Genomic DNA, 141340 nt, shown 5'->3' on the forward strand with positions numbered 1-141340 from the left:
TTCCAGGACAGGCTCCAAAGCAACACAGAGAAACCCTGTCTCGAAAAACAAACAAACAAACAAAAAAGGTGTGATCCACCACATCCAGCCTAGGATAATATTTTTATGAGTTGGGCAATGACAAATTGTTTTACCCTTAAAAAAATGTCCTTAGTTGCATAGATAGGGGCTGTATGCTGGCCCTGTACTTGCATCATTGGCCCATGAAGCCTGCAGATGCAGATGCCCCAACATTAGACCCTCTGTATAAAGATGCCTATGCAAGCACATTAGCTACAAGCCTGTCTGTAGAGCGATGGGCAGAGTAACTGTTGTATCCGGTAGAAAGGGACTGACTGGGTTCATGACTGTGCCCTCCCTCCTTTCACACGCTGGGAAAGTGCATGCAGTTGTGCGTGAGCCCCAAATACCATGCGTCCGTGGAGGGAAAGCAGGTATGTCACTGTGGATGGTGTCCCGTGTGTAAGGGGACAACAGGTGAATATGAATTAGTGTTCACAGAAGTGGGGGACACCCCCGCGGGACCCCTAGTGGCAGCTGCTGTGGGAATCCTGGGGGGAAATGAGATTGTCCTTCTTTTTCTTCCTTTCTTTCCCCTCCCTCCCTCCCTCCCACACCTCTCTCTCTCTCTCTCTCTCTCTCTCTCTCTCTCTCTCTCTCTCTCTCTCTCTCGCAGCTGGTCTTCTACATACCAAACATGAGCTACATGCTACATGTCAGCTTTTTCTTTTTTTCTGTTTGAGACAGTCTCACCGAGTTGCCCAAGTTGGTCTTGAACTTTCAGTCCTCCTGCCTCTGACTCCTGAGCAGCTGGGATGACAGCTCCGAGGCCTGGCTGAGGTTTTCTTTTTCCAATCTAAACTCAAACTTTTTGATAGTGTACTATGCTTGTGTGTTAGGAAGAAAATGCCTGGCATTATTTGTGTGTGTGTGTGTGTGTGTGTATGTGTGTGTGTAGGTGGGGTGTATGTGAGGATGTGGGTTTTTCTTCACACCCCAGCATGAGGACTGTCCATCACTTTGACAATCTGGGGGCTTCAAGGATGCTCTGATGCCACACAGGGCCTATCTTAGAGATGAGGTGAGAGGCGGAGGTGCCTTTCTCTCTCTGAAGCATCAGGAAGCTATGCTGAGGTCCATACTAAAGAGCTGTTACTCTGCTGGTGGGCACCCCTCCCCTGCTAACTCTCTGCCCTTCTACCTGGCAAGAGGCCCAGCTGGAGGACTCACCTACCAATTCCCTCCCCATTCTCCATGATCAGAGGAAGTAGGGCCATGAGGCTCCCCTGTGGCAGCCTGGACTATCTCAATTGTCTGAAGTACCCAGGCTGCCTGACCGCCACTCTGTCTCATCGGACGAGCCTCTCTCATGGTGGCCTCAGCCAATGGAGTTTGCCAGAACAGCATAACTGAGCTTTGATGATAGATCTGGGTGTTCATGTCGTGGGGCCACTGTAGGGAAGAACCATAGACAGGGCAGCCTGATATATCACAGTATATTTCCCCTCGTGCCCCGAAGTCTAATCAATGTGTGGGCAGGGCTGGTTCCTCCTTGCGCTCCTCTCCAGGGCTGACAGATGGTGGCTTTAGGTGTGTGCCACAGACCCCTCCTTCCTTGGCTTCTCAGTCCTCGGCCCTGTCCCTGTCTGTGCAGCAGTGGCAACCGTCCAGCTTTCGGAGTGACACTCCTGCCTCAGCTCTGTGTGCAGCTGACCCCTTGCTCACTTTCACCCACTTGTTGTGGGGTGTCTGCTCTCAGGCCACCCCCTTGCTTTACACTGTCCAGCACACAGCAGGTCCTCAACCGCTGTGCAGATGTGTGACCAGCCATACAATGACTTCACAGGTTTGGCTGCCCCCCCGCAGGACTCCCCTAGAGAAGCTGGTACATCTGGGGTCTGACATATGCATGTATGTATGTGCTAGTGTGTGTGCGTGTGCATACATGCATGTGGAGGCCGGAGACCATCCATGATGTCATTCCTCAGCACCGTTCACTTCATTGGCATGTGCCAGCCTGTTTCTGCTCCACCCTCTATGCTGAGGTTCTGAGCACACAACCCCAGGGCCTGGATTTTTTAAAACATAGATCTGGGGATCAGAATCAAGCCTTCAGGCTCCCATGGCAAGACCTCTACCAACACAGCTGTCTCCCTAGTCCCTGCCCAGGAGACCTGCCAGCATCTGAACTGTAAAAAGAAACAGCACACACATCTCACGTGGATTCTGTGGTCCCTAGTGTTTCCTGCCCTATGTAGTTAATTTGTGAGGTAGAGCTTCTGCAAGGTGAATTATCCGGACGCTGTCCCAGGGGACTCCACCTGGACTGGGGGATGGGCAAGCAGGTCTCTATGGCTAGAGGATTTTTTGGGGGGGTCTGTTTCAGCCAAGGCTGCCCCAGCTACGTTCCCAGCGCAGTTAGTGCACTAGATCTATGTGTCGCACCCATTGTCTGTCTTGTCTGGATTTTGTGTGTCTGATGCAAAGGTCCCTGTGGGGAAACTGCATGAATGGCATGGAAGAGCATGCAAAACGATCTTCAAATCTTTCCAGGAACTTGTACTTATTTCAACACGGCTTTAAAATCCAACATTTCAACTTCTTTGAAAAGTCTCTCTCTTTCTCTCTCTCTACCACCCTTGTGTGTGTGTGTGTGTGTCTGTGTGTCTCTCTCTGTGTGTGTAGTTCAGAGGACAATTTGTAGGAGTCAGTACTTTCCTACTATGTGGGCCCAAGGGTTTGAACCGAGGTCATGAGGCTTGGCCGCAAGCCCCTTGACTCACCAAGCCCTCTCGTTGGCCCCATGTTTTACCTGGTTTATCGCCACTAACTCTGGTCGATTTTGCCTTCGCACTTACACCGCTATTCGGGACCAACCATGCTTCCTTCCCATAGGCAAGTTCAGCCTGCAGCTGCTGCAATGCCAAGCATACCTGAAGCCCTCTGCAGCCCTCTGCAGCCCTCTGCAGCCCTCTGCAGCCCTCTGCAGCCCTGGGGGTGTCTCTCTAGTGTGGCTGCCCTGGAGGCAGAGTTGCTGTGCTGCCCACCCCACCCCCACTTCTGCTTGCTTGGAGGACCAGCTCCTGATCTTCCAGATGTGTCCTTCTCTCCCGAGTGGGAATGAAGAGACTACCTGCCCCTACCCACCCCCTACCCACCCTACAGAGTTGTTTGGAGAGTTAAGAGATACTTTGTTCCCAGCTCTAGCCTGGGTGTGGTTCTTTGTAACCACTGGGCCGGAAGTTATTTGACTTGAACACCTGCTTCTGGGTCGCCCTAGGCACCCTGACCCGTCTGTCTGTAGCGAGCAAGAGAGCGGCCGCACAGAGGCCTCACAAGCCTCTTGTGAAACAGAGCACTTCCTCCACCTTCCTAGGTCTGCACTTGGTCGCTGACGGGGTGGTTGCTCTTGGCCCTATAAGGCAATCTCTCCTCGGGGTGACACAGGTGAGCAGGCAGCCCTGGGCCTCCCTTAGCAAAGCCGCAAAGTCTCCAGCTGAGCTGTGCACAGGGGACTTCAGCAGCTGGGAGATTTTGTCACCTTTTATGGCTTTGGAGGAAGACAAGAGACCTGGGCTTCACAAAACAGAAGCACAGAGCCCCACACTGTGAGGTGTGTGGGCTGAACTCAGAACGAAGGCTGGTAGACTGGGGAGGCCCTGGCTCTGCCGGGTGACTGTGGAGACAGAACAAGAGGGCTGGAGACCCTGCAGGGAACAGCAGTGAGACTGGAGGGCAGAGTGTCCTCCAGGGCTCCCACTTTCCCCCAACCCCCCACCCCCGCCCGGTGGGGTCTGGCCACACCTTGGGTCGTCAGCACAGATAACGCACTGCCCTGTTTCTTCATCTCAGGGCTGGGACCGCGAGGTTTCAAGGGGATGTGAAAGTTCTGAGGGACATTTGAGCAGAGGCCTGAGGGGAACAGGGTGGGAGGCGAAGGGGAAGAGGTAAGGAAGCTTGTTCTGTGCAGAAATGAAGGTGCTGGGGAAGAAGCTATGGACAGACATGGGACCCTGATAGGTGGCAGGCGGGCATGGGCAGATGCTGAACCAGATGAGAGGCAGGCTCCTGTTTATGTGGTGAAATTGAGCTGCTGTGGATGGGGAAGCTATCCGCCAAATGTCGTTCACTAGCCACTTGGTTTAATCAGTCTCTGGTAGCCCATGCTGGCTTCAGACTGTGTAGCTGAGAATGAACCTTGAATTTTCTTTCTTCTCTCTCTCTCTCTCTCTCTCTCTCTCTCTCTCTCTCTCTCTCTCTCTCTCTCTCTTCTTCCTTCCTTCCCTCCTTCTTCCTTCCTTTATTTGTTTTTTTCGAGGCTAGGTTTCTCTGTGTAGCCCTAGCAACCTTGGAACTAGCTCTGTAGACCAGGTTGGCCTCAAACTCACAGAGATCCACCTGCCTCTGCCTCCCAAGTGCTGGGATTAAAGGCGTGTGCCACCACCCAGCTCGAACCTTAAATCTATAATCCTGCCTCCATCTTCAAGTGCTGGGGTTACAGGCATGAACCACCAAATTCAGTTAGTTTATGTGGTGCAGGGGATGGCCCCAGGGCTTCAGGTACAGTAAGCAAGCGCTCCACCAACCTAGCTGTAGTCCCAGCTCATGGTCACTTTTTAAGCACCTGCTTGGTTGGGCAAGTCCCTCCCGGTGCAGGATGGCGCTCAGCTCTCCAGGGCTTGGGCTTTTGCCGTTTTAGGGAATGGGATGGATCTACCTGCTCACCAGATTCATACTTCTTTTCTGAGCGTTCCTTGCTGGAGTTTCTCCCGCTCTGTTAAGGAGACTGGGCAGGTTTTACTAGTGTAATTTGCAGTGTGGGAAGAGGTGAGACCCAGGAACTATTGCTTTAGGCACCATTTTTTTTGGGGGGGGGATGTATACGTCTGTGTATCGGATGCCTTTGTGTATCTTCCTCATTCACTCTCTACCTTGCTCTTTGAGTTATGGGAGCACACCAATTTGGCTAACCAGGCTAGCCAGCGAGCCCCAGGGATCCTCCTGTCTCTGTCTTGGTCTCCCCAGTGTTGGGATGTCAGATGCACGCTTCTGCACTTGGCTTTTTGTGTGGGAGCTGGAAATAGAACACAGGTCCTTGTGTGGCAAGAACCTCACTAACTGAAGTGGTGCCCTCCCTCGCTCTTGCCCTCCCCTTCCCCCATCACTCCTTCCCCCTCTCTTCCCTTTCCCTCTATAATAACTCTCTCCATCTTTGCCTCTCCCTCCCTGTCCTTCAGCCTTTTGGGGGCAGGTCTCATTCTGTAGCAGGCAGAACTTGATCTTGGAGTCCTCCTGCCTCAGCCACTGTGGAGTGACCGGAATGACAAGCCTGAGCCACCCAGTCTGGCTCCAATGTAGCCTTTACTTAGTCATAATGTATCAGTGCCAGCTCCAGAGATGTGAGAATGGGCTAGAGAAGAACCCAGTGGTGATGGCAGAAGAGAGGAGGCAGGACTTACACAGCAGCCCCTCCGGGTGCATCTGAAACCTCCGTGCAAGTTAGGACTGCAATGGTTTTTCTTTTTAATTTTTAAAAAGATTTATTTTGATGGTGTACACCTTTATTCCCAGTACTCAGGAAGCAGGGACAGGTGGACCTCTATGAGTTTGAGGCCAGCCTGGTCTACAGAGTGAGTTCTAGGGCAGTCAGAGATACATACAGAGAGGATGTCTTAGTCACTGTGCTGTTGCAGTGAAGAGACACTGTGCTGGCTAGTTTAATGTCAACGTAACACATGCTGGAGTCATCAGAGAGGAGGGAGCCTCTGCTGAGGAAATGCCCCTAAGTTGAGGCTGTAGCCAAGCCTGTAGGGCATTTTCTTAGTTAGTGATTGGTGGGAGAGGGTCCAGCCCTTTGCTGTGGGGCCACCCTGTGTTAGTGGTTCTGGGCTCTATAAGAAAGCAGGCTGAGCAAGCTATGAGGAACAAGCCAGTAAGCAGCACACTCCATGGCGTCTGTATCAGCTGCTACCTCCAGGTTCCTGTCTTGTTTGTGTTCCTGTCCTGGCCTCCTTCAGTGATGAACTGGTGTGGAAATGTAAGCCAAGCAAACCCTTTCCTCCCCAAGTTGCTTTGGTCATGGTGTTTCATCACAGCAACAATAGCCCTAACTAAGGCAGAAATCATGACCAAGGCAACTCAGAACAGAAAGCATTTAACTGGGGTCTTGCTGAGAGTTTCAGATGTTCAGTCCATTATCATCTTGGCGGGGAGTAGGGTGGCCTGCATGACAATCATGGTGCTGGGGAAGAGTTGAGAACATTCTTATCTGCATGCAGATAGGGAGGAAGAGAGACTGGGCCTGGAACTGGCTTTTACACCTTAAAGCTCCCCCCCCCCCAGTGACACACTTCCTCCAACAAGGTCACACTTCTTGATCCTTCTAATCCTTTGAAAAAATTCCACTCCCTGGTGATTAAGCAGTCAAATAGTCAAATATATGAACCTATGCAGGCCACTCTCTTGCAAACCACTATAGAGACCCTGTCTCAAAAACAAAACAAAAGGAGCTGGAGAGATGGCTCAGAGGTTAAGAGCATTGTCTTCTTTTCCAAAGGTCCTGAGTTCAATTCCCAGCAACCACATGGTAGCTCACAACCATCTGTAATGGGGTTTGGTGCCCTCTTCTGGCCTGCAGGCATACACACAGACAGAATATTGTATACATAGTAAATAAATATTTAAAAACAAAGCAAAACAAAAATATCACTAAAGGTTTGTTTTCATGTTACCAGTGTTTAGCCTACATGCGTGTATGTACACCATGTGCATGTGTCCCCATGGGGGACAGGAGAGGGCGTCAGATCCCCAGGACGGGAATGACAGGATTGTGAATTGCCACATGGAAGCTAGAGACCAAATCTGTGTGTATCCCCTGAAGAAACAGTCAGTGCTCTCAGCTGCCAAGATGTCTCTCTAGCCCCTTTGGCATTCTTTATTTTTAAATTTCATTTTATCACTTTTGCCTGAGTGTATGTCTGGTATAGCATGTACAGGCAATGCCTTTGGAAGCAAGAAGGTGTTAGTTCCACTGACACCAGAGTCATAGATGGTTGTGAGCTCCCATGTGGTTGTGGATGCTGGGAACCAAACCTGGCTGTTTGTTGTCCTGGTTAGTGTTCTTAACCTCTGCCCCTCACCTTCTTCATTCTTTTAAAAAGCTTATTATTTTGATGATTTGAGGTACAGTTCGTGTATCTGAGGCTGGTATTGAACCTCCAGTCTTCCTTCGTCATCCTCTGAGCGCTGGGATTACAGGTATGTGTGGTCAAGCCCTGGAAAAAGCCAAGGTATTTTGCAGTTTTTAGTTAGAGCCGTTGCAATATATTTTGCAGTAATCACGAGTGCCACCTTGTGGGCATAAGGCTACATGGCCTTGCTGTAGCCTGGAAGAACTCTTCCAAGGGTCTGTGGTGCGGAAAATGGAGGGGCTGGGATTAAAGGCGTGCGCTACCACGGCCCGGCGACCTTAAACTTCTGATCCTCCTGCCTTCACCTCCTGAAAGCTGGGTCTGCAGGTGCACGATGCTGTGATTGTGACCTGGGGCCATCTGTGCCATCCAAGATGCTCTTTTCATCTCAGGGTCCTGGATTCAATCCCACCTGCAGAGTTTCTTTGGCTATGGGAAGTGGCACATGCACAGGGCTAGGGATTAGGACATGACCATCTTCGGGGCATGCTAGCTTCACACTGTCTGAGCCTGGTCCATGTCTCCCTCTGCCTCTGACCTCATGGTCCCCTTGACACCCTCCTGATGGCTTTATGCTCCCAGATCCCACTGGGTATTTCCCTGGCTATTGGCTCCCAGTCACCTGTTGGCTCTTGCTGCCTTGCAATGGTCCTCTCTGTACATCAGGCTTACCTGTCCCAGATCCCCACCTGGGCCTGCTACTGTGAGCAATTGATCACATCCCATTGGGTAGGTGCCTGGCACCTGGGTGTGCGCTCGGTGGACAGTGGCAGGGCTGACAGGTGTCTTTCTGGGAGGTGGAGAACAGATAAGTCCAGCGAGGTAAAACAGTGGCAGGGGCACTGGGGATGCAGACAGCAGCTCAGGGGTCACAGGATGAGTGCTGCTGGTAGGCATGAAGATCTGAGCGTGGCAGGGGGAAGCTGGGCAAGGAAAAGCTGAGGAGTTCAAGGCACTGGCAGTAGTGAGCTTGATGGTTATGGAGGGAGGAGGAGGGCAGCCCTGACTGAAATTAGAAATTTGATGACAGGTAAATTTGACTAAAAAAGGTCTTGTGAACCACAGTGGGAAGCTTTGAGAGTCTTTCGGGGAGCCGTGGCATGGTGACATCTTCCTTTAGGGTGGCTCTGGGTGGGTACAGAACGAGGATGGCAGTAGGCCGGGCATGAGGCTGCTGTGGTCCAGGTGGGCAGAGCAGTGGGATGTGTTAGGGTAGTGGTCAGGATGGAGGATGTGGGGAGAGACCCCCTTTCCTTCACTTTCATATCTGGCTCTGATACCTTGAGCTGGCATCCTTGTCCTGCATATCAGGCATTTTCTGTGCAGAATTCTCCTTCCAGGGCTTTGCCCAGCAGAAGAATATACGTGCTGGGTCCCCTGCTTTAGAGTGCAGTGGACTCTGGGCCGAGCCAGTCTTAGCTGCCATTCTCAGAGGTTCCCATCCATGGGCAGACCTCACAGGGCCTCTAGAAACAAGGCTGCCCACTGAGGCTCCCAGGCTGGACATTAACCTGTCATCCCAGCACTTGGGAACTAGAGGCAGGATTGAAAGTTTGAGGCCAGGACTGGAGAGATGGCTTAGTGGTTAAGAGCGCTGACTGCTCTTCCAAGAGATCCTAAGCTCATTTCCCAGCAACCATAGGGTGGCTCACAACCATCCGTGATGAGATCTGGTGCCCTCTTCTGGCCTGCAGGCAGACATGCAGGCAGAACACTGTATACATAATAAATAAATTTAAAAAAAAGTTTGAGGCCAGCCTGGATCTCATGGAGAGATCTCATCTCAAAACAACAACTACAACAACAAAAAGCTAAGAAAACAGAGGGCCAGCATGTTGGTTCAGTAGGGAAAGGAGCTTGCCGCAAAGCCTGATGACATGAGTTCAGTCCCCAGCACCCACACGGTGGAAGGAGAGAACCAAGCCACCGAGTCAGATTACAGTGGAAAGAGCTTGCTGTCAAGAGTGCCCGTGTCCCAGCTCTATGTCCCTGGGAAAGTTACCCTCGCTGAACCCTGGCTCAGACTATAGCCCTGGCTTCTGATTATGAAAGGTCTGGAAAGGCGCTTGGCCCATGGCATAGAAAGTTTGGATGAACTCTCAAGCCTAGACATTCAGTTGGGGTCTTTATAACCTATCTGGCTTCTTGCTCATGAGTGGGTGTGCTCCCTCCCTCCCTCCCCCCTCTCTCAGCTTTCTTTTTCCTTCCAGACAGTCTCTATACCCCAGGCTGGCCTTGAACTCACTGTGCAGACCAGGCTGGCTGCAAACTGCAGCAGCCCCCTGTCTAGGCCTCCTGGACTGTGTCACCATACTCAGCTGGGTTGGTGTCATTTAAAAAATTGTGTGGGTGTTAGGCTTGCTGTGCATTGTGTGTGCAATGCCTTATAGAGGCCAGAAGAGGGCGTCGGATCCCTTGGAACCAGAGTTAAGCAGGCGTGGGCTGACACGTGAGTTCTGCACCAGCGTCCTGTGCTAGAGCAGCAATGATCCCAACTACTGTGCCACCTCTCCAGCCTCTGGTGTCATTTTTCCAGCTACAATTTCAAACAGCAAAGCTTCTGTTACTGTGGTCTTGGGAGGAGTCCTCTGTGCCGCTCGGATGGTGGAGTTCCCTGGAAGCGGCTGCATGTCAGTGGGGACATCACTGCTGGGAATTCTGAAGCTTCCCCGCACCCTGCCTCTGCTGTGTTTGTCCGCAGCACCAGAAAAGGCCGGGTGGGGCTGACAGGAACCTATTCCACCCTCCTGGCCAAAAGACCAGTTGGCATCTACTTCTGTGTGTCAAGTGCTACTACACTGGCCGGTAGGATGGACTGCAGGAGGTAAGGGGGCCATCTTTTCCACTCTAGTCCTGGGGGGCTAGCCCCAACTCCCTGTTCCTAGCATCCCTGCTCCCAGCATCTCTGCTCTGCTCCCAGCTCCCCTGCTGGGAGCCCCCTTCTCCAAGGTTCCTTTCAATCAGGCCCCTACTCTCAAACCTCTTGTTCTGCTCCCAGTCCCTCAGCAGCTTCTCAGCACCTCCTCAAGCCATCCCCGCTCCCACCGCCTTTTTAGATCACTGGCCGCTGTGTCACCCCCCACTCCCAACCCCAGGTGTTCCTCCTCGCAGACTCAAATTCACCGCTCACAGGCTCCGCCTACTCCCTTGAACTACAACCCTATTGGTTGAGCTTTTTTACTGGGCTCCGCCTCTGAACTGACTTTCCCCAATTGGTGCTCACGACCGTTCGTCAGCGCTGTTACTAGGGAATGGGTTGGGCGACCCGGGCAAGCCTGGCGCTTTGGACACACCGGAAGGAGCTCGGTCCCCGTGAGCCAAGGCTGGTGAGCCGGAGATTGGGAGCTCTGGGGGAAGCTAGGTGTAGCTCAAGGAAGGAAGACCTACGGGGCGGCCTCAGCAAGCCCCCAAGGAGCCTTCCCTCGGTCAGAGCTACTGTCTGAGAAGCAGCGCCTGGGAAGGGTGAAGCTGGGCGTGCTCAGGAGGCTGTGGGCCTGCCTTATTTTCCAAGAAAACCCAGGAGTTCCTTCAGAGCCGAGCTCAAATCCCAGTTAAAGGCGAGGGAGGTGCCCCGGTCTGCATCCTTGTGGGAGGCTGGGCTGGAAGGAGAGCGGCCAGCCTCAGAGGCCCCAGTGGGCTCCAGGATTCAAACATGGACTTGATGTGGCTGCTCAGATGGGGTGGTGGACATTGACCCCAGGAACCAGAGGGTCATGATCCCTTGGAGGCCTATTGGGAAGAGCCCCGAGTCACACCCCGGCCTGCCACCAGGAGCCTGGAGCTGCAGAGAAGCTATCCCGTGCTTTAGGGCAAATTTAAGGAGTCCCCTTCTAGTATTGTGGGCCCATCAGTGTCTGTTTTTGGCCACCGGAAAGCAGGACCAGGTACCCTGGATGGCTTCATTCTGTCTGATGCCTTAATTTTAAATGATTCACCCGAGCTTATTAAAGCATAGCAGGGCATACTCCACTTCAGGCCCTGGAGTAGTGACTGTGGTGATGGGATTTCACACCCGGGGAGAGGCTGGGTTCCTCTGGGAATGGGTCACCTGGGGAGGAGAAAGGACCTGATTAGCTAATAAGGATGGTGGGGTATGGAGGATGGGCTGTTGCTGAGATTGGATTGTTTAAGGAAGTGCACCGGTGGGCTTAGGGAACTTAAACTCTGGGCAGGCGAAGGCTTGCCTCGTGATTGTCCCCAGGTGGGAAAGCGGTCATGTGCACCTTGTTCTGGAACAAGTGTTCGGAGGGTCACCTTTGCTCAGGTTGTGCCTGCAGAGCTCTGGCCCTGTGTGGAGGATGGCCAGGGCTGTGATTATGGGTGACCTTCAGGGGGCCCCTCGTTTGGTCCCTGCCTTACGTTCTCATCGAGCCGTGGCTGGATGCTTTGTGGTGTGAGGAGGTTCTGTGCCCTGTGAGGTGTTCTCTGCCCAGTGGATGTGAGCATCCCCCCTTCCCCACACCCCACCACAGACTTTTTTTTTTAATATAAGAAAAATGGCTTTTACCCTCGTCAAATGTCCCTTCTGGGTTACAAGGCTCATACTCACTGCTGCAGTTGACCTCACAGTAACTGAGGCGCCTTCACCTACAAAGGGTGGATAAAAGCTGACAGGGGAAGGGTGTCCCATGTACCCACGTGTTCCCATAGAGGTCCTGGACTCTAGACAGAACCTGCCTCTGACTGCATTGCTACTTGGGCACATTAAAGACCTTTCTCCTGGAAACTGACAGATTTCTGGCCATATGACAGAGCTTGTGGGGGACAGCGTGGAGCCTGAGAACCATTCTTGCCTCAGTTGTGGGAGGTGCCTTTTAGCTGTATTAGCTGGGGTGGTACGGGGCATAGAGCTGTAGTCTCAAGATCCCTCCCCAGTCTTCCTGAGCTGTGGGCTTTAGACCTGCCCTTCCCCCGCATGCAGCCGCTCGCCCTTTCGCCACAGAACAGCTGCTCTGGCTCTGTCCTGGCATGTGGCCCTATTCCGTGCTGCCCCTGGGTTGTTTTCTGTTCAAACCCTGCTTGTTTTCTGTTCAAGGCTGGGTGCTTAGCAATTATTTTCTCAGTAAGTTGGGTCCCCACTGTGGCTTTATGCTGTCAGGCCGTGGTTATGTAGATGATGTCACTGAGCAGGGGCAGGCCGTGCACAGTGGGACAGGTGATGTTGGCCATGGGGCTCCTCTAGGTCAGGGTGGGCTTGAGGAGGCTGCAGGGAGAAACAGTGGCAAGGTTTATGGAGAGTTGGTGAATCCACACGTGCGCCTTCTGGTAAGCAGGGAACTAAAACCGAGAACACTTGTGTAGCCACAGGTGATGTCCTGGTGGGGTGTGCTCAGCCTTATGCACCTGGCGAGTTTCGTGTGTGTCAGCTGACAGTCGCAAGGGGCAGGGCTCTCCTGTGGCCCACAGGTCTGCAGCAGAGGCATGATTTAGCCTCCCTGTGCAGGGCAAGAACAGGCACCATGCACATCTGCACATGACCCCGTGTTGGCCTCTCCCCACCTCCATGACCACTAACCATTTCCTCCTTCCTAGTTACGCCCCAGCCCTTCTGACTCTCTTGCTTCTCAGTTGGAAATTAAGACACCGAGCCCCTGAACTGTCCCTCCCTCAGAGTCCTCCCCACACCACTCAGGACAGCTTGGAGTCCATTCTGTGTGCTCCCTACAACCCTGGTCTGCAGCTCTGACCCCAGGCCTGGGCCTGTATTGGCATTTTTCATTGTCATCGTCCCAACCCTGCCTTAGGTCACTTATGGTCCCCATGTGGTTCCCCATAGTCGGATGGCTTCAATGAACTGCAGAAGCAATGTCTCTTTCCCTGTACTTCCAAGCCTGGGCGCCTGGCATAGCTGTCGCCTGGACATCCGAAGTCCACCCTTCTAGCTGTTTTGAAGCACACTGTTCTTCACTGTCCCCCTCCTGAGCACAGGACTCTGTACCTTCCCCTAGACAACTGACACTGCTTCTGGGGATCGCCCCCTCTCTCCTTCAGAACTCAACCGGGGAGACTGACAACCTGACTGAGTGCCAGATGGCTGAGATGCTGCTTAGAGCTGCATTCCCAGGGTTCTTCTCTGTGTGACCGCACAGGCTGTGTCCCTGGAGGGTTGGGGTTCAGCTGTGCTGCTGTCTGGTTAGGAGGTGAGGCCGGCCTTGTGCTCCTGGCTGTGGGGTGCAGCCTGGACTTGCCGCTGAGTCTCTTTAGATGGATTGTTGTGTCTGTGAGGTGGGCTGAGTGAGCCCCCTTTCCAGCCCGCTTCTGTGGGCAGTACTCTGGTGAGCCCTTTGGCGGGACGTCTTCTGGGGAAACTTGGTAACATGGAAGCTGTCAAGAGCAGGACCCCCCACCCTCACCCCTGAAGAAAAGACAGCAAAGAACAAATGTGGGCAAGAATGTGGTACCTTGTTCTGGGCTGGTGGGAGTGTAATCGGAGAACAAGATGGCAGCTCCTCAGAACATCGAGAGGTCCACTGTCCTGTGTCTGAGGCTTGAAGCCTGTGGACGGAGTACAGAAACCTGCAGCGAAGGACCAAGTACATGAGATTACTGTCTGTAATAGCCACACAGTGGAAGAAGCCAGGTGCCTGCGCGTTGGTGACTGGTGACCAAAATGTGGTATGTCCACACAGTGGCATATTATTCAGCTATGAAAAGGAGTGAGGTATTGATACATTACTATGTAGCCAGTTCTGGCCGCAAGCTCATGGGTACCACCACCCGTGCTCCAGTCTCCTGGATGTTAGGATTATGGGCTGTGCCACTATGCCAGGGCCCAGTAGTGTGGTTTTAAATGAAGAGTTCAGGCCGCTTCAGCGGACTTGAGGGATCAGGATGGGGCCTTCGTGCTTCGCTTGTGGCAGCTGCTTGTTTCTACCCCATCAGACCAGAATTCCCATCAAAAGGATGTTAGCTGCGTTTTGCAGTGAGTGGTCGTTTGCTACCGTGGGTTTTCAGTATTTTGGCGATCTCATGTTGTAACTTTTCTTCCTTTCCGATCTGCAGAGAGCTCCAGAGAACAGGCAAGATGGGAAATGCCAAGAGCCTGTCGAGCCAGAAAATGGGTTCCAAGTTCCTGCCCGAGGAGCAGGCTGAGGTGGATAGGCTGTTTGATGTCCTGTCATTTAATAAAGGTGGCTCGGCAGCGGGGACATTCTCTCTGGAGGCGCTAAAGGCAAGAGCGACCGCATGGTGGGGATTTGGGGTCTTCAGGTGCGCTAAGCACTAACAAGCTGGTTTTGGTGACTGGCCCCTGGTTTTGACATTGTATACTCCATGACTATGTCACAACTCTGTCCTTGCAGGGTAGAAAGCAGCCATGGGCCATGGATGAACAACATCCCTACTCTGTTTTTTGACAGAGTCTTGGTGTGTAGCCATAGCTGGTTTATCCTGGAATCCACTGTATAGCCCAGGCTGGCCTTGAACTGACAGTGGCTCTCTCCCCTCAGCCCTCCGAGTGCTGGTGCAAAAATGCAGTGTCTTATATGTGTTAAATCAAGGAGCTGGTGCCAGGCCTGGCTGTGTGTGCCTGTAGTCCACACACCCAGGAGGCTGACGGGAGGATTGCTGAGCCTACATAGTGAGGCCTTGTCTCAGAAAACAGGAAGAAGGGTCAGAGGGAAGGTGGAAGCAAGGGGAGAGGGAACTTGGAATGGTCTGTGATGGGACAGCATTCAGGCTATTTATAACTTGGCGTGACATCAGGAGGAGGAGCAGCTGCCTCCTCTGGGTGGCGGTCTAGAGCCATGCTTGATGCCCCAGCTGTCAGTGGCCTCTAGAATGTGCTCTTGACACCAGGGAGTTTCGTGGCATTTCCCGCTCAGTACCAGAGTCTCAATGAAGAAGTGAGAAGTGGCCATATCCTCAGGGTGACTACCCTGCTCCTTAGAATGTGGGCATAAGCAAACATCAGCTTACTCCCAGAGACGGCGTGGGTGTAGTCCACGAAGCCGTCCTAAAGCTTCATCTTCTAGGGCAGCAGTTCTCAGCCTGTGGATCACAGCCCCTTTGGGGGGTGTTGAAGGACCCCTTCACAGGGGTCCCCTAAGACCATCAGGAAACAGATATTTGCATTATGATTCACAACATTAGCAAAGTTACAGTTTTGAAGTAGCAATGAGAATAATTTTATGTTTGGGGGTCACCACAACCAGAACTGTATTAAAGGATCGTAGCATTAGGAGGGCTGAGAACGCTGCTCCAGAGCACGTAGAAGGCAGCGGATGGGGGCTCTGAGGATTCACTGCCGTGTTCAGCCAACCAGCTGCTCCAGGCTTTATGGGAGCCCCACATGCGGTATATGTGCATACGTGTGCATGTGCATGGGAATATGTGGGTGACTGAGGTGCAGCCGCACATGCATGCAGCTGGAGCAGAGAGATCAGTGAAGCCTATGTCAGTTATTGAGGTACATGGTGGCAAGTTGCTGTGAGGCTTGGCTCTTTGTGGGGGGGCAGTCGTGGCTTCTGGGCCTCAGCACTTTGAGGACCACCCTCTCCACGTGTGAGGGATGAGCCTGGCAGCAATGGCAGCATTCTGTAGGGACAGGCTAGGGGTGCCCTGAGCTGTTGGGGGGATCCAGCCCTGACCCCTTGGTGGGAAACACTCCCTCTCCACTTGTTTGTAACCTGTGGGTCTAAACAGATTTGACGGCTCCAGCCATTTGCAGAATGTTTTTTGTTTTATTTATTTTTTTTTTTTTTGTGGATTTTTGAGACAGAGTTTCTCCGTAGTTTTTTTTTTTTTTTTTTTTGGTTCCTGTCCTGGAACTAGCTCTTGTAGACCAGGTTGTCCTCGAACTCAGAGACCCACCTGCCTCTGCCTCCTGAGTGCTGGGATTAAAGGCATGTGCCACCACCGCCTGGCTCATTTGCAGAATGTTAAGGTTTTAAGAGCCGGTTCGTCTAATGGCCGGTGCTGTAGCTCAGCGGGAGAGTGCTACCTGGCCTGGATGAGGCTCTGGGTGCCCTCTGCAGCACTGCAAAAGAGAATAAAGACGGAAAAGATGCCTGGCAAGAGTAAGAGCTAGCTAGTACATAGCAGCCCAATGCAGAGACCACGCCAGCTCCCCACAGGCGTGGCCCACACATTTGTGAGCTCAGACAGGTGCTGCAGCCACAAGAATCGATGAACATGGGGCCCTAAGCAGAGTGAGGAACAGAGGCAGGAAGGACAAGTCTGGCCTGGGAGGACTGGAGTGGGAGGGGCAGGCAATGACCAGACAGGAATTATCTTATCTGATGGGCTTGATGAACTGGAGTGCTTTGGGTTTTTTCTTTTTATTTAATCAACAAATTAATTAGTTTTCTGAGGTAGGGTTTCTCTGTGTAGCCCTGGCTGTCATGGAACTCACTATGTAGACCAGGCTGGCCTTGAACTCAGAGATCTGCCAGCCTCTGCTTCCTAAGCACTGGGATTAAAGATGTGCACCACCACCGCCTGACTTTTTTGCCCCCTCACTACTAGAGATCAAACCCTGGGCCTTCCACTCGGCGGTGAGCTCTCTCCCACTGAGCTCCACCCCAGCCTGAGCTGGTATGCTTTGGGAGCCATTGGTTGGGGAGATGGTACTGTGGGGTCATCAGAAGGTTATGCAGCTTCAGGTGGCCTCTGTGGAGCAGTGGTTGGGCTTGTCCTGAGCTTGTTTTCCCATGAACCCTGCCTTAGAGTTCTTCTGTCTGTCCCCAACAGAGCCACGTTAAGGAGGCTCTTCCTCCAGTGATGGTCACCAGGCTCTATAACGGCATGTGGAGGGTCAAGGCGACCCACAAGGCACAAGGGGGCAACAGGAATGTCTCCTGGGAGCAGTTCACAGTGTTCCTGTCCCACCTGTTGAAAGGCAGCTTTGAGGAGAAGGGCCGCATGATTATGAAAATGATCGTGACTGCAGAGGGTCCTGTGATGGCCAGAGACGTCCAGAAGGTAGATATTTGGTGTACTGGTGGGGGACTTGGGACAGGGGCTTAGGTCATGATGGCATTGTGATGCTGGCCGGCCTCAAAGGCCTGAGCCCATACAACTGCTTGGTTGATCCGGAGCTCTTGAACTAGTTTTGGCAAACTTTCAGGTGAACTAAGTGTGTTATTAGGAGAATGAACACTGGGGCCTGGAGAGATGGCTCCTTTCCCAGCAACCACAGGGTGCCTCACGACCATCTGTAACGAGATCTGATGCCCTTTTCTGGCCTGCAGGCACACATGCAGACAGAGCACTCATCTGTAAAATACATACATGAATAAAATTTAAAGAAAAAGAATGATAGCCAGGCCTGGGGTCATAAGACTGACATCCCAGCTACTCAAGAGGGTCAAAGGCCAGCCTAAGGCACCTTGGTAAGACCCTGTGTTGGAATTTAACAGAAAGGGGAAAAGGGCTAGGGATGGATTATCACTTGGTAGAATTTTAACATAACATCCACAAAGCCCATGGTTCCATCCCCAGCAGCTCATACAACAGGTATAGTGGCCCACATCTGTAATCCCACCACTTGGCAAGTAGAGGCAGAAGGATCAGGAGTTCAAGGTCATCCTCAGCTACATAGTAAGTTTAAGGCCAGTCTTGGCCATATGAAACCCTCTCTTTTTCTCAATTTTGGGGTCAGTTAGGGCTACATGAGATGCTAAGAAAAGAAAAGAAAAGAAAAAGAATACACGAATAGCTACATGAAGTAGGGGCGTGTCCATGCTGTGGTCCACAGTGGTTGGTCCTGAAAAGATAAACATCTTCACAGTGATGCACTGGGAGTGGGTCGGGGAGGGCTTGGCTCTAACGGCGAAGTATCTCCCAGTTCACAGAGGAACTGGTGACCTCTGTGGTGCACGTGCTGACCCACCGGCATGAACTTCGAGGCTGGACTGGGAGGAAGTCCACAGTGTCCCCCACCAGTGTGCAGGCCATGGCTGCCCAACTGCTCTCAGAGATGAAGTTTCAAGGCAAGTGTCGGACTGTCCTCTGCGATTTGGACGTTGGCGCGGTGGGGCTGCCACAGTCGCTGGTACTGTAGCCTCCCAGGGAAGATCTGCTGCGGTGTGTGCCTGTCTCCCTGGCTCTGTGATTGCTATGGGACGTCCTTGTGCAGACGCTATTGTGACGTCACACTTCCTCCTCTGGATTCAGTGCCTGAAATCTGTCTTTCTTGGTCAGTCTAGTAGAAAGGGTCTCAATATTTTTGTTGATTTTAAAAAATATTTATTTGTATATGTGTGTGTGTGCTACAGTGACTTCATGGTATTCCTTGGCTCCAGACCGCCAGGATCCCTTCCTATCTGAACCGCAGTGCTTACAGTGTATACATGTCTGTATCAGGCTGTTTCCATTTTATTTTTTGAGGCAGTCTCTCACTGACCTGGGGCCCGTCAATTGGCTAGGCTGATGGTTCAGAAACCCCAGGGATCCACCTGTCTCTGTCTCTGCTCACCAGTGCCGAGGTTAGCTCCAGCACTTGGGAGGCAGAGGCAGGTGGATCTCTGCCAGTTCAAAGTCAGCCTGGTCTACAAAGCAAGATCCGTGACAGCTAGAGCTGTTACACAGAGAAACCCTGACTCTAAAAACCAAAAATAAATAAATAAAATCATACAAAGGAAGAGACATGAGTTTTGCTAATATATCCAAAATATGCTTCTAATCTATTAGCGTGAATATTGCAGTATTTTGCAGTAAGTTTTCATTCCGGGTGTTTGAAATTGGGAGTGCTCATTAGACTTACGGCATGCCTCAGCTCAGGTGAGCCACCTGCCCAGTACACAGCCACGTGTGACTGGTTCTTAAATCGGTTATGGCAGGCTTGGATGGCTGCTGTCAGGTGACACAATGGGCTCACTATTGCTGTCCATTTCCATAGATGGCCACAAGTTTCGGGGGCCTCAATGCCTGGACCAGGTCTGCGACCAAGCTGTGATTGAGGATTGGGTGTTCCATGTCCCCCACGTGGGCCTGTTTCTGAGCGTGGTCATCCATCAGGGCCTTCGCCTCCTGAACTCATCCGTAGACCTTTCCACGCTGGTCCCCGAGCGCCACGTGGATAAGGGGCAGCCGTTTGAGAGCATCCTGGACGTGCTACCGGTCATCTACCTCAACTCCCACCTGGCTGTAGAGCATCGGCACCGCTGGCGCCTGCTCTTCTCCACACAGCTCCACGGACAGAGCTTTTCCCAGCTGTGCAGCCACATCACACACCAGGGGCCCTGCCTGGTTGTCCTCGAGGACAGGGATGGCTATGTCTTCGGTGGCTTTGCCTCTTGTTCTTGGGAGGTCAAGCCTCAGTTTCAAGGTAAGAATTCCAAGACCGTAGTAGGGCTGTGCTGGTAAGCACTGTCACCTTGACACAGCCTAGAATCCCCGGGTGGAGAGTCTAAGACGTTATCCGGAGCGGGTTGTTTGACGTGGGAAGACTCACCTACTGTTGCTAGCATCATTTCGTGGGCTGGTCCTAAACTATACAGACGTAAAGAAAGCAGGCTGAGAGAGGACATTGCCGATGTAGTCTTTTCCCTCTGCCGTGACTGCGGTTCTGGTGTGCCTAGCTGCCTGAGTTCTTGCCTCGACTTCCCCAAAATGGTGAACCATTACCTAGAATTATGAGCCCAGTAGTCCCCTTTCCCTATGTTGCTTATGGTCCAGATCTTAGCACAGCAATGGACAGGAAGCTAGGACACTTATTTTTTTATATATATTTTTAATTGATTTTTATTGAGCTCTACATTTTTCTCTGCTCTCCTCCCTGCCTCTCTCCTCCCCCCTTTCAACCCTCCCCCAAGGTCCCCATGCTCCCAATTTACTCCGGAGATCTTGTCTTTTTCTACTTCCCATGTAGATTGGATCTATGTAAGAGTCTCTCTTAGTGTAGGACACTTATTTTTGTTGCTTGACCAACTACCTTACAAGAGCAGCCAGAGATGGGGAGGCTGTGTCACAGTTTGTGGTGGGTACAGTTCATCCTGGTGGGCCAGGCAGGGTGGCGGGAGCAGGTGACGGCTGCTCATCTACATCTGGTGGGTTAAGAAGTAGTGAGGTTGTAGAAATGGCTCAGAGGTTAGAGCACTGGCTGCTCTTGCAGAGGGTGCTGGTTTGATTCCCGGCACCCACATGATGATTAACAACTGTAACTCCAGTTCCAGGGGATCTGGGTGCCCTCTTCTGGCCTCTGGGGGCACTGGGTACACATGGGATGTACACATATCATGTAGGCAAAACATGCATACACACATTTTTAAGAAGCAGATGGGGGGTGGGCAGGACAGGAGTGGCCCTGGGCTATTAACGTCTGAGACCTGTCTCCCCAACAACCCTCTGCCTCCTCCTCTGCCTAGAGGTCCCATAATCTCCCCAAACAGCTCTACTGGTGCGGCACCAAGTATTCAGACAAGTGAGCCGGTGGGAGACATTTCACACTCAAACCTTAGCAGGGACCTAAACCCTGAGGGCTTGAAGAAGCTTGGGGTGGGCTGATCAGATGGCTGCTGCCTGGGCACAAGCTCTGGCTTTCATACATATTTGACCACACAGATTTCATATTTATACACACACACACACACACACACACACATACACACACACACACACACAGCTCTTGACCCTCCAGTGGTTTCTTGACTGAAGCAGCAATGGAGGTATTATGCTCCTCTCTGGTATCACAGACCTCTTCTTTGGCCCTGGGAGGGGGTCAATCCTGCTTCCAGGTGACAGCCAAGATGTCACCAGATGGATGCCCAGGAGGGGCTATGAGTCACCTCCTCACAGGGATGCTTGATGACTGCATTGCCCCCTTCCTATGGGTGCTACCTTGTCCCCCGTCTTGCTCCGCTTTTCTGGTTTTGTGGTTTGTCGTCTGTGGGAGCTCCGTGTGTGACTGGGTCAGCTGCAACCTGTCCTCACTGCTCTCACGGGAGGAGTTGTCCTTCCTGGCCGTCCCCAGGCTCCCCCATAGGTGACAGGCTGCCTGCCTCCTGTGCCCACAGATGGCCATAATGGTGCCCCTATGTTTACAGTGTTCCTCTGGAGGCCAGGGGGCCACGGGCAGGTAGAGCTGCCATCCCCAGAGATCTTCTGGTCAGGCTAGTGGTCACAGGTCTGGAAGGGAAAAGGACAGTTAGTTGAGGGTTGTCTCATACACACCTAGAGACATATGAACACACACGTGTTCCCTTGGTTCCCTAGATCAGGTTTGATTTCCTGCTAAGTTTTGGGGTGTTTCAGAACTTTAGCCCAGTTCAGGGAATGGCGGGAACTATCCCCAAGTCCAAGCGTCCAGGTGTTGCCAGGTTGGCAGGTGGGTCTGTCTGGAAACAGCAGCCTCAGGCTCTGCAGCCTGTGCTATTGACCATGCTGTCCTAGGGCAAGGCAGCACTACACTCTCCCAGAGGCTCCAGGGCAGGCTGCACTCGCCCCCTCACTGTGCCCCTGCAGGCTCAGCTCCTCGCAGATGAACCCCGCTTCCTCCAGAGCCTCTGCACTGACCTCAGGCAGTGCTGCAGGTCCCCGATCCTTGAGCCTTCAGCTGCTCCATCCGGGTCCCTAGGCACCCATAAGGCTTGTTTGGTGTGGTGTCTGGGACCTGCCCTCTGCTTACCAAGAGTCCACTTCACACTGCTCCTAAGGATGCATAAGCTCTTCATCACTGCATTCTGGTATGCAACCTGCCAGTGTTTGTAGGTCTTTGTGTCTGGCTCAGAGGCAGTGACTCTTGCCTTGGCTCTCTATCACTTCCAGGGGACAACAAATGCTTCCTGTTCTCCATCACACCCAGTATGGCCACGTACACGTACACAGGCTACAATGACCACTTCATGTACTTGAATCACGGACAGCAGACCATGCCCAATGGATTGGTAAGCAGGTGGGGAAGGGGGTGTCTTGCCAGTCATGGGGGAGTGCTTTCTGTGTGTCTGTCCCTTCTGCTGAGAGCCCAGCGCAGGGCACATCTTCCTTAGTGATAGCCGTGCCTTTGTTGGGCTTTCCTCTGTTGTGTGTAAACAGCCTGGCCCTTTGGGTGGACCCCAAATGATTGGCCTGGGTCCCGAGAGGGTGTTGGGAGCAGACACATTACAAGGCCCTGCCATCCTGCCTCACCCCTGTGTGTGCTGAGCCTGCACACCAAGGCTGTGTGCCGAGTTTGGTGGAGGTGGAAGATGCCTGAGCTGAGGGCTCTGGACATTGGGTCTGGTCCTTAGTAACTTATAAGACAGAAAACAGCCTCTGCTTGTGTGGTCATGTTCTCACATGTTGATAGCTGGAGGAAGGAAAAGAGGAGAGAGAGGGAAAGGGAAGGGAGGGGATGCGGGAGAGGAGAAGAGGCTGGAGGCTAGGCCAGCAGTGGATGTGTGGAGGTATAGCGAGACAAACACCCACAAGGATGCTTGGCATGGGTGAGAGCCACCCAACCTGTTGGCCTTTTTCGTTTCTCTTGATGAGTCTTCTGGGAAGGCCCAATTCTGTGCTTGCTGAGCTGAGAGCCAAGGACATGATCCCCTCTGCCAGCTAGAGAGGGTCAGGGGTTCACTTCCAGGCTGATCCGACAGCAAGTGGGAGGGACGTGGGCCAGGTCTCCAAGACACCAAAGTTTAGGCACTGTACCTAGACAGCGTGAGCCTAGCTGTCAGCCCCAGGAGCAGCCCCAACACCCGAAGGACCCACTCGCCTTCTAGACATAAGCTCAGATCTCTACATGTCCAAGATGGAAGCAGATCATAGCTTGTCCTTCAGGCCCACTAGGGACAAGAAGGTTGTTGGCGGAAGCGGCATCAGGACAAAGCTGTTGGGGAGTCAGGGTAACAGCTGGCTTGAACGTGGCATTACCTGTGTGATGGGGAGAAAGGGTTTGAGTTGACACTTCTAGCCTGCCACCTTTCCCAAGGGAGAGTCATGGGGCCAGGGCGCAGATGGGTTTCCCTGTGCTCATCTCACCCTTGAGTACTGCTTGGGACACCCAGGGAGTCTGCAGATTGCGTAGTCTGCTGTCCCCTGTGTGTAGCCTCACCAGAGAGCTGTGGCGTGTGGTCCGCTGGTACCCATGACCATTTAGTAACTTTGGAATGTGTTTACAATCACAGCCCAAGAAAACAAAGCTGCCCCCTGCATTCCTCCTTCCCTCATGTCTCAGACTGGCCAGGACCCTCCTGGTTCTCTGGAGTGATCGATCAAACATGGCTGCCGACAGTGTCTTCTGTCTCCATTTGCTCCACAGGGCATGGGCGGGCAGCACCATTATTTTGGACTTTGGGTGGCTGCAGACTTTGGGAAAGGACACAGCAAAGCTAAGCCCACATGTACCACCTACAACAGCCCACAGCTGTCTGCCCAGGAGGACTTCCAATTTGATAAGATGGAGGTGTGGGGGCTCGGCGATGTCTTAGAGACATGTCTGGTAAGTTCTGCGTGGCAGTGACCTCATGTAGAACCGTGGCTGTTCTGCTTTTTCTTACTCTGCCTGCCTTTCCACCTGGGGAAGCTTATCTCTACCAGTGATGGGCCATGCCTGGATACATGCAGCAAAATAGAGTATGGGTTTGCCCTGGAAGCGGGGACCAACCTAAGGTGTGCACCTGAGCCAGCTCCATGGTCCTTTGCCTTCCCTACCCATCTCCAAGAACACTTGGTTTCTGCATGGCCCGGGCAATTGCATCCCTGCCAGGGAGGTTTCAGGATACCCATGCTGCTAAGCCTCTTCATGGCTCTATTCTGATGAGCTGACTTCTGCATACGCTCACTCCCCTTCTTCCCAAGGTCAAGAACAAGAAGAGCATCCTTGACTCGGATCCTGCAGCTCAGTCCCTGCTGGAGATCAGTGGACGGACTCGCCATAGTGAGGGACTGCGGGAAGTCCCTGAAGAAGATGACTGAGGCTCCTGAACCGTGGGCTTCCTGGAGCAAGGGCGGGGACTCCCCCAGGGATACAGTGCACAGGGCATCCAGATTCCTCACAGCCAGGGAGACAAAACCCTGCAGACCCTGACTCTGGCTTAGCTTTAACACCAGCCACATGGCCACAGCCATGCCAAAAGAAACCCCTCTGAAGCCATATTAATGGGTGTTGCCTCCCAGGATCCCTATGCATAAGTTAGAACGTTGGCCTTATACTTTTTCATTTCATGTCAATGGAATTCAAGACAAAGAGTCTTGAAACCTGCTGGAACTGGTGATGGGTAGGGGCATGTATTCTTGCCTCAGGAGGCGGCTGCATGCGTGGCCTTTGCTCTGGGTCTCAGTGGGCACCCTGATGACTCATCGCGAGTGGAAAGAGAGGTGCTTAGATGAACATCTTGGTACTTTGTAAGAACACCCTCAGCGCCTCTGTGTGTAAGAACACCCTCAGCGCCACCGTGTGTAAGAACGCCCTCAGCGCCGCCATGGGACTTCTGGGTTTGTAGCAAAAGCTCTGAAGGTAATGTTTCTGGGGGCAGGATTCCTCAGAGCAGGTTTGGGATGGGGTTCCCATCTAGTTTTCTCAACACTTTTTTTAAAAAATGAGTCAGATGAGCAAATGGGCGAACTTGACCTATCTGCCCAGAGACCAAGTCATTACTCTGCTGCTAACTAAATTTGAGGGCATTTGGAGGGAGCCAGAGTCTGGGTGCTTGCTTAATGGATGCCCAAGATCCATCTCTTAAGTCAGTGGTGGGGGATGCCCAGCCTTGGCTTGGAGTGGCAGCTTCTAGGTGCCTTCTCTGGGGTCACAGCTCAAGGCTCCTCAGAAGGAGGGTGAATGATGGGACAGAAAGACTCCAGCGGTCCCGAAAGACTGACGAGGACTCAGGTGGTCAGGCTGCCCATCACACTGTAAGTCATTGCCACCCAGTGTCACCCACTCAGAGGAGCCATGAGCCCTTCTCTGAGACTTCTACCTCTTCCCTTTGCCGTGTGCTGCAAACCTCAACTTTACAGATCTCCTGTACAGTTTGCCTCAATTAAAAGCCATAGTAAATTCAGCATTTTTCCAGTTCTGCACTTTTTGCCCAGGAATCTCCTGGAATACTCCATGTAACCATCTTGAGCACAGCAGAAGGTCTGAGGCATGTACCTTCCAAACAAAAGTGCTATTTCTGTGTGTGTGGGGGAGGTGTGTGGTGCACACAAGGCCTGGGCCATTTTGGTTTTCTTGGTAAGAAGCCAGTTGCCAATGGTATGTGGGATAGAGAGAAAATACTGGAGTCTTCAGGCAACCCCATTGTAACCTCATAGAATTAGGTCACTGTGTTATAGAGTTTTTTTTTTAAAGATTTATTTATTTATTATGTATACAACATTCTGCCTCCATGTATGCCCACATTCCAGAAGAGGGCACCATATCTCATTACAGATGGTTGTGAGCCACCATGTGAGTGCTGGGAATTGAACTCAGGAACTCTGGAAGAGCAGCCAGTGCTCTTAACCTCTGAGCCATCTCTCCAGCCCTGGAGTGTTTTTTTTAAATAAAACCATAGTCCTGTCTCTCGTTGGTCGCAGACTGTGGTGCCCATGGCTGACACTCCGGCCCTTATGCTTTCTGATCTCTGTGCTGACAAGAGCTCAAACCACGGATGGGATCCTGCTTCTGAAAACAGCACCGTAAAGACAGGAGGGCCTGACAGTCCTCTTGGGGTACAGGTGACAGGCTCTGCTTCTCCACACACGCCTGTAACAAACCTCTCAGGGCACAAATGTGCGTGGGGTGTCAGCCAGGCCCCAAGGAACTTCTCATTGCATCCGAGTGAGGAGTGCGATCTTTGGTGAAACTGGAGCAAGCATTCAACTGTGCGCACCGGAGACCTCCTGGGAGCCTGATCCAAGCCCAGAAAGTGCTAGAAGGAAGAGGTAAGAAACATGGGCCAGCTGCAAGCATGGCTGTTGTTAGAATGTATGCTTGAGTGAGGTGCTGGAAGGATGGAGATGGGAAATGACAGCTCTGAATGGGATGCCCCATTCTCCCTTGGGTTCCTCTGGAGGCCACCCTCTGCACACTGGACACAGCTGTGTTTAGACATGGTATGTTTTTCAGTGTGGGTGGGGTCACTCAGGGTTTCCCCATCTCCTTTTCCTGCTGTTTTGTCAGCTGTGCAGAGGCTCCACACTGTTTATCAGGCCAGCATCTTTACTGGAGGCTTATTGTTGCCATAGCAACCATCATGCATCTGGCATTGTGTCTCGAGGATGACCTGAGTGACTAGTTGGTTTAAAAGATGCCTTTGCTTCCTTTCATTCCTTTTGGTAATGCTGTGGCATACAATCCAGGACTTGGAGCATTCTAGGCAAGTGTGTGCTGCTGTGCTGTGTCTCCAGTACTTGTTTGGATGCAGGGTCTCCTGTGTAGTCTAGGCTAGCCTTGGAGTCACAATCCCCCTACTTGTGCCCCACCATGCCTGGCTGAGTTATGACAGAACTCTGGACTTCATTTTACCCCTGTAACATACTGTGTGCCTACTCACCAGTGAGTCACGGTAGATAGCTTCATTCGCTTCTTCTTTCTTTCTCTCTCTCTCTTTCTTTCTTTTTGTTTTTTTTAAATGTTTATTCATTTATTATGCATATAATATTCTGTCTGTGTGTATGTCTGCAGGCCAGAAGAGGGCACCAGACCTCATTACAGATGGTTGTGAGCCACCATGTGGTTGCCGGGAATTGAACTCAGGACCTTTGGAAGAGCAGGCAATGCTCTTAACCACTGAGCCATCTCTCCAGCCCCTTTTTGGTTTCTTGAGACATGGTTTCTCTGTGTAACAGCCCTAGCTGTCCTAGAACTAGCTCTTACAGACCAGGCTGGCCTCAAACTCACAGAGATCTACCTGCCTCTGCCTCCTGAGTGCTGGGATTAAAGGCGTGCGCCACCACTGCCCAGCCTCTAATTAGTCTTCTTAAATTTTTTTTTATTGGTTTAAAATCAATTATTTGAGTATGGAGGTCAGAGGACAATTTGAGGAGTTGGTCCTTGCCTCCCACCATGACAATGAGGGTCTTTTATGTCTGCTGCCTTGCTGTCCACTCCAGGCCAGCTGGCCATGAGATCCTGGGAGGTTGTCCTGTCCCTGCTGCACATCTTGCTTAGGATGGTTGGGGTCACAGCTGTGCACTCCTGTTAGGTGGGCTCCAGGGGTTGAACCCCGGGTTATCGGGCTTTCTCGGCTCCACTTTTCCCCTGAGCCATCTCCTGAGCTCCGACGCCCCTTTGTTTTATGCCTTTCTTCTACTTAAGCTACTTGCTAAACTTTTTATTTCTATATTATATGTAAATAGGCATTTTGTCTGCATGTATGTCTGCACACCAGAAGAGGGCATCAGATATCACAGGCTATAGTGATAGACGGTTGTGAGCTGCTACGTAGGTGCCGGGACTTGACCTCAGGCCCTCTGGAAGACCAGCTAGTGCTCTTAACCACTGAACCATCTTGCCAGCCCCTTGAGCTATTTTCTAATGAGCTGACATTCTGTGTGAATTCAGGCATCTTCCTCATGTTTTAATATTGGAGTTTTAGGGGTGGGCGGTGGTGGCGCATGCCTTTAATCTTAGCACTCGGGAGGCAGAAGCAGGTGGATCTCAGTGAGTTCGAGACTAGCCTGGTTTACAGAGTGAGTTTCAGGACAGCCAAAGATACACAGAGAAACCCTGTCTCAAAAATAAATAAAAAATACATAATACATACATACAGAATGAACGGATGAATTAAAAGATGAGTTTTGCAGGAGAAGGTCCAGCAAGAGTTCTTTCCCCTCTTGTATTTTGGAATGGTCTCATGCAAAGGCTAAAAGACCTGCTCCCAGCCCCTACCCTGGGTCCCTCAGAGAAATGCTTCTTAAGAATGGGGATTGGAAGATTTCTATAATAACTTCACACAGTGTCTGAGGGTAATTTTCTTTATTTTTTTCTTTAGTTCTGATTCTCTTGTCCTAGATGTCTACAATTTCTTAGCTCTAGCATTCTTTACTCTTCTGCATATTTATTCTTACTCCCTACATTCCACATTTTCTTCCAGTCTTTACTCTTCTGCTGTTAACACATTCCCAAGTATGTATGTGTATATGCATTCGTTAGCAACTCATTATTAATTAAAAAAAAACTACAAGGATACAGGCATGCTTATCACCTAGTTTGCAGCCAACCACAGCTGTAACTGTGAGGTGGGACCAGCCATCTCTTAAAGGGACAGCAACAAAGGTTACAAAAGGAAGAGACTAAACCAATGAGAGATCAAAGGAAGAGGCAAAGACTATGTGTACTATTTTACATTTATGCGTGATTAATAATACCTGGACACGGTTAGTCAGCAGCCTTTCTTATCACTTGAATCTCAGGTCACAAAACCAGTCTACTGAATCTAAAATCTTTTTTTTTTATTTATTTTTTATTTTTTATGGTTTATTTAATGTGCATTGGTGTGAAGGTGTCAGATCCCCTGCAACTGGATCTTCAGACAGTTGTGAGCTGCCACGTGGGTGCTGGGAAATGAACCCAGGTCCTTTGGAAGAGCAGTCAGTGCTCTTAACCACTGAGCCATCTCTCCAGCCCCTGAATCTAAAATCTTGCATCAAAAACTGGTACAGAGTGTTAATTGTTATTTTGAATCAGAACAGGGATAGTGAAGGAAGTTTAGGGCAGTATAGGTACTACTGATCTCTTGAAGGACTGTGATATAACAAGGCCAGACCTCTGCAATACTGCTCTATTTCGCTGTAATTCCTCTTAGATCCTACAAGGCTAGACACCTGCAACTTCATAAGTAAAAGGTTCTGCTTGTGACCTGTCCAGAAGGACACATGTCTGGCCAACTTGCTCTGTCAGTAAGGCTGATGATAGAGAACAGGCTTCTAAGTCTCTCACCATGATGTGTAGAGAAAAGTCATCTTCCTGACCATCCACAAGTATGTGTGCCCATAAGATTGAGATGTAATCATGAGATTACCTGTACACATTACATGAAAATGCATGGCCCTGGGCAGATGTCATGGCTGTTTCAGCGAATGTGAGCAAGAGTTCTGTGGGCTTTGCCCCGGCAGGATTCTCCTCCACTGGTGGACCATTTCTCTGGTGGGCTGACATCTGAACACTAGTTGTCACCTGCTGTAACTCTCGCCGTCCCTGACAGTCTCATGTTTGCCCGCTTTTCTCTTCAGTGGTGACCACTTCTAAAAAGTCAGATGGCTGGGGCTGAGCTCAGAGGTAGATTCAAGAGTCTGCTGTGTTCATTAAGCACTGGCGGAGAAAATATTCACTCAACTCTGTAAAAGACAAATGCTCACCTCACAGATGCTCAGCGCCTGCCCCTGACTGAAGACTCAACTATAGCCAGAGGCTGGCATGAAATGAATGAATACAGAAGCTGACATGAGGATACCGTGTGGCGTGTACAGGTACGGGCACACATGCCTCTTTGTATGTGTGAGATACACCTGTGTGCACATGCACGTATATGTACAGGTGTGATGTATGCCTGTGTGCAGGTGCTCATGTGTGTGTGATATACCTGTGTGCAGGCGCACATGCATATGTGACTTAGGTCTGTGTCAAGTACGTGTGTGTGATGTATGAAGGTGCACACGTGCCTGGGCTATGTCTGTGTGCAGTGCACATTGTGTGACATGAGTCTATGTGCTGGTGCACTTGTGCATGTGTGATATGTCTGTTAGCATACTTGAGCGCACATGTGTATGAGATTTGTCCATGATGCTTGCTGAATCCCTTTGTATCATGACCCTCTGCTATGAGTGTCTCAGAATCACCTGTCCAGCTTCTTGAGACAGAAGAGGCTTCACCTCTTGAGAGGGGAGTGTGGTGGGACCGGAGAGCCCACGCTGCCAGAGGGCCATGCTGCATGGCAGGTCCCAGCTCCCTCTGGCAGCCTCCATAATCCTTTTTGTTCATCTGTAGGCTGTCTTGAGTGTGCAGGCATTGCTCCTCCAATGGCTTTATTGTACATTTGCCTTGATTCCTTCATGCTTTTCAGTGTGGGACTGAGCCCAGGACCTCATCCATGCCAGGCAGACACTCTAGTGCCAAGCCCTAGCCCTTTTTCCTCAGAGGCAGAGGGATCACGAGTTCCACTGAGTTGCCCAAGCTGGCCTTCAGCTGTAATCCTCTTGCCTCAGCCTCCTGGGTAGCTGGCATGTCAGACGTGTGCCCAGCTCTGTGACTCCAGCACCTCCACCATGCCCTCCTCTCCCTCATGGAGCTCTGGTCTTTCTCCCTGAAGCAGGATTCCAGCATGTACTTTGAGGTATCTGTTTTTGTTTTGTTTTTCCGGGGGAGGGAACTTCACGTGTGTCAGTGTTTATGAGGAGTCCCTGTTAGGAGTGGATGTGGAGTTCTGAAAAAATGTTAGGGTTTTATTTTGGCGTCCATGGGATGAGAGCTTTGTAAACACTAGGCAACCGTGAACTTCATCACGGCGAACATAGGGAGTTTTGGCTTTTTAATGACTAGTGCCCTATCCCACTCAGTGGCATTGCCTTGGCTTTGTTTTTAATCAGATTTTACATAAATCATACTTATGGAGTTTTTTTGAATACTGGGGCTCAAACCCCAAATCATGAGGCATAGCTCTTTACAGAGCTGCCCCTAAGCCCTCATCTTAGAAGAAGCAAGGGCTCGAAGGGGATGGCTGTGGGCAGAGTGGCCATATTTCTGGTCGCCGTGAAGCTCTTGTGCCATCACGTGAAGTTGCATTGCTCAAGCGCAGAGACAGGTTAAATAAAAAACACGGTGGTTTAATAAATAGTGCCCAGTCTTAGTAAGCTCCGTCCTGTCTTGTGCATCCCAGCAGGTCAGGAGGACATGTGGAGCCAGGGTCCTGGTGCTGTGTGGTCCTAAAATCTGCCTCTTGGAGTGGACAGGGCTGAAGGGTGGGGACAGACGCAGGTCACCAGCCGCTGTTGACACAGTGGTTCCTCTACACGGCCTCTGGGGGCGTCTGGGTAGCCCTGGCTCCAGAGCAGAACTTCTCACACAGCTTCAGCAGCTCTGACAGAACGAAGACAGACGAGGCCAGGCCCGCTAACAGCAGCAGGTCTGTGGGGAGAGAGGCTCAGATGGCAGCGGCCGCCTGCCACGTCCTGCCATGTTCTCTGCCCTTGACTTGTGGGGGCTGAGAGGGAGGGGCTGGCCACTTGACAAGGCCAGGGTCCTTCTGTGACACTGGGTGCCCAAATAAGTCACCTTGGCTTTGGCAAGCTGACACTCTTCCCTACCATGGAAAAGGCTGCTTAGAAACTTGCTTGGGGGAGGTGGTTTCCTTGTCTTCCTGAGATAGGGTCTCAGGTAGTTCAGGTTAGCCTCAAACTTACTACACAGCTAAGGGCGATTTTGTGCTCCTGGTCCTTCTGGCTGGCTGTATCTCTCCAGTGCCACTGTTGGGATTGCAGGCATGCCCAGGTTATTTGGTGCTGGGGATGGACCCAGGGCTTTGTGTGTGCCAAGCTAACACTCTACCGAGGGAGCTACAGCCCCAGCCCAAGAGTCTGCTTTGTATGCGGGTCTGCAGGAACATGCAGACAGAGGTCGGGGGTTGACACTGGGTGTCATTTTCTGCTCCCCACCTTTTTTGAGACAGCTCTCTCTCTGAGCCTGGAGCCCCCGAAATTCTCCTCTCTGCCTCCCCAGCAATACTGGGGCATGCATTCTGAGGATCAGACTGGAGCGTCGCGCTGTCTGTCTTTTTCTTTATTTGTTCCCCTGGGGCATTCGCGGGGACCCTGCAGGGACGCCGATTTTAGATCACACAGAGGGGTGCCTGGCTTTATCCAGGTCTCAAGTGCCCCTTCTGCATATCTTCATACCCAGGTGACCATTTTGGGTCTGTAGTGAGCTGTGCTGGAGCAATGGCCTGCTCTGTCCTGGATCTGGGAGCTGACCCTCTGTCCTCCATCCCTGGGTGGAGGTGACAGTAAGGAAGGGTAGGGGACCTGCAACTGCTGTGCTTGGGCTAGTTCCTCTGCAGGGCCTGTCCCTGCGGGAACAGGGACTATTTGCTTCCCGTTCCCACTTCTTTTTGGCTGTGGGAGCATCCTGGGCTCCAGAGCAGGGCTTGCACACGGTGGCCTTTGGGCATCTCAGATGTCCCTTTCAGCAAGAACTGCCTGATGGCCAGCTCAGATGTGTGTGTCCTGAGGTTCAGGATGCTGCCACCCAGTCTTAGCCCCAGGCCCCACTTTCAGCAGAGGGGCCTCTTTCTGGGCTTCATTTGTGTTCCCTGTAGAGTCTACACGTCACCTTCCTTCCTTATGTGACATAGAGCAGATGCTGCAGACCAAACTGTCTTTCCAGAATGGCCTTAAAAGCTCCCACTCTGTGCCCCTCCCCCCGCCCCGCAGCTCCACCCCAGTGGGCGGGGTAACCACTTGTTCCTGTCTCATCACTCACCGAGAGCTCTCAGGTTTTCTGTCTGGAAGACCTTCTGCAGGGGTGGGGCATAGATCACAGCCAGCTGCCCGAGAAGGGACCCAAGGACCGAGAACAGGAACATGCGGTTCCGGAAAAAGCCAATCTCAAATATCAGCTTGGTCTGTGGGGAGGAGAGGCATGAGCGGGTTTATCACCTGTGCCCTGGGACACCGTGCATTCTGTGTCCCCCCCCCCAAGTTGGCACCTAGACAGAAGGGCAAGTGCTGAGGGGACATGAAATCTGATCCCAGCACCCCCTCCCCAAAACTTTGCCAAGAGTATGAGAGGCAGTGTACCAGTGTCCCCGTCCACAGGCCCCCCCCATATTGTGGGTCTACGGGGGTGGGGCGTGGGACTTGGGGCGGGGTCAGCCCTGCTCACCTGAGAGCGGCAACTTAGGGCATTGAAGAGGTCAAAAAACACGAAGCAGGTGAAGGCCATGGTGGTGGTGCGCGGGGTGGTGGTCCCATTCTCTGGGATCTGGAATCACACATGGGTGTGCTCAGGGCAGAGAGGGAAAGCTCCTTAGAGCTGAGGGGTACAGTCATGTGCCAGGGTACAGGGGTGGTCTGTGGATGCTGCCTGAGGTTTGCTCGTCAGCCCAGTCCCAAAGTTGGAACTGAAGCTGATTCTGTGCCGTGTGTCTGCGCTGTCCCCAGGGGACTCTCCCCCCCCCACCCCCCCGTGTGTGTGTCCCTTGGAGAGAGCACCCAGCCCTGCACAGGGCTCCCAGCAGATCCCGAGCGGGCCAATGCTTGCCTTGCTCACCTCTCTCCAGAAAATAAAGAGGGTCCCTCCTATGATGACAGCAGCTGACATGAGGACCTTCAGGATCAAGGCTCTGTTCAGGATGCTGTCCCCCATGCTCCTCGGAGGCCTCCGCAGGGCATCTCTGTCCACAGGCTCCACCCCCAGGCTGTGCAGGACAAGGCAAGGGATGATTTAAAATAGAGGTCACTGGAAGCTGGGTTAGGGGGCACACACCTGCAATCCCAGCTTTCCGGAGGTTGAGGCAGGAGACTGAGTTCAAGGCCAGCCGGGGTTATATAATTCACCCCTAAGCCTGAATGAAAGAGGGAGAGCCTGCCTCAAAAAAAAAAAGGGACACCTGAGACCTGAGCCTCAGCCTTGCCGATTGTCGCCTGTGAACGGGGCTGTTCTTGTCCCTCAAGCGACTATCCTACTGTTAGCCATAGCTCTCTAACCATCTGTCTCCAAGGATCTAGAAGTCAGAGCGCCTAGCAAGAGCCAACACCGGGCTTTGGCCTTCTAACCCCATGCAGTTCCCTCTACCATGAGGGGTCCTAAGTGGGGCCTGGAGAATCAGGACCCAGCTCTGCCCTCCAGGGTCTACTGTGTCAGATGCTCATTTATCACTCAGGAACAACAGGAGGCCCAGTTGTACATGGAGACCTGGGAGCTACCTCACCTGTTCTCTCTCACCCACAGGGAGGCTTGTGGAAGCGGTAGCCCTCGCTAGGCTCTGAGGAAACAGACTGGGCTTTCTTCTCTGCGTACCACAGCCGATGATTACAGTGATGCTAACAGGAACACTAGCCACGTTTGGAATGATACCTCCCTGTGCAAGCGGCCAAGGCTGCTGGGCACACAGGTCTCCTGTGCCAATGATGTGTTCATGAGCGTCTATGACATGCAAGCACCATCCTAAGGGTCAAGGGGCATCAAGTCCATAATAACCAACCACAGTGAGGATGGATCTAATCAATCAAAACAAGGATACTTTCCCCTTTAGGGAAAAGCATGGGCAGATGCCCAAGGACAAGGCCGCCATTGTTTGAGTGATCAGGGAGGTCTTCTTGGAGGTGGTGACCTGACTATAGAATGGGACGGAGCCATGGGCTCCAGGAGTTCACTGTAACTCAGGGAGTACAAAACTCCATCTCTGCATTCCAGTCTGCCCCTCAGGAAGCTGCTCACAAGCAGCCTGGAGATTCCCAGAGGAAGCTCACGTGGTCCTGCCTTCAGCCTCACCTCTGTGCTGGCGGTCCATCCATGATGATGTTCACCCACAGGATCTGCATGGCGTTGAGGGGGCTGGGCAGGTTGCACACGGTGGACAGAGTGATGAGGCTCAGGGCTGCAATGCTCCTGCAGGGCAAAGGCAACAGGCAGCCCCTCAGTGCGCGCACCGGATGCAGCACCCGCTTACTACAGGGGACCGGATGCCTCTGCTTACGTGCTCAGCTGGAAGCGGACGAAGTTCTTGATGTTGTAGAAGATGCCTTTGCCTTCCTCCACCGCACTCCTGAAAGAGAGGCAAGAGTGTAGGTGGCCGGGAAAGTCCTGGTGGGGTGGGGGACTTAGCCACATGGTGTGGCCAGCCTACGGGCAACAGTGCCGGGAACCCTTGCTGGCACACCTGGGACACACTGATAGGGGGTGGTGGCAGCCTCTTTTGTACAAATCCTGTGTGTGACCCCTTTCAGCTGGAGCCCGGGGCCCTGCCTGTGCTCAGAATACTGAGTGTACAATCTACCTGTGGTTCAGCACAGCAGAGTGGAAGAAACCCAAGCTCCACTCGCTGGGGGCAGAACAAGAAAGGGTGTGAGAGGCAGAGACATCACCATCCCTCTGTCCTGTGTGTGTACCTGTGTAGTTTATGTGTCAGAACATGTGTGTGGAGGCCGTAAGGACACGCTGGATGTCCAGCTGCCTCTCTGACTTCCTCCTTTGAGTCAGTATTTCAGAGTCTGGAGCAACGCTGGCGACCAGCAAGCCCCCGGGATCCTCCTGTCTCTGCCCCTCTCAGTGCCAGGGTTACAGGCGTGCTCCTAGGGCTGTGTCCGTGGACAGACACACATGTACACACTGAATCATTCATGCAAGAGTCTTTAGTGGCAGAGAAAAGTTGCTACGCCAGTGCCTCTGCTATTAAAAACACACTTCCAAATGTTCTTCTGTACGCTAAGTACTGTGATTTACTTAAGATTAGTCTTAAGTATAACTTAAGATTAAATCCCGAGAAAGGCAATTTTAATCCTCCTGTCTGGGCCTCCGACTGGGACTTTCATTTGTGCACACACGTGGGGACCAGAGGACAGCCTGATGTCATCCGCAGGAAGGCTGTCCTCCTCCTCTGGACATCGGGTGAGGTTGGCTAGCTAGCAAGCCCTGGGTCTGCCTGTCTCCTCCACACCTGTAGGATCAACAGCCCGTATCACCCTGCCTGCATTTTCACGTGAACTCAGGGTGTCAAACTTGACTCCCCACGCTTGCAGGCCAAGCACTTTGCCGACAGATCCATCCCTCCAGCCCCCAAACATAATTTTTAACAGCTGTCTCTTGTGACTAGCTGGTCAAGTGACTGTAGGCTTTCTTAATATCCCACAGTGGTAAATGACAGGATGGCCCCAGGACCTAGTTTTGAGAAGGTCCATACATTTGGAGTGGGCTTATCATTACAGTGATAAGCTTGGGATTCAGCTCTCTCCAGGGAGTTCCTTGAACCTCAAGAAAGCCCCGCTATATCCACTACAGTACATCCTGGGGATGCTGATGATAGCAACTCACATAATGGTTGAGAAGTCGTCGTCCACCAGAATCATGTTGGCGGCCTCTTTGCTGACGTCCGTCCCCGTCTGGCCCATGGCGATCCCGATGTCCGCGGACTTGAGGGCAACGGAATCATTCACACCGTCCCCAGTCATGGCCACAATCGCCCCTGACTCCTGCAGTGCCTTTGGGAAGAGCAGGTGATGGAGGATGCAGCCCGAGGACTCTCAGACTTTCATGATGCCCTGCCTGGTGTACCACGGGGGCCCCATCCCCTGGACTCTGGGGTCAACTGGCCTAGAGCCACAGTAGCTCTGCCGCAGTGGCCCTGAATCTACAAAGCAAGTGGCAGCCACCATCCTGGCCTCACAGGCTGCTGTGGCACCCTGACTAGGATAGCAGATGTGAGTTGTAAAAGTTGCATATTTCTGGGCTGGCAAGATGTCCCAACAGGTAAAGGAGCTTGCCACCAATCCTGATGACCTGACTCATATAGTCACATGGTTAATAGAGAATTGGTCCCCACAAGGTATCACCTGACCTCCATACATGCACTGTGGCCTGTGTGCACCCATATTCATATATACAAAATTTGTTCTTTTTTTTTTTTTTTTTGAACAGTCTTTTTGTGTAGCTCAGGCTTATCCTGGAACTCATGGTCCTAGCTCAGGCTATCCTGGAACTCATGATCCCCCTGCCTCAGCCTCATGAGTACTGGAATGACAGTTGTGAGCCACCATATGCAGTTGGCATTTATTCTTCATCACTAAAAACTAAACACCCCAGAACCCCCTCAAATAGCCCCCAAAGAACAAAACACGGCTACGAAAGAGCTCAGCAAACTGCCAGGTACAGATGTGGGGAAAGCTCTGGAACTTACGGGTTTCTGGTTGTCAAAAAGGAGCCATGGAAATATTTTCTCTTTACGTTATCTAATTCCTAGGGCTGTTCCCAGTGTCTGTGGACAGTGGTCCCCAACTTCCCCACAACCCCATAAGAGGACCCACTTCTGTTTCTACTGTGAAGTGCCTAGCAGTCTGTCCCCTTGGACCATCCCGGTCACTTGGCCAGCTGAGAGCCTGCCACCCTGAATGGCCCCACCCTGAATAGCCCCTGTCATTTGCCCCGTTACCTTTATGATTTTAACCTTGTGCTTCGGGCTGGTCCTGAAGAATATAGACACCTGCACAGGGAGTCAAAGAGTCATCTGGGACATAGGAGCTGGAGGACCACTCCATCCTGTCCCGTCTACCCCCCAGAAGAACCCACCTGCCTCACTCGAGCAGCCAGTGCGTCCTGCTCCATGCCCTCTACCTCCTCCCCAGACATGGCTCTCGGCTTCTCGTTGCATAGGCCGATGTTTCTTCCTTTGGGGGAGGAGTTAGGGCTGAGGAACACCCCAAGACCCCACCTGTGGTCCTGTCCCACCCATCGTGCCACAAACCCATCTCTAGTCAGTGTCTAGTAACCATGGTGAACCTGTATTTGCCCATGATAACAAAGCTACGCAAAAATCGGCTTCCCTGCTGGGCGGTGGTGACACATACCTTTAATCCCAGCACTCGGGAGGCAGAGGCAGGCGGATCTCTGGGAGTTCGAGGCCAGCCTGGTCTACAAAAGCTAGTTCCGGGACAGGAACCAAAAGCTACAGAGAAACCCTGTCTCGAAAAACAAAAAAACAAAAACAAAAAAAATCGGCTTCCCTGAGGCCACAATGCTGGGGAGTATCCCTGGCACCTCTGGGACTCTGGCTGTGATCTCCCAGCATTGGGCTGACTTGGGCAAAGCCAACAAGACAACTCTTGATGGGAATGGTTAGAGGAGTCAGAGGAGGCCTGGTGGCCCGCCACTGATGAGCGCCTCCATGCCTTGTCAAAGATACCCAGCCAATAGAGGAAGCCAGACTGGACCTACAGGGTGTGGGATGCCACCTGTGCAATGAGATTCCACTTGAAAAGCTCCGAAACACACAGTAGGCCCTCAGTTTACATGCGGACTTTCCCTCATTTTGGACACGAGCTGAAGCGGGGAGCCCAGGTTGCCACAGCTCAGAGCCCTTTCAGTTGGGCATGAGGCCCCTCACCCCAGTTACCTATGGCCCAGGCTGTCTCTAGGGCGTCTCCAGTCACCATCTTCACTGACACACCAGACTCAGAGAGGACCTGGACCGCTTCCTTCACCCCAGCCCTCGGTGGGTCAATGATGCCTACAAGGCCCAGGAACGTCAGTCTCCCCAGCTCGGGCCCAGACGCCAGGGCCAGCACTGTAAGAGGCACAAGGACAGGTTTCTGGGGACTGGTGACCACCTTTGGTCCTAGCAAGCCACTGGATAGAGAGGGAGGGGTATGGGACACAGGCTGATGGTCCAGCGGAAACCCCCGGAAGATGGCAGACAGGCATCTGGGACAGCCTCGCCTGCCACGGGCTCAGTGCACGCTGTCTCCAGAGTCAGGAGGTTGAGGTCATGGATAGGATAAGCCCGGCTCTTCTCCCAGCCCTGCCTCCACGGAATACAAGTATTCCAGAGTATTCTGAGATGTTTTCTCCAACAAGTGACGGGGTGACAAATGGCACAAGAGTTTTAACATCAGCCTGATGGGGAAGACCCTGACTCTGCCCAAAACGAAGCATCTCCCTTCATCTGAGAGTTCTGGGTGTTCACGGCAGAAGGCGTGGGATGAAATCGTGCCTGAAATCAGTGCTCACAGCACAAACTTCACATGCCCTGGAGAATCTGGCAAGCAGCACTTCCTCCATACACAAGCCACCGCTAGATTAGTGGGTGTCATGGGTGGCTGGGGGGGACTAGACACTTCAACTGTGAAGTTTCACGTTGGGAGTTGCTTGTTGGTACACCCCTGCCTGCTTTTTGGCCGGTGGCAGATTCACCCAGGACCCTGCTCCCATGGATCCCAGCGTCACTACAGGCCAACGCAAGGCCCCAGTGGACAAGGGAGGAGGCCATGGTACCAACCCCGCAGACCAAGCGAGCCCATCTTCTTCTCTTCCTGCAGCCAGCAGGACTTCTGTTGGGGCGTCAGAGGCAGGGGGATGCCCCCATTGTTGTACATGCTGCAGTGACGGATCACTTCCTCAAAGGCTCCCTTCATGAAGAAAATGTCTTCCCGATCCTTGGAAAAGAAAAGGAAAAAAAACCCACTGCCATTGGGTGCTTCCTGCTGCATAGACAACTGCCTCACACATGAGCCCATACCAGAATCTCCGCAACACACAGTCCACGCCTGGACTTTCCAATGCAGGTTAATAGGAGCCTGAGACTTCACATTGCTAATCCCCAGGGACACAGGTGTAGCTGGGTCAGGGCCCCCACTATGAGCACCAGGGGTCGAAATGCCAGGTTCATGGCTGTCACCTCACTGGAAGCTCTCAGAAGGTGCTGGGCATGCCATCCTCTCCCCCCAGGTGTTGTGCCTTACTTTGGTAAGGGAGGGAGGTGTTCTCCGCCATCCCAGCTCTCAATGCTGAGGCAGGAGCCTTCCAGGCCAGCCTGGCTCCACAGTAAGACTGTCTTAACAACAGCCAAGCTCACCTCATTCTTCGGGCTGCACCTCACGGCCATCCACTTCTGCTCTGAGCTGAAGGGAATCTCCTTTCTCCGTGTGTAGGAATCTTTGGCGTCACCTAAGTTCATCTAGGGTATAAGAGGGGATGTTTTCAGGGAGTCACCCCAAGCCAGGCTGTATGCCCCTGGTTCCCAGCCTTCCTAACGCTGCAACCCTTCCATATGGTTCCTCCTGTTGTGGTGACCCCCAACCATAAACTTCTTTTTGTTGCTAATTCATAACTGTGATTTTACTACTGTTATAAATTGGAAATTGGAAATGTGTGTTTTTTGATGGTCTCAGGTAATTCCTGTGAAAAGGTCATTTGTGCCCCCACCCCCAAAGGGTTGTGACCCACAGGTTGAGAACCACTGCAGTAAGCTAAACTCTGTATAAACTAGCATCCAAACTACAGAACCCCAAGCAGTAGCTACAGGAAGGCTGTCTGTTTTCAAATGTTTTGACCCAGAACCAAGTCTTTGCCTCATTGCCTTTGGAAACTTCTGAGGAACGAGGACATTTGGGGAGGTGCGGCCTGGGGCCCGCAGGACCAGCACCTGTGTGGTCTTTGATGACTTCGGGGCCTATTGTTCACTAAACTAAAACTCGGGGCAAACTCAGTTTTCCAAAATCAAACCAATATTAGCCAGGCATTTCATGCATTAGAGACAGCATTTGGGAGAAAAGAATCCCAGAACTCTGGTCAAAGTGGGACTCCATGGACCCTGCTCCCCCATTGAGACAGGGTCTGGCTTTGTAACCCTGCCTGGCCTGGGATTTGCTATGTAGATCAGGCTGGTCTTGTACTTACAGAGATCTGCCTAGCTCTGCTTCCGCAGTGCTGGGATTAAAGGCATGTGCCACTATGTCTGGAAAGAGTCCCCCCCATTCCTCTCAAAGCACAGATATGCCAGCAGCCCCCGCAGTGGCCAACGGTGACTGTGCTGTGGAAGGCTGTCCTCTGAGAAGGGCAGCCATCAGCATCCATCTGAGAAGCTGTGACTCATCGCAGGAGACCCTCAGAAGGAGGAGTAGAGAGGGCATCAGACCCTCACCTCCTCAACCCTTCCTTGGTGGCAGCAGTGGACATGCTAGAGTATGCAGAAGGCAGAAGTTCCCCTGCAGGGGGCACACTAGATCAGGGCTGGGCTCTGTAGGGATGTGGTTGTTTGGGGTCACCATACTATTTTGAGCAAACCCAATAAAGTCATCCACCCATCAAGCTGGGCTTGGGTGGAATTGATGCTTTTGGGGGTGCCCTATCTGGGTGAATAGATAGTTGTTTGTGTCACCCCAGGAGAAGTTGACAAAACATGGAGATGTAATGGCCAGCAGGGTGTGGTGGCACGTGCCTGTGATCATAGCTACTCAGAGGCTGAGACAGAATTGTGAGTTCAAGGCTGATCTGGGCCACACGACAATGGCATTTCTCAAAGTAAAAAGGGCTGGAGTTTGGCTCAGGCAGCCACGGTGCCCTGGATTCCATTCTCCTGAAAGCTAATAAAATTGTGAGAGTGGTGTGAAAGAGGGGTAGGCAGATCACAAAGATGATGTCTAGGGCTGGGGAGATGGCTCAGCAGGTAAGAGGGCTTGCTGTGCAAACATGAGGACCCGAGTTCAAATCCCCAGAACTGTGTGGACTAGTCAAGATTCTCTAAAGGAACAGAACTGATAGAATCAAGATAATTACATGGAAAAAAGAAAGGAAAGAAAACACAAATATCTGTTTAATATGTGTGTATATATGCATGAACACATTCTTAAAAAATGTGGCAGAACATTCAATTATAATCCTTGTTTTATATATTTATTTATTATAGTCCTATTATTTATATTATTTAATTATATTTAGATTATTAAATATATTAAATTATAATCAATAATTATAAATGTTATAGTTATTTATAATTATATATTATTTACTATAATTACAGTTATTATATATTACTGATTTATTATAATCTGTAATTGGTCACATGGCCTTAACTGGTATTTGTTTTTTTTTTTTTAAAAGATTTATTTATTATGTATAGAGTATTCTGCCTACATATATCCTATAGGCCAGTAGAGGGCACCAGATCTCATTACAGATGGTTGTGAGCCACTATGTGATTGCTAGGAATTGAACTTGGGACCTCTGGGAGAGCAGTCAGTGTTCTTAACCTCTGAGCCATCTCTCCACCCCCTTAACTGGCATTTGTAACTATTTTCCTCTACTATCCATTCTGTATTTCCTTTACCCTCAGCAAGCACCTCAATAGGTCTTTCCCTGGAGGAGTTACCCACACCTTTATTCCTGATGGGGCTGTACCCTCTGTCATCCTGCCTGAATTACGTTGTAGTTTCCCATTGACCTTAATCACAAGACACGGTAGCACCAAGAGATGCCCTATAGGATCCCCTGCATGCCAGATGTAATCGTTCTCACCTCCATTGTGAAGAAGCAATCCAATTTCCTCTTGGTAATCAGGATCCTATTACCTCTGCTGTTCCTTTCTTAGCCTGTCTGCTTCAGGGCACCAGAAACCCAAAGTGGCCCTGGGGAAAGTCTGAGCTTCCAGTTCTAAGGAATGTTTGCTGTGTCTCCTGGCAGGAAGATTCCTCCCTTTGGAACAAAAACTTCCAGGCCAGCATGTGGTTATGTGTGCCTGTTGGAGGACAGGGTGGGTAATAGGAAGAAGGTTGGGGCCTACTGGCTGCCGGCCTGGCTTAGGTTCAGCGAGAGACCCTGTCTCAAGGGAACAAGTAGAGACACACAGAGAAGGACACAGATGTCCTCTTCTGACCCTGTTGAGGACTGCAGACCATCAGACTCTGAATTTTCTTTTTTCTTTTTTTTTTGGTTTTTCGAGACAGGGTTTCTCTGTGGTTTTGGAGCCTGTCCTGGAACTAGCTCTTGTAGACCAGGCTGGTCTCGAACTCACAGAGATCCGCCTGCCTCTGCCTCCCAAGTGCTGGGATTAAAGGCGTGCGCCACCACCGCCCGGCTAAACTCTGAATTTTCTATGACCCTTTGCCTGCCGGAGTAAACAGCTGCTTTTCCTGTGCCTGCAGCTGCTCTGAGCACGAGACCCTGATGGCAGGGGAGTGGTTTCTGGTGGCTTGCAGCAGAAGGATCTTGAGAGCTAGGGCATGGCCATTGGTCAGGGAAGGCACTAAGCTGCCATCAAGATAATGCCAACAATGAAGTTGGCATTCTTGGCGTTCTTGTTTCAAGGATGACCAGTGTCTGTGTGTGTGTGTGTTTCAATCTCCAGGCCCTTGCCTGAGTATGCTACAGGCGTAGTGCCGTAGTACAGGTGCTATAGGACCATAGTGTGGACACGACATGACCCCTTACCTTCATGGCCAGCACCATCAAGGCCCCTTCTGTGGGCTGTCCCATCACAGTGTTCTTCCTGATGACAGCGTTGTTGGCGATGCAGCCTGCCTGAAGGGGGGTTGGAATATCTGCAGTCAGTACAAGGAACCAGCCCCTGGGCCTTGGGCTCACCCATGCTATGAAAGGTTGGGCACTGCAGGTGTGGCCTTAGAGCTGGGCCAGATAACAAGTTTCCTTCTAATAAATGTGTGTCTTAGAAACACACAAATGTGTCACCCCCTCCCCCCACCCTATCTTCAGGCATTGAACCAGGCCTCTCACATGCTAGGCAAGCCCTCTACCACTGAACTGCATACCCCAGGCTTGTTTTTCATTTTGCGATAGAGCTTGCTAAGTTGCCCAGGCTGGCCTTGAACTTGTACCCCTGCCTTGGTCTCCTGAGTAGCCGGGATGCCAGGCCTGTCCCACTAGGCTGGGAAATGGCTTAGAGGAGTGTTGGTTCCAGAAGCGGTCAGGGGAGCACGAGGTGCAGGTGGACCAGGGTCTGTGGTGGGGTAGTGGGGTGGTAGTGACAGCAAGTGGATTTCCACTCAGGTGACACTGTGTTCTGGGGCTGGAGAGTGGCACTGGCTGCATGGGAGGATAAGCAGGCATCAGTTAAGCCACAGGCTTTAGGCAAGTGTTCTGCAGTACACAGCTAGTTTGGAGAAACATCTAGAAGCCTGACAGAGCGTGGGCGACTGCCGCTTCCCCGCCACCCTGGAGCTGATCTCAGCCATCCAGGGGCTTCTCTGAGTTTGTTTCTGAGGGGGCTGAGGGGAGGGAAGGCAGTAGAGCGGGGGGGGGGGGCTGGAGGAGGGGACTGTTTGGGAGGAGGCCCTGACTTCCGGGAGGCTGCTCACCATGCAGGAAGGGCAGATGGCTTACGAGGAGGACAAACCACACCTGACAATGCCAACAGTGACAGTGGGAAGATCCGCACCCACCAACCAGGCTCTGCCTTTCCTTTGCCCTCCTCCTTCCCATCCTGCCGGGGTGATGTCCGCAGCTGTGACAGCCCTAACTGCTGAAGCTGGTCAGTTACCTTCATCCCAGGCAGGCTGCACACCGTCCTACCATGGCGACCCAACACTCACCTCCACCAGCTTTCCCACTGAAACGTTGCTGAATCCCTGGACCACTTCCTTGGATGGGAGGAGACACACGGCCCCTTCACCACTGTACCCGACTCCACTGACCTGGAAGGATATGGCAGACTGAGGGTGTTATGGAGAGCTGACCCCTAAACCCTGGGTGGTCCTGTCCCCTCTCCTACAGTCCCACCCCGTTAGCATATACGTCAGGATGACCCCGCAGACTGTCTGCCGCCCAGGACTTCTCCCTGACAGTAGAGGCTGTGTGCATTACGACCAGATGCAACCAGCACTCCTGGTGGAGGCCTTGCTGCACAAGCTGAGGAGCAAACGGAGACAGCTTGGGAGAAGCCACACCTAAGCCAAGAGGAAATATCTGGTCTCTGCAGCTCATAAACCTGTCAATCAAGATAATGCAGCCCGGGGCTGAAAAGCAACCAGCCATGGAATGTTTATAAACCGGCATAACAATGTGCCAAGAAAATGGCATTGAGGGGCCAGGGAGCTGGCTCTGTGGTTAAAAGGAGTGCTTACTTTAAGGTCTTGTAAGGGACCCAAGTTCAGTTCCCAGCACCACCACTAGATGGCTCCAAACCGCTTGTAGTACCAGCTTCAGGGGCTCCAACGCCCTCTTCTGGCCTCCATGGCAACTGTACCTATGTGCCTATGGTACCAGCACACAGGCATATAGCCATGAACATAAACAAATATCCCCCAAAAATCTTTAAAAAGTAAAGAAACGTTATTGAGGGCTGGAGAGATGGCTCAGCAGTTAAGAGCATTGCCTGCTCTTCCCAAGGTCCTGAGTTCAATTCCCAGCAATCACATGGTGGCTCACAACCATCTGTAATGAGGTCTGATGCCCTCTTCTGGCCTATAGGCATACATGCAGACAGAATATTGTATACATAATAAATAAATAAATTAAAAAAAAAACGTTATTGACAAGAAAAGGCCATCACCTGTGGGCTCCTGTTTCCTCACCCTTTGCTCTGGAAAGGTCTGTGGAAAAACACCCAGACTCAAAATTGCTGGTTAAGGGAGCGTGCCATTGTGCCATGTGAGAGACAGAGAGGCACAGACAGTGACTCAGGGTCAGTTTGTCATGGGTGACAGGGACTTTTGTAGCTTTTAAATTTTTTAACGAGCTGGACATGGTGACTCACGCCTGGAAATCCCAGCATATGGGAAGCTAAGACAAGAAGACTGACTACCATCTCCAGGACAGCCTAGACTACATAATCAGTTCCAGTCCAGCCCAGGCTACAGAGTGAGGCTGTTTCAAAAACCCAAATGCAGCAGGGCCTAGTGGCCCAAGCCTGTAATCCTAGCTTAGTGGAGAGGCCGAGGCAGGCATCTCTCAAGTTCAAAGTCAACCTGGATACAGAGTAAGACCTTGTCTCCAGATGAGAGTGAAGAGTGAGCTGGGAAGAGTGAGCTCAGTGGTAGAGGGTTTACCCAGCATGCCAGGCAATCCCCAGAACCACAAAAGCAGGGTGGACTGTTAATGAGGGGCTGGGAGTGTGGTTCAGTAGTACAGTGCCTGACTAGCGTGGAGGAGACCCTTGGTTACATCCTGCAAAACTATAAAAAATAAATATGATAATTAAGAATCAAAGAGGACATCTCAACTTAAAGGTCACAATCCTTTCTCAGGCAGACCTCCAACGTGTTTATTTCTTCCTTGCTGTTCTAAGAGAATCTGCGTGATCTCCCTGGGTAGGAGAAGGGCTATCAGGGTATACCTTGGTCTCCTGCCCTGTGAGATAGCACGAGGCTCACCTCAGCATGGAACCCATCGGAAGTGACCAGCTGGGTCGCTGTCATCTCGTTGGCTGTCAGAGTGCCTGTCTTGTCAGAGCAGATGACATTACAGCAGCCTGGCACCATGGGAAGAGGTTTATAGAGATGAGTTATCACCACCAAGCCCGGGGCTCATGCAACACTCTTGAGTGAGCAATCCCAACCCCACTCCTCCACCCGACTCAGATTGCATTGGAGTGTGGAAGCCTCACCGAGAGTCTCCACGATGGGCAGCTTCTTCACAATGACCCGCTTCTTGGCCATCCGCAGCACCCCCAGGACCAGCGTCACCATGACAACGATGGGCAGCCCCTCTGGGATGGCTGCCACAGCCAAGCTGAGTAGAAAAGTCGAACCAGAGTTAGTACACCCAAGGGTGATGTGTATCTCAACTGGCATTGGTGACGACGCTTTCTTCTTAGTGAATCTTGTCTTTGCCCCGGTGGACAGTCTACTCAATTTCTAATTCCACGATGCACTTGCCCCCATCACTCTTTCTGTCCCACCACTTCCCTGGTAAGCTACCTCCCCAGCCTGGACTTCTCCAGTCCCTCAGGCAGTCAGTCACATCTTAGTGCGAACTGGTGTCGGATAAGTCCCTTTACATGACAAACATTCTCATTTATTAGGGACAGAGTTTCCGGGGAAGCACTTGGCAATTTCAGAGAGTCAGGGAACTAAAAGAAGGGGAAACTGTGGTCAAGGTGTAATATAGGAGAGAAAAGAAAGAAAGAAAGAAAGAAAGAAAGAAAGAAAGAAAGAAAGAAAGAAAGAAAGAAAGAAAGGAAGACAGAAAGAAAGAAAGAAAAAGAAAGAAAGGAAGGAAGACAGGCAGAAAGAAAGAAAGAAAGAAAGAAAGAAAGAAAGAAAGAAAGAAAGAAAGAAAAGGAAGCGGCAGGTTTTGGCATGCAGACTCATCTCCAGGTCCTTGAATTTTAGCACCTTCTAATGGTTTACCTTTTAGTCCTGTGGGTACCAAAGAAGCCAAAGCAGTGCGACCCCTTCCCCCCCACCTTTGTGATAGAGTACGTCTGATATCTGCTCATTCACCACCCCCTCCAGTGCTGCGATCTTGGGAGAGACCGGCCACACCCACCATCCCAGCCCCCTCGTTTGGCCCTGGAGTGAAGGTGGGGGATGTGAGACCTGTAAACACAGTAAATTCTCAAGTATTTTCACTTAGAGGGAACCACCCACAGTAATTTCTAGAAAGGGACTACTTGGGGTGTGGACGTGTCAGGGCAAGCTCTGCTACCGGAGAAGCCACACAGGCGATAAGAGAGGGGACAGTCCAAGCCATGCTGAGCAGGTGATCGCCAGGTCGGGTCTGCCCAAAGCAAGCTGTCATCCAGAGGGTGGGGCAAGAGTATTGCTAGACCAGCTATCCTTTCCAAGAAACTGGAGGCCAGCTACCACCGTTTTAATAGAGTGACTTTGTCTTTTACAAGACAGGGTCTCATGTAGCTCAGGCTGACCTTGAACTCACTTCCTCCACCTCACAAGTGTTGGGATGAGAGGTGTGCACAGCCACACTGGCTTCTGTGGCGCTGGAGTGGAACCCAGGGCTGCCTGCATGCTAGGCAAGTGCTTGACCATGAGCCACGGGTCCAGCCTCATGAGGACCGAATTTTAAAGCGCTGGTAACAAAAAAAAAATTAAATATAACAGAGTTCAGATTAAAAGCCCTTTCTGGCTACATTGATGCAGGGGTAGCCTTTTGCCTTCTGTGCTCCCTCAGCCTGAGGGAGCACAGAGGGGCAGACATGAACTCATCACAAGGACCTGACTCTTGCGGGTGCCGAGGGAACGCTCAGCTCAGGCTAGTGAAAAGTCAGAAAACTTGGCGGGGGCTCACAGGGCGCTCATCACCCAGGGGACCTCGCTGCGTTAAATGGTGAAGGCTGTCACTATTTGGTGTCCCACTGAGAAAGGAAAAGAGAGGATGGCGAAGTGGTTTAGGTGATAAAGGACACCAGCCACCAAAATCTGATGGCCTGAGTTCCATCCCGGGGAACCACGCGATGGAAGGAGAGAATTGGGTCCTGCGGTTTGTCCCCTGACCTCCACATGTGCACCCCCACCCCAAACAAATAAATGTTTAAAAAAAAAAAAAAAAAACAGTGCTGTGTGTGTTGTAGCACAGGGTTTCCAATCACACCCAAGTAAGCTGCTCCTGGATAAGCATGGTGGCTCCCACCTGCAATCCCGGCACTCAGGAGGTCGTCAGGGGATCTCCATTAGTAGCGAGCCTGAGGCCAGCCTGAATGACACTGACAGATCCTGGTCTTTAAAAACACAAAGCAGAAAAGGGGAGAGGGAGAGGGAGAGAGAGGGAGAGGAGAGAGAGAGAGAGAGAGAGAGAGAGAGAGAGAGAGAGAGAGAGAGAGAGAGAGAGAGAGAGAGGATATAAATAGTGACCTTTCACCTGGAGACAATGGGCCATTCAGACAAGTTATATAAAACAAGATTACTGAATTTGGTCAAGGAGGTTGGAGTGAGGGGTGGGGGCGTTTCCATGGTGACAGTGAAAACCAGCTTCCTTGGTTTTATGACCCGGGCTAGCCAGACCAGCTAAGCAAACATTTACATTAGATTATGAGGGGGACACCCCCATATGTCAAGGGATGGGCGCTAGGTGCACACCTGGATATGTTCATAGCAATAAAAATTTAATCCACAAACTAATAAAGATTAGGAGTGGTCCGGAAGAGCAAGTTCCTTGAGTCATCTTAAATGACACTCCGGCCACCAGGGCCTAAGGTGAAGTTTTTAGAAGGACAACACTCCGCTTTTATTTATTTTGGAAAGTTTTCTCGTTGGCGTGTCTGCCATTTCTGCCTTCCGATTTGGTGGTTTAGGGTGACTAATCCATCTCAAAAGCCTGAAAGTTTTGCCTATCCAATGTCCCAGGCGAAGGAACAGGTTCTTGCCCAGGTGCGCCATGAGCCATGTAGAGGAGGATCAATGGGGACACCGGGGTTTTGTTCTTTACCCTTCAGGCATGATGCCTTTTTAGGCTCCTGCAACTTCTGATGACTTATAAGATGAGAAAAAATACAGAATAGTAATTATTTGTGTTTAGGGTGTGGAGGGGATGAGGCCCAGTGCCCTGTGCACACCAGGCAAGTCCTATACCCCCACGCTCTGTACGGCCAGGCTGCACCCTTCTGTGGAGGGTGGCGGTCCAGCATCTTGCCCCCCCCCCCCCCCCCCGAGAGCTCTGCTGTCTTCAGCAGCTCCTCAAGGATCCTCCTCCTCTGCCTCTCTCCATGGCTTCAACATCAGGGCACTGTTGGGGGTTGATAGCTGCACCTCTTGTTCTGCTAGTGCAGGGGCCTGGCTGGGGGAGGTTCTAATCCCAGTTACAGTTACGGAGTGTGTCCTGGGCCAGGCACCTTGGTACTTCTGGGAGCTTGTTAGAGACTACATCAGGTATCAATGGTGTCCTCCTAGTGGCGCTGGTCTGCTATGCACTATCCTAACTCAGGGCCTTTATACCTGCTTGCTGCTTCCTTCCTGCCTGGCGATCCCTTCCTGCTATTCTCTTAACTGGCCCTTCTCAACTCCCTGCTTTCAATATCACATAGAAAATATCCTTGACTCCCTTCCCAGTTCCACACCCCTCCCTGTTCCCTCTCAGTCTCTCTCTCACAGCCAACACTTCCCATGGGGTATCAGCACAGCACAGATGCTAAGCTGTAATTGCATTGGTAACCCACACTTAAATTGCTCACAATCACCTTCTCTACCAGCCTGAAAAACCCCGTGTGGGCCCAGGCCTGTGGCTCAATCAGTGCTTTGATGATGTAACAAATCGTCCAGCAATGCTCAGTCAATATTTGTGGCCCGACGGCTGCCAGCTGTCTAGGGTGTGAACAGAATCTTAGCAAGTGAAGGGTCTTATTCTGCCTAGAGGCACTGTGAGAAGCCGTTCAGAGTCTCTCCTCCGCTCCCGAATTCTGCAGCCATGGGCAATGGTGGAACCTGAATCTCAGTTTCCCCACTTATAAGGTGGAGCATGTGTGACCCCAAGGAACTAAGCAAGAACCAGCTAGGAGCTCCTGTTTCTTGTCCCAGCATCAAGAGATCCAGACTCCCACTCCTGGGAGTCTGAAACCCAAAATCCTGGGTTCAATTCCCAGCAAGGTTTAAACCAACTACATGCAGGGTGATCAGAACTTCAAGGCCATCCTTGGCTACATTAGAGGTTTAAAGCCAGCCTGGGCTACGTGAGATCCCGTCTTAGAGACGGAGAGATGGGTGGTTCATCCAGGTCCTTGCAGATGTAAACAAGTCAAGGTGAAGTACTGTACTGATTTTCCGCAGAGCAGGGATGGAAGCCAGGGCTTTGCGCATGCCAGGTACCTGCTCTGTCACCAGCCTACTCCCTGGTCCCAGTCAGAGTGGTCTGGACTATCCATTTGATTGGATGGAGAAACCATCAAGATATTGGTATGTCATGCATCTGGCCACCCTGTGTGTGTGGGGTGCCATCCCAAAGGGAGCAGATGGAATGAATGGGGAGAGGAGGGAACCAGGAACACCACATGTCTCCCCGCTTTTTGCTGCCATCCTGCCTTGCTCACCACAGGAGCCAGGTGACCTTGGAGGAACCCTCTGAAACCTTGAACCAAAATATGTCGTTACTCCCTTACTTCCTTTCCTCAGGCATTTTGCCACAATATAACAAGGTCACACCCTGCCTGTGCTTGAGGCACAGTGGAGGCCCAGGCCCTCACCTCGATAGATCCAAACCCTCAGTGATGAGGGATGAAAAGCAGACCCTATGTTATATACAGTGCACCCCTCCCACATGCTACGGGAGACCCGCTTTGCTAGGGTCAAGAAGTGCCTCTCTCTCCCTGCCTGCCCTGCAGTCTGCCACCTGCTCTGCTGGGGGAGGGGCTTGGGAGCCTTGACAACGAACCTGACCCCGATAGTGAACATGCTGAGAAGGGGCTTGCCTTGCATCCAACCGACCAGCATCAGGAGACCTGCAAGAGACGGGGACTGCGTCAGTCTGGGCCACTGTGCACACCCCAGTGCCTCACCATGCTTTTAGCCCACTTCTTGAGGGGCCCTCTGGGACCTCGAAGGCTGGAAATAAGTAGCTGCCTCAGAAGCTTGAGGTTTCTGGGCTGGAGAGGAAGGATGGCCTAGCACACATGGAGCCCTAAGTCCAATCTCTAGAATGGGGGGAAGGTGGGAGTAGTTTAAAGGGAATTAACCTGGATATGTAGGCATGGTGGCTCCTACTTATAATCCCAGCACTCAGGAGGCTGAGAGAGGAGGATGGCAAGAGTTTGAGGTCAGCGTGGACCTTGTTTCAAATGAACCAAAGCAAAGAAATAAAAAGAACCCGCAATCACTCACCTTTTTTTTGTTGTTTGTTTTGTTTTGTTTAAAGAAAACACATTTTACTGGAGGGGGAAAAATCCTGTTTTATTCTTTCAGAAAGAATTCCTGTCTAGTTTAGGTTGAAGACACTGATCACCAGTTCACCCTGGGCCATTCCTATCTGTAATCTGTGTTACTCCTGCTGGGGTGGATAAGCCTCTGTTGCTTCCTTCCTCTCTCTCTCTCTCTCTCTCTCTCTCTCTCTCTCTCTCTCTCTCTCTCTCTCTCTCTCCCCCCCCCACTGCTGGGGCTGGAACCCAGAGTCTTAGGCACACCAGCAAACTCTACCACAGAGCCACACCCCAACCCCTGGGCCACTGATTCTTAAATATGTTTTATGTCCTGATTGAATTTCCTCTTCCTCCTTTGCCAGTCATCAAAGGTTTACTAAATACCAGGCATTGTGCTGGGCCCTGGAGGCATGGGGACAGAAGTGGCCTGAGCCACCACTGGGACCCGTGAACAAGTTCCCAAGATGTTCCAGCCATGCAGAAAAGGACTGGGGTAGCCAGATGTAGCCTCAGTTTCTTTGCCTGTAAATGGGAGCATGACCACAGCTCCCTGTCCTTGCAGGTGACATAAAGAACAGTGAGAAGGACGGAGAGGTGGCTTATTGATTGCTCTTTAAAGACTTTCCAAAAGATGCCAGCTTGCACTGCAGGACACAGGAAACGGGATGACCTGTACTGGTGTGAGCATGTGCATGTATGTATATGTGTGTGTGACGTGACTGGTCGTGGAATTCAGTCCTTTACTGAAATGTTTGCTGGGACCCAGATGAATTAAGATGAAATGAATTAGGGGGCTCTGTTAGAAAAGGGGGCTGGACAGGGAGCCCAGAGCCCTCTCTAGGAACTTCATCTGCCATTGCAGTCAGAAGATGCTGGTCCTGGCTGGCAAGGCCTTGCGAGGGGTGGCCCTGCGCATCCATCCCACGGCCACCTTCAGGTCCTGCCATGGATAACTTGAAGTTGGCTGTGCCAAGAGGATCTAACCAAGGGAATTGGCAGATACCGTCATCTCCTAGAGAGCCTGTGCCAGCTTCCCCACAGCTCCTGTGGACCTCCGGGAGTCCCAGGAACTCAGCTGACACCCCTAGTCTACTGGAGGTGACAGCTCTTCAGAGGAGAATCCCCCAGTGAGTATGTCTTGCCACGGGCATGCGGTGAGATTTCCACCTTGGACATCCATGTGCATGTGCCCATGTGTATCACAGGTGTTAATGTGGGGTCAGAGGACAGCCCCAGCCTAGTTCTTCATGGGGTATCTATCTTGGTTGTTGAGAGGTCACCTCTCATACGGATTTAGGACTTTTTCATTTGACTCCTCTGACTGGCAAGAGAGCTATAAGAACCTATTTGTTGGCCAGGCTGTGATGGCGCACGCCTTTAATCCCAGCATTCGGGAGGCAGAGGCAGGCGGATCTCTGTGAGTTCGAGACCAGCCTGATCTACAGAGCTAGTGCCAGGACAGGCTCCAAAGCTACAGAGAAACCCTGTCTCAAAAAAACAAAAAACAAACAAAAAATCCAAAAAACAAAAAAAATTTGTCTTCGGGCAGTGGTGGTACACACCTTTAATCCCAGTGTTCGGGAGGAAGAGGCAGGCAGATCTCTGAGTTTGAGGCCAGCCTTGTCTACAAAGTGAGTTCCAGGACAGCAAAGGCTACCCAAAGAAGCCCTGTCTTGAAAAGAAAAAGATCCATCTGTCTCTACTTCCGCAGCACTGGGATTATAAACCACACCCAGATTTTATTTTGAATATTCCTTTAAAAGTTTTTAAATTACAAATATCTTTGTGTGTACATGTGTATGTTTGTGTATGTGCATGTTTGGGTGCACATGCCATGCCATATGTGTGGCGGTCAGAGGACAACCTGCAAGAGTCAATTCTCTTTCTGTCTTGTGGGTTTTAGGAGCTGGGCTGGAATCACCATTGTACTTGATGACCAGTATCTTCACTCAGTGACCCAGCTCAGTGGCCCACACCTGGCTTCTTAAATGAGTTCTGGGATTGAACTCAGGTCCTCATGCTTACAAGGCAGGCGCTTTGCGAACCAGCCAACTCCCAGGCCCAACACCATCTATTTTTTGAGCCAGTTTTTCACAGTGTAGCCCTGGCTGGCTTGGACCTCACTATGTCAACCAGGCTGTCCCCAGACCCACAGAGATCTACCTGCCTCTGCCTCTGAGCGGTGACGGGATTAAAGATATATGCCAGCATGCCTGGCCTCCATCACCTTTTTTCTTTTTCTTTTTTAGAAGTTTCATCTTGTTGACAACTCTGCAAGCATGAAGATCTGAGTTCGAACCCCAAGCACCATCCCACAGAAAAGTTGGGTAAGGCTGCCTGTGCTTTTAATTCTGGCACTGTGGGGCAGAGAAGGGCGGATCTCTAGAGCTGTTAGGCCAGTTAGAAGGACTGGAAACCTCTCCCTGCCAGGGATGCAGGTAACAACACAGAGAGTGTGCAAGATCTCCCAGAGGGGGCTCTGTGTATATGCCCTATGGCAGGTAGGGACTATAGAAGGAGGCAGGGCTTGAGTCTAGACCCTGTTGTTCCTCTCCCAGCCAATCCATTCTCCGCCATTCCTTTCTCTTCCTGAGTAAAACACTCTATTTCCCTCACCACCTACAAGCTTCTGGTTGGATTCTTTGTTCCAGTACCCAGGAACCTGGTGCTCTCAGCAGGTGCTAATCTGAGTCATGCCACTAACAGCGTAGTTATGGGAGCTAGAAAGGCCATTGAGGATGGATCACTTGCTAATGACTCTACCTTTTCCTGATCTACTCCAAAGTTGAGAACATCACAGGCCACTGTCGTCTGTACCCCTTCTCCCCACCACTCCCAGAGGTAGTCCGTCAGGGTCTGTCAATCACCAGCTAGAGACCACCCTCAGGGAGGCCGGTTTACCTGAAGTCATTCTAAGGAGGTGGAGGAATAATTATCCCCTTAAAGACATAATATCCTTTTCCTCCCTGGAAAACCTGCCCTGTCCTTCCCAGAGCCTCACCAAGCAACTGCAAGATGACCACATTTCTGAGTCCTAACTTTTTATTCTTTTCTATCTCTTTTGGTGGGGGGCAGGGGTACTGACCAAAGCTGAAACATTTTCTCTGGTGCTTTGGGTTTCTTGTTCTTTCTCTGAAGCCACCCGTGACCAGCTTGCCTGCTGACCTCCACGGCAGAACGTTCTGGTCTAACTCTAGAAAGGCATCTATTTCTGCTTTCCTTTCCCCCCATGTCCTTCCCCCAGAAGATGCCCTATTATTTTCTCTCAAACTCTAATAGAAATGTCCCCAAGCTCCCTCCCAAGTTCATTTAAAAATTCTTTTATTACTGAGACTGAGAACCCAAAGAAGGGACCCCAGTTTCCCCAGTAACGAATGTATAGTACCCAATGTGGAGTCCCTGAAATTTCACCAGCACAGCCTCCTCTCCAGAACCCAGCAGGAAATGACGTCACTCACCGATGATGCCAAAGGAAAAGATAGTCAGCTGCTTGCCCAACTTGTCCATACTCTTCTGCAGAGGAGTTTTAGGTGTCTGTAGGGTAGGGGCAGGGCACGGAAGAACAATGGTGTGTTAGGACCCATGACTCTTTTGACTGTTCTGAGCCAAGGCTATGTGGGGTACACATGCATACATGCTTGATAAAATGGTAAGTTTTGTTTTTTGGGGGACACACATGGGGTTCTGAGGACAACTTTGGGGAGTTGTTCTATCTTTCTCACGCATGGGTTCCTGGGATCAATCTCAAGTCATCAGGCTTGGCAGCAAGTGCCCTTATCCTGGAGCTACCGGCACACATGCCTGACATACATGCTGAAGTCTTCAAATGAAAAACACAAAGCCTGCTCCTATTTCCTGTGGCCTCCAACTTTCCGGGGTTGAGCAGGGCTGACCCTGGCTTAGAACAGCCCCAATGAAAACAGTAGCTGCCCCCGGCCCTGCTGCCCTCACCTCTTCCGCCTGCATCATCTTGAACACTTCTCCAAACTGAGACTGTTCCCCGGTTCCAATCACAACTCCCTGTGTGGAAGAGAGAGGGAGGTAACAGGGGGCCTGGAGCTGCAGGGCCAGCACCCCGGGCTCTGCTTACCTGACCCTTCCCGCACTGCACCAGCGTCCCCATGAAGACCACGTTGCTCAGGGTGCTGAGGTCCCCACTGGCCACCAGTGGGCTGTCTGTTTTGCTGCATGGTTCTACTTCTCCCGTGAAGCTGGACTCGTCCACCAGGAGGTCTGTGACCTGGGGGACAAAGGCGAAACTCTGAGCTCCCCTCTTGCCTTCAGAAGTCTTGAAGCTTGCAACAGTACCAAAAGCCCTATAAGATGCCAAGGAGAAAGGAGCCTTGGAAATCCAGATTCAGAATCACAGAACCAAAAAAGCTCAGAACTCCCGACCCCTCCAGGAAGACGTGCAAGTCTCACGCCTTGTTAATGCTATTTGCAACGTGAGAATCACCAGAAAACATGACTCAGCCGCTCCTTGGAATGCATCTTTGCCTCTCCAAGTACCTGGACCCACTTCCCACAACTGTGGGAGCCATATGGCATAGTATACGAAGGATCTACTCTATATGGAGTGAGCATCTCCAGGAGTCTATGTGCTGCTATTCAGTTCCCTCTGTGTGGTGTCAATAGGGTGGAACAGGGCCAGCGAGATGGCTCAGCAGGTGAAGATACAGGGCAGAGAGAAAAGTCCTAAGAGGAGGCTGGGAGGATGGACAGACTTGAACTGAGATCTCAGGATGGGAAGGCCAAGTCCATGGGGGGCAATATATAGGGACACAGGGACACAGACCTCGCAGCAGACAGGGCCCCTACGTGGAGACAAGTGTTCCTGGTGTGGAGGTCAGGCCTGGGTTGTAGATTAGGCCTTTTGTGCCCTAAACAGCTAATGCCTATTCATTTGACCTCAAGGTTAGCCCCAAAGTGGTTGTTTCCAGGGAGCCCCTCCAGCCCTCCACAGGCAGGCCTGGTCTCTGGGATCCCCAGGACTTTCCATCATACTTTCCTGACCATCACTGAACAGCTACCTGCAAGGACAGGCTCAGACCTGTTGCTCTGGGCACTAAACCCATGCTCAGGGTCAGGTCTGTTCTCTGTAGTATCCTTGGCACCCAGCACAGTGCCCCATGCATAGACACCTTAGATCAGGTTGGCCTGGCACCCAGCACAGTGACCTGCACATAGAAACCTTACATCACCTGGGCCCGGCAGTGGCAGTCAACCATTCAGAGCTTGGGAGGCTGACGCAAGAGGACCAAAAGTTCAAAGCTAGCCTGGACAACTTAGTGAAACCTGTCTCAAAATAAAAGCAAAACAAAGGCAGGAGATGTAACTCAGTGGTACATGCGGGCTTAGCACGCACGAGGCCCTGGGTCCCTGTCTTGGTGCCAGAGGTGTAAGGGAGAGGCCCAGGGATGGAAAGAAGAGCTCAGAGAGGGTCTTGGGTGTGAACCCTCCCCAAGGCATTCATATCCCCATCTTCAGAACGTGCGGGTACAGCACCCTGTTTAGCAGAGGAACTTGGCAGGTGTAACAGGCACTCTGAAATCGGGAGGTGATGCTCCCGAGAGAGTGGGGTCAATGGCACCCTAAGATCCTTGGGGGAAGACAAATAATCAGAGAGGGGCTACGAGTTGGCAGGAGCCATGGACTGGCACCTCCCATCGCTGAAAAGTTGCTGGTCTCTAGAACTGGGAGAGAACACGATCTGCCTGATTTGGACTTGGGCTTTGTTACAGCATCTGCTGGCGTCTGACAGGCAGGAGGGACCTAGAAGGACAACTGTAGAAGATGGGGGTAAGGAGAGCAGATCGGTGCCTCACAGCCTAGGTAGAAAGCTACCCTGAGTGCCCCTCGGGAGGCTGTAGAGCACTATCGGCCACCAGGAGGTGACAGGAGGGTCTCAGGTGTCAGCAGGTTCCTTAAGTACAAACAGCCACACGTTCCCACAAAATGTGCCTTTATGCATCTTCAGTTTGAGCCCACATCACAGAGTACGCTGGCAAAGCCAGGAGGGCTGTAGCATTACTGGGGTGTCAAGTCTAGTGGGCCACCACTGTGCACACAGCTCTGGTTACCATGCAGTTTGCAGCGTGCTACCATAAACAGTGGTCGCTTCCCAGGAGCCCTGGACAGAGCATCCGAATGAGGAGGAGCAGGTAGTTGTGGGGAGGAGGGCACAATCTCACAGGAATGAGCATAGCCCCAGCATAACAAAGGTGGCTGTGCTGAAGGATGGGGTCCACGGAGACTCCCTCCCTTACCAGGTCACATGTGTGCTCCTGTCTCACCCCCCCTCCCCCACCATATGCCTGTTCCCAGTGCTAGGATTCCTTGGCAAAGCTTGCTTGGAGTTCTGACAACTCCATTCAATTGTCTTCATTTTAGTCTCCACAGGGGAAAGAACAGTCAAGAACTTTTGCCTTTGTTCCCACTCAGGAGACCAGAAGGCAAGGCTTTGTGACCCCATGCAGCCATGCACGGACTATTGTGGGTCTGTCCTCAGGCACGGGTCTGTCCTCAGGCACGTGAGCCTCCTGTGCCCGGAACTCGGTAGTCGGGGGCTGGCCACTCCTGAGTCTTGGAGCTAAACTGTCGATAAAGGTGTTTTGCTGTGGATAAACAAAGCTATTGATTGTCCCAGGGAGTTGCAAAATGCCAACAGGGAGATGTGTGGGGCGTGATGGTGTCACTCTCACGCTGTTGATATGCCCAGGGTGTTACTGAAATGGGTCTGAGTCCTCAAGAGCCAGTAGCAGTAGTTAGACTTCAACTCATCTAGAGGCCTATGGTCCACTCAGGACTACAGAAACGTAAATCACCTGCCAGTATCTGGGCCGTTACCGGTTGCGGATTGCCTGACCGCACAATAACTCTGTGCAGTCTGGACAAACGCCATTTATATCATGAGACACAGGGCTAGGATTTAAAGCCCAAGGTTCTCTTGTCCCATACGCCCACTGAGTTTCTTAGGAGCCAGTGTTCCCATAGTTCTGCAGGCATGAAGCTCTTTAAGGCTTCTGACTGCCCCAGACTGCTACCTCCTCCTGCCTTACGTATAAGGCAACTGAAGTACAGAGAGGGTAAGCAAAGAGCTCCAGGTTGCCCAGGTAGAATTTCAGGTGCTGGGTTCAAAACCAGCCTTACGTGCAGCTCCTCTCATAGCTCTGCCTCCAAGAACACTCGCAGCAGACGCGACTCCTGACCGGCTGCGCAGCCTCCTCAGGATTCCCTCAGTCACCTGCTTACTGAGAGTCCAAAGAGCACTCTCCTGTTCTTGGAAGAATGTGTCACTCAGGTGACTCTGTCACCCAGGCCCTTCTCCAGAATGCAGCAGCATCACCTCACACAGCCCCAGGTGTGCTAACTAGATCATAACCCTGAACCCTTAAGCTGTGGGAGGAGCCAGCCCCATCGGAGTTGCCAAACCAGATCTCAAGGCTGCACTTGATGGTTCTCTGCCTCAGTTTCCCTCCTTGCCATGAAGTCTCCCCCAGTCTTGCCCTGGATGATTTTGCCATTGTGATCTGCTCTAGAAGCCACATAACCAGGGCTGGGAGATAGTTTAGTTGGTAAAGGTCTGAGCCCTAGACCCGTTCAGGGAGAAGATGAGGAGGAGGAAGGAGAGAAAGAGGAGGGGGAAGTGGTGACCATGGCAGCAGGGCGTGGTGGTAAACCCAGAGCTAGGGAGATGGAGACAGGTCCCGGGGCTAACTGGTTCAGCCAGTTGAGGCTACTTGGCAAGCCCCGGACCAGTAACAGACTGTCTCAAAAACCAAGATAGACAGTACCCAAGAGATGACACCCAAGGTGACTCTCCAGCCTCCACACTCAAACACACACACACGAGACTCAACACATATGCACAAAGCTCCACCCAACCAAGATGTGTTAGGCTTTTGCTGGTGGTCCCCCTCAACCATGGGGTCATGTTCCCAGCTCCCCAGAGGATGCCCAACTATAAAACTAGGTTATAATAAATGTTCTGTCTCTCTGTCTCTCTTTCTCTCTGTCTCTGTCTCTCTCATTCTCCCTCAAGAGTGAAAAAAATTACTAATATTTTTAGGCTACAGTTGACCGTGGGTAACAAACTGTGGAAATGGAAGCCACACAGCCTGGGCACCTCTGTTCTTAGAAGGTAAGCCACTTGGGAACAGTGACTTTGGGGGGGGGTCTTGTGCTCATACCCCGCCCGCCTGCTCATCAGGACCGGCTGTTACATGTTGCTTACCTCCGTGAGTCGGATGTCAGCAGGGATCCGGTCTCCGATGGACAGGAACACGATATCTCCTGGAACCAGGTCTCGGGCGAGCATGTGTTGGAGCTTGCCATCCCTCAGGCTGTGTGGGAGAAGCAGCAGAATGGTGAGCCCCACCTCACTCTCTGATAACTGGATTTAGAGATCAACTTGGGGTTTCTATCGCTGGCAAACTCTCAGGAGTTTACAGTTCTGCTTTTTAAACTCATATCTCAAGATACTTGGGAAGGCAGATGGCTCCTGAGACACTCAGGGTCTCACCTGAGAAATGAGGCTACTGCCTCCAGAAGCCTCTACTGGTGGAGGCCAGCTGCTTTATGGCTTCTGAATGGCACCTAGGAAAACACGCTTGGACACTGAGAGAATATATCACCCTGGCTTGGAAGTCAGGAAGGAAAGACGTCATCAGGGGGCAGCGGCATTGCCTGGGAAGCCTAGCCCTCCTTCAGGCACAGCCACCTACCCTGGGATGATCGACAACTCTCTGGGCACAGGTTCCTACTGCAGTGCTTCCCCTTCTAGTCCTTCTGGCCTCCTGTTCAACTGCCCAGCAGCCAGGGAGAGCTAAACCAGCCCCCTCATTCCCCCTAAACGCTCCAGCGGCTTCTCCTGGCCTTGGAAGCAACCCCACAAAAATCTTCCACCTGACCCTCTACTCCTGGTCCCGTTCAGGTCTTGCACACACCCTTTTGTGATCTTAAGAGTCTTTATAGACCTCGACAGTTAGGGTAGGTATCCCCATTATCCTGACAGGGGACGTGATTCTGCTTAGGCCTTCACCCTTCTCTACAGATGCATGTTTAATTAGCTAGTGAGTGACCACTAGGTGTTATCATCAGAGTGGTTCCATCCTTGCCTGTGACAGGCTTAGACATGAATGTATCACAGAGCTCCAGTTTGTGAGACATGAGATATTGCCTGGAACTTGCGAGAAAGGCTTCCTTGCCCTGTACACACACAGTCTCTTCAGTGGGACCTATACAGTTTGGTGTCTGTGATGCCTGGAGCTGCGGCAGCCATCTTGGCACCACAAGGAAAGCCAATCAAAGTGATATGCCAACAACCCGATGATGGCAGAGGAAGGAAGCAAGAGCCAGCCCATGGCACCATGTCAACCTCACTCTGACCTCTTGTTGTGACACAATGCCATTTCCTTGTATCCTAAACAATTAAGTTTTCCCTTCTTTGTAGCCAAGAGCACCAGGCACACCCTGCTGCTCCACGGCTCTTCCTCCAATGCTATCTCTTCCTCCGGTATCACATCAAGGCTGTCTGATGGGCCCTCTGGGGGCTGTCCTTGTCCCTCCCCCATCACTGCAATTCCGCTGCAGCTGTTGTTGGTTGATATGTGTGTGTGTTGGGGTAGTGGTCACTTGGGGATCACCAGCTGCTTGCCAGTTACCTAGTCTCTCAGCTTACTACCCCACCCCTACTCACCAAAGGACCCTGAGCTCTCTGAGGTCTGCAGCCTCCCCACTCCTCCCACAGGGATGACCTCACTGCTATGCACCTCACGGTGTCCCTGCTTCCAAAAGAAAACTGTCTCTGAAGTGGCCTCTGGGGACAGGAGTAACATGCGCCATGACTGAAAAGCCAAGACTCAGGATTTGAACTTGAAGTCCAGGTACCATCATAGATGGTTCACATTTCTGCTGCTCAGCTCTTGATGTCGCCTGTCTGGGTTTGTGACAGCCTCGTTCTCCAACCTGTGAGCCCAGATATAGTCACAGTTCCCTACATCTTCTAGAATGTTCCTCCTGCCTATGGGCGTGTGTCTCCCACTCCAGCTGACTGTGGCCCTCTTCCTCCATCTCTCTGTATGTCTCTCTCATCCTGTAACTGCTGGCACCTTGGGAGACCAGCCAGACCCATGACCCATGGGGCTTTCTTCCCACCTACAGCCCCAGCTCATGTCATGGGTGTCCCTGTAAACTTTTCGCAGGGTCCAGAGCTGAGCTGAGTAGCTGTGTCCTCTAACGTGTCTCAGGCCATGCGGGGACTCTAGCCTTCATTTTGAGCGGCACAGGCACTGAGGGGACTCTGCAACATTCAGGACCCTCAGCTGGGTTGGTGGGAGGGGGAAAGGCAGGCTTTCCTGTGCCTCTTCACAGACCAGAGGTGGCTTGTGAATTCTGCGCCATGTCCTTAAAAGCTGGCCTCAGAGCCAGCTGGGAGATGGTTCAGCGGGGTCAAACCTGACCACATGCATTTGACCCCTAGAAGTCACATGGCAGTAGAGAACTGACTCCCCGAAGTTGTCTTCTGACCTTGTACACACTGTGACATGCTACATTCACACAAATATACACAAATAAGTAAGCATAAAAAAAAAATGTTCGGAAGTTGGCCCCTTATGCACTTAGAGTCCTTTCTGTCCAAGTGTCCCGACTTGCCTATATGCCCACTTTAATAAACCCAAATAAAATGTCAGAAAATGAGGACTCCATCTCCCCCACTCGGCCACACTTGGAGTTCTTGTTAGGCACCCATGGCTAGTGACCTCACACTGTGCAGGGTGGGTGAGAGGACACTTCTGGAAGTTTCTATTGCCGCATATTGCACTAGGTTGAAACACTGTCAAAGGTTGGCAAGATATTGTCACCTGCCCAGAGCTGCTGAGCCAACCAGAGAGTACCCTTGTGGGAGTTTGAATGAGAATGGCCCCTAGAGTCTTAATACGTTTGAACGTTTGGTTCCAGTTTATAGATGTTTGGGAAGGCTTAGGAGGTGTGGTCTTGTTGGAGGAGGCGTGGTCTGGTTGGAGGAGGTGTGTTACTGGGGAGTTCTAAAAGCCCATGCCATCCCACTTGGCTCTTTCTTTTTCTGCCTGGTGGTTGTCTCAACAGGCAAGCTCTCAGCTACTGCTCCAGCGCCATGCCTGCTTGCTGCCCAGTTCCCCACCATGATGATTACACACTCACCCTCTGAAATTGCACGCTCCAAATAAACTTTCTAAGTTGCCTTGGCCGTGGTGTCTCTTCACAGCAACAGAACAGCCACTAAGACATCCCTCCACGTACAGCCCTGCCGCAGCCACACCGTGCTCTGTTGCTGCACCTGTTACTACCCCAGGCTTAGCTTCATTTTGAGAGCACAGGGACTCTGGCCCCTCTCTTCAGGGAAAACTCAGGCTTCTGCTTTATTCTACAGGCTCTTCCCTTTCATCTGCAGTCCTAGATCACACACCCCAGGTTAGACCCTGCTGCCAGAGCAGAGACAGGAGAGACGGCACCTCCTGTCTGTGATCACACAGCAAGCCACCACCAGGGCAGACACGAGATCTTGTCACTTGCCCTGAGACTGAGACAGCCCTCCCTGTGTCACACCATGGAGGGGACAGCGCTAGCCAAGCATTGGTCAAGTTCATCAGGTCATCCATGGACCACAGCTTCATGGAAACCCCACTTACCAGTTGCACTCTGGAGGCACCAGCTTGGTCAGCTCTTCCAGAGATTTCTCCGACCTGTATTCCTGGCAGGAAGCACATCAGATGTGCTGTTCAAAGAGGGGAACCCCGACAAGACAAGTGCCCATTATGTCCCTGGTACCCCACCAAGATGGGATCTCGGGATATACACACCTGGATGAAGCCAACAGTCACCACGATCAGCACGGCCTGGAAGAGAAGGTTCCGGGAAGGGAGGATGTAAGCAGGACTTGCAGGTGAGAGTGAGTCCAGAGCCAACTACCGGAGCACAGGGGCTCTGAACGTGCACTGCCCTCCAAGCTCCGAGGTGAAGACCTGTAATCCAAGCTGCTCAGGAGACTGGAGCAGAAGGCCTGCCTGGGCAACTTAGGAAGACTATGTCTCAACCTCTAAAAAGAGGGCTGTGCGTGTGTGTGTGTGTGTGTGCAGCAGGGCCTCAGGGCTACAGCCCCTGCCTAGGATCATCCAGTGAGGGCTGGGGGCCTGGCTCAGGGGTAGAGCGCTTGCCCTGCACGTGTGAGGTGCTGTGTTCGAGCCCCAGCACCACCAAGAGAACACATTGCCAGTTCTCTTTGCAAAATAGCTGCTTCGTAAGGAAAGTCAGCAAGCAGCCAAGTGTCCCTGTCCAACATCAGAAAAGCCATCAAACCCCAACTCCCCAGGGCTTGCACATTGGGGAACCCTTCTAGATTTTTCTGCAGACACGCTTTTGTCATGGCATTAGGTAACAACAGACATGTTCACTTGGAGCCTGCTGTGTTCACCTGTCAGCTCTACAGGCCTGTTCTACACCTGCAGGTGTGACTCTGCCCCCCCCATTCACACCACGGGTGGGATAGGCCACGCCTATGAAGAGGCGGAGCGAGAGCAGCAAGAGCTGTTCAAATCATTTGCAGGGTCAGACACAGATGTGATTAAACTCAGAAAGATGTGAGGGGCGGAGGCCACTGGGGCTGCACAGGGGTGGGGGTGGGGGGTGGTATGAGGGTGGGGATACAAATGGCTGTCGATGGCACCGGGTTTCTTTTAAGGGCAATGAAAGTGTTTTTGAACTGGTCAGAGGTGATCAAACAAGTGTGCAAATTCCAAAACCATCAGTCTTTGTTTTTGAGCAGTCTCTCTCTATCTAGCCTTGGCTGTCCTGGAACTTGCTGAGTAGGCTAGGTTTACCTCAGACTCACAGAGCTCCACCAGCCTCTACCTTGAGTGCTGATATTAAAGGCGTACACCACCATACAGGAGTAAAATCATCATCAGCTTTAATCTCTATCTCCCTTAAGTGAGACAAGCTTAAAAGGCGAAGTAACCTCTAGCGTATCGTGGCTGGGATGTGAGTCACCCACCTCTCATAGGCTCGTGGGCTTAAACACTTGCTCCCCAGATAGCAGTGCTGTTCTGTGAAGCTGTGAAACCTTTGGGAGGTGGAGGGTCTAGTGGAGAGTGGAGGCTTACATCCCCGCCCTGCTTCTTGATCCGCCTCCACATGATAGGCGGTCTCCTCCCTCTGCGGTCACAGCCACACGCTACTCCCACAGCCATGCCTTGGCCGCCTTCTGGACTGTCCCCTCTCAAAGCCTGAGCCAAAATAAAGCCTCTTCTACAATGTTCCTTTCTGGTATTTGATTGCAACAGAAAGACAAGTAACTAACAGAGTGACTGTGTCTTATAACACACTCAGATCCCACAGGGAAGGAGATGGTGGCAGAGCAGTCGCCCCCAAACAGGTTTCTTCGTCCTGGGACTGCCTGTGCCGCACAGACCCCCTCAATGTTGGCAGGGGGGCAGGTGGTGGATTTGCTTGTTATTAATCTCTCCTTTCTTTGCTCACAGTAAACGCCCCACCGCCTTTTTCTTGTGCAATAACTGGTCACAGGGCTGGGGAGATGGTTCAGTTGGCAGAGTGCTTGGCTTGTGAGTATGAAGTCCTTAGTTTGAGCTGCAGAACCCAAGTAAAAAGCCAGGCATAGTGCTGCATGCCTGCAACCCCAGGGCTGGGGAGGCAGTGACAGGTGGCTTCCTAGGGCTTCCTGACCAGCCAGCCTAGCCTACATGGTAAGCTCTGGGCCGGCGAGAGACCCTGTCTCAGAAAACAAGATGAAAGCCTCCTGAGAAATGTCAGCTGAGGTTGACTCTAGCCTCTGCATGTATGTACACATGTGTTCCCACATGTGCATACAGACATACACAAATCATAACATGTTTTGAACAACAACTGGCAGCCCTGGCCCACCCTGTCCAGGGGCTGAGACCGCCAGTCACTCACCAGGGCGATGCTGATGGCATCCTCATACTCCTTGGTGAGGACGCTCACCACGGCTGAGCCCAGCAGCAGCAGGATCAGGGGGTTCCTGAACTGGAAGGTGAACAACAGGGCAGGTCTCAGCTTCACAAAGGCCAGAATAGGCTCCTACCTGCAGCTGCCGGGCAGCTTCACGTGAGGCTGGGCTTCCAGGTCCTCCCTAAGGGCTTAGGAAGGGGGGCTACCCTATCTGGTATTCCTCCTCTGTAGGAAAGCTTACTGTTGACAGCCTTCCGGGGCTGGATCATGGCACTGCCCCATCCAGACCCAGCCTGGTCTCTGAGTTCTTTGTCTTGCCTGACCACACTTCATCCATTATCCTAGGAATGCACGGTGGATGCCAGTCCTGGCTACATTGCCAAGTGCTCCTCTCTTGCCATCACAGACCCCAGCCCTGTGTGCCGCAATCACCCCGCTCCTGTGATCATCTCTGGGGACTCTAGTGATGTTCCTCTTAGGTTGACCTCTAACCCCCACACATGGACACATGTCACATAGGGTCAGAAGTTCCAAAGATTTCTCCAGACAACTTCTGATGGCTGCTGTCTATCACCCCTTTACATCATGATGACTCGAGTTACGGAGAATTGAAAAGGAGTACAAACTCAGACAGAATCGAAGATCAGAACCAAGGAGATCAGGGAGAGAACTGAAGGATTGACAAGCGAATCTCTGCCTTTGAGCTTCCCAGTGGCTAAGGTGCAAAAGGAAACAAGGCCCAGGACATGGTCCCACAGCTCGAGAGAAGCACTTTAGTGCATGGTGGTAAAGGACTGAACCTCATCCTCACCCCTGGAGAGGCCATGTGTTTATCACCTGTAGAAGGACCCAGTGGGTGGGGGCAGCTTGGCAGCAGCCCAGACTTGGCTCTAGCAAAAATCTCAACTCTTCAACATCAGGAGGCCCGAAGACATTTTGGTTTCGGGTTAGGGTTGCGTTTGAGTCTAGCAACTCATCCCTACTGGACAGTTGGGAGATGGCCGTCCTGATGTCACAGACCCTGCCTGCCCTGGATGTGGCTGTCTTTTCAGGACCCAGTTCGGGGCTCAGTGGCATGGTGCAGTGGATGAGAACTCAGAAATCTGGCTTCTCCTGCCTGTCTCCACCACTGGCTCACAGACAACCTGGAGCCATCTGGGACTTCTGTTTCCCAGGGTATGGTCAGGCTATCTTTTTCTCCTTTCCCTTTCCCTTACACTGTCCCGTCTTTCTCCATTTTGGTTTTGAGCTAGGGGCTCCTTAAACTTGCTATCTGGTCAGGATGGGCTTGAACTCTTAGTTCTTTTCCTGTCCCAAGTGCTGCGGTCACAGGCATTACACCATGCCTGGCTATTTTTAAGTTTCCTGAGTCATCATCTTAATATGTAGCACAGGCTAACCCAGAACTCACAGTCATCCTTCTGTCTTAGTCTCTGAGTGCTGGGATTACATATCTGAGTCTCTGCGCCCAGTTTCTCCTGGCTCTTAAAAATCATGTCGGTGAGAGTAGCCTGGCCAGGGCTTAGTAAGTGTCCGTTGGCCATGATATCCGACAGATGCAGTGATATTTGGTGTTGGTGGAAGGGAGGACTGGTGGCTATGCAGCTCCAGGAATGGCTCTCTATCACCAAGAAGTTTCTCATCCTCCTTGCCAGAGCACTAGAGAGGAGGGACAGAAAGAGATGGGAATGGGTCGTTCTTTTGGAGAGAATACCACCACACAGTGGGGTGCTTGCAAGCTCCAGCTCTCCGGTCTGAGACACATGGGGTGGGGTCTGCTGGAGAGAAAGGACCCTCTCCCCCACAAAGCCCAAGATCTATTCCAAAGTACAGATAGATTCATGCAGAAGGCCGCAGCCTTCTCCCTAAGAACAGTGTCACAGGATACAAATGTCTTCTCTGCATACCCCACCGTGCTCTATAGACTTTCACAAGCTAGAGGACCTACCACCCTTAAATGAGTGGGTCTTATTTATGCACCTCCTGAGACTCAGCAGCCAGCCCACCAGCCACAGGATGAGGCAGATAAGAGGGTGCTCCACAGTCATGGGGTCCTGACCAGTGCTGCAGGGGGCCTTCAGTATGCAAGCAGAATCTCCAAGTGGCTTAGGCAGGGCAGAGGTTGGAGGGGGGCCCCAGAGGAAATGAAGGCAGAACGCCAATAGGGCAGAGCTGACTGACCCCAGCTGGTCTGAGCCTCTATCCTTAGGCCTTAACTTCCAGGAGCCTTCACTGCTTAAGCAATGGAATTTCAGGAACCTTCTGGACTGGGTCAGAGCTACCCTGCTACCTATGAGCCAAACAGTCAATGAGGGGCACTGGGAAATGAGTGGAGATTGATTGGCAGCTGAGATGGGTGTGTGCTCAGGGGCAGGCTGTGTCACAGCCCATGTCTGGGTGACTTTGAGCCCTTGTACCCAAGATGAGCAGGTAGACTTGAAATTCCAAACCACAGGGAAGCGTGAAAATGTGCATGTGTGTGCATGTGCATGTGTGTATGTGTGAGCTCACGCGTGTCTGCATGGATGGATGCGTGCGTGTGTGTGTGTGTGGCCAGGATCAACCTCGGTTCGTTCCTTGGATCTGTCCACCTTACTTTTTGAGATGGTGTCTTTTACTAATCTGGAACCCGCCAAGCAGGCTAGGCTGGCTGGATCCACCTGTCTCCACCTCCCTGGTACTGGGATTCCAACTGCACCCCACCAAACTCAGCTTTTAAAAGGTAGGGTCTTGTGTTCATTTGGCACAAACACTCTACTGACTGAGCTGTTTCTCCTGCCTGACAGTGACTTCACTTTTAGTGACATGAGGCACAGGTCTACTCAATTGTTTCTTCCTTGGCCTTCTGAAACGCCTGTTTGCCAGGACATCCGTGTCTCTATTGGCTTCCTCTGGCAAAGCTATGTGCCATGCAAAGCCTTTGCCAAGCAAAGATTTCCTGCTTATTTGCCACCTTCTCTCCCTTTGCAAATGGCTTTAGGGGGATGATAAAATAAATTGGCACTACTTATTTCTTTACTGTTCAGCATGGTGCCTGGCCTGTGGCAAGCATCCCTAGGACCCGTCATTGCTAGTCAGGGTCATGGCCACCTCTATCTTTAGTCACCTATGCAGGGTTCCTCTTGGAGGCTCAGAGCATCCAAAGGGCAAGATTGTTTATCTAGAAACTCATTCACCCCACACCCCAATAGGGACCTGTCCAAGGACACCCAGGATCAATATTTAAAGAATGATTGCTTGGCTTGCCCTTCCTGGCTGGTTCCCTTACTGACACAGAGGAGGACATCCTGCACCTACCTGATCCAGGTATTTCTTCCATACAGGCTCAGCGTTATCCGTGACAAACTCATTCCAGCCATGGACCAGCCTGCGCTGGGTCACGGCCATCTCCGACAGGCCACTGTCCAGGTCCACCTGAAAGGAGATAGGGGATGTAGGGTGAGCGCACTGGGCCCAGCAAGGACCAAAGAAACAAGTCACGGGTACCGGGTGAGAGTCGACATCTTCTAGGAGAACTAGGAAAACGGGCTTGTCCATGGAGGAGGAGACACCGGCTCTGCTGGAGCAGAGAGGGAAACAAAACCTTTATTTCTCAATAAGCCCACAGATCAACACACAATGGCCTTGAGCCACGGTGTCAGCAAATCCAACTGGAGATGGGAGAGTAGACAAGCAGAAACAGGGTCTTTTCTTTAAAAAGAAAAGCTGCCGGTGGTGCCCCCTTTAATCCCAGCACTCAGGAGACAGAGACAGATGGATCTCTGTGAGTTTGAGGCCAGCCTGGTCTACAGTGTGAGTTCCAGGACAGGCTCCAAAGCTATGAGAAACCCTGTCTCAAAAAAAAAAGTTAATAAATTCTGGGCTTGTGATGCACAAGGCCCTTAGTGAACAAAATCATCAGGCACAACCAACTTCAGCGTCGATCATGGTGTCAGGAAGCTCTGTGCTCATGTGGGACTTACGGAGAAAGCTGCCCAGGGCTGCAGGAGTGGGAGGGGAGCTAGAGTGGGATTCTCAGTAGGACAGGAGGGCTGAGCTCGTTATCTAGCTGGGGAAACATCTGAACAAGGAAAAAGGCCTTCCTCCCCTTCTCACCAAGAAGCAGGACTTGCGGGTCATTCTTAAGGGCCCTTTCCCTGCTGCACGCTTCTTTCCCAAAGCAGGATGAGCTGTGAGTATGTACACGCCCACGTTCATGCATGCACACACATATTCCTCACACCCCTCCAGGCACACACATGCCCATATAATGTATATATGCACAAACATACTCATGTAGATAATACACACGTACACATATGTACACACAATACATACACCTAAGCACATATACCCCACATGCATACACATGTGCACATATGCATGCGCACACATATATACATGCACATACCTCAATATCCTTGCACAGATACACATATGCCCATGTAATACATTTATGCATGCACATGCATACATATGTACATGCACATGCATACAACATACCCATGCACATGCTCAGACACACACACACACACACACATATATATATGTATCACCATTTCTGCTTGGTGTAACATAATCTAAAGATACGCTGCTGGCTCCATCCTGTGGCCCCAGAGGGCGGACTCCTAGGCCAGGGCTGGCTTTTCTCCTAGGTCAAGGCTCATAAATTCTAGTTCCCTCAGGCACTCGTGAGAATTTGATATCTGTAACTGCATCTCCATGTCATAAAAGATGAAAAGTGAGAGGCAGGCGTGGGAAAGAGTTTGAGCCCTGATGACAAGAGCCTGGAGGAGCCCTGGCCATGTGTCGTCCTAACAGTGCTGGTCACTCACTCCCATTCTGGCCATTCTTTGCCTGCCAAAGGACCTGTGGGTAGAAGGACGCTTGGCCTCTAGCAGGGACCACAGGGTCTGGGTCCAAGGACAGCAGCACTGCTGAGATTCTGTATGGATCCGAATCATTGCACACGAACAGCTTTGTGGGACTTTCTCTTAATCCACAAACTACCTGATGATGTTGTCAGGTGTGATGGCTTATCTCATGAACCTGACAGGCATTAGAATCCTCATGAACACACTTCCAAATGTGTCTCTGCGGGCATTTCCCGAGAGCCTTTGGCCTTTTGGCCTGAATGTGGGTGACCATGGCGTGAGTGGGGGCCTAGCCAAGAATCAGCATTCAGCTCTCTCTGCTGCCTGAACGCAGATGCGGGAGACCAGCTGCCTCCTGTCGTGTGACTTTCTGGCTATGCCAGACTGCACCTTGAACCAGAAGCCAGAAAGACTCCCCTCCCCCCCCCCCCCAAGCAGCTTTTGGGAGACGTATTTTGTCAAGGCAATGAGAAAAAAAACACAAATACACAGTTCTTACATGGAAGGCTCTGGCCAAATCTCCTTTGCTGCATTTGCACGCTTCCCTGGGTGGCAAGGCTGTGACAGACTTTTCTCTTTCAATGGCTTTCAGCTCGCACTGGTCGTCGATCTGTGGAGAAAGCGGTGTGGCTGGTGAGGAGCTTGGGACTTTTGCTGTGCATCTCTGGTTAAAGCAGGGCACACATATGCAACATGTGCATACCCCAAGTACACATGCCTACCCACGTGACCCATTTCCATATGGCATCAGTCCCCACGCTTACTCTCTGACCACCCAAAGTGCTTTCTTTCCAGTGTGACCTCTTCAGAAATGGTCACGTGCCCAGTGCCCTCTGACTGTGCTTCCTGTACATGTTAGTGACAGCGTGCAGGGTGTTACACCACTCTCGCAGGGCGTCCACAGGTGCTCAGCTTTTCGCTGCACATGTAGATTCTGCTCCTATTCCTTATGCTAGGGGCATGTGGGGTTTATGTGTAGTCATTGGCTATTATTGACACATCTATTTGGAAATAACCTTTTTCTTTTTATTATTATATTTTACTGTGTGTGTATGCTTTGTGTGTGGTGTATGTATGTGTAGTTTGTACATATATGTGGTTAACACTGGTATTTTCTATAATTATATCCACTCTTTTTTAAAAAAAAAAAGATTATTTATTTATTATGTATACAACATTCTGCCTCTATGTATGCCCGCATGCCAGAAGAGGGTGTCAGATCTCATTACAGATGGTTGTGAGCCACCATGTGGTTGCTGGGAATTGAACTCAGGACCTCTGGAAGAGCAGGCAGTGCTCTTAACCACTGAGCCATCTCTCCAGCCCTTTTTTTTTTTCTTTTTTTGAGCCAGGGTCTCTCACTGAACCTGGACCTCACCTATTGGCTAGACTGACCAGTAAGATCTGAGACGCCACCTGATTCCACCCACTTGTGCCCTGGGTTAGGTTACAGATGTATTACAGATATGTGCCACCATACTCATGTCTATGTGGACACTGGGGATCTGAACTCAGGTCCTCATGTGTGCATATCAAAGCTCTTTGCCATCTGAATGACCTGTCCAGTTGCACGAAACAAACTTCTTCAATAGGGTTAGGCTAACAGATCAGGGTGATGTTTTACACGGACCTCCTTATTACAGCAATCTGGGCCGAGTGTAAACTGTAAGGAGTGTCTCCCGTGGCAATATGTGGTCTCACACCCGTGTTCCATGAAGTGTTTGTAAATAATTTCAGGAACGAGGCAGAGGTTACTGTTAGGTTCTAGAAGCCTGAGGACATGTGTGTGTGCCCAAAGCCCCAGGCAATTAAACCCCCAGGGGCGTGGGACATTGGCAACAGAAGGATCTCAGTGCCAGGGCACATCAAGACATCTACAGAGTTCTTCTCAGAATTCTGACACTGGAACGTGATAGCATCTCTTCTTTCTCAAGCCACCACCAGGAACTGGGAAGGAGGAAGGGAGAGGTGCTAACTACTTCCTTTAGCTGAGGTGGAGTCCAAGTTCCTCTTCCCTTCCCACCCATGCAGCACTCCAAGTGCAAGTTAGCACCCAGTGACCTGTTCGTCCACAGGAACCGTCAAGCACATCCATCTCCTGGGATTCTGCTGCTGGTCTCAAAAACCAGAGCGTGGCAGTGAGGACACGCCTCACCAGGTTCTGTGCTTCCCCGGATGTCTTCACACCAATCACGAGCCCACTGCAAACTCACTTGGCAGAGAAATAAGCACCATTGGACTGTGCGGCTCTAGTCCTGCCGGCCCCACTCAGTCCTCACTCTTGTTCCCTCTGCAAGGGAGACAGCCCTGGGTGTGAGTACACCGGCACCTCTCGCTCTGTCTGTACCGCACTCACTTTCCAAATACAGTGTCCTGTGACATTGAAACATCACACACACACACACACACAGAGACACATATACATAAATACACAGAGACATAAACACACACACATAGTCTTCTCTATCTTTTCTCTCTCTGGCTTGGAGACACCCAAATCCTGGCTGCTTTCAGGACACGCCCATCTCTCTTGGTCTGGCTGTGGTGACTGACACCCCCTTGACCTACCCTCTGCAGTCCTTGCTGCCACAGCCTCATTTTCTCTGAGGTTTAACCTCTGTGGATTTTCTAGAATAGAATCCCACATCAGCGGACCTCCCCTGCCTCCTTGCCTCCTCCTTGACCCCTGAGTACTGTTTGCGCAGCAAACAGCCTGTTGTTCCCTTGTGGGGCCCTGAGGCAACAGTCCAGGACATGAGACTTCTCAAGAAAAGCTTCCCCAGCAGCAGGTTCAGGCTGGAACTGAGCCCGAGAGACCAATAAAAGACAAATGTGATCTCCTGTGGAAGACACCGGCTGTACAGTCAGCCTGGAGCTCAGGGCAGAGAGAGCCTCTGGGAAGCAGGACACAGCCTCCCTCAGCCACATCTTGGCCTCCCTCTGTCCAGTGCAGGGATCCTATTCATGTCTTTGAGGTCCCAGGATCTCTATCCTGTTCTGGGACTGATACCATGTGCATTCCGCAATGTACTTGCTAAAATGGACCCCTGCTTCTGTTTTTTTCTCTGAGGAGTAGGGGTTGTCACAGCAAGGCCTTACAGGACTGCAATAGGCTATTAGAGAAGAGGAGGAGGAAGGCCCACGCGCAATTCCTGGCACCAAGAAACCCCAAACCCAGGTGGTGAGGGGACAGCAGGGTTGCTCTCAGAAACTAGGGTCCTGAAGACAGTGCCGGGCTTAACACGCAAGAGTGCAGAGGCCCCGCCACCCCTGACAACCCAGGTGAGCAGTCAGGAGTTTGTCTGTGCAGACAGAGGAATCAGTCAAACCAGGTATGGGGGCATGCATCTACAATCCCAGCACTTGGGAGGCTGAGGCAGGAGGATTACTGAGAATTTAAGGCCAGTGTGGGCTACACAGTAAGATCCCGTTTCAAAATAAAATAACAGTGTGGTACCTGTTGATGGAGTCATTGAATCTGTGATGGAAATGGAGGGGGTCACAAGCTGAGGACAGCACGTGGCCTCCCTGAGCTGAGAAATGCCCCCCCGCGCCCCTCCCCCTAGAATCTGCACAAGGAGCTGCTCTGGTCAGGCTGCCTTTTACCTGGGAGACCCAGGTTGGCCTCTGTTTTCCAATCACCAGGGAACACATGCACATGGCTTGCAGTGACGGAAGTGAGTGTGTTAGGTTAAAGCAACAGTGGTACCTTGGTGTTGTCATGGCCTGCTTGCTGAGCTCCAGACTCCAGCCCCTTTCCTGGACCCAGACACACAAAGAGGCCTCACACACTCCTCCACTGACCTCATGGGAGATGGGCTGTCAGAATCCAAGTTACACAGGAGTGCCAGCACCGCGCATGCAGAGCAGAAGGTGCTCTAACATGCTGCAGAAGGGAGGGAAGATAAGAACAGTCTCAGTGCTGACACCAGAAAGGGAAGGGGCAAGGGGCCATGACAGCTGCAATCAGAAGGCACAGGAACAGACAGGGGTGACGTTCACAATGCAGGGTGCCCCTTATTGGCGGCACCACCCTCATCCCCATAGGCGCCAACACCTATGCTGTGGCTTCTGCATGGGGCACAAGTCTGCCCTAACAATGCTTCTTTGGCTCACTCCTTTATTCCCTGGCTTCTTCCTGAATGCAGAGAACCCTGCCTGCTGCCTGGGAGACCACAGTTCCCTTGCTAGGCCAAGAAATTACACAAGCACCTTCACTTAGATCACCAAGTAAGAACACAGGACAAAGACGAAGCCATCCAAGTGCAAGAGGAAGCAAAGGGCTGCCTTTTCTTAGGATTGCAGAGTGAGAAAGGACTTTCTAAGTACAAGATAAAACTAAGATAATACACAGACGGCTCAAGTCCCAGGTAGAAAGGGGACTGGGCTGAGTAGCACCTAGTGCGAGCACTGTCAGCAGAATCCAAAGATAAAACTTCCGCAGAACAGCAAGACAAAGAGTTTACCAAAACAACGTGAGTCTCTGGCCTATGAAAGAGGAAAATGGCCACCCATTTGTGAGAGAAAACTGGGAAAGAGTACAGACTAAGAACACAAGCCTATGATAAAGCCAAGGGCATTCACACACTGGTACCGGTGCGGGGGAGAGGTCTCCTCTTGCAGCTGTGGGGCATCAATCAGGAAAGTCCCCGCTGCAAAGCACGTGGCCTCATTCGAGTTGGATATGCTCTGTTCACTTCCTGTTCAGACGCCCGTTCTACAGAAGGGTCCGCTCAGAGCCACGCCTCACAGTACTGCTCAAATGGTTGTGTGTTAGTGTCAACCCACAGACCCGCTAATGGCTGGCTGGTGAACCATGACCATGTGTGTCCCGAAGCTCCCATGAAAGGAGACCCAGTGACCTTCCCAAGCTCCCTGAATGGAAGTGTTAACTGTATATTGAAGTATACCCATCATAGTCATGCATGTAAATCATGTGCGGCTGTATGGAGACTCACATGTGTGTATGTATGCCCAAAGGAGCACCACCTAGAGCAAGGATGGAACTTGTAGCTTCCAGAATCTTCCTGCCCCCAGGCCCTCTCTCACACACCACCTTCTAGAAAGATTACACATACTGACTGCTTTGCACATGGATCTGCTCTGCCCGTCTCCGAAGTGGCACACCCAGGGACCCTGTCCTCCTGTTAGCTTTGCTAGAGAAGCTACCATGGCAGGTCTCTCCGTTGCTGCGTGAAACCCTGGGTATTTCATTCTGTCAGCATATAGCAACCTGGCATCACGATTTGTTAGCGGGTCGCAGGGACTGGAATGTAGGCTGTGTCCAGTTTGGGCTGTTATGTCATACACGGCATTGGTAGGTCCCAGGGCCAGCGTTTAAATATAATGGACACTTTTCCCGAATCCCCCCCAAATAGTGGTACCATTAACAAGAGACAGAGAAGGAAAACTGGAGGTGTGGGCTGCTGTGCATAAGATGGCTCATGTAAAACGTGAAGAAAAAGAAGATGGAAGATACACACTTCTGGCAGAATCCAGCAGACAGCAGGGACCCGTTTGGTTTTGGGTTTGGAAACCTGGTAACTGAAAGCAGGGACAATGGGAAGCAGTTTTATGCTTTTGTGAGTCTTTTTTTTTTTTTTTCTTTCGAGACAAGGTTTCTCTGTAGCTTTGGAGCCTGTCCAGGCTAACCTCGAACTCAGAGATCCGCCTGCCTCTGCCTCCTAAGTGCCAGGATTAAAGGTGTGCACCACCATTGCCCAGCACTTTTGTGAGAGTTACTGATTCAAAGGGGAAGCCAGTCCTAGCTGGCCTGGGGACAGAGATGGAGAGAGGGACAGTGGCTTCCCTAGGAAGAAATGCTGAGCAGCCATGAGACCTGGCTCACTAGAGAGAGGACTCATGAGGAAAAGCCTCCATTTTCCTACAACAGACCCAAAGGACATCTACGGTGGAGCCTCAGGTCCTACACACCTGAGAGGTGGTCGCTTAGAACAGCCTAAGTGCAGTAGAGAGGAGGGGGCAGATATTATAAGTGCTTTTCAGTATCAAGGAAAGTTTTCTCAATGCAGCAATCCAGGCTACTGTGGATATAGATGGGCCAGCCACTTGCTCAGAATTCAAATTCTCGTTCCCTACTTGCCTATCGGCACCAGCTCCCATGGGGTAATAGTTAATGCTTTGGACTCTGAATCCAGCAATCGGAATTCATGTCCCGGTGAAACCTGTTCTTCAAGGAAGAAACCTGGCCAGTCAGTCATCCTCATCCAATCAGACCATGAAACTCAATATAAATGGGTTATCCATGCATGCTTCAGCATTTCCGGGGGCATGCTTCACCTCCCTTCACCTGCCTATTGGGCCTCCCACAGCAAAGCCTATGACTTTCTCAAATCTTGGTGTGTTGTCCTGTGATACCAACTCCACAAGAACATTCAGCCATGACTGCTGAGAGAACAGCTTCAGCTGCAGCCTTGGGTCACAAGGGGCAACGAGCTCTTTCCCAGGCTGCAATGCTGTCTAGAGTATTAATGTGCATGTATTTGCATGTGCGCGTGTGCTCATGTGTGAGAGAGTGTGAGTATGTATGTCAGTGTGCAGGAATGTGTCTGCATGTGTGTATACATGTGTCTAAGGCCTAAGGGAGTAGCCAGCTCTCAGCAATACACACCATGACTCACCCACACAGTGTGTTATTCTCGAGGAACAGCACGGTCAGGGACCAGAGGACACGGCTGGGCTGAGTGGCAACCAACACATAGGTGACAAGACCGCTCACACACAGGGAGTTTGATGACTCAGAAATAGCCTAATAATCACCAGTAACTGGTGTTCACAGCGAAGTACTCAGGGAGCGGGCGTGGGCTGTTAGGGATTTATTGGATTGGAATATACAAGTGTGTATGTGTACAGACACAAACTAGATAGAGACTGGCAGTCTATGGATGTACATACTCCTCCTCCCACTAGCAACGGCAAACCTAGGTTTTGTTAGCTTGTTTCTCAACACAGTGGCCCAAGCAAAATGCATATCCAGGAGCCGGGAGCCAGGAGAGATGGTGGAGATTAGTGTAGAATTTCTTCCTAGCTCAGCAGCCTTACCTGATTCTGGGGTAGGCTAGCAGGGCTCGGAGGTCTTACAAAGGGTCTTTCACAAGTCAGATCTGGGCATCTAGAGCAAGCTGAAATGAACGTGAACAGAACCAAACAGGAATGCGTGAGTCCACACGGGTGTGAATAACGTAAAGGCTGGGGAGAAAAGGAAGCTTTCCCTAGCGTGGGCAGCTAGGAAGTGGCTGGAGAGTGGGGTTAGGAAACCGCTCAGTGATGCTTGTAGTCTGTCGAGCATCACCCAGGCAGGCAGAATCAAAAAAGTAACACACTAGTCTCATCTGAGGATAAGAGCTGCCAGCACCAGCGATGGGACAGACGGCCTTACAAGGACACTGGGGACACGACTCAGTTGGTAAAGCGCTGGCTGTACAACCATGAGGATCTGAGTTCAGTGCCCTCAGCACCCATGTAAAAGCCAGGCACGGCAGTGCCTATCTGCAATCCCAGGGCTGGGGAAGCAGAGGCAGGTGAGCTAGCAGAGCCAGCAAGCTCTGAACTCAGTGAGAAACGGAAAAAGTGGAGAACAGAGGGAAACACCCCACATCAGGCTCCACACACATGCAAGCACACACACAAACCAAACACCCCCTTAGGCTTCTCAACACTGTGCAGAGTGTGGGACTCAGCACTGTCCTCCGTGAGGTCCCACAGGAGAATGGAGCCAGTGGTTACCTGAGGAAACACCAGACCAACCCAAATCAGGGAAACATTCCATAGAGTGTTAAGCTTGGAATCTAAGAATTTCAGGAGCTTCAAAGACCAGGAAAACCCGAGGCACTATTCCATATACAAGGGACAAGGAACACGTAACTCCAGGAGGTTCCAGACCTGGGTGAGTCCATGCATCACATGAATGTACCTGTGGCCGAGTGGTGGCCTGTGAGGGCTTCACTGTGATTAGGAACGAATGTCTTCAAGTGTTTAGGGGCAGCACATCACCATGTAACTTGTGCCCAAATAGGGGTGGCAAGGGAGAAGGTAAGGTGGTCACGTATTTACTACAAGGTCCTGATGAAGGACATTCAGTGTCTGTATGGTCTGCTGACAGTCCCCTTTGTAGCTACCAACCCAGCTTACATCCACTGAGCACATCTGGCCCCACACAGCTACCAATTCTGCCTGCCCTGGCTCCCGAGTCTAAGCAAAAGGCTAGGCTAGCTGGTGTTGTGCAGTGACCATTTTCTTGAAGGGGCAAAGGGTATCCCAGGATCAAAAGACTTCACCCAGGACACAGTAGACGGGTTTTGTGTGAGAACTGAGTCTACCTTTCTGTTGGTAAGTAGACCCTCCTCTTCTCATCCCTGCCTCTCAGACAGAGCCGGACATTCATCTCACCCTTTCTCTGGGTTCAGTTGTGCAAGGTGGGTTCCCTTAGAACCTGCTGGGGCCTGTGCAACAGGAAGTTGCAGGGCCTGAGCCGAGCCCGGGATGATAGGAAAGCGGCTCCAGGAAGTACCACTCCCATGTTCCTGGAAGCAGAGTCACACCTCTGGTTTCAGCTACAGGTTCTGCCGGCCCATCTTGAGGCCACTTCTGTGGGGCTCATTCCACGTGGCTAGCCCGATTCCTCTAACCATGGGAATAATCTTCCCGACTCTTCCTGCTATGCCAAGGACCTCCCCATCGGCAGTATCTGACCCCGAAGCTCGGTGATGTTAGGCCTCTGACCCCAGATCCCTGGCTGTAGCAGCTTGGGCTGCTGGGATCTCCTGACCAGGAGGGCACAGGAAGGCTCACTGGATGACTCACTTGACAGCTAGTCCAAGTGCCAGGGGCTGTTTGCATACAGCGTTTGAAAGAGTCTGTTTCAATAGCCCAAGAGTTTAGCCAGCAGCCTCCGACTTCCCTGGCAGGCTGTCTTACTCTAGACAAGCGCCTAACATTTTGGAACCTTAAGTTGCCGGGATTTTCTCTAAGGGTTCCAAACAGGAAAAGGAAAACCAGCTAGGTGGGGGCAATGTGTGCCTAGCTACTAATGCTGCAGGGCTCAAGGGAGGTGGGTGGGGGGAGCCCGGGGCAGAGGAACTGGGATGGCTCTCAGCAGGTGGAGAAAAGATACAGCCAGAGTTCTGTACCTGCCTATAACTAAAGAGGAACCATGGGGACGGGAGAAGGTGGGGGGGGGGGGCTTTCAAACATGAAGGTCCCAAGTTCTATGTCCAGAAACCACATTTAAAAACAAAACAAAAAGTCAAGCAGGGTTGGGGAGGAGGTGGGTTGGAGGCAGAGACAGGGGCATGGCTCTCTGTCCAATCAGCCTAGCCATGCCAATGGGAGAGAAAAATGGTGTCTGAGGAATGAACTCAAGGTTGCGGCCTGACAGCCACCCAGGTGCCTGCACCTGCACGCACTGCCCTCGGGTGGCACCCTCAACGCTTCACTCCTTATTCAGTAGTTAATCACTATTTAATGATTTAAATATTGAATCCTATATTTAATCACCCTCAGGAGGCGCCTCTGATGTCCATAGTTTATCCCATTGTACAGAGGGCAGGTTCAGGCCTGGGGACAGGAAGACATTACACAAGTTCTCACAGGGCCAGGTATAGCGGTGGAGTCTCCAGGAAAGCAGCCTGGGTCAGAGGATTTTGTGATGTATCCCATGACCTTCAAGGGCAGCTCAGGAAAGGACCAGAGTGCTCCTGCACATCACAGTGACAAAACAGCAATGCCTGGGAGAAAAATGGGGCCAAAATGTGTGGTGGGGGTGAGGAGTGGCCCTGTGCCCGTGGAGATTTGCTGTACGTTCATGAAGGGGGAAAAAAGTTACAGGTATGCAAAGGGAAGGACATGAGGACAGATGTAGACAGGGAGAAGGTAGAAGGAAAGAGAAGGGAGCGGAGTCATATTCAGGCCCGAGGGTGGGAGTGGGGGGCACCGAGGCAATAATTAATAGCAGTGGACATGGGCAGAGAAGTCAGGACACGCAGAAATTTCACTACATTGACACGGGGCACGGACTGGGGACAGCTCTGAGAAGTCTTCAGAAGCTAGAGGAAGAGTAACACGGAGGGGACCAGCCCACAGGGCTTCCTGGGGAGCATGAACATCCCACATCAAGGAAGGGGAAGACTGGCTTAATTTCCCAGTCTCCATGGTCTGCGTGGTGTGACCCAGGAGTGTGTCAGTCAAACGCTAATCTCAGTTCTTGGCACCCCACTCCTTCCTCCAGGAAGTGTCTGTGTGGCAGCCCAAGCACCAGGCTTTGTCTGTCTGTCAGGCACCACCCTCCCTGGTGGGGGGCCTCTCTCAAGGTACTCCACAGCAGGACAGGCATTGTGCTGACCCAGAGAGGGAGAAGCCCTAGAGAGGGAGGACACACAGGGTGGTAATGTCTAACCAATGAGAAGCTGATGATCCAGAGCTACCACGGCCAACTAGAGCCTAGACCGCCAGAGTTGCCATCGGTGCCCGTGTCTGAGGTCTGGAGCAGGCCAAAGACTGTACTCTCACAATCTCCCAGGGCTGCTTGGAGTCAGTGCAGACTCTTGGTCATTCCATTTACTCTCTGTGGATACTGAGGGAAGGCCTATGTGGGCTCTGCCTAAAAGCTATGAGGAGCTAGGAAAGGGGCAAAGGGAGAACCCGGAAGCCTGGGAGGGAACCTGACTTTCTTTGACTCTTATGATAAGTGTCTCCTCACACAGTAGGACACAAGGACATGCCAGAGGAGGCACATCAGCCTCCTTGGCTGTACATCAGGAAGGGGAGGACCCGTCACGTGCTACAGTTGAAGATTCGGGTCAGGGTGGCCTTGAACCAGGACTCTATCCCTCAACACCCATGAGACTCCCAATTTGCTCTGTCTAGAAGCAAAGACTTACACATTCTGGGGAACAAATGAGCGGTCTTGGCGGTCTTGTGGGTGATACACAGGCTAACCAGGCCACATACTCATGGCTGTTCAAGAGAGGTCAGGTACAACACTGACTTTGGCTCTGGAAGTTTGCAGAATCACAAGCCATGGGCATGTCTTCCCTGTCTACTCTTGATTGTGCTTTGCTGGGCTCCCTTCCCTCCAGTGGGTCAGCAGAAGGTTCTGGAAGAGCCCTTGCAGTAGCACAGTTTCTGCCTAGATGTACAGACAGATGAGGGCTTAAGCTAAGTTCAAGTACTCAGCAAACTCCATGGAAGGCAGCGCATTTTCTCATGATGGCTCCTGGAAGGAGAAAGTGACTTCAGGAGAGTTTTCCATTGGGGACTTAGAGCTCGGTGCTGCATCCCCTTCCTGACCGCTACCTCCCCAGCCTTGGGATATGGCTTCTCTACAGGCAGGGCTTTAAAAGAGGTGACTGAGATGAAGCAAGCTCACTAAAGGTGGTTCATCAGGTTGGAGTTCTTAGGAGCTTGGGACATAAGATACCCTCAGAGGATGGTGAACAAGCAAAGGAAATGATGCTCTCTGGCTCAGGAAGAGCCAGCCACCAATGCCTCCGTCCCAGACCTCCAGTGTGAGCCACAGCGAACTGCAAAGAAATAGTACCTCCTCCGAGGGAGGGGTGGCCCACCTCAGGGCAACACTGTTGAACCCCTCCCCAACGGGGTACTGTAGATAGGAAGCAGGCAGGAAACCAGAGAAAGACCCCAGCCCTCTAGCTGTGGAGGCCACAGTGGCCACAAAGCCCCACTGGACGGGGCCACGCCTCCTGCTCTCACTCCTAGTCTTTCACATGTCAGAGGCCCTACAATGGCGTGGGTGGGTGGGACGGCTCAGTGAGTGACGGCCTTTGTTGTCAAGTCTGATGATCTGACTTGAGACCCGTATGGTCGAATGAGAGAATGGATTCCTACAAGGTGTCCTGTGACCTCCACACACATAAAATAATTTATAAATGTAATTAAAAACATTACAGGAGCTGCCCAATGCAGCCTGAGGCAGCACAACCACTATTGTGCTTCAACATTATTCTTCCCCTTCCGCTTAGCACACACCACTACTGTGCTTCAGTGTTACTCTTCCCCTTTCTCTCAGCACAGGCCACTACTGTGCTAGCCATCTTGATTTATATTCAAGTTTGCACCACACAGAAGTCTAAGGGGACAAAGATCTGTGCTCAGCTTGGGGCTGGGTGGCTTTGCTTGTGCAGGGTTCCATTTCCCCTTGCCTACCATTCCCGTGACTGTGGCCACCCTCCCTCTGGGGTCTCTGCACATGCCACATAGGTGCAATACTAGGAAGCAGTCAGAACCCATGACAAGGCCACTGAGATGGCTGAGGGGGCCAAGGAGCCTGTCGCTAGCCTGATGACCAGAGTTCAATCCCCCAGGTCCCATGTGGTGAAAGGAAAGAATTGGTTCCTGAAAGTTCCTGTATGTGTCATGGCATGCATGGCCCCTGCCCACTAATCACCTTTTTAAAGAAACTGAGGCTGGTGAGATGCCTCCGTGAGTAAAGACCCCTGCGCTGCAAGCTCAGGACCCTTATAAAGATGGAACCAGCTCCACAAAATTGTCCTCTGACCTCTACGGCTGTGCCCATAGCCACAGTAACCAATAAAACAATCTTGTAAAAGCCCTGACAATAGAAGCAGGAAAACACTCTCCTCTGTGCATAGGGATCCTGCACTTTTCTTTCATACCCAGTTCCAGGAATCAGGCAGCCAGTTCTGCTCTCATACCAAACATAACTACCTTGAGCCGAGCCCCTTTCCTGAGCCACTTACTCCCCACAGTCCTTCTGGTATTGACCCAAAGTCATCTCTGTCAGGAATCACTGGGAGTAGGGAACCCCAAGAATAGCAGCCTGCATCCCCCAAACCATCCTCTTCCCACTGGCACCCCATGCGACAGACTGGGGCCAGATAGCGCCCCCACTGACAGTCACCTCATCCAGTTACTGCAACCCTTAGCCCTTGACCCTGCCAGGGTCACTGGCCAAGGCCAAGTTCGTCCCAGTTAGGAGGTCCCTGGATGTACTTTCTGCTGGCTCTCATTTTGATTGGTCATTGTCAGGGTAGGAGGAGCGCTTAAACACTTAAGTCTGTAAGCCACGCTGCTCTGTGCATGAGACAGACAAGGTCCTACCCTGGTAGAGGATAGGAACAGACTACACCCATCATCTGGGGGATGGCCTTGTTTTCACTGAGAGTGCTTAGGACCCCCAACCTCCAGTTTTACACACACCCCCTGACTCACACCCAACACTTCCTGGCTTCATAGCTCAGACTCTTGGCTTCTTTACCCTTCGGGACAAGATTTGTGGCATTAGGACTAGACAGATTCCATGGTGTCATCTTCATATTGATTCTCCAGGACCTTCAGGTTTCCTGAGAACTTACTAGCTTGAATCTGTTCCAGTGATTGGCCTGATAAGCACAGACCTGGTGGCACCAGGGACAACAGTCTCAACACACCCTCTTAACAGGAGAATGGGGACACCGCCTATCTCAGCTGGGGACTCTCAAGTGTAAACCACGGTGGCAGAGGCGAGAGGGGCAGCCAGCTGCAAGCAGGTGCTTGGCATGAATCGTGTCTTTGTGCACAGTTCCCTGCCTGCCACCAGCAAGGAGCCCTGGAGTGAGTTATAAAACACAGCAGCCGCAGAGAAGAGACATCATCTCTACAATCCAGATGTTCCTCATCTGCAAGCAGCCAAGCCGGTTCTGCAGCTGTTGGTCACAGCCTCCTTGCCGCCAGGTGTCATGGGCTTAAGAAAGCTCACCTTAAACTAGCCAGCTCCTGCATATCGACATCCCATTCTGCACACACATTCTTGGCATGAGCGTGCTCAAAAACTCCAGACTCTGAGCCCAGAAACAATAGCATCAGAGGAAACATCACAAAACTAGGGAATTCCCGAGCAGGTTCGTGTGTGTGTGTGTGTGTGTGTGTGTGTGTGTACACCCTTTTTACTTTGAATCGTTTCAGCTAAAGAAATCATCCTCTGTTTTCTGTTCTCGGGGGCGGGGCAGGGTCTCATGTAGCCCAGGCTTTCCTTGAATTGTCTATGGAGCCAGGGATGACTCTGAATGTAGATCTTCCTGTTTCCACCTCTGGAACGCCAGGATGATAGGTACGCACCACATCTGGCTGGAAATCTTCCTACTTTTCCTACTAGTGTGGAGGGCAGCCTGGAGGAGCCCCTAGTTACCACCCCTGACCCCTAAGCAGTGTCATCCCTTCCCCGTGGATGGGGACCAAGTCTCGACTTTCTCCACAGAATTGCAGAGGTACGGTGGAAGTCATAAGCCCTCACTCTCAGGATAAGTGACAGCTGTTCTAAGTCTGCCTTCTGTCACCCGCAGGGTGCAGCCTGTCTGCTGTGCAACAAGGAGCCCCGTGGAAAGGACCATGTGCCAGCAAACAGGCCTGCCACAGCCGAAGTGCTTAGAAATGGGTGCTCCAGGGGAGGCCCCAGCCCTGCACACAGTGTGACCACTACCTCGTGTGAGAACTTGAGCTAGGAGCACTCGGCTGCACAAGCCCAAGGGCCTGTTGCAAGCCTGGGACAAAGCGTATTCATCCAGGGATGGAGAACCAGCAACCATCGAGCATTGTGAGCTAGGCCTTGGTCTGCTTCAGACCTGGTTTAAAAGCAGCTTGGCTCTTCATACTTACAAGCCTGTGGCCACAGCGGAGCTGTGAACCTGTAGCTCCTCGGATTGGCTGGTGGGATGTGAGTATGGATTGAAGTCACACCTCAGTGTGAATTGTTGAAGATGGCAAGAGGTAGAAGGTGCAATTCTTTCCTCTAACATGCCCACGGATTGGTGGATTTTGAGGGGTATGGGTCAATCTCAGGCTAAGACTATGCGTGTATAAGCTATGTGGTGGAAGACAGAACCCAGGGCCTTGCATGTGCTAGACAAGTTCAGGTCTTTTTATCTTTTTAACTAATCTTTATTTTTTAATGTAGATAGGTGTTTTGTGTCTGTGCACCATATGCCTGGAGTGACCCCAGAGCTCAGAAGAGTGCATGGATCCCTGAAGCCGGAATTACAGATGCCTGTGAGCTGCATGTGGGTCCGGGAATTGAACCTGGGTCCTTTGGAAGAGCGACCAGTGGACTTAACTGAGAAACCATCTCTCCAGCCTGCGTGTCAGGTCTTAAACATGCAAATATCTGTGTGTGTTTGTTTTGCTGATTCTCTAGAGCCTGGCATTTTTATGAATATGTGCACAACTACCAAGTCCTGACTTAAAAATCATTCAAAGGTCTCCACTGCTGCAAACAGAAAGGCCAGATTCTTTCAGACAAGACTCCTGGGGGTCACCTGTGCAGCCTGACCTTCTCCTCATGCTGGGAACGCTGCCCAGCTCACTCATCTTTCCACTCCTGTTAATCTCAGACATGGCTCCCTGCCAGCTCCCACACTCAACAGTGAAGGTCAACTCTGCCCTGCTTCCGCCCACCACGATGGATGCGTAAGGGTGGAAAGCACGTGCACGTTTTCCTCAGCCCTGGCCAGCACACAGCAGGTGCTGGAGTATGGGTTGAATGACGAGGTGCCCACTGCACGTACCCATCGGGCAGGACGAGTGGGAGTCACACCCACCTCAGGAGCAGCCTCGAGGGCAGAGATGGCACCTGGCCTTCCCAGAAACAGGAATTTCTAGTCAAATGTTCGCCTACTGAGCAGGACATCAGAGAGAAGCTTTGGCGAGCATCAAAACTAAGAGTCTTTCAAACACTTTGGTCAAGTGGTCACCCTGGAGACACAGCAAGAAAAGAGCTAGCTTCCTAGTTAGGGCGCTGAGCTTCAATTCTGCCTCCACACCTGTAACTGGACAAGGTCCCCATTGCCATCTCAGCCTCTTGTCCCCTTCCAGTCTCTTTGACTTTCTTCTTCAGCACATCTGAGTCAAAAAGACCAGCAATTAAACATCTCTTCCACTCTCTCATCTGCCAGTCTCCTCGGTTCCCTTTTGTGAATTTGTGAACACCTTGACCCTCAGCACTGGTCAAGATTGTCCAGTCAACACTCAACAAGAACTAAACGGCGCCTGCCTGGCACACTGGCCCTCTTCTGCTTCAAAATTGCCATTAAGTTCATCTGGAGGCCAAAGACCTAGGAGGGGACCCAGCCGGTCTCAGGACTGATTCCTCTCACGGCTGTGTGTGCTGGAAGCCCACCAGCACCTGGGACACAGCACACACCAAGTCAGGACAATCGCAGAAATAACACCAAAGCAGACAAAACTTCCTTTCCAAAGCATCTTGGCTGGGGACAGAGTTCCAAGCCCGGCAGAAAGCAGTGTCTCCTCTGGCCTTCTTCCCTTACCTCATTCCCAGGGACTGGTTTTTAGTGTGCTGTTTTGTTCCTTGGGGTACTGAGGATGAAAGCCAGGGCCTTACACATGGACCCACCACTGTGTTCCACTATCCCAATATCCTGACTAGGCACCCTTACTGCATACCTTGTGTTTGTAAGATCAGCTTTGGAGACAGCACACTTGCAACAGCTGGCCTTTGCTGAGAGCTGTCAGTATTGCTGACCTCCCTGTAAGTCACCACGTGCCCAGGCTCCCTCACCACCATTGTGCTGCGGGGAACACGACCAGGTGAGGAACACACCTGCAGACAGGTTGCCTTTGAGCAGCTTAGGGGAACGAAGTCCACCTGTTTCAGAGTATCTCCATGCAGGTTACGCCAAACCCACACCTGTGCACTCTCAAACTCCCCGATGACAACCAGCTACGCATCAGGCATACTCAGGGATACCCAGCCGTGTGCAAAACATCAAAAGATAGAAAAAAAAAAAAACAGAAAAGGACGGAAGGAAGCAAAGCCATCTGTGTCAACAAACTCACGCCAACCCCGTTAACAACGCATTATAAACATGTAAGGACACACTTGGCATTAGCAAAGGATTATGGTACACCGCTAACCCACAAGGCTGCAGACAAACATGGATGGGTTTGAATCCTGCCATTCACAGCCCTAACACCAGAATTCTTTCACTGACACTGACGCTGTAAATAAATGCATTAATATTTAAGAACCATGCCATGGAATGTTCTGACTATGGCATTCTTTGGGAAGAAATAAAATCGAAATGTTGCCAAACATTTTCTGTCATACAAAACAAATTTAACCTGGAACACCCCCCCACACACACACACACACACAAATAAGACGGTATTTGGGGGAGTTGTTACCCAGGGTCAAGCATGGGAGTTCTAGGTGTACCATGGGCTTCCAGACCTTACAAAGCCAGTGCAGGGGAGGGACCATGCTGGGCCACCAGCCCACTGCTGTATCCTAACTACTCCATCAGAGGCACAGAAACAACTTTTATGGTTGTTGGTCCTGGAAAGAAATTCTCAGGCCTGCAGTCCTGAAGAGCTATCCTAGAGGGTCCCCTGGAGATTCAAAGTCACCATACAGCTCGGAAGGGCTTTTTTCTGGTTGCTTTTTGAAACAGCGTCTCTCTACATAGTCCTAGCTGTCCCGGAACTCACTATGTAGACCAGGCTGATCTCCAACTCACAGAGATACACCTGCCCCTGCCTGCCAAATGCTGGGATTAAAGGCGTGTGCCTGGCTTTTAAAAACCACACTGATGTAGAGGAAAAAAACCTGATAGCCTTACTGAGTTATTTCAATTTTCACGATTAAACTTGGGCAAGATTTTGTGGGGCTGTTTTGGGTCTCTACCCCGACCCCATTCCCCTTAATTTCAGCAGCTTTTAAAAGTCCATACAATTGCCTGTGTGTGCAGAGGCATTTAAATCCCCTAGAGTCAGAGAAACCTAAGTTAAGTCCCTGGCTAGGTGGCCTTGCCAGCTGCATGTCCTTAAAGAACACAGGTCTGTTTCTCATTACTGAATGGGCTAGCCTACCCAGGTGAGTTCTCTGCCTAGAGCTGGGTCGAGCTGATTCCTTCAAGCCAGCTTCTCAGAGTCAAAGGAGGTGACGAGTGGAATCTCAGTGCCCAGCGACACATGGGTCCCGCGGGTCAGATGCAGGATCCCAGGGGACACTTGTGGAGTCTGATCCCATGCCTCATACCGGATCGCTCAGACTCACCAGGGTCTCTACCTCGTCCCTCTCCAGAGCCTTGTACCGGTGGTCCTGACCCAGGAAAGCCAGTTTCTGCAGAAACTTGAGGCGTCTCCCCATGGTGAACGTGTGTCCAGGCTGCTCCACGGCCCGGCGTGGGGCGGGTCGCAGTCCCTGCCCGCGTCCCTGGGGCCCAAGCGAGGCCGCGGCTGCTGCGCGCCCAGGCTTCCCGGGCGGCCAGGTTGCCCGGGAGCTGTCTACCTAGTCCCCAGGTTAGCTCCGCCCCTGGGCAGGGCTGCAGCAGCGCCGCCCTCTGCACAACTGGCCCGCCCCGGCGGCGCCAGGACCCTAAACTCTCAGACTCAACCTCAGGGGCTCTGTAAGGACCAGGAAGCAACTGTGTAGTCTTAGAGCTGTGGTTCTTGTCCAAACCTGCCAGAGCACAAGAGTCACCTGGAAGGGGGAAGGTCCTGAGCCAAAGTCTTACAAGGGGTAGTGTAACTCGGGGCTAGTTACCTGGCTTCTATGAGACACCTGGCTGCATCTGTAATTGAAATGGAGCAGAAGACTGAGACCTTACCAACAGGACTCTTACCTATACCTACCTAGGTGTGCCCTTGGGAATAGGGAACCTGTGGAAGATCTCCAACTTTTATCTTGGAGAGCACACTTCTCCCTTGCAAATGGTGGATTAGTGTTGTATGTTTCCTGAATCTTTGCTTATTGCCCTGCCAAATAGCCATCAGGACAGCACCCCCTCCCAGGAAAACCGGGGGTCCTGGAGGCAGTGTGATGGGGCATCCTGTAGGATTCAGCACAGAGCGTGCTTGCGCCAGCAGAATGCTGGGACTCCTTGGCGGGGAGAGGGATATCAGACACCTCTCAAAGGCAGGAGCACATGGGCCATGGAGCTGCTGTGGGTTGCCCCATGTGTGCTGAGGGAAGCCAGAAAGAAGGCTTGAGGGGGCACCAGGGTCCCTAACTCCACAGAGCAGAGGTGGCCCTAGAGAAGGCTGGGCCATGCTCCATCCTGGGTTTACTTCTGATCACAAGCAATCAATCAACTGACTGCCTTTGTTTCTGTGACTAAACTGTCCCCTTAGAGCAAATATTTGCCACCTGCCTCACTGGCTCCCCCAAGTGGTGGCCACTCCAGTCCTGGTCAACCTGATGGGACACGTCAGTGGGCTTCAAACACCCTCTGTCTTCCTCTCTTAACACCAAAGCACCCCATCACACTACCCATTCCCCTCCACAATGCCTGCTCCCATCGTGAGACACCCCTCCCCCAGCATGAAACTTCACCCCCAGCCCCAGTTCCCAAAACAGAGAAACTACCAAACTCCCTCGACTTTGCAGTCCAGGCCACACACTTCCAGACGTGTGTGAGCTGGGATGACTTTTCCCACCTCGCTGAACCTCAGTTCACTCTTCCTTGGAGAAGGAGTGGCACTGCCTACCCACCTGTATGAGATGGGTTCCCAGAAGGAAACAGCACCCTCAAACTGAGTCATCTGAGAGCTGGAGTGACTGTCCCCAAAGATGTGGGCACAGGTAGGGGAAGTGGAAAGGACCTGAGGTAGCAGTAGGGTGAACTGGGTACAGGCGGGGCCTCCAGAGTGGGTACCTAGAGAGGACAGAGCCACTGTGTGAAACTGAGAGCTTGGGGGGAAGAAAGTGGCTCTGGAAAGAAGCCGGCGATCATCGGTGCCTCCTGGGCTGAGTCCCTAGGAGAAGGGTAAGAAGCTATACTGTGCAACAGTAGAGAAGCTTCCAGAAAAACCACCAGGGTCTTTTGTGTTGCTAGGGAGAGTTTGCGCAGTGGGAGACCCGTGCCACTGCCTAGCCCCATCCCACAGGAGTTCTCTGGAGAGTCTGTGGTGTGTGTAGAGAACACTTGGGATCTTGGCTCCGTTATCTCCCGGGTCTTCTGCAGCTTGCCTCCAGTGGGAAGATGCTGTGGTGGGGTGGAGCCTCTCACCTTCCCAGGGGGTATTGCTGATGGGGCAAGGCAGACCAGACACGGGCATCATCCGCAGCCATGGGTTGGCCAACACCTCCCCTGCACGGCCCAGCTCCTGGATCCCATCCCCAGTCCCTCTCCCTCCAGATGTGGAATCTAGAATCCGTGGGCAGGAGTGAGGATGCATAGGAAGCGTGAGAGAGAAGACTGGGTGGTGGGTGTCATGGAACACTCCCATAACGAAGCAGATCATGAAAAGATCGGCATGGTGACCGGAATTGGCTGGATGGGCACACTCAAGCGGTGGAGACTGAGGTGGCAGTTGGCGTTGGAGTGAGAACGTAGAGTCCACACATGCCTCTGCTAGCTTTGAACTTCCTGAGCACTTATTACTGTTGTGCAGGCCATGTTCTTCTTCTTTTTGTTTTTTTTCGAGACAGGGTTTCTCTGTGTAGCTTTGGAGCCTGTCCTGGCACTCGCTCTGTAGACCAGGCTGGTCTCGAACTCACAGAGATCCACCTGCCCCTGCCTCCCAATTTCTGGGATTGAAGGCGTGTGCTACCACGCCCAGCTGCCTTGTGTTTTCTTAGTCCATCTCTGTGGCACTGTGAGCTCATGGAGGGTGCTTTGGGTAAAGCTGACTCTGCGGGGTGTACCTTCTGGCCCTGGGGTTTTCTCTCCTCCCACATCAGTGTGTCTGGCTGGTCTCTCTCCACCTCTCTCACGCCTCACGCCTGGTTTCTGAGGCAAATACTCCCCGTCTTTCATCTGGAGTACGCAGGGCTCTTGAACAGATTTCCCCAGCTTCTGTTTGCTCTCTGTCTCCCTTCTCAGTCTTGTCGCTTGGCATACCAGGGTCGCTCCTCCAGACTCCCAGAGATTTTATTTCTCCTTTGAGAAGTCTTGATTGTTTTATTTCTGTCTTCACCTTGGGAGGTGCTAGCACCCACGTTTTAAGGAATGTCCTCAGACATAACAACCAGCTGGGAGCCTCTGAGGTGCGCAGGTTGGAGATGGTCCTGACAGCTGGGCCAGGGATGCGAGCCAAGGGCGGGGCCTGACCAGAAACATGTTGCCTTTCTTGAAATGTCTGTTCTGGACACCTTGAGCAATGAGTGAGGTCACGCCGGTCAACTCCCTTCACTCTCTCCCTGAAAGTGGAGGCCTTTCATTCTGCTCCCAAGAATGCATCTCTCGGAGCAGGCTTGACAGGCTCAAGGCATCTGAAATTTATGTGGTCATAAACTGCACTTCCAGGTTTGACAATTGAAGGTGTTCTCTTCAGAACGGGTACGCTGCACACAGGTGTATTTCATATTTCTAAGCTGTAGGAATAAGCTGGAAGTGGCAGCTCCTCATTCAAATATGCCCCCGCTTGTGCGTTAGTACCGTGCACACACCAAGTAGTACAACCATGGAAGGACGTGTGGCACGCCTGTGATCCCAGCACTGGAGAGTTAGAGGCAGGAGGATTCCTGTGAGTTTAAGGCTAGGCTGAGCTATGTTGTGAGACCTTGTCTCCAAACAGCAGTAACAATATACTGTACAGATGAAGAAAGTTAAGTCAATGGAGAAAAAATAATCCCATTGATTCAACCACATATTTGTGTGTGTGTGTGTGTGAGAGAGAGAGAGAGAGAGAGAGAGAGAGAGAGAGAGAGAGAGAGAGAGAGAGAACATGTACGTATGTGAGCATGTATGTGGAGGTTAGATGTCAACCTTGTTTGTCTTCCTCAATCAGTCTCCACCCTGGTTTTTGAAACAAGGTCTCTCACTGATGTGGGCCTCCCCAAGGTGGCCGTTAAGCCACGGGAACTACTCCTCTGCCTTCCCAGCACCGGGAGCATGGTGTCTCATCACATCTTGAACTCTGCCCCTGTCTGCCTGTGCCTCCCAAGTGCTGGGATTAAAGAAGTTCACCGGCACTGCCCTGCCTAGCGTTTTGTTTTGTTTTTCACTTCGGGTATAGGGTTTGAACTCAGGTCTTTGTGCTTGCGTGGGAAGCGCTGTACAGATGGAGCCTCCTCTACAGTACTTCTCCGGGTGGTGGGGAAGGAGCCACAAATACAGTATGCTCTGACCCTGTCCCCTCCTAGTGGGTGACAGCTGCCGGGCTGCCATGAATCTGTGTGGTGCAATACCAGGCAGCGAGGTAGCGGGTTGAACAACGTCTGGGTGAAGACGTGTCCAGCCCTCGTGTGTCATTTTGTCACTGCTGTGACAAAACGCCTAACAAAACCAGCTCAAGGAAGGGTTTGCTGGTTTATTTTTTACCCACAGTTCCAAGAAATAGATCTGATCATGGGGAGTGGAATCGTGGTGGCCGGAGAGAGAGGCAGCTGGTCACATCATCCCCACAGTCAGGAAACAGAGAGAGAAGGATGCTGGTGCTCGGTTGCTTTCTCCTTTGTAGGAAGCCCAAGAGCCCAAGACCCCAGCCCACGGCTTGGTGCTGCCCATATTTGGGGGGGTTCTTCCCACCCCAGTTAACCTAGCTAACCCCTCACAGACCTGTTCAAAGCTTTGTTCCATGGTGTTGCTAAATCCTCTCGTGTTAGCAATCACAGTTGAGAGTGGGCCTTTGTCGGGATTGAGGATCTTCCTTAGATGCATTTATCCTAAGTCTCTGGGGGCAAACTCAGCCTGGGCTGACTGTTGTCCTTGTTGTGGCGTGTTCACAAGAGAAGACTGATTAGACACGGGTTTTATTATCCGATTGGGGACTACACGGGGTGTTTGAGATTCCATTGTAGCAATGAATCTTTCTCAGGGTGAGCTTTTAAGCTTGAAAACCGTGTTGGGTTGACATATTAATGAGAACTGTTAGCCAGAAGGGGAACTACCGAAGCTAAAAAGCAAGGTTAGGGGCTGGAGAGATGGCTCAGTGGTTAAGAGCACTGCCTCCTCTTCTAAAGGTCCTGAGTTCAATTCCCAGCAACCACATGGTGGCTCACAACCATCTGTAATAAGATCTGGTGCCCTCTTCTGGCCTGAAGGCATGCTTGCACGCAGAATACTGTATACATAATAATAAAGAAAACATTTTTAAAAATTTATAAAAAGGAAGGTTAGTACATTTAGTTCCCGTGTTTGCCCTCAGTTGTAGTCATGTTCTCAGGATCGTCTCCAGATCTGCCCTGCTCTGGCCACTTCTCCACAGCCGGGTGACATCAATGGTTTGGCAGGGTTTTCCTTCCAACAGGATGGATAAGCCCCGAGCTGTGCATGGTGACACCAGGACCCAGAGAAGGTGCCCCAGGGACTCACTGGAGCCCAAGGGGTAAACACATAGCTCAGATGCCGGACTCCCTCACTCTCTTCCCACATCCATAGGCATCTCTGTTCGGTCACCAAGTCACAGCAATGGGTCATTTTCCCTGGGCTGGGGCAGGCCTAGGAACCCTTCCTTCATCCTTCTTGGTAACCACCATAATTGTTGACATCTGGCACATGAATGCATCTATTGAACAAAGGATTTGTTTTACAAGAAGAAGGCAGAGCTTGGCTAGGAGGACTTCAAGAAATCTTCTAGAAGGGAGAGATACAGATGAAAATCTCTGAGGTCTCTTTGCACACAGCCATCGCAGACCATTGTCGTGGTGTGGTAGGAATTTGTGGTTCCGTATAAACGGCTCCACTGGGCTGGAGAGATGGCCCAGTGGGTCAAGTGCTTGCTGTCTATGCAAGAGTGTGGATCCAAGTTTAGATTCCTAGAACCAAGGCAAAGTGTGACACCATAGCGTTTGTATGTGATCCCAGCACCCCTACGGCAAGACAGGACACAGAGACGGGGGACTCCTGAGAAGCCCCTGCCTTGGCCAGCTTACTCTATGCAGTGACGAACAAGAGATCCTGTCTCAAACAAGGTCAAAGAGAACTGGCACCAAGGTTGTCCTTTGGCACACCCGTACCCCCTCTCACACACCACGATGAAGAGAAGGAGGAGGTAGACAGGCGTTTAAGAAAGACACTTGTCATTTCTCACGCACATGCATGTACACATATGAATGCATACACAAATAGAAATCAAAATGAATGGCTCTTCTTCACGGCTCACCTTGGACTCATTTCCCAAACCTGTGGTGCCGGAAATACCTTACGACCTGAGCCAGGACACAGGTAACTAACTAGTCCATGTCCACGGCCCTCATTCCTGGTTGCTGTTAAAGGAGATCTGACCAGTCCTGTCTCCCAGTCTTGATGCCCACAGGTTTCTCAGCCAGGCATGATCTTCCCAAGCTATTTGTGGGGTTTTCTTTTTCCAGGCCTAGGCATAAATGTTCCCTCTCAGAGAGAAGTCTTTGGGGAACCCTGCTGTCACTGTCCCCGCTGTCATTGTACCCCTGTTTTCTCCAGTTTGAGGAGGCTCATAAGGACCGCAAGAAATTTAAAACAAATGCAAGACCCCTCCTGAGGTTCTTTAAGCCGTGAGCAATGGCTGGAGAAAGGAGGCTCCTCAGTGGAGCTGCCGACACTGCAGGAGATGCCAGAGAAGCAGGATTTCGTGAGCTGTTGCCTGTGCTGGAGTGGACTTCCCAGGTTCCCATGCTGCGATCGGTAGTCCCGGTGTGGTCACCGACTCACAGATGGACCGGGATGGATTCATTTCTTTGGTGTTACCCTGCTCTCAGGCAAATGAAATCTTCCTGGGGAAAGTCCGGCAGTATGCATGCCTCCAGCTAAATTCTCCACCATAGCAAGTTCTGTTAGGACAAAGCAGGCGGGGTAGTGATAAAGATGCCCTCTGCAAGGTCGTGAAACTTGTGCCCACAAGACACTTGCCAATCATGAAGGGGAAGCAGTCACCTCACAGGGAGACACCTAGCAGGAGTCTGTCACCAGGAAGGGACAGGGGTGTCCTATGCCCTGGTAGGACAGATGCATGAAGGAGGGAGGGCACATGTCACCTCAAGGGTGTTCCTGCCTAAAGACCCAGCCTGAATCTCAGTCCTGTGGTGGTGAGTGAGTTTTCTCGGGGAGTCTTTCTATTCACCCCAGAGAGGGTAGTGACAGACAGGAGAGGAGATTTCACACACATCAAGCTTGGTGAGCTGCTGGGAATATCAGGATCATGCAGGTCCAGCTTGGTGAGCTGGTGGGAATATCAGGATCATGCATGTCCAGCTTGGTGAGCTGGTGGGAATATCAGGATCACGCATGTCCAGCTTGGTGAGCTGGTGGGAATATCAGGATCATGCATGTCCAGCTTGGTGAGCTGGTGGGAATATCAGAATCACTCATGTCCAGCTTGGTGAGCTGGTGACTGTCCTGAGATTGTCTCCAGAAGTGTGGTTGTCTTGAAGGGTAGCTACACCACCAACAGTTTCCACCCCATCAATATCACCCAGCATGGGTGATGCACAGATGAGTCCCCGTCCAGTTGGCTCTCTTCTCCTGCACACTCTAGTGTCTTCAGGAGAGCTACACACAGCCGGGCCAACAAGTAACTGTGGTCTCAGGGGAGGGTCTGATATCCCCCATCCCCATTCTACCAAGGGACTCAGGAGTCTGGGAGACCACAGCTGCTCTGAGCCTGAGCCAGCAATAGCCACCTCACGGTGGAGACTCCGGTCCCAAAGGAAAAGTGTCCCAGAAGGTCATTGGCTTATTTCTTCAAACAATGTAGCCATAGGGCATCAGGAAGAGGTTGCAGAACATTCCAGAAGGAAGGTGTTGCATCCCAATCAAATGTGGCTCGTGATCATGGTATCATAGAAAATGTCTTCATCTTCTGTCATAGAAGGGGGGATGGATGAGGGAGGGGACGTCACAGTCCATTGTGAGCTCCTCAGTGGAGAGCCGTTCATGGGAGCTCACAAGCTCCAGGTTCCTCCATTAGTCTTTGGGGCTGTAATGTTCGTTTTGTTGGTAAGTTGTGCACGATTTGAACCTGTGGAAAGCAGAGTCAAGGAGCAAGGAGGTCTTTGTCCCCTCCCAACCCTCCTGGTCAGTCTGGGCCCCTGGCTCTGCACAGCCCCTTTTCCAGCTGCTTGTGATCCTGGGCCAGTTGTACATAGCCTCAGGAGGTGCCGAAGTAAATAGAGGCTGGATGGTAACCCGAGAGGGAACTCCATCTGCGCAGCTAAGGGGAGACTATGGAGGGGTACTACTTACTGGCTTGTTCTTCATGCCTTGTTCAACCTGCTTTCTTTAGAGCCCAGGACCACCAGCCGAGGAGTTGCAATGTCCCCTAGTGGGCTGGGCCTTTCCCATATAAATCATAAATCAAAAAAGTAGCCCATAGCTGTGTCTATAGGTCAGTCTGATGGGTGCATTTTCTCATTTAAGGTTCCTTTTCCCAGATAACTTAGTTTATGTCAAGTTGACCAAAAAACTAACCAGGATCATAAGTAAGAACAACAAACTCATTGATGGCCTTATTCTTTCAGCTGTGAAATACATACATACACACATATGTGTGTGTATACATATACATGTATATATGTATACAGGCGCACAATACATACATATATAAATATAGAAATAAATATTGAATAAACCAGTCTCTTTAAGATTTCATATAACCTTGAGGAGAGCCGGGCGGTGGTGGCGCACGCCTTTAATCCCAGCACTCAGGAGGCAGAGGCAGGTGGATCTTTGTGAGTTCGAGGCCAGCCTGGTCTACAAGAGTTAGTTCCAGGACAGGAACCAAAAGCTACGGAGAAACCCTGTCTCGGAAAAAAAAAAAAATCTTGAGGAGACTGGTTCATAATCTTAAAGGGTCAGGTTCAAATTCCAACAGTTAATATATGAAATATATTAGTAATAAACCCTGTTGATTTTACAGAAGGGACATTCTGACTTCTTGCTTGGAGCCTGGGTAACAGGAGCAGGAGGCTTCTGGTGGCGTTTTAGTGGCAGCCAGTTGCTGATGACTTGCAGGTGGCGAACAGCTATCACATGGCTCAGCTACGGCTAGTGGAAGGAGAGTCGGTCTTCCTGCTCCTTGCTTCTCCCCGTCTCTAAGACTGGCTAGGGCAGGACTCCCTCATCTAATGGGTAGGGTGTTGCCCATCTCCGGGCTCCTGTTGAACCACTCTGAGTGTGACCCGGTGAGAAGCCGGAGTCTCCGTGAGCAGGAGAGACAGGTGTGGGATGGGTGTGGATTGGGGACGCGGCTGTGCCTGTCCCCAGGTATGACGCAGCAGGCACAGGTGGTATGGCCACCAAGGAGCTCCATTGTTGCCCATGACTGTGGCCTGCTGGACTTTCTCTCCTGGGTCTTGAAGTTCAGGGCAGGAGATTCCAAGCATGTAGATCCAAGGAGGTTCTGACAGACTTCACAGAGTCTACCCCGTCAGCCTCTCCCAACTCAGAGGTTGTATTGCTTCAGTTTTGTTGCTTACAAACAAGATTAACCCACTGAGCAAGTCCAAACCAAAGTCAAGGGAACCAGACACTGAGGACCCTGGAGTCATGACTGCCATGTGGCTTAGAAGCCAGTCCTGGAACATGGTCAAGAGCTCCCCACCTCCTCTCCCTGTCTCCTTCCCCTGCCCCCAGATCTGTCTAGCCCACTCTCTTTTCTCCTAGCCTGGGGTTAAACCTTCCTCCTCCAGCATTTCACTGACTCCCATAGCAGTCATGGGGAGGTGCGGTTTCCATTGTCCTAAGGGCTGGACAGGCCCGAGAAGCTGCCCAAGGCCACTGGATGAGGATCTGGCTCTTAAGCCAGGTTCAGTCACGGGTTGTGTTTCTGCTGTCTTTAGCTACTTGGCTGGTGAACCCTAGGGATAGCAGCCCCAGAGACCAATACTCGGAAAGGTAGCCCAGACATTTCCCACCTCCAGGAAGCCCTCCCCAGCTTCTCCCCCAGAGCCCATGAATGGCTTTCTCCCACACTTACCTCATAATAAAGGCACAGGCACCACCTCGACTCTGCCAGGTTAGGTCACTGAACATGTAGGAAGGAGGGTTCTGGGGACAAGAGTCCTGTCTGCTTTACCCAGGATCACGTGACTGCTCCATGTAGCAGCACAAGAGGATGCCCCCTGGGGGTCACAGACACAGTACATCCTGCCCTGTGGCCACCTGAAGGGGACCTACCTTCTCCTTAGATCAGTCAGTATACTGATTTTGTGAGAAAGTTCTAGAAAAAGGGGGGGGCAAATGTGGGGAGTTAAACTGGAATTGCTGATGGAAAACCCCAAAGAGGACTGGGCCAAGGTCAGCAGGACCAGAGCACAAAGACATTGTTTAATTGCATCTGCTCCTACAGGGAAGTCCTTGTCAAGGGACTTGGCCCAGGGAGGTCACTGATCTGGATCAGCTCCCAGCTCACCTACTTGCCCCAGCTTCCCAGGGCTCCTGAGCTGTGGGGCGATGCACTCAGGACTCTGGCCTCAGGAGACACAGCGTCCCTGCATTCCTGGCCAACCACCAAGGGGTAGCCTCTAGCATGGCACATTTGAGGATATTAAATAGTTAAAGCCCTAAATCAGGCTTGAGATGACTCAGTGCTGACACCAAGCCGGACAAGCTCAGTTCGGGCCCCGAGACACGGTGCCAGGGGAGAACCAATCTCACGGGTTGTTTTCTGATCTCCACACACTCAGACTGTGGGAGGTACAGCCTTGTCCTCACAGATCAGCACGAGGGGAACTTGACATATTAAACACCCAGGGCTGTTCTTTCAAAGGGAGGGATGCATTAACCTGTTGTCTGCCCGGAAGGCTGGGAGAGAATGTGGTGAAGAGCCTGGTGACCTTTTTGCTATCTGGGTGGCCGAGACCACATCAGATCCTTTCGCAGACTTTGTCTGTGAGCTTGTCAATCTATAGGACCTATCTTTATAGAAGGGGTCACATGCAGTCAGTCTATAGTCTTATCTTTACAGAGGGTGTCAGATGAAGTTTACAAAGAGTTTTGATGTAATCACGTCCCTGCTTTATTGTGTACTTGGGATGGAGTTAACTATCGCCAGGAAAGTTTCCACCAAATTGTGCTGTGCTTACGAATGCCTAAAACAAACTGACTCCTGAAGTGTGAGCCAACACCAGCTACATAGTCATTTGAACTGAACTACTTTCTTGCCTCCAGAGGGTCATGACTCTACCGGCCCTGGTGGTCTCGGAGACCCTTGCAACAGATGTGCGCACACAGCTGCGACTCAGGTCTGATAAAGGAGTTCATTTCTACGGTGTGGTGGGCAGATTTATTTTGGGAGCAATTGGGTTGGATATAGGTCTTCACAGTCAAAATCTGCAAAAGTCACCTAGAAGCTGCAGGCTCATGTGACCAGGGTGCTGAGCAGAGACCCAGAACTTGTCAGGGGCTTCCCCCAAGTTGCCACGCCAGGCTGGGCCACACTGGGATTGGGAGTTCCTGGGAGCTCTGGACTTCTGTTCTGTGGCACTGGGCACGATGTCTAGGGTTGAATTCTTTTCCTGTTTCCGAGGCTTAGCATCTGGCAAGCATAGGAAGGGTCCTCAAAGGCTGTAAAGGAAGCAAAGGGGAAGGATACAGATGAATTAGTTGTGGGCAGGGCAAAGAACACTGGCCTTTTAAATTTCCATCTGCCCTGGACCCATCAGGAGCACCAGAAAGATGTGTTTCTGCAAAGATGAAATCCTTAAGGTCCCCATGGTCCCCGATTAGCTACTGACCATTCTTTCCCATCATACCCATTTTGTAGACAGGAAAACAGGTTTGGAGAGTGGAGATACTCACTTCAGGCTACAAAGTAGGGAGTGTGTTTCAGCACGGCTGTTTTTGCTGGACAGCCCCTATGCAAAGAGCCTCCTTGACATCCCTATCCTCTCAGCAGCCTGTCAGGGAGGGGTTCCTCACAGCTGAAGTGATGTACTGTGGGGACCGCAGTCTCCACGTCCCTCCACCTGGTGCCGTCGTGTCCTCCAGCCTCCTAGTCCAGGTGGTATCTTCTTACCCCAGCTTTCAATTGTGAGCCAGTGTCTCCCGGCACACACCCCTCACACTCGTTGGAGGCGGCTCCCACATCTTGCTAACCATTCCCTGTGCAGTCCCTGGTGTATCTGTGGCCTCCTTGTTGATCTACCAGGTGGCTGGTTTAGACTTCCTTCTAACAGGATGTCAACCTCACCTGTGGGATTTATCATTCCCTGTGATGTCTAGTGGAGACCGCTGGCTACTGCTGAGCAATGGGGTTCAGCAGATACCACAGCTAATGCTGAGCCGGGGGTGCTGGCACCACAATGGTCAGACAGGTGCTCCCTACAGTACTGTCTTGCAGAGTGGAGGAGAAGACACGATCTGTGGGGCACGGGAGGCACCACTGGCCTAAGCGTGGAGTCGTGAAGGCGGCAGACTAGAAAGGAGGTTAACAGCCAGGTTTAGGTTCTGCTTCTGACCTACTGGGATTTGGAGGGATTGTGACATTCTGATGTCGCCCTCTTGTGGCCAACATGGGGACGATGGCTGTCTGAGACACCAGCTCACCTCCACTTACCTGCCAGTCTTTGCTTTATTGAAAGTGCCTCTGTTGTCCCTTTCCAGGTTCTGCCACATTCTTGGAGTCCCCTTCTACAACAAAAACACAGTTGTCAGGACAGATGTTCTGCTCAAATTCTCACCTCGGGCCCCTTGTGAGCACCAGAGGTAGCGCGGATGGATGCCTTGGCATGGCATGGCAGGCTGCATGCTCTCCTCTTGCCTCAGCAGAGCCGCTGCCTGCATTTCTTTGTCCCTTCTTTAGTATCCTGGGGACTGAGCCCAAGGCCTCAAATCCGCTAGGTGCTGCACCTTTGAGCCTCATCCTTGGCCCTCCTGCCTACCCAATTCCTCAGCTCACTCATCACGCCCTGCAGCCACAGGGACAGCCACACCTCCCCCTGATCATCACACCCATCCTCCCACTGCCAATGCCTCCAACTCCATAGGCTGAGCTTTCTAGATCCCTCCTTAGGAAGCTCTTCTCCTTAGAAGTTCTTCCGGTCTAAAGGGTCCTTGTGGTATCTGGCATGTGACATCTGGAACCTTTATCACATGAAGTAACCACATAAGCTTTATGAGTATTTGAATTTCCTGCCTGAACTACTCTGTGAGAGGAACTGGGTTCATTGTGTTGGCAGATGGAGTCACAGCCTCCAGCCCTGAGTGGTGAGCAGTGACTGATAAAGACATGCTGTATGGATGGAAGGGTGATGGATTGATGGTGGACAGGTAGATGAGTGGATAGGCGAGTGGTGGATTCATGGAGGAGTGAGTGGGCAGGTAAATGGATGAATGATGGATGATGAAAGATAGACAGACAGACAGACAGACAGATAAAAGAATGGATAGATAGAGCTATAGAGATGGCTCAGAGGATAAGAGTACTGGCTGCTCTTCCAGAGGTCCTAAGTTCAATTCCCAGCAATCACATGGTGGCTCACAACCATTTGTAATGAGATCTTGTGCCCTCCTCTGGCCTGCAGGCATACATGCAGACAGAACATTGTATAGGTGATAAATAAATCTTTTTAAAAAATGGATAGGTAGGGTAGATGGGTAGAAGAAAGGATGGATAGAGGGATGGGTGAATGGGTAGATGCATGGATAAGAAGGGAAGATCAGAGAAAGGGATGCAAGAAAGAATGGATGGATGGATGGATGCATGGATGCATGGATGGATGCATGGATGGATGCATGGATGGATGGATGGATAAAGAGATGGATGGAAGAAGGGATAAGAGGGTGGATGGAAAAAGAGGTGGATGGGTGGGTGGGTGAGTGTATGGATAGGAGATTGGATGGATGGATGGATGGATGGATGGATGGATGGATGGATGGATGGATGTAAGAATGGATAGGTGGACAAATGAGTGGGTGTATGTATGAATTCTCATATAAATGAACAACCAGAAAGATGGATGAAGGATCATCTCTTCCAATTCCCTGAGTGAGGGTAGGAGAGACATAGCTGTGCCCATTCCCAGATTCTGACACTAGGTTGAGGACATGGTTGCCCTGAACCCCTCTCTGGCTCACATCTGTCCTGCGCAACATCATAATAACAGGGCTTGGCTTTATTTCTCAAACCTAATTGCCATTTTGTTCTCTAGCTCAGCCCTGGACTTTGATATCTCCGTTGCCTCTTAAATGCTTGCCTCCCTTCCTTGTGTCTTCTGCAGAGAAAGAGTGCCTTCTCCCTCTTACCTAGGTATGGCTTGTGAAGCTTCTGTCGCAGGATCCGCCCCTCTGGAAAACAAGTTGGAAGAGAAAGTTTTCAGGCGCTTGCTCGGGAGGCCGTGCTAGTCAGTTTCCAGTTGCATCATTGCACAGATATTTTGACATTATTTTGAGGGTCAAAGGGGACCTGAGACCAAAAATATCCTCCTGACTGACCCTAGGAAGTGGTCAAGAGCCTGCAATTTAGTGTGTGTGCATGTATGCAGGTGTGTGTGTGTTAGCTTGCATGCATGCAGGTGTGTGTGTGTGTGTGTGTGTGTGTGTGTGTGAGAGAGAGAGAGAGAGAGAGAGAGAGAGAGAGAGAGAGAGAGAGAGAGAGAGAGAGCTTGGAAGCCAAAGAAGAACACTGGGTGTCCCACTTTACCGTTTTCTACCTTATTCTTTTGAGGCAGGGTCTTTCATTGACCCTGGAGCTAGGCTGGCAATCAGCAGTCTCTCTGATTCCGCCTGACCCACCAGTTGTGTGGGATTTCACACCTGGCCAAACTCAGCTTTTTTTTTTTTCAGCTCCTCATCCTTGCTCAGCAAGGACTCTTACACACTGAGCCATCTACCCAGCCCCAGAAATTAATTCTCAGATGGCCCAAGAAAGCACGTATGTCCATTTCTATTGAGGAAAAGGGAGGGAGAAGAAAAATGTTTTAACAGTGCTGTGTGAGGGCCGAAAAATGCAGGCCCATTTCCACCTCGTCTGACTGTCAGAAGAGGGACAGGCGTAGTTGTATGGCCTGACTCAGGAGGTGATTGCTTTTGAAATTAAAATAGCTCATTCTAGTAAGCCTGTGCCATCCGGACAGGTGGTCGGGATATGCAAACATACTTCTGCACCTTCTTTAGTAACTATGAGGTCACCTAGGGAATGGTGGTCTTCAGAATACATGACCTAGAGCACTTTCCCTACCTAGACAACAGAATGCTGATGATTCAATGTCTCAGAGTGATAAAGCATTGACTGTGTGAGTTTTCCGTTTGTATCACGTTGATAAAGTCTTTTGTTACCTTGTACCCCCCTTTACGTTGGGTATAAAAGCCGTGGGAAAATAAACGCAGGGGAATTTCAGGATATCAGTCACCGGAATGCCCTCCCGACACGTTCTATGTTCTCTGTCTTATTATTTTTAAGCGTCTTCATATTCTTTACTTATATTTCTTCATTTCCCACGTTCCTACCCTGGTAAGAAGTATTTTTGTTGAGGCCAGTGCTGGGCCTGGAGGTGGTCCCAGTAATGTTTCTGCAGCATTTTTGTAAGTCTGAGATTACTCTGAATATGCAGTTTAAAAACCTTGTTGTTGTTTTTTTAAACTGTCTCTCTCAGTTACTGTGGCGTGTATGTCTTCTTCTATCTGCTGGGAGTTTTGCCCTAAAGGAAGATGAGGGACTTTAAGATGACTCCAAACTCCGATATAATTACCACTAATTATTCCTAAGTGACAGCCCTGCAGTCAAAACTGGGAGAATTTGCTTCCACCTGGGAGGCTGGAGGTGCTCCTGGGGGGGGGCACACATAGCACACATGGGCATGTGCAGGTGCAAGCACACACAGGTGCATGCTTAGGTCTATACATGCCCTTTGCAGCTGGCGGGGCAGGTCCCCAACCTGATTCCTCCCTTTTACTGTGCCCGGGCTGAAGGTGGCATACACCCATTGAGCTTCAGAATCTGTCCCTACAGTGCCTACTGCATCACCCCAAGCCCCACTTTACAGATAGAAAAACTGAGGCTGTGAAAGTCTATGGTGACAGAGCAAAGCCACACTCAGAAAAGAAGAAGCAGGCTGCAGATGTTTCTCACGTTCTGAGTCTGCACTCCTGCCTTCATTGTACTTCTTTCTCAGGCTTGGACATTGCTGGTGTGGTCTTGTTGGACGTCCTGCTCTCTCTGCTCAGCTTCCCCCAGGACATGGGTTCCTTTGGACTGGGTTCAGACTCCCTAGAACTGGTCTGAACCAGTTTGATTTACACCCATTTTAGAAACTATAGAATCAAATGAGCAAGATCAGCGGACTACAAGGACTTTCTGGGGCTGGGATGCAGCTCAGTTTGGAGAGTTGCTGCCTCGCTACACAAAGCCCTTTGCTCCATTCCCTTGTGCATAACCCAGTACAGCCATGTGTGGTGTCGGCCTGTAATCCCAGTACACCAGGATAGAAGAATCAGAAACTTAAGGTCATCCTTATCTATAGTAACTTGAGGGTCTGGTCCAGCCTGAGCTACATGAGACCTTGTCAGAAGAGGCAGGGATTGGGGCTTCCAATATACGAAGCATCCTTAGCCCAGCTGGGGCCTCTCAGGGAGGGCATCCCTCTGTCCTGCAGCCCCTGAGGGCTGCCTGCCTTCTATGTCTGCAGGTCCACCCCCCACTACTCCCCTCCCTGTGACCTGACATCCAGGGATCGGCAGCCATAAATGGGAAGATTTGTGGAGCCACAATGGTCATCATGTGTGCGGGTTAGCCTGGCTGCTCCTTACAGAACCCCAACTCGCGGCTTGATCACCCTGCTCTCAGCCTATCCCACACTGACTGGAGCTTGTGCCTCCACTGCTTCATCCACAACCTCAGCCACAGATGTGCACCGATGGCCAGCTGCCATCCGAGAAACAAGGATTCTCAGACAATTCAGGTTCTAGGAGGTTTGGGTCACGCAGATGGCTCAGCAGGTAAAGGTGCCTGCTCTGTGCCTAAGCTTGATGGCCTGAGTATGAGTCCCAGAACCCACATAAGGGTGGAGGGCGAGCCTGGACTCCTCAAAGTTCTCACAGGCCACATGTGTGGCATGTGCCTTCTCTTGCTCTACCCTGCATGCACACACACATACACAATAATAATAGATTTTTTTTTAAACATTCAAATTCTGTAGGGTTAAAGACAGATCTAGAGATGGGCACACAAGATCCAGTGTTCCCCAACACCTGTGACTACCTGGCTCCACTCCCAGAACTCGTCTGATCCCATGACAACATAAGTGGTCCCCATTGCACAGGGTAGGAAACTGAGGCTCAGAGAAATGAAGAGACTGACCCCAAGGCCAACCAGGTAGCTGACGCAGAGCTAGAGTTACAGGTAGGAGCAGGACACAGAGGGAGTAGGAAGTGAGGCTAAGGGACTCTGAGCCAGCCCTAGGTGACAGGCAGTGGGTCGGGCCGGGACCAGGGCAGACTAGGGCGGGGCTAGAGAGGCTGGGGTGGGGCCAGGGCAGACTAGGGTGGGGCCAGGGAGGCTCGGGCCGGGCCAGGGTAGACTGGGGCGGGGCCAGGGAAGACTGGGAGGGGTGGGAGGGGGCACAGACTGGGGAGGGGCCAGGGAAGACTGGGGCAGGGCCAGGGAAGACTAGGGCAGGCCAGAGCAGAGTTTGGAGCAGCAGCCCCTCTTACCTGCTTGTCGGCGCTGCTTGACGCACTGCCCATGGTTAGGTATGCCCTGGGCAGGGTCCCCTGGGCGCAGGATGTGGCACTCATAGCCTGAGGGACAGAGTAGTGGCTCTGCCCCATCCTCGGTGGTGCTGCATGCCTCTGCTGTGGAGGGACACAGGCCAGGTCTCAGATGGAAGACCTGGGGAGCAGACAGTGCACCCCATCCAGAAAGGCCACTTTCTAGCCCCACCCAGATACCAAGCCATATGTGTGTCTCTCACACGGTGCACACATGGACACTCAGACTCTGGGACATATTTGTACATACACGTGCACCCAGAGAGACCACCTCCCACTGCTTCCAGACTCTAGGCGGCACCTATGCCTTGCATACAGACACTCTGAGGGAGCATCTACCACCAGCGCCCAGTGCACACGTACACAGTCACCGTATCCTAAACACACCATCACCCAAAGAACCACATGTGAATACATGTACACAGGCATACCCTGAAACATGCACACACAGCTATAGTCACCCGTGTACACACAACACACCCCAGTCAACACATATATACATGCTTTTTCACACATGTGCTTGCACACACACACACACACACACATTCAACCACATCCACAAGACTAGGTGTAGCATGCCCTGATGGACATGGTCCACACGAGGGTGTGCAAAGCCACAGGTACAGCTGCGTGCACACATGTACAGCCCGACCTCTGCAAACCCCTGGGCCTCAGGCATGTGTGTGGTTCCTTTAAGAAATCGCCCTCCATGCCCTATCCACATAAGAATTCTTTCTTCATAGGTGGCAATGAGGCCCTTTAAGACTTTAGGGGTCCCAGATCCCCTTTCTTCTCATTCTCTACTGAGATGGAGGCTCACTGTCAGGGAGGGCCTCACTGTTTTTTCTCACCCAGGCCACAGAAAGCAGGCTGGGTCCCCAGTCAGCATCCCTGTGACCCATGGAAGCCCAGTGAGAAGGAGAGCTGGCTCTGACTTGGGGACCCATGGCAGGTACCTTGTAATACCTCCTCAGGACCATCCAGCAGCCAGCCATTGCCACCAAGCCATCGGGGTTTGGGCTGCACCAGCCAGTCTAGAACTGACAGAGAACTGGGTGAGATGAAGGTCTTCCTATGGCAGTTCGACACAACCAACCTTGAGGGAGGGGCATCTCACCTCATGAAAGAGCTTTCATTGGCTCCAGCACACTGCCCCGGGGGACATGCTACAGGCCTCCAGCATCTAGGCCACCGTCACTCTCCTGTACCCCAATCTCACAACCAAGTGCTAAGGCTGAGAGACCTGGGTCAGATATCATTGTTGTTGTTATCTCTAACTGACGTAACCACCCCTGCTGACGGGAAATGAATGAATGACTCCGTGTTCACCGAGTGCCTTGCATGGGTCCAGAGACCACAGTACCGGGATACGGGAAGATATGGCCCTGTGGGGCCAACTCCAAGTGGGGGACACTAGGTACAAAAAACAGTAAACCCAGACATCTGCAGCCTGTAACAACGGGAAGGAGGGAAGGACCTGCTGGAGGAGGGGCTGCCGGCAAGGGAGCATGCTCGCAGAGGAGGATCCCAGAGCTGTGAGGAAGTGAACCTTGTAGTTGTGCAGAGAAAATGTTAGGGGCACCCAGGTGTCAGATCAGGGTTTCACCTGTGCATGGAAGAGCTGCCTGGGGATAACTAGGAGAACTGCCCAGCTGGGGACATAGGGCACTGGTCAGGGATTTTAAAGGAAAGGATCAGGATTTTATTACTGTTATCTTTTGAGACAGAGCCTCACGTGGCTCAGGCAGGCTCTGAACTCCTGAGAACAACCTTGAACTTCTGATCCTTCTGCCTCCACCTCCTTGAGTGCTGGGATTACAAGTGTGTACCACCACACCTGGCTTATACAGTGGTGGGAATCGAACCCAGGGCTTTGTGCTTGCTAGGGTTACCAACGGAGCTACATTCCCACCCTGGATATAAAGATATACGTGCATCTAGAATGTTTATTTTTTTGGGGGGGCGTGTGCATGTGGAGGTGGTGAGCGTGTTCTCTCCTTTCACCATTTGGGTTCCAGGGATTGAACTCAGGTCGTCAGGCTTGGTTGCAAGTGCCCTAACCCTTTTATCCCAAACTCTCTTAGAGGTTAGCTGTCCCACAGACTGGACCCCAATTTAAAGGGTGGAATCTCACAGTGGTGACATTATCCCTGGAATGTGTATATTCCATGCTGGGGGCTCCACGCATGCAGGTGAGGCAGTTGCACCCCGCAGGTACGGCAGAGTTGCAGCTGAAGGCTGCAGGTGAGTACCCAGGCTGGGCAGCAGGTAGCTCAGCACAAATACAGCTCAGCTCCTTCTCCTCCTCAGCCCAGCACTGGATCCACACAACCCCTAATCCCCTGACCCAGCTCAGCTCACCTGGTGGAGGTGGCACAGCCTCCAGGCAGGCATAGGCACAGCCATTGTAGCAACAGCGCCTGTGTCGTGGACACTCGGAGTCGGCATGGCAGCGTGTGGCCTGGCAGGCACCTGGAGGCAGCGTCTGTGGGGGTGGTGGGCAGCGGTCTGCACGGGGCTGCCGGGGGCCTGTTGATGTACCCTCTTCAGCCTGTGGGACATAGCAGAAGGGCATCAACCTAGGCTCTCAGCCCAAGCTTCCTCCCTGGGAAAACAATCATATGGGCAGGTCGGTGACTGGAGCAGTTCCGGGGTTGACTTGCTGTTTCTCTGAGTCCCCAAAGAGAGGGCTGCAAGAGGGAAGCAGAAAGGATGGGAGGAAAGAAGGAAGGAGCCATGGAAGGAGGGTGTTTTTGGAGCGTATGCTAAAGCAGCAGCCTACATTCTAAGTATGACCCCATGATATAACTCTCATCTGTCTGCCTACATGTGTCTATACATATATGGGTGTACATGTCAACGCACATGCAGATACGAAACATGTATATTTCTGTATAAACATATCTTTTTTTTTACAATCCATCAACGTGTCTAGAGCTTTAAGAAGTCACAGATCACACACAGAATATAATCCCTAACATCTTGAATAAGTCTCACCCGCTACTAACATGGAGGTGGCAATGGCACTGGAGAACATTTGTGTGCTCTCTTTTGTTACACTAATCCAAAGCCAGGCAAACAGACGCCTGGTGCGGGGTGCCAGAGAGGCTTAACCATGCTCTGATTCATCCAGTTCTATCCAGTTCTGCTCTGTAGTTTTGGTGACTTCAAGTCTGGGTCCTGGGAGTTAGCCATCTGCTATGTGACCCTTCTCCATGTGGCAACAACACAGCACCTCTGTCTTTGGGTTTTGTGATGGGACATGCACAGTGCCCAGCGTGACATTTGTCCCTGAATGGAAACTAGCTCCGTGCCACCAGAGGCCACTCCTACAAACTAGCCTTTTGCCCGGAAAATTGCTACAGTCCTTACCCACACACCCCTTCTGTGCTGCCATCTCTGAGGCTGTGGACACCATGCACTACTGCTGATGTCCTGCAGGGGGAGTGTGGTCGCAGGCAATAAATCCTACTTCCCCGTTAGCATCAGAACAGGCAGTGTCTTTCGGTTTCCTATCCGAAAGCTGGCACGTAGGTGGGACCAAAAGCAGGCAGGGTGGGGTCAGCTAAGATGGGGTGCTCTGGCTATAGCCTGCTTCACCCAGGAAATCTCTTCTTGCTTGCACAGATTGCTCCTTCAATTCGTGAAAAGTAGGGGGCTCAGTAAGGAGCTTAAGGAGCTTGCCTCACAAGTGTGAGTGCTTGTGTTCATTTGCCAGAACCCTTGTAAACATCCAGGCCCACTGAAAAGCACTGGTATCCCAAGTGCTGAGGGAGGCAGAGACGGGCCAGCCTGGCCTACTTTGTGAGTTCCCTGTCTCAAAAAAACAAGGTGAGAGCTGGGCAGTGGTGGTGCACACCTTTAATGCCAGCACTCCGGAGGCAGAGGCAGCTGGATCTCTAAGTTTGAGGCTAGCCTGGTCTACAGAGTAAGTTCCAGGTTAGCCAGGGCCATTATACAGAGAAATCCTGTCTCGAATAAAATAAAATAAAAAATAAAAGAACAAAACAAAACAACAAACAAACAAAACAACGAACAAACGAAAAATCAAACGTGAACAGAGCCTGAGAAACAACACCTGGGGCTGTGCTCTGATGTGCACACAAATGCACACACTCGCACCCACACCTGCACTTATCACACATACAAACATCTACCTCACACGTACACACATGTGCCCCTCATCTCTACAAGTCTACTCATAAACATACATACATACAGCTCTCCCCCAGACACATGCAAAAATAAATAAATGAACCAAAGAAGCGAATGATAAGAGAAAGGCATTCTTTGTGGGCATGGAGAAGAAAGTCAGACTCAAGGGAGCCTTCCGACCCCTGCAGTCTTCAGTCTTCAGCATTCCGCCCCTCTCTGTCTCCTACATTTATACGCTGTCCCCAGTTGCTTGGAAACTGCCAGCGGGGGACATAAGCCCTCACCCTCCACTCCACATTCATCATCTACAGGATTAAGTGAACCAACCCTAATCCTGATCCACTGTGACAGCCATGCTGGCCCCTTCAGAGGGTGACTGAGAGCCACCAGGTACTGTCTGTCAGGACAGCCATGCGGGCCCCTTCAGAGGGTGACTGAGAGCCACTGGGTACTGTCAGGGGAGGTGACGGGTTTTCTTCCCAGTAGGTTCCATGTGCAGGCACCATGGTGCCTGGGACTCAATAGCTGGCCTCTTCTCTAAGCTCCCTGGCCTCCTGTCTCTCTGGGGGGGCAGCCTGAGTGAGGGATCTGCGGAGAAACGGGTTTTATGCCTGCCACTGCTGTCCCATGGGAACACAGCCTGTATCTCACGGTGGAGATAAGCACCTTACTCTCCTTCCTGACAACAGATGCTCCCTGGGGACTGAGAACTGAGGGGCCCTGAGTAAACAGTTTGGAAGAACACTCTGTGCCCTACAAGGTGTCACTTAGAAAAGCTCTCAACAAAGGTACTTCCTGAGATCTGAGAGCTCAGAGAAACACAAGGGTGTACTCTGCAGCCCCTCCCGGTCCCAGATTAAAGGCTTGATGGCCCCAAGGGTCAGGCCAGGACTGGCTCACCAAACCCCTCTTCTCCCCCCATCTTCCCTCCCATCTTCCTACTGCACCCTCCCCAGAAGTCCTGGTTGTCCCCTGCTAGCCGTCCACCACCTGCCTGGATGGTCACTATGTACTCTGCTCACACGCAACACCCTATCCAGTCTTCTGTCACTCCTGGATGTACCTGTGTGCATGCATGTGCACATGTGTGTGTACACATCTGTGTGTCGGTATCTGTGTGTTTGTCTGGGTGTCTGTCTGTTTCTGTGTGTTCTATCTTACTAGGACTCCACAGTTTAAAGACTAGATAGGGCTAGCCCATGTTTCTGTGTGTTCTATCTTACTAGGACTCCACAGTTTAAAGACTAGATAGGGCTAGCCCATGTTTCTGTGTGTTCTATCTTACTAGGACTCCACAGTCTAAAGACTAGATAAGGCTAACCCATGATTCATTCCAGAGGCTGCCGTGATGCTACCGGTATCTCTGACTTGCATCCGTCCTGCTCTTTGCACATGCTGTCCCCTCTCTCCGCTGCTTTCCTGACACCCTTTACTCATCCTTCGTGTTTGGACCCAGGAGCTGGGTCGACCATGAGGCAGACTCAAGAGGAATGGGACCAAGTCTGACAGAGTTCAGATTAAGGGCTCAAATTTAAGAATCAGATCAGTTTGGGGTTGAACCTTAGAGCTGTGGGATTGAGTCTACAGCAAAAAAAAAAAAAAAAAAAAAATCACCAATTTACTGGAGACTCAGTTTTCCTCACTTTACACAATGGGCGCGATAGCAGTAGTTGCTGTGGTTGCGGTAAGACCTGGCTTGTGTGAGGTGCCCAGCTCAGCACCCACACTGCTTCACCCCAGTTAGTAGTGACCACCATGGCTTCTACTGAGTTTGACTCTGTGGGTTCAGGGACCTTCCTTCCCATCTGTATAACATTCTGTCAACAACCTACACCAAGGCTCTTCATCACTCCCTGCCTCCATCCCACACGTCACTCTCGGGGAGTGATTGGTTGGGCACCTGCAATGCCACAGGCTGAGGCGTGATGCTAAGACAGGTTCTAAAGCTGGCAGGGCTGGAGAGATTGCTCAGTGGTTAGAGCACTGACAGCTCTTACAGAACACCAGGGTTCGATTCCCAGCACGCACATGGCTGCTCACAGCTGTCTGTAATTCCAGTTCCAGATAATACAGCACCCTCTTCTGGCTTCTGTGGGTACTGCATGCACGTGATGCGCAGGCAAAACACCCATAGACATAAAATCTTAAGCACAGAAAAGAAGGAAAAGAAAAATGTGTCCCTGGCCCCAGAGGCTCTGGTCCAGCTGGGCACAGAGGACATTCAGAGACAGACACCCTCCCCCCAAATAGTGTAGTGGGAACGTGACAACCTCACCGTGACAACCTCACTGTGGCAGAGTGCTTGGGAGAGCAGGGAAGGGGGCACGTTGCTTCTGTGCCCACACCGCTCTCTGACAATTGCTGGGTATGGCTTTATCTCCCTCTCTGATGGGTTCTCTTGCTGGCACTGTCCCACAGTGAAGAAACCGAGGCACATGGTCACCACCCAAGGAAGCACTCAACTCAGAGTCTGGGCCATCTGGTTCATGGCTGTGGCCTGAAGCAGTTCCTGACAAGCTCTTACCCCTCACCGGGGCCTGCAGCATGCCGTGCTGAAGGTGCTATTAGCCCACTTTACAGATGGGGAAACAGAGGCTCGGGACTAGAACAGGCATCTTGCTCAAGTCAATGCGGTTGGTTCTCCAGAGACAGAGGCAGATTGGATCACCCTGACTCCTCCAGAGCCTGGCTCTGAGGGTCCTTCATCTAATACACCCCAGCTTCCCCTCTCCTGGGGAACAGCCAGTTCAGGACACAGTTAGTCATCTGCCATTCTCATCTAGGTACATTCTAGAAACAGCTCATTCCCAGCCCTGTTTGTAGTCATAACCTACCCTCCTTTCCTGCCTATATTGTCACCAGCTAGAAACCAAACAAGACCACATCAAATCCCTCACAAAAGCCAGAGACTCAGCCAGAAAGACAGCACCCTTCAGGAGGGCGTTGGCACCCCCTTCCCATGCTATTCAGATTTCATCTTACCCCCACTAGGGACCATATTTTAAGGGTGTCTCCAAACACCTGCCTTGTAGAAACCCTGGGTACCACTCAGATGTCTCTCAGCTCTACATGCCAGACTCAAGTAGAACGATTCCCCTAAGCTCTTCAGTGCTTGGTGGCTGTGTTTAACCTGGAGAGAGATTCTAGTACCTATAGAGGTTGGCAAAACCTTTTTGGTTGATGCCACCCACAGGAAATGACCCTGCAGTGGGCGTGAGAGTGAAGAATCAGGAGGTTCAAGCTCAGTGTCCTCAAACAGCCAGAGGAGGCCGGGTGGATAAGTGATGGGCATTTCAGGTTGGAACATCACATGGGCCTTGGGGAAGGACAAGAACCAGCCACATCCCCAAACCTGTCGCGTGTTGTCACATGCAGATCATGTGCAGAGTGAGTCCCCCCACACACACACACAAGGAAACCCAGGGCAGGGAACCCACAGAGACAGAGCCCTTGGGTGGCTGCTGGGAGAAAGAAAGCAAATGCTCATTGGTTGTGGGTTTCCTCTGTGAAGGGAGGGAAGGAAACACTATAGAAGCAGAGAGAACTGGTGACTGCATAGCCCTGTGCATGTACACAAATACACACACATAGGTACACATACAGAGAGACAGATACACACACACACATTCATACACATGTAGATACACATACAGAGAGATACACACACATAGATACATATAGAGAGACACACACAGATACGCACAGATACACATACAGAGAGACACACACAAGACATACACACATAGATACACACACAGAGACACACACATAGATTCACATACAGAGAGACACATACGTAGATATACACACAGAGACGCATACAAACACACACACATAGACACACACACTGACACATAGATACGCACACAAACACATGACACACACAAACATAGATACATACCAGACATAAACACACACATAGATACACAAAATACAAGACATACACAAGCATAGATACATACCAGACATAGACACACACACATAGATATACATCCAGACAAACACAAGACACACATACAGACATACCCCAAGGGTTTGTCTTAGCCCATGGATGAAGCTTAGCTGGTAGTGTGCTCGCCTAGCACACTTAAACACCAGGGTTCAATCCCCGCCCTGAATGAACTGGATGTGGTACACATGCCTGCAATCCCAGCACTCAGGAGGTAGAGACAGGAAGATGAGAAGTTTAAGGTCATCCTCAGTGACATAGGGAGTTTGAATCCAGACTGGGCAACATGGGATCCTGTTTCAAAAAACTAAAAAGTAAAATTAAAAATGTCTTATGGTACAACTCAACTTAAACATTTTTTTTCAACTTAAACATTTTTAAACAACGTGAATAAAAAGAAATACGTGTTGTGGACAGGGCTCATAAAAAAGTAGAGGTCCACACAGATAAGCGATGTGTGGAGGGGGATGGTATGCAGACTGTCTTCGACCTTCCAGTTCTGGGCTGTTTGGAGGGTAAATATCAGTACTGCCCCATTAGAGAGAACTATGGAGTGACCTCCATCTAGGGAGCTGGCACCCCACCTGCAAATCTGCGCTCACCCCACTCCTCCCCTACACTCTCCACCCCTTCATTCCATAAGAGAGCTTTGCCCTTCTTTGGAATGTTCTAGAGACTTCATAGCTAGACCAATAAAAATGTCTTCCAGGTCTGGTTTGCATGGTGGAGGAAGAAAGCCAACTTTCCTTGGAGCTCCACTTGCCCTTCCTCTGGAATTCGGACGTCAGAGATCTAAAAATAAGTATCTCCCTGGCCTGTGTGCTGGGGCTCAGAGTGAGGATGCCCTGGGCCTCCACAGCAGGCCGTGGGGCTCTTCCCAAAAGGGTGCTCTGAAGACTTCAGCTGGAGCGGAGTCACTGTCAGCTGCACACATGATGCCCCTCTAGAACTTTCTATGTCTCCTTTCATTCTCTGGGTGACATGAACACTCTCTGCCTGAGCCTATATGCTTGGGGCTCTCAGCTGGCCCTGAGGAATTCTGGGCTGGACCCCAAGACACTGCCCATCTTCAGTTGGCCCAGTTCCAGCTTGGGTGGACTTTCCCCTGATACTAAGTAAGCCAGACCCACCCTAGGAGCAACCCCTCCTGCTTCCTTTGTCTTCTGCAAAAGCAGCTAGAGAAAAGATAAACAAATCTCACTGATAAGAGCAACAGAGCAAAGAGTGCAGGCAAGACACCCTGAAAGCAAGCACGGAGCGGGGCGGTCTCTGGGGAAGGGGACAAAGATGGTCTGTGCCTATAGTCCCAGCTGTCATGGGCCCAAAGTACCATCATAGGTTTCACACATACAGAGACAACACAATACATACCCTAAACATGCATATGCATATATATGTTTATATATGTATGCAAGCTTTTACCCATAATATCTACACATACATCCCTGCACATACACTCAAATGAATACACACACAGACATAGGCATGAGTGTGTGTGTACGCACACCCAAAGTGGTGCCAAGCACAGACAAAGGCCTGGTCTTTTTAGTTTTTATTTTTATTTTTATATGTGTAGGGTATTTCACCTACACGTATGTCTGTGAACCACAGTGTGTGCTTGGTGCCTGCAGACTCCAGAAGAGGGTGTTGGATCCCCTAGAACTGGAATCACTCAGTAGTGAGCCACCATGAGAGTTCTGGGACTTGAACCCAGATCCTCTGGAAGAGCAGCCTGTGCTCTTAACCTTTGAGCCATCTCTCCAGCCCCAACTCTGGCCTTCTCTTAACCCACAAGGCACCTGTTGCTGATTTCCCCACTGCAGACACAGAAACTGAAGCTCCCATAGATGACTGTCCTAGGGAACTTGCTCTGTAGACGAGGCAGGCCTCAAACTCGGAAATCCATCTGCCTCTGCTTCCTGAGTCCCAGGATTAAAGGTGTAAGCCACCACTACCCGGCATCCCTAGGTTTTCTTTAGGGCTTCACGTGAGAAGACAGGCCTAGTGTTCCTGTCTGTCCCCTACTGGGAGTCACTCAGGAAATGAACAGCCTTGCTCTAGAAAAAAAATTCGGTCTCCAGATATAAGCCACGCCACTGAACAAGTTTGAGGTAGGATGAACCAGGGAGGGGACATAGGTAGACATGACAGGCAGGTTTAATGACCATCTCACCTCCATGGCCTGGGCTGAGAGGAGAAATAAACAGTATAACCTTGTTGTCCCCCACAAGTCCACAGATGCATAAGTCTCAGAGCCAGCAAGACAAAATAGCCACGCCCTCCGAGGGCTGTGTATCAGATGAGCTGCTCCCTCCCAACTGTGAGCGAGCGATGGGCACTCTGGTACTATGACAAAACACCTGAGCAAGTCAACAGGAAGGGAAGCAGGAAAGGTTCGCTTGGGCTCAGGGTTTCTGAGGTCTCACTCTGAACGCTGTCTCGTTTGCCTGAGAAGCAGACCGTAGCAGAAACCAAGTGGAGAGCCAGGAAGTGGGGAGACAGACAGCTGAGAGGAAAGGCAGGGACAGGTCAAACCTTCAAATTCAAGTCCCCAGGGAGCTGCTTCCTCCACCAGGCCCCACCCTCTCAAGTTCTTAGGACATCTTACGTCCTGACTCTCCACCCAGGTATATGCCCATTAGGGAAATGATCCACTAACCCATCCCCAGTCCTCGGGCTCTGACCTGTCAATCACCTCCCACAGGCCCCTTCTGTCTCCACTACTGCATTAGGGACCAGACCTTCAACACACGAGCCTTTAGAGAATGTTCTAGACCAGACAGTAATGAATTCTCTGTTGTAGATATACTGGAGTTAACATTCAACTGTGACTCTGTTCTCAATAAAAGTAGCTGCCCTGAGGCTGAGTCTTTTCCAGGTGCCTGCAGCTGGAGTCCCAAGGTCTGACCAGCCCTCCGTCATCAAAGAATCAGCACTGAGCAGCAGGAGGGGAGCAAGGCTACGGGTGCATCTTGCCTCTAAGCACATGTAGACTGCATCTCTCCTGGTTACTCTCAGGTTAAAGGATGGCCTGAGACCCAGAGAGGGGCAGCGAGTGGCCCAAGCCAGCACAGCTCCTTGATAGGTCTATGCAAAAGGACTTCTAAGCCTAGCCTCTGAGTCACAGCCTGGCCTTCCCCGGGGTGTGTTCTCTCCCCCCACTTTCTTTCACTCGGTCCCCTATGCCTGTCTGAGCAGCAGGGAGGGACTGATGTCTGTGGATAATGCAAAGCCCAGGGATTGTGTCCAAGGGGAGCACGAGATACAAAGAGCTGGGCCTGGGAAAGGTAGAAAAACATCTTTCCTTGCAGCTCGCCCCTCCCTCGGGCCCTCCTCCCAGTCCAACCCCCTCTAGATGGCCTCTGGCCTCTGTGCTTCAGGTCATGCTGATCCTTCCAGGAATTCCCCCCTTCCTCCTAACTTTTTTTTTTTTTGAGACAGGGTTTCTCTGTGTAGTCCTGGAAATCTCCTTACAGACCAGGCTGGCCTTGAACTCAGAGATCCACCTTCCTCCTGAGTGCTGGGATTAAAGATGTGTGCCACCATGCCTAGCTTCCTCCTAATTCTTAATCATTCCTCAAACTCCCTTCAGGATAGCTGCCTCTTCCAGGAAGCCTTTGGAGGTTACGTGTCTCATAGGAACTCCATCTCCAATCCCTTCACTCTCTGACTCCCCTCCTGTGATTTCCTGAGTCGTGTCAAAAACATCCAGCTCAGCAGGGATTAGTATCCCAGCCCCATGCTTCTTGACTGGGCCAACTCATATTGCCCATTCAAAGTCCCACGTCAAATGTCTCCAACCCTAGAAGGCCCTTCCTGTTGCTCCTGGGCAGGGCTGAACAAGCTCCCTTTCTGTCCCCATCACTCTTTTTTTTTTTTTTTTTTGGTTTTTTGAGACAGGGTTTCTCTGTGGTTTTGGAGCCTGTCCTGGAACTAGCTCTTGTAGACCAGGCTGGTCTTGAACTCCCAAAGATCCGCCTGCCTCTGCCTCCCAAGTGCTGGGATTAAAGGCGTGCGCCACCACCGCCCGGCTCCCCATCACTCTTGTTTCATGTCATGCACAAGAATGTTCCAGGTGTCCATCTGAACTGGACAAGGGATCCAGCAGCCCCAGCCCCCGGAGCCTGCATCCCTCCCAAGAGGCAAGCATTGGTACTTCACCACCCTTTGATTTAAAGCCCGTGAGACGCACCAGCCATTCCGAGTCCTGGGGACTTTCTGCACACCAATCCACACATCTGCTCAGTTGTGTGAAGTGTCACCACAGGTACACTGTCCCCTCGATCTGTGCTCCTTTGGAAGGTGCCCACCTTACACCCACCCCGGCCCTTTCCTCATTAACTGTCTCCTCAATACTCAAAAGCTCACACACACACCCCAGGGCTTCCTTCCTCCCATTGATGCTCCGCTGCCCACCCTGCTGCGCAGACACCCCAGGCAGGCGCTGGCGGACAAGTCCCACACCCAGGACGGTGCCTGCCAAACAGTGGCCCTCAAAACACCAGCACCGGAGTTAGGAAGATGCCTCCATGGATACTGCACTCTCCATGCAAGCGTGGGGCCGGAGTTGGAATCTCCAGAACACCTGTAAAAGCTAGCAGGAGTGGCGGTAACCCAAGGGCTCGGAGGCAGGCAGGATGCCCAGGTTGAGTTGGCCTGCTAGACTAGCCCACCTGGCTGGGTTCAGGGAGAGACCTTGCCTTTAAACTAAATGGAGTGATCGAAGTCAAGCAACTGACACCAACTGCCAGCCTCCACAGTCATTTGCACACACATGTCTGTGCATACACATGTGTCACGCACACCTGTAAGCACACATGCATGCATGCCACACACAACAACAATAACAACAAAATCTCCTATTTGCCGAGAGGAACACATCACTCTGTCTTTTGCAGAGGAGATCATTGGGGTCCAGAGAGGTCAAACAACTTGCCTGAAGTCACACAGCCAAAGACAAGCCCTGCCTTAGACCCAGCCACCGTGCCTGCTTCTCGTTGGCTTTCTTCTCAGAACCTTCCTAGGGATTGCTGTCATTTGTCCCCAGGTCGCCTGCTTCCCCTCAAGGGGAGAGCTGGCCTCTTCATCTTCTACCAACAGGTTGCCATCTAGAGCTTGGCTGGCATACTTTCCACTAAATGGTTCCTTGCTTGAGAAGACACCACAGCCAGGCTTCAGGCACTGGGGGTGGGGGTGGGTGTTGGGGTGAGGGGGGCACTAAATGCTCAGTTTGTCCTCAGATTCTTACTAGACTCTGCTTTCCAGGAAGAAGGATGCTTCAGTTAAGTTTCAAAAAGCCAAGTCTCCCTGTGGGGCAGACATGTCTTCCTCACTGCTGGCAAGAGAGTGTCCTTGGGAGGGCACTGAGTCCCCTCTGCCCACGATCTACTACAGCTCAGATTGAAGACTCCCACCCTGCTGAGAAACCACAGCATCTGAGGACCTGTGCCCCTTGGGTCACTTCCCACCTACCGAGGCCCCCATCCCTCCTCCCACATCCCAGCACTTACGCGAGACTTCTCGACCAGCCTGGAGGGCAGCAATGCCTCCCAGGTGTCCTGCGTAGAGCTGGTGCCCAGTAGCAGCAGGAAGCCCAGAGCCCAAAGGGCCTTCCGGCCCCAGCAGCCCATCCTGAGGCTAGTGGCAGGGTTTTCTTCAGCACGAGTGACCTCCGCAGGCCGGGGAGAGGAGGTAAAAGGGGTTAACGGGGAGGAGGGACGCTGGCCTGGGTGGGGCCTGAGAGCGGGACCAAAGGACTTTGCCTGCTTCAGGCTTGGTCCTCCGCACAGGGTCCCTGGGATCCTGTGTCCTCACCCAGCACCTGCGCCCTGGGCGATGGCTGGTCCTCGGGTTATTTTTAGCCCACCCTGTAACTCCGGTGATGAGGGTGGCTGCAAGTTGGACAGCTCAGCACGAATGGCTGGGCAGAGGGAGGAGGGGGCACCGGCAGAGACGTGGCCGGGAGGGGCCTGCCACTCCTCTCTAACCAGCACGCTGTTGCTGCCTCGGGCTGGGCTGGGCTGGGCTGGGCTGCTGGCTGTGGCTGCTTTCAACACTGCTGGTGACTGTCCACTCCAGAAACTGCTTTTGAGGGTGCTGCAGGTAGGGGACAGGGGACCCCAGGAGCTTGTGACCCTGGTATGGGAAGGTAGATTAGGGGTTCTTATCTCTGGGTTCCTGCTCTGGTGTGACCCTGGGGCAGAATGGGACTGGCTTCCCATTAAAGCATCTTTGTCTGTCTGCGCTGAGGGTCCCGATGCAGGGAACCACTCAGCGCTAGCCCACCACCAACATGCCTGTCTGTGTATGCAGAGGTGGATGCGGTTTGGATGCCCATTTCTCAGAAGAGGACATAGAAGTAGAAGAAGGCTCCGTGCTTGCTCTGACATCAGGCAACATTGTGGGGTGAAGGTGTGATTTCCAAGCCCAGAGGACCACCTGAGGGACTCTCCTGAAGAAGGTGGGGTCAGCCCTCCATGCGGTGCCAGTGGCACTTCCAGGGAGATAGGGGTACAAGCCTCAGTTCTGCCACCTATGAGAGGACTCTGGGGCACAGCCTGTGAGGTAGGTTGGCACTGGCAGAGTGGGTGCCCATGAAGGTGGGTCCATCCTCCCACCCACCACCATAAGCACCTGGGACCTGGGGCCCTAAAAGCAGCTCCCAGCCCCCATTTCCCTTCTCCACATGTGCCTACACTACATTCTTGGACAGCAGGCTCTTGGCCTAGTTCCTGGGTCTCTCCGTGGGTGGCCTGGCTTCTGCCTAAACTGGGATGATGCTCTTGGACACCCTCCTGACCTCCCTCCGTCTTAACTGTGCCAGGTTTCCTAGCTCCCCACCAGGAAGGCTTTTCCTCCCAGTACGCCCCTATCACACACAGCATTTCCTCTGGTCCCACAGGTCCCTCCGGCAAGACCCGCATTTCCACTTTGGCTCCTGATAGGGTCTCTCCTATGGTACCACTTCTGGGTGCATCTACACTGACTGGGGTACTGACCCTGTGTCTTCTGAACTAGACAGCCAGCTCCACCAGATGGGTTTTCCCTGTTCTTCTTCTTGTTGGCCTCTTTGGTCACTCTGGAGTCACAGATCTGATACATCAGACTGTGTCCTTGAGCAGTAGATGAATACTGCTGACCCTGCTGTGCCTAACGCAGGCGCTGCTGGGGTCCCCTTCCCATTTTTTTGCACTTGTGCCATCTAATCCAATACACAGGCATGGGACCATAAAGCATGTGACATATGGCAGCTCCAAATAAGTCCATGTGCCAAATGCAACCTGTGCATGTGTGTGTATGTGTCTGTGTGTGTGTATGTATCTCTCTGTGTGCGTGTGTGTGCATGTGTTTGTAGGCCAGAGGACAACCTTACTCACATTCCTCAGACACTGACCATTCACTTTATTTTTTAAATCGTTCCTCACTGACTGGGAATTCTCCAAGACGGCTGGGCTGGCCAGCCAGTGAACACCAGGGACCCTTCCGTCTTGGCTTCCTCGGAGCTGGGGTTACGGGCACACGCTGCCACACCCTCCTCTTTGTATGAGTCCTGGGAATCCAACTCAGGTCCTTGTGTCTGCCGGGGTAGCACTTCACCAGCCAAGCCATTCAGCTCGGCTCTCACAATGGCCCCAAAGCACTTTGTAAACTGGTGGGGAGCGGGCATTTCCTTGACATTTGCCTGGGACTGCATTGAAATGGCTCCACTGGGTCACATAGAACCATGACTGTGTCTTGCCCCCCTCCCGTTTCCTTGTATGGTCATATGGCTGCGAGGAAATTCTGTCACTCTTCTGAGACACCTCATCGACCTCTAACACTTGACTTCCCCCACGTCAGGCCTGATCCAAACCTTGATCTCACTGCGAGCCGCATCAGGCCACAGTCCTGAACAAAGCGACTGAAGGCGGTGGCTGATTTTTCTAATAAGCTCTCTGTGTAGGCACCAAGCATTTGGAAGCTAAAGGGGGGTAAAGAGGAGGTTGGGGACCTCTGTACTCGCTGCCACATCTGGACTTGAGTCCTGATGCAGTGAGGGAGCTGGACCAGGTTGCCACAAGCTGCTCAACATGTGGCCACTTGTCACACTGGGAACCCCACCTGGGAGCTGGGCTCACCAAGACCGTGTCTGAACCTCCTCCAGCTGTGCCCAGCACCTGGCCTGTATCCAGCAAGTGCTTGCTGCTGCTGAGCAAACTTAATCCTCTCAACCACAAAGACTCTTCCTGCCCCTCAGATTTAGGGATGGGTGATCCACAAAACCAGGCCTGCAGTCTGAAGTCCTAAGGTGTGAGTAAACTGACATTCGTGTCCCCTAGATAACACTCAAGGGCCAGGCATACATTAGGCGCTCAATAGATGCTCTTGGGTTGAGCCACCAGTCCCACAGTGGTAGTCAGAGTCTCTGAGCTCATAGTTAAGCCTTCACAACGGTAGGGAATAAAAGGACCCTGCAGAGGATTGGGGACGAGAAGGGCAACTGCTCAGGGGACATCAGGGGACAGGGCCGTGGGAGGTCAAGGCGCTTGAGGAGCTGCTGGGCTGACAGCGCTTTGTGTGGAAGTAAAAAGGCCCAAAACCAAAGAGAACAAATCTGCCTGGGGAGCCAGTTCCCCTTTTGATCAGGGATTTGATGTGGCCACAGGATGACAGCCACTGGATGCTTCCAGCAGGGCCCTGGGTCCCACTGTGAGGTCAGGACCAGCCCCTTTCCCAGCTCCAAGTCCCAAGTTGCCGAGATCTTTCTAGTTTGTGTGACCCAGACAATCTGGACTTTCCCCCAGCCTGGTAGGATGCCTCCCTGTGAAGTCTCCAGCCTGTGGTGAACCTTCCTGCAGACTTGGGGGTGAGCCTTCCTCCAGTGAACCCCGGGGGGGGGGGTGTCTCTACCAAGGAGGAGCTACCTCAGAAAAAGGAGAAAACAGAGAGAGCTGTGCTTGGGGACTCAAGGTAGAGGGACACAGTGATCACTCAGGGTCGCAGTCCTCCAGGGAGACACAGTTTCAAGCATGCTGATCAGCCCAGGCAAAAGCAGTACTGACTCATACCTCATACTCCAGTGGGAATGACTTCCGGCACTTAGAAATATGGTGTAGGAGGTGTGGAACCCATTCATTCGTTCATTCACTCATTCAAGCCTGTGAATATCTACCTGTGTCAGGCTTGAGGACACCAGGGAGAGGGCCCCAACCCCCATTCTGTGCCTCTGTGGTTTAAGAACAGGGGAGGACTCAGATATCAACCCACAGTTCTGATTAACATAAGGATGCCAAGCCTTATTCTGAGGGTTTGGACAATGGCCTTCCATTTGATCAGCCCCCACTCTGCTCACGGGGTCAACATCCTATCTCAGGTCAACACCTGGTGTATGGAGAAGAGTCACTCATTTAAAGCTAGGCATGGTGGCACACAACTGTCCTCCCAGCCTCTGGGAGGCGGAGGCAGGAGGATTACAAGGTAGAGGTCAGCCAGAGCTACAGAATGAGGCTGGGTCTCAAAGGGAGACTGTCTCCATCCTGCCGCAGAGGCTGGGCGTCGGAAAGGGGAAGAACTGGAAAGAGGACACAGCCGAGAGGCAGAGAGGGGACCAGATGGGGAACGGAGCCTGCGCTAAGAACCACTGTGCGGTGTGACCACGGGAGGTCACTTGAGATGTGGGGCTAAAGTCAGAGGCCACAGGGAGGCTTAGCGGGGGCTGGGCTTGGTTAGGGGGTGGTGGGGGGAGATAGGCTGGGAAGAACTGAGATCCAGATTTCATGGGGAGGGTAGAGAGGATGCAGGCCGGGGACCACAGCCCTGGCTGGTTGTCCCCAAGTGCTTGGGCGGTGCCATAGGGACCCATTGTTTTGCCAGATCGAGGCTGGCTTGCCACTGAGAGCCCTTCCTGTATTAAAAATACGCTAACAACACCGCCCCCCCCCCCCCGTGAATGGATAAAAGGCCAGGTTTAATCAAAGCACGTCACATTCTTTTTTCTTTTAAAAAATATTCTTTTTGAGAAAGGGTCTCCCACAGCCCCAGGCTGGGCTTGAAATCCCCATGTAGCTGAGGGTGACATTTGAATGTTCTTTAAAATTACACTTATTTATTTTTGGAGAGGGACACAGTAGCATGGGTGTGGAGATCAAAAGGCAGCCTTTCGAGAGTTCACCGTGTGGATCCCATGGAGTGGACTCAGATTGCCAGATTTGGCAGCAAGCACCTTTACCCACAGAGCCATCTTGCCAGCCCTGGAACTTCTGATCCTCCTGCCTCCACCTCCCAAGGTTACAGATACGTGCCGCCATATCGAGTTTATGTGGTATATCCTTATTCCCTTGCCTTTAGACAGGAAGAGACATTCAGAGATGTTAGCAGCTGTCGGTTGGGAAACTTGGGTCTTGTGTCCAAGCACATTGCTGTGTGACCTCCGGCTAGCCTCTAGCCTCTCTGAGTAGAAAGCTGAAAGACAGAGCTCTGACATCTGATACATCAGTCCCATGATGTGCCCTGGAGCAGCGCCTTACCCCTGCGGCTCCCTTGCTATGTTCAGCAAAGGCAGGGGTGGGGTGGGGGTGGGTATATAGTTGGGTGTAGGAGTAGAAAGCATGAGGGGGTTGAGGAGGGGGAAATGGGGTGGAGCAGAAGGTGGGAAAGGCCTCCCCAGTTGTACAGGGTGGCTGCCCCACTGGCTCCACTCCTGGCTGGATTTGAAACAGATGTTGCCCTGGGCCTCCTTGTCCTTGGAGACCCTGGCCGCCCGGCCACTGACCTCCACTTAGCATCTTTTCACTTAGAGTTCACTGTCCTCCCTGCCAGGGAGCTCTCTGCTTCCTCCCCAGGCTGCAGCAGCCTGCCCTTCCTTCCTGCTGGCCCAGATTGACCCACCCAGGGCCAGACTGTGGGAACTGGTCCCAGGATCAGCTCTGGGTCCTTGTCTTAGGGATTGATGCAGAGAGGCTCCCCCTTTTCAGTCAAAGGACATTCAAGGCCAAAGGCACTAAACCCCAAGGCTGGGTTGGTCCTGCTGGGCCCTTGGCCAAGGCCCCTGCACTGCGGACTCAGGCCCCAGCCATGTCCCGCCTTCCTGGACTCATCCCCAAGCTTAGTGGGTGACCCGGCCTTTCTTTGTGTATATTTCCCCCTGGAAGCAAATCTGAGCTAAACCACAAGGAAGGCTGCTCCACTAACACCGAGGGCCTTTGGCAGCCCCTCTCTTACCCTGGCAGCACTTCAGTGACCCCTGCTGGAGAGTCTGAGACCACACCACATCTGGAGCTACAATAAGCCTGCCGAACCAGAAAACTCTTCAATGAAGACAGACCTGTGTGTTTTCACACATTTAATCCCAGCACTCAGGAGACAGAGGTAGGCAAATCTCCATGAGTTCGAGGCCAGCCTGGTCTACATAGTAAGTTCCAGGCCAACCAGGGCTACACAGTGAGACGCTGTCTCATACGAAGAGAAATGTGGCCTCTCCCAACCTGTAACACTGGGCCTCCAAGCTCATGACCCTCCAAGCTCCCTGGTGTTTTTTCCACCCCAGTACCCTCCCAACACCCACTCACCTTTGATCCCCCCAGTTTGTCCTAAGCTGGAGAATTGGTGCTTAGTGTGGGGATGTTGGGAGGTGGTGGCTCTTTTTAAGAGGTGGGGCCTAATGAGAGGTCTTTGGTCTCTGAAGATAAGTCTATGGGGGGATTAAGAAAGTTCTCAATGGGATGCTGAGTCAGCTGAGTTGATTGACTGAAGCTCATGCCTGACCTCTGCATCACCTGCCTTCCCATCAGCCTTGGGATCTCTCTCACTCACTCCCACGGTGACACTAGTGCTCTCTGTGCATCCCCAGCTGACCTGGAATTCTCTTTGTAGAGCAGGCTAGCCTTGAACTCATAGAGATCCACCTGCCTCTGCCAGTGCTGGGATTAGAAGCAGGCACAGCCATCATCTGGCTTTAGTGTTGTTTTTTTTATCCACGGCACTCTGCCCTTGAAGAGGAGCCTCTAGGCACAGCATCCAAGCTTGCTGCTGGAGCAGGGAGTGTAGAAGAGAGAAACCCCAATCCTGAGGCTTTGCTTACACATACGGCACAAGGAGACTGGGTTGAAGCCTGGGTCACTAGCCATCGTCACAATATTGTACCCCTGAAGTGGGGTACAGTTCTGTTGAAATTGCTGGGTGGAAGGCAGCAGGAGCTAGAAATCAGAACCCACCAAGTGGGGTTCTTTTCCATCCCTGTCCACCTGGCAGGCTTAGGATGAGATCCAAGATCCATCCCCATCTCCAGTCAGCCTGACCTGAGGAGAAGAACCAGGGAGAGCAGCCCTCCTCTGGCCTCCATAGGCACCTGCTCTCCCATACACAATGCCAACCCCTACACATACAAACACAATCATTTATAAATTATATAAATAAAATAACAAAATAAAATCTGTTTAAACAATACCCTCACTTTTGCAATCACCTGTTTCCTAGTCTTTTCCATCCCTCCCCCATGAGACAGGGTTTCTCTGTGTAACAGTGCTGGCTGTCCTGGAACTTACAGACCAGGCTGGCCTTGAACTCACAAAGATCCACCTGCCTCTGTTTCCCACTCTTTCCTAATTTTTTTCTCCTGCTGTTGGATAATGCTTTTGTACACCGTAAAGATTTGTCAGTCATATTGGGTTTAATAAAACACTGATTGGCCAGCAGCCAGGCAGGAAGTATAGACCACCAGACTAAGAGAATTCTGAAAAAAAAAAAAAAAAGGCAGAAATGCAGCCGCCATAAGAGGAAAAGCAGAGATGCAGCCACCAGATGAGAATGTTGCACTGAGAAAAGGTACCAAACCATGTGGCTAAACACAGACAAGAATTATGGGTTAATTTAAGTTGTAAGAGTTAGTTAATAATAAGCCTGAGCTCATAGGCCAAACAGTTTATAATTAATATAAGCCTCTGTGTATTTATTTGGGACTGAATATCTGTGGGAGACTGGGTGGCACAGAAACTCTATCTATATTCCTCTCTCCAAAATTCCCAAGTTCCTTTCTCAGCCCCAGGCCCCAGTGAGTCCCACATTCAGCCTCTTCTTCAAGAGGCCTCTGAGCAGGTGTGAACTTGGAGTTCAGCTGGGTTGTTACACCATCTACCCAGATCCTGTGTCCTGGGGCCAACCTGGCCCGAGGGAAGAAGGGATTCTTTCTCCAGGGCTGGCAGGAGTGTCTACACCCTAGTCCCTGGTCCCCGGAGACCATGCCCACGTCGTCAGGAGCAGTTTCATGCACACGGGTCTAGTTCCCAGGCAGCACAGGCTCACTGGACATCATAGCTTTGTCTATGCCCTTCCCCCTGCCCCAAATACCCTTTCTTGTCCCTTACTAAATCCCACTCAGGTGATAGGGCCTGCGTCCTCTCCGTGCTGGGCAAAGGAGCAGGGGCAGCTTGGGAGAGTTGAGCAGACATGGCTCTACGCGTGTACAGTGAAGGTGAGGCGTTAGGTCCCATCAAGAAGCATCGCTGGCGGCTGGCTATGACCCAGCAGTGTCTCTTTGCTGGCAAGGCCTGAGATGGAGGGAGTTACCCACCCCTTGTCACCAAGTTACACGGCTTATGGGGACTACAGAAGACTTCCAAGGGCAACAAAACGTTCTTTGTACCAAACAAGCAAGTCAACAAACTGCTATACTGACCAGACCAGACCCACATTGATGGCAGGATGGCTGTGAGCCCTGCCTGCCCTCTTCAGGGCACATCTGTCATATGATACTCTGGTGCCCTGGACCTCTGCTTCCTGGTAGTGTGCGGAGCTGAAGTTGTGGAAGGCTGAGCTGGGCTGGAGGAGAGGGTGAAAGCAGAAAGAAGAGAGAAGAGGGACTGCCCGCCCATACTGAGGGTAGTGAGGGGCCTTGGGCACCAGCCTGGGTCTCTGTAGCGCTGGCTCATGCCGCCACCTGCTGGACCCAATCAGTATCCTCTGTTTCTGGGGGAAGGATCCATTTATTAAAGAAAAATGAAGATCGAGAAATAGAATACATTGGGAACCAGGCTGGCCGAGCCTAACCTTCAACTTCTTCCGGCTGGGTTCCACCTTCTAGAGGCTCTTTGGCCTCTCAAAGTAGCACCGCTAGGAGGGACCAATCTCTAAAGCACACCCGCGAGAGGACAGTTCATATGCAAGCCACAAAGGCGGTAGGGAGGCTTGCGGGTGTGATTAAGCCGAGGCCTAGATGGAGCAGATGGTCCTGCCTGATCCAAGAGGGCCCACTGTAGTCCCAAGAGTCACGAAGTGGGGGGCAAGGAGGAGGGGAAATAGCGCAGTTATGTGAAAGCCCGAGAAGCCTACACAAGGCTGGAGGCAGAGGTCAGAGACACAGAGAGGAAGACACAGCCGCTGGCTTGGACAGTGGGGGAGGGGCTGTAAAGGAAGTAGAGGCAGCCCCCGGGAGCTGGGAGGACACAGTGGACCTCCAGTGGGAACCGGCCGACACCAGCTGTGAGACCCATCGCACACTGAGCTACAAACAGTGTGATAGCTCCAGGCTTTCTAAGCCTCTACCTCGAACGGTTAAAACAGTAAGAAAGGATCATATGACTTTGGTGAGGAAGTCAGGCCTTGTTTGGAGGTGCTCCAAGGGCCATGGAGTCCTCCCTGGGGGTCCTCCACCTTGAGTCTCCTTGACAGACAGGATTCCAGACTTAGCTCGCTCTGTCCTCCTCTGACTGACTGCCTTCTCCCCTCAGTCCTGGCCCAGGCCCTGCAAAGGCCCCAGTGCCTTCCTGGACCAGGCCCTTCTCTTTGCTCTAAGACAAAATGCTCCCCTGAGTGAACGCTCTGCCAAGAATGACTTCCTCTGCTAGGAAAAAAGTTTAATGCCTCCTTCTTATCACGGAGGCATCAGCACAGATGCTGCCTGTCAGAGGCCTCCCCAGACACCTCAGGTAGTACAGCCCCTGTCACTGCTCAGTTTCAATTCTCTGCGCAGCACTCAGGACTCCTGGGTTTTCCTCTCTGCCGCAGGAGCACAGTGACCTTGCCTACTTTGTGCACTAATGATTCGCTAAGGCTCAGGGTGTGGATGATAGCAGATGTTCAAAGTTCAAGATTAAAAAAAAAAAAAAAAAAAAAAAAGCCGGCCGGTGGTGGCGCACGCCTTTAATCCCAGCACTTGGGAGGCAGAGGCAGGCGGATCTCTGTGAGTTCGAGACCAGCCTGGTCTACAGAGCTAGTTCCAGGACAGGCTCCAAAGCCACAGAGAAACCCTGTCTCGAAAAACCAAAAAAAAAAAAAAAAATATCAGACGATTGGGGTAGATGGATTAAAGGATGGTTGGACGACAAGATTCCTGGAAGGAGAGAAGTATGGGGAGAAAGGAAGAAAAGGTAGAGAGTTGGATGGAAGGATGGATGGGTAGAAATCTCTTCCCTTAGAAGAGAGCTTCTCAGCCTTCCTGATGCTGCGATCCTTTAATACAGTTCCTCATGTTGTGGTGACCCTAACCATAAAATTACTTCATTGTTGCTTCAGAACTTTAATTTTGTTACTGTTGTGAATCATAATGTAAAATCTGATATGCGACCCGATGGGGTTGTGACCCACAGATCGAGAACCGCTGCCTTAGTTAGACAGGAAAATGGAAGATCTGGTGGAAAGCAAAGGTGTGGCTGGCAGGATGAATTAAGATAATGTGGGTAGGGGCTGGAAGTAACTCAGCCGTTAACAGCACTGGCTGCTCTTTAGAGGGCCCAGGTTCAATTCCCAGCACCCACACGGCAGCTCACAACTGTTGTAACTCCTCTTCCAGGGGATCTGATGCCCTCACACAGACATACATGCAGGCCAAACACCAATGCACTTGAAATAAATAAATATATAGAAAAGATAAGGTGGGTAGAAGTCAGGGTTGCCCGGAAGATGAGAGAGTAGGGAGATGGGAGGATGGGTGGCTGGGAAGACAGTTTACTGGAATTCTGCATGGAAGAACGGAGTGGTGGATGATTGAACGGACAGAGAATGGACAGGAGACAGATGGGTGGCAGAGAGTAGACAGGTGAAGAACCAATGGGTGGAAAGTGGGCAGACGAGAGACGGGGTGGATTCGGGTGGACGGTGGTGGGTAGAGGGAGGGGGAAGAGAGGAGAGCAGACAGGCAGACAGATGCAGGAAGAATAGCTACAAAATTCTTCATGATCACTGAGCTGACACGGCATTTTGTGTGTGCGTGAACGTGTGTGTGTGTGAGTGTGTGTGTGAGCTGACACTGCATAGTGCATGTGTGTGTGAGCTGACATTGCATAGTGTGTGTGTGTATGTGAACTGACACTGCATAGTGCATGTATGTGTGCGTGAACGTGTGTGTGTGAGAGTGTGTGTGAGAGCTGACTCTGCATAGTGCATGTGTGTGTGTGAGCAGACACTGCATAGTGTGTGTGTGAGTTGACACTGCATAGTGTGTGTGAGAGAGCTGAAGCTGCATAGTGTGTGCGTGTGTTTGTGTGTGTGAGCTGACACTGCATAGTGCATGTGTGTGTGCATGTGTGTGTGTGAGAACTGAAGCTGCAGAGAGTGTGTGTGTATTTGTGTGTTGAGCTGACACTGCACAGTGCATGTGTGTATACATGTGTGTGTGCGTGCACATCTGGCTGCTCCACCTTCTGATAGGTTTTACTGCCAAGTGACAGAAGGCCCTGGCTGTTTGCACCTCCGACCCTCAAAGCCGTAATCGTCTTAACTCCATCCATATTTACTGATCCTCCCCCACCGCCACCCCCAGTGCTGGCTCTCAGCGGCAGCGACTCACTCAGCCTCTCCATCCAGAGCTGGATAATCCCTGTTCAAAGGCAGTGGTAACTTCCGTGCACAGATCTCCTTCCAACACACTTGTGCCTGTTGCTTCCCTAGTTAACACTCAGACACCTGTGGTTAGCCATTCCCAGACATTCAGGGACCTTCCCTTCCTGGTCCCAGCCACCTCATTAGCTTCCTCTCTCACCCTGTGCTTGCTTCCCATGTAAAGCCTTCCAGGCACATGGCCCCCATGCGTCCCCACCACCTCACCAGAAAACAGGGCTGCTATGCTGAAAAAACTGCCAAGGTCACTGTACCCCAAACCAACAGTGTATGCAGGGCAGGTGAATTCCAGACAGTGACCCAAGAACTCAGCCTAAGCTTCCCCTCCAGCCTCCTCCCATATCTACCCCCCATCATAGCACTGAGGCTATTTCAATAACGACTTTTGTTTGGGTACAACCTCTTTTTGTACACTGTTGTCTGGGGAATCATTGCAGAGTTATTGCAAACAGGAGCCTGGCCTGTTTTCTTTTCAACATGACAGTGGTGTTGGCTGTACAACTCTGAATATACTGATGACAAACCACTGAGTCACAGGCTCCAACAGAGTGGATTTGTGGCACATAAAGCTGTGTAGACTGGGCTATTCCAGAGGACCCGGGTTCAGTTCCCAGCATCTACAAGAAGACTCACAACCACCAACAACTCAGTTCCAGGGAATCTGATGCTGTCTTCTGATTTTTATAGGCTGGTGCAGATATATACAACATAGCTGCATAAAAATAAATACATACATGTTTCTCAAATTAAAAATAATGTGGATCTGGGGATGTGGCTTGGTGAGCAGAGTGCTTGCCCTAGCTTGCAGGAAGCCCTGGGTTCCAGGGCCACATAAACCGGATGTGATGGAGCCAGTCCATAATCTCAGCTCTCAGGAGGGGAAGGCAGAAGGACCAGAATTTCAAGACTCTCCTTGTAGCCTGGGCTACAAGAGATCCTGAGAAAAACAAAGCGAATTAGTGGGAGTAAGGGGAACCGCTCAGGGGATTTTTTACAATCAAATGCATCAAGGTAACCGTGGTCCCGGGCTCCACCTCAATCCCCACTCCTGTCCCCACCACTGAGAGGTGAGCATGGCTCAGGCTTCTGGGGCAGAAGCCAATTAGAGTCAGCTGGGTACTCACTCTTCAAAGCCTGGCTCCACCCAGGCAGTTTGTGAGCTCACCCAGGTCAGTCATCTTCAGGGCTCTCCAGCAGACGCTCTGCCAGCCAACAGCTCCAGACTGTCGCTAGTCACAAGGGCGTGTGCTCGGTTTAGCAGACACTGTCCCAAAAAAACGCCTGTTGCAAACCCACCTTCCTCGCCCCTCTTTTCCATCATTTCCGGACCAAATCAAGTCACAGCCGCCACGTGCTGTTTTCTGCCCGGGAGTCGCCAGTATCAGAATCTAATCTCCGTATCTATTTTACAGCTCTGTCTGAAATCCACCTCCACTCCTCCGTCACAGGTGACTGCTGCAGCGAGCTGAGAGCCTCGAGCTCTGGAACAAACTCTCGGAGTTGCAAAATTCCGTCCTCAGCTGGGAAATGGGATGATACCAGAGCTCATCGGCCATTGCCAGCAGGATCCCGAGAAATGTTCCAGGAAAGCGTGCTGTCCCGGGGCCAGGCTTAGTAACTGCAGCTGCGCCGCTTACCTATTCAGCCTGCAGCTCATCCCTTCCCAAAACTCATCCACTCCCCTGAACATTCCGTGCTTAAGAAATGAGATCAGCCCCACAAGCTGCTTCCCCCCTCCTTCTCTCCTTCCTCCTCCCCTCCCTCTCTTTCTTTTGAGAGAACATCTCATGTGCCAGGCTGGCCTTGAACCACCATCCTCTTTTCTGTGCCCTGTGATACCTGACTTGTACCAACAGCTTCTTATCCTACCACCCATGAGTCTAAATGGAAATATCAGTCCTCAGAGGTCCTGAGACCAGACCTTAGATGAGTATGCATTCTGAGACATTCTCTGTCTGGTCCTAAATGACCTGTCACACTGGTCACATGCTTCCCTTTCCAAACTGTATTTTTGAATCCTGTCACGGTTGAGCTGTTTTAACTTCTGATTTTCTAGGTTTCTCAAGGTCAAGTTTATGTTAAAAGCGAATATGTATGCACATAATTGTGTTTTCAATCACTATTAAAATAAGAGCTGTTACCAGGCTGTGGTGGCGCACGCCTTTAATTCCAGCACTCAGGAGGCAGAGGCAGGTGAATCTCTATGAGTTTGAGGCTAGCCTGGTCTACAGAGTGAGTTTTGGGACATCCAGGTTGCTACATAGAGAAACTGTCTTAACAAACAAACAAATATAAAATAGGAGCTATTGATGTTATCAAATCATCGTTGAGTATTTTCTTCAGGAACGTGGATAGCCTAGAGACAGCCAGAGACTGACATTCAAAATCCTATGGGCTTCGGTATGTTTTAAGATGTCTCAAGCTCCCTCAGTGACCTCATGGAAACTTCCCAAGGTACCATTCACCCCATTCTCTAGCTGAGGAAACTGAGGCCCAGAGATACCGTTGGTAGGTGGTATTCTTTGCAGCTGGTAAATGAGCCAGGCACTTACATCCGTCAGAAAGCAAGGAGTGGGGTCTGGGGTCTAGCATCCATCCCAGCCTTGTATAGTTGGGGAACCCTTAAAATTAGGGGAAGGTGGAAATAGGAAGGAGTTGCCTGCTCTTTGTCTGGAACCAATAGTTAAAGAAATAGGAGTCTGGAGGGTAAAAGGTCACTTTTTTTTTTTTTTTTTGGTTTTTCGAGACAGGGTTTCTCTGTGGTTTTGGAGCCTGTCCTGGGACTAGCTCTTGTAGACCAGGCTGGTCTCGAACTCACAGAGATCCACCTGCCTCTGCCTCCCAAGTGCTGGGATTAAAGGCGTGTGCCACCACCACCCGGCCCAAAAGGTCACTTAAAACTTGGGCTTATGAGCCCTGGGAAGATTAGACTTTAGGGAGGGCTGGCAGTGACACCTTGCCATGGCAGGTGACAGCTGAGAATGGACATTATGTAGCTGTATAGCAGGTGGTCCATGGGATCCCTAAGCGCTTGCCTTTTATCTCCCCTAATTCTCTCTTGATGAGGACTTAGCATAATTGAAGTGGTGGCATCCGAGAGAGAAATCAGCAGGAGCCCCTCTTGCTGCGCTGTGGGATCAATCAAATCCCCAGCTGAGATATTAGGTCATTAGCGCCTCCCTAATCCAGAGGCGCTTAACCCAGCCTGTCTCACTTGGGAGCTTGGCAGGGTGGGGCAGCAGGAAACAAAGGCTGGTGCCCACACAGGGCACCAGTGATGGGGATGGAGCAGGTGGTTCTCTGTGGTCAGGTGAAGGAGGCATTGGGGGACAGAAACAAACAGAAACGGCTGGTGGGGTACTAAGGCCAAAGAAGCCATGCGGCAGACCAACTGCACCCAGCAGCCAACGCTTCTTGCTCCTCACGCCCACATGGGCCTGTCCTGGATTTAAGGGTTGCCTAGTTGTACTAAAGAAGGTAGGACCTCATCTCCTAATCCCCCTGCTGATGAGGCTGGTGTACAAATAAATTCTCGAGCTCATGTACCAGTTGCAAAAGCCTAACAGGGGTATCCAGTCTCCCTGGACCTCAGTGTCCTCATCTGGAGAATGGGGTGAATGATAACCGGGCTCCCATAGGGTAGTAGGAGTTCAGGAACATTCCAGAGAGCTGTAGGCAGGCCTGGCAGCCAGGTGCTGGCCAGTGTCTCCTCCCTGGAAGAAGTCACTAAATTAATAAACTGCTAGCCGGGAAATACTTGAAGGACACATGGGAGAGAAACACATGGGCATTCGTCTTTACATAGATGCCTTGGTGCTCTGGAGAGATGGCCCTGGGTTAGAAAGCAGCAGGACCTGAATTTGAGCCCCAGCACCTGGGTAAAAAGCTGGGCATAGCTGGCATGTGCCTGAAACTGTTGAAGGAAGACGCTTTTAGGTCTGAAATAATCACACAGAAACTGTATTAATTAGATCACTGCTTGGCCCATTAGCTCTAGCTTCTTAATGGCTTACATACTAATTTAACCCATTTCTATTAATCTGTGTATCACCACATGGCTGTGGCTTATGGGCTAAAGTTTCAGGGCTACATGGCTTCTCTCTGACTCTGCCCTCTTTCTCCCAGCATTCACTTTAGTTTTCCCCGCTTAGCTCTGTTCCCCTATAGCTCTGCTATAGGCCCAAAGCAGTTCCTTTATTAACCAATGATATTCACAGCATACAAAGGGAAATTCCACATCATGAAACCCCAACGCTGGAGGAAGGGTCCTGAGAGCTCTATGGCTGCCTAGCCTAGCTGGAACACTGAGCTTCCAGCTCAGTGAAGGACCCTGACCTAAGGCAATAGAACAGAGAGTAACAGAAGAAAACACCTGAGGTCTTACTTTGGCCTCTGCATGGATATGTAGGGATATGTGCATGTGTACACTCATGTGCATGCTACACACACACACAAACACATGCAAACACATGCATACCTACATGTACATCAAACACACCATACATACACACCACACACTTTACACACACATACATACCATGCACCATACATAAATACACCATAACATAAACCATATGCACAGACAGCATACACAAACACAGATACTATATATACATGTACACTACACACACCATAACACATCATAGACACATACACAACACACAACACACCATACACAACGCCACTGCCTAACACAGGCTAAGTATGTTTTTAAGATTATTTATTTATTATGTATATAATGTTCTGCCTGCATATATGCCTGCACACCAGAAGAAGGTGCCAGATCTCATTTTAGATGGTTCTGAGCCATCATGTGGTTGCTGGGAATTGAACTCAAGACCCCTGAAAGAGCAATCAGTGTTCTTAAGCTCTTAGCCACCTCTCCAGCTCACAGGCTGTCTTGAGTGATTTCATAGTATATTATTAACTCAGCCATGAGATCCAGCTTAAGTTTCAGGCCCTTAGGTGAGTGCTCTGGAGGCAGAGGCAAGAAGATCTTTTTGACTTCAAAGCCAGACTGGTCTACATAATGACATACTGGATATCCAGATCATCTCAAAAAATAAAATTACAGACTTTTAGAATGTAAGAGATGTTTCATAAAAATGTACCACCACGCCACAGCCCATTCGAGGCTATTTGCCATTGAAGGGACCTTAAAGACCCAAATATGTTTAGTGACATAAGCCCACGGGGAGTGGGGGTCCTTTCAGGAGACAGATGCTTTTAGTCACCACTCGGTGATGGCAGTTTCAGGTTTGCAAGTGAGGAAAGTTCTAGAGATGAGCCAGCCATTGCTATGGTTTGCATGTGAAACATCCCACATAGGCTCGGGCTTTTGAACATGTAGCTCCCCAGGTGACGGTGCTGTTGTGGGAGGTTGCGGTGCCTTTAGGACTGGCGGATGTGGCTCGTGGGTGCTGGGTCTTGAAGTTTTGTAGCCTCAGCCCACTTCCTATCTGCTCTGTGCTTCTTGTGCTGCCAAGATCCGAGGAGGTGAGGAGGCCCAGCGGCACCCTACCACACCATAGCCCCGTGCCTTCCCTCATGACGGACCACATTCCCTCAAGCCGTGAGCCCAAACAAGCCCTTCTTCCCTTGAGTAGCCCCATTGCCTGTTTGATCACTGAGATGCGAGAGTTGGGGACACGAGGCGCTATTCAACAGTGAACCGTCCCAGGTGCCGCTGGCACAGTAAGAAGGCAAAAGGAAACGTCAGTCTGTGTTACCACAGAAATAAAGTGTGGCTGGAGAGATGGCTCCATGGTGAAGAGCACTTGTAGAGGACCTGAGACACCTGTCACTCCAGCTCCAGGAGGTTCGATGCCCTCTTCTGGCCTCCGTGAGCACCTGAACTCATGCAAATACCCACACAGAGACACAAGCATGCTTACACATAAATTTAAAAAATTAAATATTTTTAAATGAAAAAGGAAAGAAGTACCCCCCCACACACACACACCCAAGAACTCACCTGTGTGTGAGATGTCACACAAACCTAAAGAACATGCTAGTCTGTGCAGTGGGTTTGGGGTGCTGGTCACTCTGGAAGAATATTAAATCCAGGGGCCTCCTGCATTATTCAATCCCCTGCTAAGCCCTTGACTTGGAAGAGTTAACCTCAGATAGCGTGACAGCTGGCTGGAGTCTGGCTGGCGGTTGGACAAGCAGCGCCCCCTCCTCCCGGGACGGACCCCTGACTCCCTCTTTTACATCATCGTGATGGCACCGAGGGTCTGAAAAAGAAATGAAATAAAAGTATTGTTCCAGGAAGACCCTTGTGCCCGGATGTCCTGGTCTGAGGTGGTGCTGGACACGTGTGGAGGTGGGATCTTCTGAAGCCACACCTGTGGCCAGGCCAGAATCTGATCTTTCAGACATTTTGTCTGGGCAGTCAGGTAAATGGGTGTGTGTGTGCATGTGTGCATGCATGCCATAGCACATGTGTGCAGGCCAGGAAACAGTCTGTGCTACAGTGAGGCCCTGACCTTCGCTGAGTGGGAGGCTCTCAGGCTGTGTGTGGCATTCCACCATGAGCAGCTAATTCCATATGCCAACTTAATGGGACCCAGAGAGTTGGTCAAATGTTACTCGGGGTGTTTTCTGGAAGAGATGAACACACTGAAGTTCCAGGTACGTTATGTGGGGGCTGCCTTTCAACCCACGACCCTTGGCGGCAGTTCCAACTCTACAAGCTTCCTGGATGTTTGCCGCTGACCTGGCATCTTCTCTCCACGTTGTCACACAGGAAGGAAGCCTCGGGGAAGGCTCGGATAAGAAGGGGGCCTCCATGGAGAAGAAAACTGCCTGCTGCTGGGAGGCAGCAGAGCCGGGCTAAACGAGGGTCTGCGCAATCACTCGGCGCTTAACTGGGCTCGCAGATGTCCCCCATTAAGCCACAGTTACTGTTTTGGCCTCCAGAAAATCTCATCAACGCTGGGTGTTTAATAACAGTGAGCAGAGAGGATAATGAGGTTTGGTGATGCTGTGCCCAGATGGAAACACAATGCTCGGCCGAGCCAGGCCCAGCAGGATGCTGATGCTGGAAAGAGAGGCACCGAAATGGCCCCTCCTAGCGACATCCTCACCAATTGAATCCATGACTAATGGACCATGTCCTACTAGAACCGTAGTGAGCTGTTTCTGTAATTTCAGATAGTTTAAGTTTCCTCGTTGATACCATAGAACCCATTTTTTTTCCTCGTCAATTACAAATAGTTACTTCTCAGTTTTTTTTATATTTTTGTTTTTGTTTTGGTTTTTTTTTTTGTTTGTTTCGTTTTTCGATTTTTCGAGACAGGGTTTCTCTGTAGCTTTGGCGCCTGTCCTAGAACTAGATCTTGTAGACTAGGCTGGCCTTGAACTCACAGAGATCCTCCTGCCTCTGCCTCCCTGGGATTAAAGGTGTGTGCCACCAATGCCCGACTTATTTCTCAGTCTTAAATAGATGCAATGGGCATAGGAACATTGAGTCCTAGAGAGCCCTGGGGACTGATTTCTCCAGGAACAAATACATCTTTCTATCCCAATAGTACCCTGAGGAAGGGACACAGATAGGGGGTACAAATCTCTGTCCTTGCCTTTTGAAACTGAGTTACCCTAGGCAAGACACCCAACCTCTCTGTGCCTAGGTTTTCTTACAGAACTGGAATGATATGCCCGAGTCAAGGTGCGCCAGTCAGAACACCTGACATAGAGATAAACCCCTGCTCATTTGCCACATGTGAAGAAGAGCTTGCTACTGGTAATTGGCAATTTAGACTTCTTGTTTTTTAATCGAAGTTCAGTTTGCCCCACTTCAAATGTGTCTTTAAATAATTAACTTCCTTTCATACTTTAATCTTCAAAGCCCTCTGTGCCTGCAGACTTTACAAGGTGCTAGGTAGGAAAGCAATTAAATTCTCCCCAGAGCAGATGGTGGCTGGGGGCTGGGGGTGTGCAGCCTGGAGGTCAGAATCTTGGAGAACTGTGCCGACTAGTTTTACATCAGCTTGACACAAGCTAGAGTCATTTTGGAGGAGACAGCCTCAATTGAGAAAAGCCCCCGCCAGACCAGTTGTAGGCAAGCCTGTGGAACATCTGTCTTGACTGATGGTCGATACGGAAAGGTCCATCACTGTGAGCAGTGTCCCAGTGACCTGGGCTGAAATCCTGAGTGATCAAGAAAGCAGGCTGACCAAGCCAGTGAGCAGCACTCCTCCATGGCCTTTGCATCAGTTTCTACTTCCTGACATCCCTGGATGATGGACTACAAGCTGTTAGATGCAATAAACCCTTTCCTCAAGTTGCTTTTGGTCCTGGCATTTGTCACAGCAAAAGGAACAGGTTCCAAGAGGCATCTGGCACAGGAATTTCAAATGACAGAGACAAGTTTTGCAGTCCCGAACTGAACAGTGGCGGCCATAGACCTTAGGGTTAGGCGGGGTCTTATAAGTAGACGCAAGTAGTTCAAAGATGGCCTTGAACTCACAGAGATTTACCTGCCTCTACTCTCAAGTTCCGGGAGTGAAGGTGTGTACTACCACACCAAGCCTGATCTCTGTACTGTGTGAAGACTCTATGTGCGGGGCTGGAGGTGGGAGGTCTTTTGGGTTGACCATAACACCCTGCTGCAGGGACTCTAGAAGTCTCCCTTCCAGAGTGTCCAGAGGGACAGACAGGGTTGTCACCCCGTCATCTTCCCAGACACCAGGAATAAGCCAGCCAGGAGTTACAAGTCGGTGGGCACCCGTCAGCAAGCTGTCATGGCTACCTTGGAGAGGAAGTTCACCTTGTGAGTCAGCAACTACATCCACAAATTAATTCTTCTCTCATGAAAGGATGGGATGCCAAGGCGGTCTTTAAGCTACCAGCTCAGGATGCCTGTATTCCGACTCAACACTGAATATGATGTGTCGTCTCCCCCAAAGACTCAAATGGCAGCGCCTGGTCCTCAGCTGGCAGGTCACATCATAAAGGAGTGGAGGCTCAGACCTAATGAATGGGTTCACATTTTGATGATGGTACTGGAAGGTGGGGCCTGGCTAAAAGTGCTAGGACAGTGAGTGGGTGAGGAGGTGGGAGCATGTCTTTGTAGGGTGTCTGTCCTTGATAGCTCTGTCTCTCTTGTTTTCCATCACATTTGCCACCACGACGCTCTGTCTTTCCACAGCCTGAAAACCAATCCTTCCTCTTTTGAAAAGTCCTCTTGCAAAGTCCTCATGAAAGGAAGCCGAGTGACATGATGACAATGTTCTCTGGGTCACAGTTTTCATCTCTGAAAAGATGATATGCGGTCTCTCTTTCCTGTCTGTCTTAGTCAGGGTTCCTATGGCTGTGATGAAACACCATGACCAAGAGCAAGACGGGGAGGAAAGGGCTTATTTGACTGACACTTCCACACTGTAATCCGTCACTGAAGGAAGTGAGGACAGGAACTCAAACAGGGCAGGAGCCTGAAGGCAGCAACTGATGCAGAGGCCATGGAGGGGTGCTGCTTACTGATTTGCTTCCCACAACTTGCTCAGCCTGCTTTCTTATAGCACCCAGGACCACCAGTCCAGGGATGGCACCACCCACAATGGATCAGGCCCTCCCTAATCAATCACTAATTTAAAAAATGCCCTACAGGTTCGTGTACAGCTCAATCTTATGGAGACATTTTCTCAGTTGAGGTTCTCTCTTCTCTGATGACTCTAGCTTGTGTCAAGTTGACATAAAATTCATTGCCACACTGTCTCTCTGTCTCTGTCTGTAGTGCTAGGGAAGCTGAGTTTGTGACGAAGAGATTGTCATAAATTCTCAACCACTTGTCACTAAACAGATCAAAATTTTGTTCACACAATTATTATGCATTTGTTATTTGTTGAGTTGACCCTAAGCTCCAGGGAGATGGAGTTAGGAGGTGATTCGGTCACATGGGTTGGTTAGTACCGCTGTGAAAGGGTCCCCAGCTCTCCAAGGCTTTCTTTGTCACACAAGGGCCAAAGGTCACAGTCTCGGGAGAGCGCTCCCCAGAACCCAGCCATGCCGGGGCCTTGTTCTTGGACTTCCAGCTTCCAGAGTGGAGATGAATAAATCCCTACTGTTTCCATGTTAACCAGTCTCTGGTACTTTGTCCTGTCAACCCAAACTAAGACAATTTACACCAGTTACAGAAAACATGGGACGTTATTTGCAAGAAAACTCATCTTTGCTTTCTCAGTAGCTTATTCAGGCTGTATTTTCAAAAGTAGCATTTCAATTTGTGCAGAGACATGTTTTTTTTTAAGCCAAACGAGATTCTATTATAAATCCAACGCTTGTTTTTATTTTGATTCTGCGAGTCCCACCTTTCACCTTTCCACAGTTTTCATCTTGTCTGATATCAAGACCACATTCAAGTTACTTTGGCCTTGACCCAAAGTGTCTCACACCAAACTGACAGTGAAAGACCCTCAAAACCCAATATTTCAAACACCTTGGGATATCAGAAAAAAAGACTAGATATGAGTGTGTCCACCCACCCACCGTCCCTCCTTTCATCTATCCGTCCCTTCATCCATCTCTCCATCCTCCCATCCCTCCATCTATCCTTCAGTCCTTTCCTCCGTCCATGTCAATATGCCATTTCATGCCAGCTTTAGTGTTAACTATATACAGATGAAATCCTGGCTCTAGTTCAAGCCTACCTTCTGCAGAGAAGCCAGATCAGACCCAGGTCAACCCTGTCCCCACAACACACCCATGCTGTCCCCAAGGCCTGCTAGTTCGCTAGTTCTGCTGGATCCACTTCCTCCAGCACCGAATCCTGAGTCAGGCTTGC

General features: G+C 51.4%; 3 protein-coding genes across 5 annotated transcripts; 1 reads left to right on the plus strand and 2 right to left on the minus strand.

The window, feature by feature from the left end:
* Window positions 1-9921: 9921 nt before the first annotated feature.
* On the plus strand, window positions 9922-25090 carry Meak7 (MTOR associated protein, eak-7 homolog). Of its 2 annotated transcripts, none has more exons than XM_057753939.1 (8): window positions 9922-10014; window positions 14193-14361; window positions 16881-17111; window positions 17977-18121; window positions 19030-19458; window positions 21897-22015; window positions 23371-23550; window positions 23910-25090. In XM_057753939.1, the coding sequence occupies exons 1-8, from the start codon at window positions 10001-10003 to the stop codon at window positions 24024-24026; spliced, it is 1404 nt and encodes a 467-aa protein (XP_057609922.1). In that variant the 5' UTR covers window positions 9922-10000; the 3' UTR covers window positions 24027-25090. The 2 variants fall into 2 exon arrangements, with proteins under 2 accessions (XP_057609922.1, XP_057609923.1); XM_057753940.1 differs by lacking the exon at window positions 9922-10014 and adding an exon at window positions 10455-10516.
* A 5819-nt stretch (window positions 25091-30909) lies between these two features.
* On the minus strand, window positions 30910-88225 carry Atp2c2 (ATPase secretory pathway Ca2+ transporting 2). The gene is made up of 27 exons (XM_057753708.1): window positions 88133-88225; window positions 70589-70699; window positions 68534-68650; window positions 65222-65311; window positions 63112-63147; window positions 62941-63002; window positions 59505-59613; window positions 55362-55511; window positions 55223-55291; window positions 54730-54805; window positions 50791-50857; window positions 46076-46200; window positions 45843-45940; window positions 44064-44165; window positions 42946-43035; window positions 39593-39694; window positions 39017-39173; window positions 38135-38305; window positions 37312-37409; window positions 37175-37225; window positions 36061-36227; window positions 34727-34795; window positions 34522-34638; window positions 33298-33445; window positions 32911-33009; window positions 32509-32650; window positions 30910-31158 (listed from the first exon to the last, which is right to left on the minus strand). Exons 1-27 carry the CDS (start codon window positions 88223-88225, stop codon window positions 31040-31042), a joined length of 2835 nt encoding a protein of 944 aa, XP_057609691.1. The 3' UTR covers window positions 30910-31039.
* Window positions 88226-98662: 10437 nt separating this feature from the next.
* Window positions 98663-119681, minus strand: Wfdc1 (WAP four-disulfide core domain 1). 2 transcript variants are annotated; one of them, XM_057753917.1, is made up of 7 exons: window positions 119259-119681; window positions 108006-108195; window positions 106601-106678; window positions 105588-105728; window positions 102183-102224; window positions 100495-100568; window positions 98663-99503 (listed from the first exon to the last, which is right to left on the minus strand). In XM_057753917.1, exons 1-6 carry the CDS (start codon window positions 119376-119378, stop codon window positions 100510-100512), a joined length of 630 nt encoding a protein of 209 aa, XP_057609900.1. In that variant the 5' UTR covers window positions 119379-119681; the 3' UTR covers window positions 98663-99503; window positions 100495-100509. The 2 variants fall into 2 exon arrangements, with proteins under 2 accessions (XP_057609900.1, XP_057609899.1); XM_057753916.1 differs by having other exon boundaries at window positions 98668-99503; window positions 106601-106684; window positions 119259-119678.
* Between the last annotated feature and the right edge of the window lie 21659 nt (window positions 119682-141340).

The sequence above is a fragment of the Chionomys nivalis genome, chromosome 21, assembly GCF_950005125.1.
Source record: "Chionomys nivalis chromosome 21, mChiNiv1.1, whole genome shotgun sequence".
Taxonomy (NCBI): Eukaryota; Metazoa; Chordata; class Mammalia; order Rodentia; family Cricetidae; genus Chionomys; species Chionomys nivalis.

Bases quoted from the DNA above. Each gene is read 5' to 3' on its own strand.
- Meak7 (XM_057753939.1), top strand. The intron at 17,112-17,976 runs GTAGATATTTGG...AGTATCTCCCAG, and splicing joins TGGCCAGAGACGTCCAGAAG to TTCACAGAGGAACTGGTGAC. The intron at 23,551-23,909 runs GTAAGTTCTGCG...CTTCTTCCCAAG, and splicing joins ATGTCTTAGAGACATGTCTG to GTCAAGAACAAGAAGAGCAT.
- Atp2c2 (XM_057753708.1), bottom strand. From the start codon at position 88,225: ATGGGGAGACGCCTCAAGTTTCTGCAGAAACTGGCTTTCCTGGGTCAG. The intron at 43,036-44,063 runs GTGAGTGTTGGG...ACCCCCCTTCAG, and splicing joins CAGTGGGAAAGCTGGTGGAG to GCAGGCTGCATCGCCAACAA. The intron at 39,174-39,592 runs GTGAGCTTGGCT...TTCTTTTCCAAG, and splicing joins GGTGCAGCCCGAAGAATGAG to GATCGGGAAGACATTTTCTT.
- Wfdc1 (XM_057753916.1), bottom strand. From the start codon at position 119,378: ATGGGCTGCTGGGGCCGGAAGGCCCTTTGGGCTCTGGGCTTCCTGCTG. The intron at 105,729-106,600 runs GTACCTGCCATG...GTCCCTCCACAG, and splicing joins TCCTGAGGAGGTATTACAAG to CAGAGGCATGCAGCACCACC. The intron at 100,569-102,182 runs GTAAGAGGGAGA...TTTTTGTTGTAG, and splicing joins GCTTCACAAGCCATACCTAG to AAGGGGACTCCAAGAATGTG.